Raw genomic sequence first — 111,191 nt, forward strand, 5'->3', positions numbered from 1 at the left:
TGTGTGTGTGTGTGTGTGTGTGTGTTAGTTTGTGAACTCTCCCTATATGGTTTGTTGGAGAGGGGATAAGCTAGAGGGTCTGGTTCGGATGTATCATAGACATAACATTCTGTAATTCTATAATATTTTAAAACAGAAATGCACTGATCTTCTCTCTCTGTCACTGGAGAAAAATACACCCATTTTGTAACCAAAGATTATGCACAGTGGATGGAAGATCTGCACTTAGAACTCATCATGACTGGAGTTCAGGCTATGGCACTGCATAATGGCATGCCTCTCACTTTATGAAGAAAATTACACTTAAACAATGTTTTTGCCCTATGGTCTGTTGCTTCAGAGTTGTTTTTTGGGTAAATTAGCATCATATTTTTTATTTCAAACCATATTAGAGTTCACACTTTAGCTATCTTGGCACTTCTGAGGTGGTGTCGCTTCTGGAATAATGATTCACAAAGCAACCTGTTGGACTCCTACACACAAGCACATCTGTTTATGTATATATGTTGCATAAATTGTAAGCTTTATAAGGAAGTTTGCCCACTGAAAAAATGTGATTACCATCTGTTTCTTATGTTGACACTGCTGGCATGTTTTTCTGGTTTAGTTTATTTTTGTTTCCTTCAATATCAGTGTACAAATAGCCTACTAAATTGATGATGATAAAATTGTTTAGAACCAAGACTGATGCCTGTAATGCTGAAAAATGCTTCGTCTAATCTAACATTGCAGTCAAGAGGGTATAATGAAGGGTTTTCATTATTCTTTTACTAATCCATTACTAATCTGTTGTTCCTGTGTAACAAGGTGTCTGGGGGCAGTGGCATAAGAATATTCATGAAGTATATTGATTAATGTATGTAGATCAATGCAGGCAGCAGAGGCTGTGGAGCCCCCTGGTGGTGACCTGTCAGCGCAGTCTGTTGGATATGGGTTTAAACTTGGGCATGCAAGGTTTATTTCAATTATGAGATAATTACAGATAAAAACCTCTATTTTAGTTAGTATAAACATATTTAATTATTGGTGTAATTCTTCATGTTTGTTAAAAATACATTAATGTTAATTTATACAACTTAGTATATTTAGAAATGACTAAATTACATTAATACATGCTGTAAAAGAATTGTTCAAGTTACTTAATGATATCTAATGCATTAATGCAGTTTTATGTGTCTTTAAGAAATAAGAGAGTGATATCACAAGCAGTGAAACCCTATAGGCTCAAATCTACGCGAGGCTTTATCTTTCTAAATGGAAATGTTTAACAGTGACTTTAAGCTTCTGCCCTTATGGTGATTGTCTAACAGTTTGGCGAATTGAAATAATTGTGAGCAGTATCCAGGTGAGTGTGGCTGATCTTATAATGGCCAGCAGAACCAAGAGGCTTTCAGATCATTTATGCTTCCTATAGAATGTGTTTATTGATTTGCATTGTGCTAAAGAACGGAAGAGTGCAGTAGTAATTCTTGGGTTCTTCAGCTGGTATAGTCTGGCGCCATCAAATCTGGCCCTGAAACTGCATAAGATGGACAGATTTTAGCGGTAACATACTGTCCGTCTGATTGATCTGCATTGCTTTGCTCTCAATAAAAGAGCTTATAATGCTTCGGGTTTTATTTTGCTTGTTTAATCTCAGCTCTGGAGCTGTTTGTGTGAAAATGAACAATTATAATTGCTTCAAAATATCTTTAGTATTTGGTCTAGAGTTTCGCAATTCTCTGTATTTATATATAGTAGTCTGACTCCCACCCTCAGGTGTTTCATGTGACGTTGTGAGAGTAAAGGGGTGTGAAGGTGCCATTATGAGGGTCAGTGATTAAGGTCACTCATATGTTGTATTCTCAGCAGTATCTTGGCGTGACTTTGGCCTGCAGAAGGTAATGAGGTGTGGCTCTGTTTTCTCTCACAGCCTGAGGAGCTGACAAACATTCTGGAGATTAGCAACATCGTCTTCACTAGCATGTTTGTCCTCGAAATGCTCTTCAAACTGCTGGCCTTTGGCATCTTTCGGCTATATCAAGAACCCCTACAACATCTTTGATGGGATTATTGTAGTTATAAGGTGAGATCTGTTATTTATCTATGTGTGTCTATAGACCTATATCTTATATAATACTTATTAAAATACTAAATTTACTAAATGCATTTCAAAAATGTGTTTGAAAGAAATCTGTTGTGCTAACCAAAGCTGCATTTATTTGGTTAATAATAGAGTAAAAACAGTAATATTGTTAAATATTATTATACCATTAGCAGGGCTTCTTTTTAAAATACATATTGGCTTTAAGTGAATATAAAATATATTAATGATATATTATTATAATAATATTATTAGCTATTTTGAGGTAGTGATTTTTATGTGAACTGTTAAATATAAAAATACATTAATACATTATAACCATGTGTTTCTGTGACAGTGTGTGGGGAGATCATTGGGCAGGCAGATGGGGAGTCTTTCAGTGCTGCGGACATTTTGCCTCCCCTGCTGTGTGCTCAAACTGGTGCGCTTCCTCCTGCACTTTCGCGCAGACAGCTTGTGGTCCTGATGAAGACCATGGACCAACGTGGAGCAACATTCTGCATGCTGCTAATGCTTTTCATCTTCACATTCAGGTGTAGTTCACACCTAAAACTCATTCAACCAATTAAAACCATGCACAGTGTCACCAAGACTGTAATCTTGACTCTAGAAAACACTGTGCATCATTAATTCTAGTTTGTGAGTGGTAATGTGCTGAAAATGTGTTGCCTTATCATCAACATAATTCTGGAGTTATGCACTTAAATGTTTATACATTTCATTTTTCTTTTACCCTCAATACAGCATTCTTTTGGAATGCATCTCTTTGGATGCAAATTCAGCCTGAAAATGGAGAATGGAGACACCATTCCAGACAGGAAAAACTTTGATTCTCTGCTGTGGGCCATTGTCACTGTGTTTCAGGTCAGAACAGAGACTGCATACACTGAAAAAAAGAGAAAAAATGGTGTAGAAACAATTTTCACTAAGAAATTGTTTGTAAATTTCTGAACACACTGAATTAAATAGTATGAGCTACTGTGAAGCTCATTGTGATGGAAAGCCTTATTTCTGCATTATTTTTTGCATTATCACAATTTCCTGTGATAAAGCTGAGTTGCTGAACCTACACTTTATCTGTATGCTGTACTGCAGCTATTCTCACTAGATTATCACAACATTATTTTGGGGGTTTAAAAAGACTTAATTGCTAAACTGGGACACATAATTACTTTCACTTCAGTAAGAACTAGAGCTTTGAATAGTTTTACAGCATCATCACAAAACACTACTCGAATTGAACCTCTGGCATTAAATTCTGTATTTGTTTCCCTACTATGTAATTCAGATGCTGGAAAATACATGCACAAAACAATACTCTTGTTGCACAGTTCATTAGTACATTATTTATAACACATTAATAGATTTTTCTCTACTCAGTCATTCTCTCTGTCCTCTTCTGCTTGTGTTTATATTTCAGATTCTGACTCAGGAAGACTGGAACGTGGTTCTCTATAATGGAATGGCTTCCACTACCCCATGGGCTGCTCTTTACTTTGTGGCTCTGATGACTTTTGGAAATTATGTGCTCTTTAACCTACTGGTGGCCATCTTAGTGGAGGGATTTCAGGCAGAGGTAACAAAAAAAAAACTTCTATTTCAGCTGTTTATTTTCTCTAAAGATCAGTGCACAAAGTAGTTGCTTTCTCCAGATAGTCTGGGGAGTTCAACTTTATTGCTTAAATCCACTGTAGGAAACAACTTCTATTGTTTGTTTGTGACCATTTTTATTGCACATACAGCACTGCAGATGTATATCCAAATATCCAAAATATTATCAAAATGAGTGTTAAAATATTGGAACACTTTAAATAAATTAATAAATAAAGCTTCAAATGTAAAAAAATAAATAAAAATAATAATAATAAAGAATGCACTGCAATTAATAATCGCTTAAAAAAAAGTTTTAAAAATCATCTAATAATAAAATTCAATTGTTTTAATAAAATAACATGTATATCTTATGAACTAATAAATCAACTCCATGCCTAAATCTACAGCTAAAAAATTAAGATTTATTTTACAATCAAAAAGTCTTAGTGTTTATTACTTCAAATTTAGCTTAACAGGCAACAAATAAGCTTTGTGCCAATTTTTTCACAGCCCTCACAACTTTATATTATGTACAAAATAGAAATTTAATAAATACTGAATAAGAATTCAATCTAACATACAGTAAATTATATTTTAATTCAAAATCTAAATCTGTAGTATGTAATATGTAAATCAGTCACCCTTTTGAAGAGGGTAACCCTGTGCTACACAAGTGGAACTTGTGCTACAGGCATTTAAAGATTTTGACTAATTAAGGATGCAGGTTTGTGCATAAACAAAGTAACTGTTTCCTCCAGATAGAGGAAACATTGCTGATACAGTGCTGCAGTGTTTGGCCCATCTGTCATGCTGGGAACTCTGTGAATTGTGAACTTGTTATTAGTAGGTGTAAACCTGCAAAGACTAAAACAAACACCAACTTTAACCGCAGTCGAGGTCTAACAGGGTAGCAGAGTACTGATAAGAGCACCACAGCTGTCTGTATGCACTGCAGGTGTTATTAGTAGGGTTGAGCCTTGGCCGGGTCCCTCAGCGAACTGCGGCCTGTTTGACTTCACTGCACCTGAATAACCCTTTAGGGTCTGAGCGGTTACTGAAATACTGGCCATGTCCACCAGTAGTTTGTGTTTGCAGGGAGATTCTAACAAGTCAAGATGAGCTGAGGGAAAAAAGCCGGTCGGTGACCTGGAAGGAAGGAAGAGGAGGAGAATGATGGGGAATACGAGCCTCAGGTTACTTACTTTAAACATAAAAATGTTATTGCCAGGGAACATGTACCGTAAAATGACTTTCATGCACACTTTTTACACTATAAAGATTTATCTATTCTTCGCCAGTTCATTTCACGGCATTATAGTTAAGTGCATTGCTAGCACCATTAAAAGAGGGCAGTGGTCCTCGAGAGCCAACATTATAGTTCATCCCGATCCATTTCCACCATATATTGAATCTACTGGGAAAAAATGCCTTTTTATGTGTCCTTCTTCAATTTACATTTCCACACTTTGTCATTCATGCGGTAGTCATTTTTATTATTTACTGGTGGTGATGACTTTCTTTGAATAGCCCCTTCTTTTACTTCCACCAACAGAGGTTGGAGCTGTAATATCTGATGATGGTCAGCGACATGGGCCAGTGGTCCTCGAGGCACTTTGCCCCCTCAATCAATCATGCGCACTGCGCACCCCATGCCACTCCGAAGACTCGCTCAGCCCGGTCAGTGTTTGGTTTTGACGAGTCCAGGCGATGGCAGTGGGATCTCAATAGATCCAAATGATTTTGATCAAAAACCTCCCTGGTAAGAAAAAACATAAGCTGTCACAGAGTTTTAAGATTGCTTGCGATACAGTAGTTGAAAAAACAACATAAAAAGGAAGTTGAAGTCATCTTTGTCATTTCCAACGGTTAGCCCAGGTTGTGGAAATGTCATGTATGGACGATATTTAGTCCATGTAAAAATTCATATTATTTTACTTGTCACACTAGGTTTACCGTCGACAAAGTCTTATAGAATATATTTTAAACATATTTTTAAAACATGATTATTGTGTACACTTAATACAACATATTCAAGGTGTAAAGACAACATGATATCACTTTCTGCTTGATAGTTGCACCACATTATATTTTATATTCATTAAATGTAAACCTTTCCTGAAAGTGGTATGCTTTTTCAAAGCAATATGAAACCAGCATAAATACAAAGAAGACATTTTTGGCAAACATGGCACTCTTTGTTTGTCACTGACTCAACCTTGAATTTAATGTCTTTTTAAAAGTGTCTGTGAAATGCATGAATGAAAATGCATCAGTGTCATTTTGTATTCTTTTAGTGTTCATTGCTATTTATTTAACTGTAGTCAGGGGCATCGCTAGACACAGGGGCAGTGGTTTCTTTCTCCAAAATAGTAAGGGATTACTTTATAAGACAAAAAAATGGATGAAGTGGATTAAATCCTCTATAGTAAACAAAACTTGCAAATGTCTAATATTGTTTGTCAGTGACAAAGCAGCTTTTTTTGTTCAGCTTGTAAACAACTCTGTACCTTTATATGCAAAACATTATGAAAATAATAGGGACACTTTTCGTTGTGCCCCAGTACTAATGAAAGGCTAGAAATGACCCTGACTGTAGTACTTAGTTGCAGTAACAAGCAATATGTGTAACCTAGACACTGCAACATCTTACTAGGATGATTTATTTTTTCTTTACTATCCCAGACTAGCCCAAGAAGATCTCCATGCCACCCCGTGGCTCAGGAAGTAACTGGGGCAGCCGCGAGGTCAAGCTGGAACAGCTTAGGAAGGGCGCCGAGTTTGAAAAGGAAGGACACGTCTGGGGAGAGGGAGTCTCTGCTGTCTGGGGAGGGCAGGGGCAGCTTTGAGGACGAGGACTTGGAGGGTGAGAAGCTGGCCAGTATCAGTGGGGGCTCACTGCAGCATCCCAGCTCTCTAGATATCCCTGAACTGCCCCAAACCCCCTGCTTCAGCTCACTGGGAGACTACCACGACTGCAATGGAAGAAGCCTGCACCTGCCCACTGACCTGTCCACCAACCTCAGCAAACAAGACTCCATTGCAGAGGAGGACATGGATGATGTAAGTCATGGCTCAATGCTGTGTTGTTCGTTTTTCAAACATGTCTTCCCAGGGGTTTGTCTTGTGAGGATACTAATTGTCATGCTGTAATTGATTCAGCACAGTAATTGTTTTTCTTGGTGGGTGAAAAGTGACCTTTATTGGTGTCAGTGTGATGATATCTGCTCACTCAAGAGGCCTTGTCTTGAAATTGAGTTTCAAATGCTGTTAAACAGAAACAACAGGGCTACAGTACAGGCCTACATACAAACAACATACACAACCTACATCTGGACATGCACAACCACTCAGTCTTTATTATTATTTTTGTAACTCATTTTAGAAAATAGTAAACTTCAAAACATATGATTTTTTTTTTTTTTTTGAAAGACAAAAACAAAAAAAACTTTTGATCTTTCATCAAAGAATCCTGAAAAATAATTTATCATGGTTTTTACAAATTTTTTCAACTTTGATAATAAAAAATGCATAGTAATGGCTGCTTTAGAAAGTCAGCTATACATCACAAGAAAAAAAAAACATTTTAAAATATATTAAAATAGAAAAGTAATATAGAAAATAGATTTTTTATTTTAAATTGTAATAATATTTCACAATATTACTGTTTTTACTGTTTGATTTTCGATCAAATAAATACATCCTTGGTGAGAGCATGAGAGACTTATTTTAAAAACATAAAAATTCTTAACAACTCCAAACTTATGAACAATTAGTCGCTACATAAAGCATCTGCTAAATGAAAAAGAAAATCAAAAAAATAAATTATTATTATTAATATTATATTTTTTGCAAAGGAAATTTGAGGACATGCATCATGGAGTCACTACTGAGCTGTTAAAAAAAACAAAAAAAAAACTTTCAGTTGTTTGAAAGGTGCTGCATGGTGTTAACTGAAACTGCATAGAGTACATAAAAATGTCCATAGAAGCTGCATAAAAGTGTCAGTGCTTCATATTAACATGTTTTTATAATGATTTCCCACAAGTGTATTACCATCCACATAATTACAGCTCTGCTTCATGGTGTTATTTCTTCATGTTAATCCATCTTTCTAACCAAGTACCTGGCAAATCAATTAGACATTTAGACTAAAAGGATTTCAATTGTGCAAAATATATATTGCAGAAAACACATTTGCAAAATAAGCTGTTAGGTTTACAAAATGGTAATTCATCAAATTTAAACAAGCATCCATTCAAATCCTTTTTTATTGATATACTGAATCGAAAGCATTAGCGTGATGTTTATAAGCAGAGGATCTTATCTACCCTAAACACTTTAAACTCCTGACGATGCTGTAGTTAGTGTTTAGTGCTGTAGTAATTATCTGTATTTCCTCTCTCTTGTGTGTTATAGAGCTTCTGTTTCCGTCTCAAGAGGACGTTTGAAGCAATATAACCTAAGTGGTGAAAGATCATGAAGCTGGTCCCTTTAGAGTTTCTCTTCCTCAGAAAAGTAACTATTTCGCTCTTACTATTGACCAATTATCCTTCCTTGTTAAGTTTCACATTCACTTTGTACGAATTTTAGGTATTCACTTCTGTCCTAGGTTTCGGATGATGTGTCAGAGGTTAATTCGCACAAGAGTTATTGCGCATCTAGTTTGGTATTCATCATCCTAAAACTGCCTACCATTGCTTGGAAAGAAAAGAACCCACTATTCAGCAGTCTGTAAGATGCTTAAGTGTTATCAAGGCCAGTTGCATCTAATATGTGCTGAACTGCCTCGTAGATGCTTACTGGAGTCGTACGGATACGCATCATATCCTTTCATGTTTTTGTCTTTTTTCAGGATCGCGCGAATGTTCCCTTCAGTCATCTCAATATTATGTTTTCACTGTGATTTTGTTGTTCTGTGAAATGACTGTGAAGGTATGATTTAGGCTTTTTCTCTCTATATAAGGAATATTTCTTTCCACAAAACCCTCTCACCACAACACGATAATGCTTGTGTTTAAAGGTAGGTGGCGCCTCGGCTTCTGGCCGCGGAAGCACAGTTTATCTGCAGAGCACCTGGAATGTTTTCTGGATGGGTTTGCTGGTCTCTTTCTTCTCTCAGTGATATTCTGGTGTCTCCCTGGCCTCCACTGGTGGAAACCGAATCCTTGGCATCCCTGAGGGTTCATTCGTCTGCTGAGAACTCTGCGGGTCCGCTGAGGTGAGTCCAGCGAAAGTGTCACAACGCGCGTTGTACGTGAGGCTCAAGCAATCAATGAAATCTGCTACATGGTCATGCTCCAGTTAAGGAATAAATCTGAAGGTAGAATTTTGTGGTTGCATAAGTCTCCCAAGTCTACACGTACTAAACTGTACATCTTTGCAAAATGAAGTGTTATCCTTGAATTATTTTTTTAGGTTTATCGATCTTAAAAGTCACCTCAGATCCCAGTGTACCAGTTACGATAAATGCTCCTGGAATCCAAACAGGAGTAAAATAGGGTTGTTTTTCTTTGTTTTATTTTTCACATAACATAGAGTAATTAGTCGCGCTCCTGGACTGAAAATGGGTTGGTGGAAAACGCTAATAACATCCCTGAGGCCCATTGGGGAACATTGTGCTTATCTGCTGTGCCGTTCTTTATTGTTTTTGGCATTGTCGTGAGGAGTTGCAGGTAATGTGCTTCAGATTGTTACAGTTTTTTTTTAACAGAAATGTGAGGGATTTTTCAGATAACGCAGTAGCGATTTTATGAATTGCAGCTCTTCAAAGGAAAGTTTTACCATTGTGAAGGTGGCGACACCAAAAACATCACCAATAAGCTTGATTGTATTCAAGCAAACTACAAATGGATTCGGAAGAAAGAAAGTACACATTTGACAACTTGGGACAGGTAAGTGTTTATTCACCTTGACATTATTCACTGAATGGACACACTGAAGCATTATAAAGTGATCGGCTGAGTGAAAAAGTAAGGTCATGTTGCCTTTTCATTTTATAAGACTTCAAGAAACCATTTTCTGCTGTAAATATGGTTGAAATGATTCCCAGATTGTCAATAAGAGCCCTGTAACTGCACTGAATGAATGATGGTTTTGCCGGCATGTGTCTCTCTTCTGCAGGCTCTCATGTCGCTGTTCGTGCTTTCCTGTAAGGACGGATGGGTCAATATAATGTATGACGGGTTGGACGCTGTGTCGGGGGTGGACATGCAGGTTTGGATCTGCTTTGCCTCATTCTGGCACATGGACTTTCCTAATTTGTCATATGATGGATGTGTCCTCTATCTTCCTGTCCTTCACCCCCCACAGCCTGAGCGCGCAATCACAACCCCTGGATGCGCCTCTACTTCATCTCTTTCCTGTTGATCGTCAGCTTCTTTGTGCTCTGAACATGTTTGTGGGAGTGGTGGTGGAGAACCTTCCACAAGTGTCGTCAGGACCAGGAGGAAGAGGAGGCCGTCTGCTGCGGAGGAGAGAGGCAGAGAGACTGGCTTGGAGAAAAAAGCGCAGGAGTAAGGCGAATTGCGGGTCTGGTCGGTAGTCTATTTTTCTGAGCAATGCCTGCTTCCAGAGCTGAGAGAGAAAGCCTAGAGAAAGATTTTTAAAAAGACAGCAAGCAGTCAAAAGGCTGAAGAGATTCAAAAAAAACATGCACCAATTTTTTTGGCACCGATCTGATGTCAGCCTTGGATTGTGATGGACTGCAGGCAATGTTCCTGCATGAGATCCCGCAACAAAGTCCTGCATGACAAGCCAATAAGGAAGTTTGCACAGTACATATATTGGGTCAGCATCATGGCCAAAGCAGCAGAGCATCCTGCAATGAATACTATGTATAGGGTGGTCCGTTAAAAGAAGTTTGAATTAGTACTAATTAGGACTGGTTATTTAATGTGTTTTTCTACCATCTTAGCCCCCCCGCGCATTCAAGGTTGAAGTACCAAGCTTGAGAAGAGTCAGTAGAGTCAACACACCTAACCAAACACATTTACTGATAACAGGCAGCAAAAAAGCTCATCCTTGCAAGTAAAAAATGGTTTTTCAAAGACTTTGTAAACTTGAAAAGTTGATTTTAATATGTATGATCATGGCACAATATGCCGATTGCTACTTTAAGGATATTTCTTATTGTCAATATTTTTGTGGAATGATAAATTAGTTTTCTCCTCATTTCTTGGTGAATACAAAGTTAAAAAAGGGCAGCATGTATTTGAAACAGGAGTCTTTTGTAGCATTAATGTTTTTACTGTGACTTGTTCACTTTAATGCATCCTTGGGGAATAAATGTATAAAGTTTCTTTAGATACAAACCCAGATACAAATCCATTCAAAAAGGATTGCTGTGGACCACGGGCCAGTGATAGGCTTATTATCAGTGGCACTGAAATGAAATCAATAAGGAATCTGACTTTTAAAGACACTTTTTATATTGAAGGATTCACTCCTCTGTCACAATCACATCATGTCTTTAATTTTTCTTCATTGGGGATTTGCTAAGCAAATATCACTAAATGCATTTAGTTCATCTCACATAATTTAAATTATTACATTGCAATTTTAATCAATTGAAAACCCCAGTAGTCCTAAAGTGCATATAGAAAAGAATCACCCCCCCCCTTTAAAATAATTTTCACATTTGTTACTTTGCAGACTGAAATGGATACAAACACAGTTTTGTTTTTATGAAGCTGTATTTACTCAGTGTAACTTATAACATCCAAGTGAAAAATATGACACCAAATGTCATAAAAAATATTATTATAAATATAAAATATAAATTAAAAAAAATGTGAAACCAGAATCACTGAGTTGGAAAAAGGATCACCCCCCTGTGTCGGTATTTTTTGAACCACCTTTGCTTTAGTCTTTAGTCTGTTGGGATACGTCTCTGTCTCTACTAACATTGCACATCAAGACTTTGAAATATTTGCCCACTTTTCTTTGCAGAACTGTTCAAGTTCAGATAAATTTGATAGTGACTGTTTGTGGACTACAGTCTTCAAGTCATTCCACAGATTTCAGTGGGATTTAAGTCTGGGCTCTGACTAGACCATGCAAGGACATTCAGCTTTTTCTTCTTCAACCACTGTGTGCTCAGTTGTTTTTGCTGTGTGCTTTGGGTCATTATAATCTTGGAAGGGGTAAACCGTCTTCCCATTGACAACTTTCTGGCAGAGGGCAGCAGATTTTCCTCAAGACACTTGACGGTATTTTTGCCCCATCCATTTCTCCTTCTATCCTGACAAGATGCTCCAGTCCCTGCTGCAGGAAAACAGCTCATAACAGGATATTACCACCTACAAGCTTTACTGTAGGAATGCTGTTATCTGGATGACGAGCTTTATTGGATTTCCGCCAGTTGAGGCAAATAATTCAATTTTAGTCTCATCGGCCTCAGAATCTTCAAGGTGTGTTTTGGCAAAGCTCAGTCATGACTGCATGTGGCTTTGTTCAGTGGCTTTTTTTGCAACCCTCCCATACAAGCCACATTTGTGGAGAATTTGTGATATTGTTGTCACACACACACACACACACACACAATGACCGCTTTTTGTGATTGCTTCAGAGTTGGTCTTGGTCGCCTCTCTGACCAGTTTCCTCCTGCTCTTTCATTCAGTTTGGAGCGACGTCCTGATCCAGGGAGGGTCTGTGTACCAAATACCTTCCACTTCTTAATAATAGACTTCATGTGCTTCTAGGCACTAGTAAATCCTTTGAATCTTTTTTTTTCTGACTTGTGCCTGTCCACAACTTCTATTGGATCTATCCCATAGATCTTTTGACAGTGCCTTGCCACTCATAGTTGATTGTTTGCTTCAGCTGCACTACCAAGGAATGAAATGCTCTAGAAAAGCTCTTTTCATGCTGAGCTGATCAAACATGACCACAGCTGATCACAGTTGAAAGTCAAAATGGCTTTGTGAGCCATTGAGAAGGTGATTAGCTACACTTGATTGAGTTTACAAGTCATTTTTAGGAGGGGGGGTGATTCTTTTTTCCAAACTCAATGATTCTGAATTCTTTTTTTTTTTTTTTCTGAAGTAAATACAGCTGGATAAAAAAAAAAACTGTGTCTGTCTTCATTTCAGGCTGCAAAGCAACAAAATGTGATTATTTTAAAAGTGGGTGATGTTTTCTATACCTTACTGTACATCCAAATAGGTAGTAAGAAATTCAAAGAGTGTGTGGTGTCCTCACGATGCTGTGGAGAACAATGACGTGAGAGGAGGCAGAGTTGCTCTGTGACAGGTTTTTAAGATGGGTTGGGGGGATGTGTGTATGATATTAATTCAGAGTGCAGGTTACATCATATTATCCATTTGGAGAGACTGAATATTAGTTGCCTGTGGTCTGGCTGTCTGTCTAAATCAGTTTAGTACACTGCACTATTAGGGTTGTCTGGTTTTGAGCATTAAAGGAATCTAAGAATGCCCAGCCAATGATTTTACGTGACTAAATGAATAATGTGAAGAAGTTTGTTCTTTGTTTAAGCACCACGCCTTGCCAGGGCAAATCTTTCTGATAAATGATCTTTAGCATAAAAGCTGACAGTTTTATCTACGTTTGTCACACTTGACTCCTCCAGCCTTAACTGCAGTCAAGGGATTAATCGTGTATGTGACTGTGACTTATAGTACTCATAACTGAGTCCATAGCAGTTGAGTTTTATTTCCCTGGATCTATTCAAAGAGCCCCTCAATGAATTCATCTGGGATAGATCGAGGACGTCTTACAAAACAGTCCTCAACACAGAGTGCATTTAGCAGGACAGGGGGAAAAAAAAGGAGGCGTATAAATAGATATTTCTTCAACTGTGGCCATGTGGACTTTAAGAAAATAGTCTCGTAGAACACATTTATCGTACATCAAAGGAGAATTGTTATGAAAATTCACATGACATTTCAGATTGTGTATTGTGTTCAATAGTATTCTATGATGGAAAAGACACCTTTATGGTTGAAATAAAATGGATTTATTCAGGCTAATTTAATGGCTTGCATTTATGCATCCTACGTACAATGAATATTTGTAAATTTTTTGCACAAATTAGTCAAAATTGTGATGAAAATTATTATGCTTACAACAGAGATTTACCTTAATTTTTCTTCAAACATCACTCAATTAACATAAATGTTTGGTGTGGTGAAAATGACACCATAACTGAGGGACATCATTTTAAACAAAAATGAATCAATTAATAAATAATTTTTACGCAATAAATATCACAATTGTTCATTTCACATTTGATTAGATGATCTTAGTTGGGACATAAAGAACATAAACACCTTTGAACACAAAGGTATCTGAAGTTGAAGAAACATTTCTATATACACCGATCTGTGGATCTGTTCATTATTCAGACCCACATGGAATCTGCACAGATAGCTCAGCAGATTTCCTCAAAATGAAAATGATCCAAGTTTTAAACATGCTCTACTCTTGAGCTCATTTATGAAATATTTGGACTTTTTTGCTAATAAAGCTTTCAACTGTCACTATGAGTACAAATTAACTCTTTTTAGATCCTGCAGAATTCTTCAGATTTTCCCCAAATTCAGATCAGAAAATGTTGAAAACGTCAATAGATTTCATCTGGGCCTGCTGTTATCCCATCATATTGAAAGATAGACTGTTTCTGTGTGCAACTGTATAAGACTTTTATGCTGGCCATGAGTGTGGTGTCTGCTAGGGAGAGATGTTCTATTAAATGGTTATGCTGTACCTGCATGCTCAGATATTCAGTAGCTCAAAGGCTTCTCTCTTGGCATATGGTATTTACCTGTAAACATGCTTTTATGGCAGACTCAGAAAGATGGGTTCAAACTCCAAATAAATTTTATGGTTGGTGTCATGTCCAATATATCACACACAGTACAACTAATCAGTGAACAGTCACCTCTAATCTCTCCTTGAGAAACACTCAATAATATGTCCCTGTAACTTGTGCTACTCACAGAAGTCCTTTCATATGTTCTCCCACATACTGCCATGTTTACAACAGCATGTTCACCAAAGCAGCATGCTTGAAACCCATGAAGGCCCAGGTGCTGCATGAGAGGACTTTGAATGAATAGTGTTGCAATAATAATATTACAATGCTGGTGAGATAAAGTACTGGTCCTCTCTGCAGCAGTCGTCCCTTCACACCCAGTGCCTTTTTCCTCTGCATCAGTGGTTTGGCTTATCTGTGTTTACCCTGCACTGACTCTTCTGTGCTGTCTGTCTGTATGACTGTATCAACAGAGGCCCAGCAGAGACCGTACTATGCAGATTACTCTCCAGCCCGGCTCTACATCCACACCACTGTGTACCAACCACTACCTGGATCTCTTCATCACCTGCATCATTGGCATCAATGTGGTCACTATGTCTATTGAGCATTTCAATCAGCCTCCCGTGAGTCTATGAACCCTTTGAATCTTGTTTTGTTTGATCTAGTGGCCTACAGTTGCATAAAGTTGCATTTCATCATTTGAAACCTACAGTAACAAACTTTTTTTGTGAAACATTCAACTTGAAAATTGTTTATGCTCTTTCTTCAAAATAAATGACACCTGGGGCCGGATTCACAAAACATTCTTAAGAATAAAACTCTTCAGAATAAAGTTAAAAAACACATAGAACAAAGGAAACAATAGCAAGATCACATGAGGGCAAGGGAAACACATGACATGACAGGAAACCATGACTATGGGGAAAAAAATAATTAAAAGACATGAAACCATGAACATAAACCAACATCCAAAACCAATGTTACATTACCTTACAAACCTTTTTTTAAGATTTTAATGAATCTGGCCCCTAGTTTTGATATTTTTATATAATGAAAGACATTCATGCATTATTTAATGTGATTTACTGTAACTTGTCAAAAATACTACTTTACTATAAATTGTACAGCATTGAAACTGATGAAAATCATTGTTTCTATCTCACACAGTACCTTGAAGAGTCACTGAAATACTGCAACTAGTCTTTACCATCATCTTCATAATTGAGGCTTTACTCAAGCTTGTGGCATTGGTTTTCGGAGATTCTTCAAAGACAGGTATTGGGACTATGGCTATGTATAATGTAAATGTAAATACACTGTAAATAAGATTAACAGTATATTTATGCAAACCTATACAGCACTGAAGAAGTTTCTGGAAATAAAATCCATTTTATATTGATATGAGATTACATATTCTCTTGCAAAACAGTTCTCATTACAATTCTCATTACCAATTTATTTTTAAATTAGCCTTCTTATTCTAATTCTAATCCTGATACTAAAGTCTCTCTAAGAAGGTCTGTGGGGAGTCTTGTCGGTCTCCAACCCCTCAGTGACTTGTGTTCTTAGATAATCCTGTAGTCTTGCGGTAATTTGCAAGTGCTTAACCCGATAAAGTTAATTAAAGACCCCATCAGCTTTGTGTACAGCAAAATATATTTTTTATCTTCATTCAGAGATGGTGTGCACTGATTATTGATTATTCAAGCCAACAAAGACATGAGATCAAAGCGTGACTGGCTGTTACTTAGATCAGACTGAAAAATCATTTGCACTAATTAAAGAAGAATGTACATCAAAAATATGTACACGTAAGGGATAAAAGAGGGTGTGAGTGTTTAAAAGGAGGATTATGTAAATCTAACTTACTCTTATGCCTTAACTTCTATTTGTTCTTTTGTTCAATATTATAAATATAATGCTCTTCTGATTGGCAGTGATTGATTGAATGATTTTGTTGAATCATATAGCCAGGTTTCATCTGGTGTGGACAGAAAAATTGCTTGTCACTTGAATCTTATTGCATTGCATTTGTTTAGGACGTAATCAAGCATTGAATCCTTAAATGGATTATATATATTATTGCAGGGCAATTTCACTAACCTCTCCAACACATTGTAAAACACTTTTGTAATTAAGCGTGACAGTGTGATTAAGTCATGTTTTAATATGTGGCATCTGGTGTCATGTCATGCGTAGGGAACAGGATGAATCATTTGTTTCAGTTCAATGAATGCAGCTAAATTTAAAGGAGGCATGATCCCTGTTGTTTATCATTAATCCCACATTAGCACATGTACAGGTGCAATCAATAGTAAGTATGTTGTTCTGTTTGCAATATGCTCATAAATCTGTGTATGGTTTATTTGCTCAGCTTCCCTAATGTTCAAAAACCGATTAGCTAAACGACGCTCGTTGCTGGATGCTGTATTTTACCTGTATAATGTTGTAATGTGCTGGCAGATGGAATCAGCTGGATCTAGCCATAGTCCTGCTCTCTATCATGGGTATCACTCTGGAGGAGATCAAGATGAATGCAGCGCTGCCAATCAACCCCACCATCATCCGCATTATGAGGGTGCTGAGAATAGCCAGAGGTACTTTAGTTTTCTAGCTAGTTAACAAAAAAGTTATTTGCATGTTCTATTACAAATAGCCTGGGGATTTGATTTGTGCCTCTTTGTGCTTTTGCCCACAGTACTGAAGCTTTTGAAGATGGCTACAGGCATGAGAGCCCCTGCTAGACACAGTTATGCAAGCTTTACCACAGGTAACTAATGTTGTTTTTTTACATTCATTCATTTATGCATTTATTTAATAATAAATATATATTTTTATACAAATATTTAGATCAAACTTTATTTTAAGGTCCTATTCTCACTATTAACTAACTATTAACTATGACTTTTGCCTCATTAAACTCCTAATTACTGCTTATAAATAGTTAGTACGGTAGTTGTTAAGTATTGGGTAGGATTAAGGATGTAGAATATGCTTTTGCAGAATATGTGCTTAATAAGTACTAATAAACAGCTTTAATATGCTAGTAATATGCATGTAAATAAGCAACTAGTTAATAGTGATAATTTAGTCCCTAAACTTAAGTGTTACAGAGAATAATATTATAACAGCTAAAGTAACTCTAATATATACTGTACAGTATATTAGAGACAAAACATTACCTGACAAAACATTCTACAGTGTATTCAGTATGCTGTGTATGTGTTATTTTGCTTTAAAGAGATATAGATGTACTGCACAGTTGCATTTGTTTTTGTCTTTGTGTGGATATGTAAGACATGGGGGAGGAAAGAGAAAAAGTTGGAGATAAAGTATCTATAACACAATTCTTCTCCCCATGATTGATTGTTTAATAACATACTGTGATAATGCACTTCCTCTCTTTAGGTGGGAAATCTGGGCTTGCTGTTTATGCTCCTCTTCTTCATTTATGCTGCACTTGGTGTGGAGCTTTTTGGGAAACTAGGTCAGTGCTGCAATCCTGCTCAGTGTTCATACTGAGCGCTCCATTTCACAGTTCTAGCGGCTTTGGTCTACCCCTAACTGCCACTCTCATTTTTGGGTCAGAAATGCTTAAATTTGGTCCCCAAACGCTTCGTGAAGCTTGCTCTTGCAATGGCATCATTTTTGTAGGATAGCCTCTAGGCTCAAAAAGACATTTCTATGCTACTTATATCCCTGTGAGAGGGCCTCTGGAACACAAATGACAGGATTATGCTTTCCTCTTAAAGGGCAAGCACTCTAATACTTTCATTAGCCTTCAACTTTAAAATCAGTGCTAATTATTGTGTCAGACGTGTCTTGGGCTAACAGCTCATTTGCTCCTTTAATGGTAATACAAGGAACTCTGTCAGGTTATCTCCACTTTTAGCAACACATTCAGTGGTAGTCTAGCTACGGTTTTTGTGTATAAAAAGTATTTGACTGTTGTCAAACTATTATCTACCTATATTTTCATCTAGAATGCACTGACAACAACCCTTGCGAAGGCTTAAGCAGACATGCTACGTTTGAGAACTTTGGAATGGCCTTTTTAACATTATTCAGAGTATCGACGGGGGACAACTGGAATGGCATAATGAAGGTACTACAGTGCAGACTTTTCATTGTTCTTTTACTAATTGCATTTAGAGTGTATTATTGGTGCAGTTTTAGTCATTAATGCATTGCATATGTGCAGGACACTCTGCGAGAGTGCCTTCCAGAAGACAAGCACTGCCTCACTTATCTGCCCATGGTCTCCCCCATCTACTTTGTCACCTTTGTGCTAATGGCTCAGTTTGTGCTGGTTAACGTGGTGGTGGCCGTACTGATGAAACACCTGGAGGAGAGCAATAAGGAGGCTAAAGAAGATGCTGAAATGGACGCTGAGATTGAGATGGAGATGGAAATGGCTCGGCGTCACAGCAACGTTTCAGCAGGGAGCTCTTCAGGGCCAGAAGGAAGGGCAACTTATGTAGGAGCACACCCAGATTCACCTGGACAGGTATATCTCAGAAGTCATTAATAAACAGTGTCGAAAGAAAGAATGTTTTTGGTTAAGCCATGCATTTATGGTAATAAAATAATGAAGGGTTTTCAAACTGTGATTTGGGGAACTCCAGGGGGGCTGCAACAGAGTGCTAGGGTATACTGTAACACTTAATATTTTTCTTTACACAAGAAAATATTATAGTTCTTTTATTAGGGGATCATCATATTTGTGGGTCCTTGACAACAGAAGGTGGTGTTATGAACTGGTCATAGTGTACGAAACATTATACAATTTGTTCTCAGTTTAGTTTTGTACTTATTGAGCACCATTAACTCTATAAAGAGCAACCTGAGTTAGCTGAGGGCAACAGAATTGCATTTGTGTTTTATTGGGCGCTGAGTTGTCACAATACAAAGAAAATATGCTGAGGGGATGTGGACAGTGAGAAGTGAGGCTCTGCGGGGAGGCCAGGAACATTTGTTACCCCTCATGGGCTGCTCAGGCAAGGAGTGTATTTGCTTTGTCAGCTGCAGTGAGCTGTTGAATAAACCTGGCAAGCTTGGCTCTAGGTGTTTATAGGTTTGTGAATTTATGTGTGAGAGCAAAAGCACAAAAGCAGAAGAATACATTTCTCTTCCGCAGGATAAGGGGATGCAAAGAACACAGGAGAATTTGCTCTCTCCACGGAAAATGTCAGTGTCAAGGATGCACTCTTTGCCCAATGACAGCTACATGTTTCGCCCTGTGAGGCCAGCCAGTGCTCCTTATCCACTAGAAGAAGTGGAAACCAGTCAAGGGTATCTTGAATTAGGTATAAAGAATCAGAGTACATGACTTTCTATATTAATAAGTACTGATCTCAAAAGGGGGAAAAAAACTTATGAAAAGTCTTCATTAACCTTTCCCGTAGGCTCTATCACCTCAGTCCATTCCCAGCCATGTGAAAGCCATTCCCTGCTCCAGGTCCCCGGTCTTCCTCCCCATTCCCAGTTCAACTACCTCCCCAAGATTCCCCCTCCCATACCCTCTCCAACCCACAGCATAGGCAGGACTTTACGCAGACAGGTATACTCTCGCTCGTCCCATCCATATTAAGTGCTTCACTGTTGTTCAGTGCTTGCAGGCCACATGTTCACATTGTCCTATGTTTTATTCTTTCAGGAGGCAATTAAAAATGACTCCATCAACTTGCAAAGTTTTGACTCCAAAGACAATCCCGACAGACAGGCAGGGATAACAACAGGCAGCTTCAAGCTGCATGTTCCTCGGATGCCCCAACATGGACATACCCCCAGTGTCTGCACCTTCCAACAGCCCATAGCCAGCACAGTATCCTTTCTCGACCTCCCAGCCTGGCCTGCAGCAGCAGAAGTACCAGCCCCAGTGGCTCCTGTTTGATTCCGCTGATCTGACGGATGAGGAGGTCCGCCACATCAACAGTACAGCACGGCTGTGGGTAGGGGTTCAGGTAGAATCCCGAAGTCACTCCCTGTCTCCTTATACCACCTCAGGGATGCTGCTTCCCGTCCCTGTGAAGAACTGCAGCAGTGCTGCCAACTTAAGCATCAAAGACCCGAAGAAGTGCTTCAGCGTGGACACTGAAGGTTTTCTGGAAAAGCCCGGTACCGATGACCATCGTAGGCACTCGATTGAGATTTGCTCTTCAGTAGATGATGGGCTGTTTGGTCAAGAACTCAGTGAGAAGAGGCATATTCCGATGCGTGGACAGTCGTTGCACATTCCCCGTAAGAAAAAGATGAGCCCTCCCTGTATCTCCATCGAGCCCCCATTTGAAACGGAGGTTCCCGCTTCTCTTGCATCCATGAAAAAAGCTTTCGGAGAGCAGCATGTTACTACGGAGGAGGACGCCATCCTATGACCTGGCCCTGCAGCGGGACTCTCTGGATTTGCTTGAGAACCAGCTGTCTACCCAGCCGCTCATCAAAGTAGAGCGGCACCCCTCTCACTGTGCCGAGTATCTGTCCCTGCCTCACCCCACCCCAATGGGCGGACTGGCAGGCATTTTGTGTGAAAGCACACAGCCGTCCCCTTTTGATAACCGATTTGAAGAATCCACGGACTTCAGCTCTGTAAACAGGACAGCCCAATGAGGGACTTTAGCCAAATTTCACCATCCACACTCAAGGGTGTGCAACAACTAGTTGAGCGGGGGACGTCGACCTCTTTATGTAGCCAAAGTTTTCTTTGTTTCTTTTCAAATGTAATATCATCATGAAAGCCAGCCAGGAATGGCAGCCGATCCTAGCAGGGGAACAGCGGTTTGATCAGACTGTGATCGGGCAAGGTGTTGAACATGGGATATGCAATTTCAGGTTTCCAAATGGAACTCTGGTTCTAATTTTAATCCCAGTGCTCAATCACATTGATTTGAGTTCAGGATGTGTAGTGTTATGTATCATCTGTATCATATTTGTCAGTCTTTCCTCTCTTTGTCATGAGCATTGGTAATGTTTCTGTAGAGACGGAGTATACAGATTAAAAGAACTAATAAGAACTGTACTTTATTGACTCGTAATGTGTAAATAGAGAACATATTGTATTAGTGGAGAAACAAGCTCTATTCATATGCACATATTTTTTATAGAGATCTATAATGTTTTTGCACATATCAATATGAATTGTCTTCTGTTGTCTTCTTGTGAATGTACATTTTTTAATCAAATAGCTGTGGGATCAAATTCTAGTCTGTTTAGGCCTACTGATATGAGATGATTTTTTATTTTTCTATTGGGAGTATGGGGGTGTGTCGTATTATATAGATCCAATGAGAACCAAACTACAAAAATGATCTGTAGCCCGAGTGCAATACACTATAAATGTTTCTGTAAGTTTACCCAGTTAGGTTACTCACTTTTTAAACAAGCATAGCCAGTAACGTGCATCTCACATACACAACCCTTTTACCAGACTCAGGTTCATCTCAAAATGTATATTAAGATTTCTGCTACACTCTACATTATAACCTAAATTTAACCACAACAGAACCTATTTTAACATTTTGTGGCCCTTGGCTGTGGCACAAGTTGCATGTGAAGGACAGAGTGATTCAAGTGTAAATGTGACCTTGTTCTGTTTCCCCTGATGTTCAAACTTTATAACTGTCAAAGACTAAAGGCTGCAATCAGTACTAATAATAGAAATCAGAGAGACATGTAGGGACTTTTAAAATCAGCTTGTACTTGCATACTTACTGTGTACACAGAAAAAAATGTTAATGGTAAAGACAGCACTACATGACTGAGGATCACACACTACCAGACTTTCAGGTTGTTTTCTGATCACAACAAACTCACGCAGAAACGTGCATCTTATTGCTAGGAAACACTTTACAGATGCATGGTGTGTTCTAAACTCGGCTGAAAATATCAAACATGTTCTATCTCCTCCGACTGGATAAAAATCATAGGCCCCGTTTCCACTAGTGCATTTTCGTTTTTAAAACGCATAACTTTTGCTACGGTTACGGCTATCGTTTACATTAATCTGGCATTTTCGACCCCTTGAAAACAGAGACTTTTGAAAACGCTGCAGACCCCATTTTAGTTTGAAAACTCCGGGGTTGTGTTTCAGTGCAAACGGACCAAAACGGATACTTTTGAAAACTATGGCATGGCTCTGCGTATCCTTGACGACCGTGTAAACATAACATCATGCGCATTGTTGTACCCATAGATGTATAGGTAGATTCCCCATTTGATTGCTCCAAGCACGTAGACACGTCCGCGATCTAAATAATAGGGAATCTACCTATACATATCTATGGCTGCATGAATGGTCACGTGACATGAGTTTTAGGTTGTGTAGTGTAAATGGAGATTGTTTCTTAAAACACACTAGTGTAAAGGGGCCATAGACTGAAGCTAAAAAATCTAAGATTTTCTATGAAATCTGTCAACTCAAATCTGTGGATTGGCTCTGACTTTTGGCAAATAGTGTCAACTTCTCCAGACTGTAAATCGGCGGAAAATCGGGGCAATAATCGTGTAGTGTATTCCAGGCTTAAGATAGTTTATATCAGTAAACGTCTGATCTATTTTTTATCTTTTCTGCTTTGAAACAGCACCTCTGGTTTGTGCCCTTGTGAAACAATGAGATAACTGTTTAATGAAAGGAACACAAAGTTGTTTTGATTTTTTTTTAGAAGTGATCAGTGTGATTTATGTATAGTTAAACCAAGCCATGATGTTTTTGGCAAATCACAGGTAAACGATGACCTGTGAATCCTGCTCTTTAAATTATATAACTCACACAACATATCCAGCGTCAACAATGTATCGTGAGATTTAAAATAGCTGATTTCTCCATTTATGATTCTCCTCAAAAGATGGAGAGGGAAAATCAGTTGCATGTTATTGAGAGATTTAGAAATACAAACATCTGGATGTTTTTCAAGGTTTTGATATTTCAATTTTCAGATATTTTCCATTTGTAGACTTGTATCTAATTGCACTGAGATGTAATTACAAGGCATTACTCTTTGTAGAGAAATGAGTAAAGCCACTTACTGTTGTCTAATGCAATATTTTATGATAGTCTATGTTGCGATGAGTGCAAGAGGTCTAGTTATAAGCAAAAAATCACGGATGATTACAACTGATAAAAGTATGTACTCTGACGACATAATCAGACATCAATTTAATATTGGACTTTGAGACAAATGTGTGCAGTGTTTCATGTATCTTATGGTACTAGATCCATGTTTTTTTTTGCAAGAGGATTGTTGAGAGGTTTTTTTAAATTGCTATTGAATAAATGATAGAGCTGTATGGATGGAGTAGTAGTATATAACTGCTTAAAGTGTTTAATCACTTTGGCCACATGGACATTCATAGCCGTTTTTGGTGCATGGGGATTTGGTGCATTATGAGCTTTTGCCATTAAGCAGCCTAATGTCCTTAACCCTTCAATAAATAATCAATGCATTTTCCTCAATCTTTCATGATGATAGTCATTTCTCTGTCCTTTTCTCTTGTTATTGCAACTACATTTACATTTACATTTAATCATTTAGCAGACGCTTTTATCCAAAGCGACTTACAATCCGATGCAACTAAAACTTATTAATGCAAACTGTCTTTTTTTTTTTTGGTTTTGATATGACTTGGCTGATAAAGAAGTGGTGTTTGGAAAGCTGCTGTATACTATTTATAATCATATTTTTACTTTGTAGCCTATTACCTTTTATTGTAATGACCGCAATTAATCGGAGGGATATTCCCTGTCATCTACAGATAAAAAAAATTTAGCAAAAGGAAGAGTTTTTTTAAGTTTATATAGACAGTTCAATATTATTTTAATATATTAAACTGTCCCTAAAAAAAGTTTTTTTTTCAATCAGATGCAATTTGTCTTTTGTTTATAACGAGGGGCAAACAAACAGAGGTAGTGAGAGTATAATGTCAGAAGCAGAGCCAGTTCAGACCCAGCAGCTTTAAAATAGTGTACTTTAAACTTTATCTCCATGATGAAATCTCAGATGGCCAGACAGTGATTCATCTTTTATGAATGGTTAAAATACTGATGTCCAGGAGTCCGTGAACCTAGGGACTGTAGTATATATAAAGCTTAGGGTAAATGTGTGATATGAATAAATAGTGCTCATAAACAGCTTGCGAGATAATATTCTCAACTGAAACAAGTAGAGACTTGGACTCAAAAGCAGAATTCCATACATCATGACTCAACAAGTGGATATGATCACAGTAACAAAGGAATTGTTGACTCAAATCTGCAGACTGGCTCTGACTTTCGGCAACTAGCGTCAACTTCTCTAGACTGTAAATCGATGATTTAGAAATGCAAACATCTGTATTTTGTAAAATGGAAGTAAGCAACATTTTGCGACTACAAATATTTCATATTAAAGTACCCAGTCACTAATGAAGGGTTTAGTCATTATTATTATTATGGTATTTACGTCTTAGAAGGATGCTCATTCATTAAACTTGGCGGCAGAACTGAGCGCCCATGATTAATGATGGCAGATTCGGGGGATCCTGCGCCAGCCGAGCAGCTGCCATTAAAACGAATGAGAATGCGAATCAGTATGTGCCCCCAGATTGTTTACAGTCTGCTATTTTCCAGTCGTCGAAGGTAAAGTAAGATGAGGCACACTATTAAAGCTGTCAAGCATCAAAACGGATAAAAAGTACCAAGTCTCATAAACCTCGTCCAAAAAGCTTTCTAAAACCACACTAAAGCGCTGTGAGGTGACTGAAATGCGTTGCTTATCTTACTAGAGTATTTTTTAATTGTGAGAAAATAATATGAGTTGACCAAGTTACCACAGATTTATATCTGTAATAATGATTTTTTTATGTAATAATTATTTTGGTTGTAGGTTTCTGACAAGTCAAGCGCAGTAGAAGTGTATAGCGGAGTGTTGGCGTATGTCGCCACCTACTGGACAAAGGTGAACTTACATACGGTGGAATAAACGGAACTCTCAATTAGGATTGAAAATGTTCCACACGGAGCTAATAGTGTGGCTACACTGACAGTCAGAACGTTCTCGAGTTGTTGTTTTGAATACAGGACAAATGTAAAATGATTACATTATTTAAGTGGTGCGAGTGTCTGTCACATATCCCACTGCTACAAATTTAGGCAAGAATGGTAACGTCTTGCTGTAACGTTAGTATTAGTTACAGATTTAGTATGATTTCGAATTAGCGTTGGTAGGCTATGTTTGACGGAATAAAACATCACGGTAATATTTCAACAACAGTTAACGCTAAAACTGCAATCTGCAGTAGAAGACAGCAGTGTGGGGAGGAATCGAGCCGTGTGTCAAACCCCAGGAGGATTAAAAACATGAGCAGCTGTGGGGACAAGCCAGAGATGGACAGACTGCAGGTGTACAGGTGAGATGTGTTCAGCTCATCATCTACAGAAGAGTCGCGTGGGAAATTCATGCCTTATGAGAAGCACAGTTTTGCATGGTCTGATACATGTTGCATGTGCCAACTCAAGCTTCGTGAACACATTTTAATTTTAACTGTGTACCTAAACAGGGTGCAAAGATATTCCCTTAACTGACAAACCAAACAGAAGATTACGTGGTAAACAGAGAAAACATTTGATTGTAATTGAGAGAAAGAGAGAAACGTGATGGGTTAGTTGTAGCACACAACTAAAACTTTATTAAAATTCACCCAAACTATTTTCTAAATGCTTGTTATTGATCTTATTGTGAATGATTCATTCATGCCTATGTGTATTTTTTTTAGTTCAAATATCCCGACCTGAATGACAGACGTCTCTCTGGTGAAGAAGACTTCTCTAGTCATGCTTTAGTCTGCTTAAACTCATGTTCTTCCTTAAAACCAATCTTTCATCAAAACTTAAAAAAAAAAATAGAAAGAGAGTGAAAAGTGACCACAAACACAAAATGCTAGCTTTTCACTGTAGATGTAGATAATATCTAGTCATTTTGTACAATTGAGAAATCGAGCCTTGCACTAAACCTAACACATCTGACAGCTGCAATGAACCTGCTGCTCAAGGCCCACAACACAAGAAGCAGCTCTCCGAATCAAAAGGTGAGGTGTCACCTGTGTCCAGCTCATGTGTGCAGTCTAAAGCATGATTCTAACCATGCGGCGCTTGCTTGTTTTCCTCAGGATGAGCCATTCAGCTGTCTCAGCTCAATGATAGAGGCTATAGCAGCCAGTGGGAGTCCTGTGAAAAGCCAGCAGCTGGGAGAGCCAGACTTAACTTTGGAGTAGAAGAAGAAGGTTTTAATGGATCAGTACAAATCAAAGGCCCTTGGTATTTTCTAGAGCGCTATCAGAGCACACGGAGGCTTTCTCACACCTGAGCAGTGACTTCAGAGTGCAGTATTACTGCAAGGAGATTCAGAGACGGACATCCAGCACAGCCGACCGGAAAAGGGTCCGTAACCATCGTTATTGCAGCTCTCAGGGTTGTTGTTTTTTTTTAAAACACCAGATACAATTTTTTCAAATCAGGTTGTTACCTCTTAAATTGACTTTAGTTACTTACAGACTTCCATGTACTAGCATAACTCATACTGTTGGTCATTAGACTGGCACAAGTTTCTGAAAACTGAATAAGTACTTCATGTCTGCGTCTCATTTCGGAGATTGCATCTTCCTAAGGGTCGCATTTTGTCGGCTGCATACTTCATTGAGGTGGTCTCATTAAGAAAAGTGACCGTTAGATTGCAGAGTAAGAAAGGAATTACAGTATTTTACACCTCACAAGGAATAGGAGTCCCATTTTATTTAATTTTTTTTTTTTTTTTTTTTTTAAATAAGACCACCTCAATGATGTATGCAACTGACAAATGTGACCTCCGGAGGATACAGCCTCTGAGATGAGACACAGCTTGTGTGAAGTATGTTCCAGAAAGTTACACAATTATACTTCCTGTTAAAATACCTCATTTTGTCCAAATTCTAACGCAGCATCAAAGGCAGTCCTAAAATGCATTTCAACAACAACAAAAAATTCAAGATAGCGGATGACCCTGGAGAAATGTTGATTAATTTATTCAAGTTGTATATTTCATTCAGTAAAAAAATAATAATTGGTAAAAAATAATGTATTAAAATATATATATACTACTGTTCAAAAGTTAGGAGTCTGTAAGATTTTTTTAATGTTGTTGAAAAAAGTATCATATGCTCACCAAGGCTGCATTTATTTGACCAAAAATATTACAAAAACCGTTATATTGTGGAATATTATTTTAAAATAACTGTTTTGTATTTGAACAAATTCAAAGCTGACATTTCAGCATCATCTTCAGTGTCACATGATCTTTCAGAAATCATTTTTAATATACTGATTTGCTCAGGAAGCATTTATTATGATTATCAGTTTATTAGTGGAAAGTTCTAAAGAACAGCAATTTTCTGAAATAGAAATCTAACATTATCTCACTTTTGATTTAATGTATCCTTATTAAATAAAATTATTAATGAAACCAAAAAAAGCAAGGCCAGAAAATCCATAAATTAACTCCTCTGACGCTTGCAAGAAAAGCACTTTGATACCTTTGTCTTACTCAGCAACTTTATCTCTCTGCAGAGGGCCAGTACTTCAGCGAGGAGGAGATGCGTGTGTGAGAGCCTCTGCTGTATGAGCAGTACATCCGACAGTACCTCAGCGAAGAGATCCTGCAGCGCTCAGAGGAGGCCATGAGGAGCGGCCCGGGGGGACTCGCTGACCTGCTTATCAACTCCTACCAGGAGAAACTGATCCAGAACCACCTGGAGGAGGAGCAGGAGAGAGAGCACTGTGCAGCGGAGGAGTCTGAGGTGTGAGATCTCACTGACTGACTCGTGACTGAGATTCCATTTCTTTAATGGATGAATGTGTTTTAGAATGTGATGAGCCCAGACAGACAGACAGACAGACAGAGTGGGAGCCGAATGCAGAAGAGAAAGCCATGCTGAGAGAGGAGTTTCTCAGTCCAATGCATCAGCGCTTCCTGGATGGCAAGGATGACTTCAACTACAGGTCAGATCATAGTACTTGCTCACATAGGTCTCAGATTTGGAGTGTAAAAAATAAAAATTGCATTACCAGGATGTATTTCTCTTCAAATCAGTTGTTAATAATGCTAATAATTGTGAACTGTAGAGTGTTAATTGCCCATATTTTTGTTCTTACATAATCATATTTCTTAATATTAAAATATCATAATTACAGTAACATGGATATTTTCATTACAGTGAAGTGGATGAGAATCCAGATTATGATAACCTGAATATTTTAAGCTGTGATGCAGAGGAGCGCTACTTTGATGAAGAAGTGGAAAAAGAAGAGGATATGATGCAGTAGCCCTTAATGTATATAATGTTCTCACAGCAGAATTTTTTTTAAATTTGTTGTACAGTCTTTGTCATATATCTACTGCTTGATATTGTTTGTGTAGGTTAAATGTGATCATCAGCACCTTGTTGTCTTTAATAAGAGTACTATTGTTCAAGATGTTGTTGTGGTCATGTTTGAAGAATTCTTATTTAAAAAAAATAAAAATCAAGACACAGTTGCAGGTCAGACCTTAGAAGTCTTAAGCATTTTCAGTTTAAAAGCTTTTGCTGTTAAAGGTGTATAAAATTCATGCTGTATGTAGGACTCATAGTTTCTCATAATGGTTAATAAAACAAATGTGCAGCTGGTATGACTACCTTGTAAACTTTCATCTGAATGTATACGTAATCCATTCTTTATTAATCCTAATCATCAATATTAATTGAAATACTATTTGTACCATTAACAATTCATTTAATATACTGCAAGTTTACACAGACTGTAACTTGTTTAATGAGGAAACGCTTGACAATTTATAGTATCTGAAAAGATACAAAAGTCCCATATATAAGAAAAAAATCTTTATGTCAACCCAAATTAAGTTAAGTGCATGAATTGCAACATTAGTTCAGATTTAACGGATTTCTTACAGCGTAATTTAAAAGAATTACTGAATGTTTGTTACATGTGCAAGCATAAAGAAAATTTGGATTTCAAATGAATTGCACGACACTAAAACCTTTCAGACAGAAAATGACCTTAAGTTTAATCAACTTGACTTAATTTCAACTTATTCTTTAGAATCTGTTCAAGTTAAAATTAGTTTACTTTGATGCATTAAAGTAATGAAAAAAAAATATGGCCATCTTTTAATTACTTGGCACCATACAGAGTGCTTGTGCAAGGTTCAGTCACTAGTTCTGCAGAATGAGAAATTCAGCACTGGGTTCCAAACGTTTTTTTATTTTTTTTGGTAACCATATCTCATAAGAAACATTGAAGTATATTCAAAGGCTGTAAATACCAGGTAATGTGGTATTTGATTTGACTAATTTGAGTACAGACCACACTGAAGATTCAATAAAATGTGGAGTAAATACTTTTATTAACATTTAAGATTTCATTAGCACTGCTATATTTCAAATTAAAATTCTACACAAGAAAAATACAAATTAAATACATGTTCACAGGATAGGTGCTGGATGGAAAGTAAAGGTTATGTAAAGCAAATATACAAACAAAAATTAACTACAATTAGTGAGGTCCTTTTGACATAAAAAAAAACAATATGCAGGGAGAAAATATGGCAATGTGTCAATACCAAGCAAAATATTTATGTGCAGTTTTCTTTGTAATTACAATGTAAATAGAACCTATCAATTTAAAAGCCATACTTTACTTCTAAAAGCAAACTGACTAACATCTGCATTATCTGACCCAAGGAGCCAGTTGTGTCTTATTCAAATATGTCTGTGCAACACTCGTCCTATTCCCTCATTGAATCTTTCCCTCAATTAGCTACAATAATGCCTATAGTATAGTCATTTCTTGGAATACTACACAACTGTCAATAATTGCACCACAAAATGCAGTGCTAGAAATGCCTAGTTACCTAAATGCCAGTGAAATATCTATAAAATACAAAATACCAACCCTTATAAGCCATATAAAATTATTCTAAAGAATACTGTGTAAATAGAAAAAAGTCATTAGCTCCTTCATACCGTGTTAATACTGTGGCAAAAAACAAACTGGTTAGAATTACTGCAGCGATCCTTCAAATTACACACTTCACAGTTAACTTCCAGAATTTACTTACAATGGCAAGTGGTTAAGGGACATTATTTAAAAATAATAATAATAAAGACGACTGAGTGAAAGGAAAATATCTGAATCAAACCCACAGGGTCCATAACTTGAACTTTTCAATAGATTCCTGATTTGTGGTCAGAAGCCATCACAGTATCACAGATATTGTTGAAAAGGCTGTCAGGAGGGGAAATTTTTCCCCCCCTTTATTATTCTTGAATAGTTATTTTCTGTGGTGCAGATGGTCACCCCAAAATACCCTTAGAGATTCATGAACCGTAGCAGCTATGTATTCTAGGAAATCAACTAAGGAGGCAAATTATAAACCAGACATTTTGATTTGATTTAGCATAAACTAAAATGGCACACAGTGAGAGGACAGATGACGTGACAAGAGGAATGTTAAAAGACAAACTACGAAGAAAATCATCAAGGGCTCAGTGCAAGTAGCCCCCCACCTGCATACAGACATTGTGCAACATCTCGGCTGTTTTATTGCCCGATCCCTTTAAAAGTCACCTCTCAAATGTACCATTTTATAGCCCCTGAAAGGAACCAATAGATGTCAGCAAAAAAAGAAAAGGGGAAACTGGAGGAAAGGTGAAGAAAAAGAGGATAACAGAATGAATCATTCAGTCTTTTGGCACAGGGAAAAAAGTGCAACATTCCCATTGTAAAAACTTCATGAACAATGTTTGGTGCAGCTTCTGGAGTCACAAACCGCTCTGTCAAGACCCAATCTGAAGTCTTCACACATAACTGCTCCTGAAAAACAACATCATCTCTGAGGCTGTTACATATAAATCACAGGCACTCATCCAAACACACCATTTAATTTTATAATCAAACCATTCTGCACTGCCAAACATGTCCACAAGGAGGCAAAGTGCAAATAAACAATGTAAAATGATGGAGGCTAAGTAGCAGTTCAGATAATAATGCCTTTGGCTTGACGAAGGAGGATGAGAGGCAGATGCCCTACTGAGCATTATCTTGCAGGATATGGTCTGCAGAAATCACAAGAGTGCATTCCGTAGAGCTCTGCATATAGATTTCGCTGGAAGCCTTCTCCTTGTCCAGCAAGTATAAACTGACTACAATCATTAGCAAACTAGAAACTACTGTGGCATCTAGAAAGTCACAAAGCAGGAGGTTGGGGAAGAATTCTTTCAACAAACAGATTTCTGGCTATTTTGGGAGGTTTTATTGTCTTGTAACCGTTCTTGTTATTGTAAGATATGTTGTTTATCATTCATTTAAAAAAAACTATTTACACTATACAACTGAACAATTGTCACTGATGAATGTAGTCTGGTAGCCTACCTTAAGTGCTTTTTGTTCCTCCTCAACACTAAATACAGTAACAAAATAAAGCACACACCCCAAATGAAAAAAACAAATGTCTAGCACGGATCTGCACATTTCCTCAGTCAGGCACACCTCCTTTCTGCATCCAGTAACAAATCCCCCGTCTACTCTTCACAGACCACACTACAGTGCTCACAGCCGCTCCACGAGCCTGCTTAGCTGTAAATGTTGCTCACCTCCAGCTGTCTGCCGGCTCGCCTCAGTTGATGAGAATTCCAGGAGGCCTCCCGTCCTCTTCAGCGATGTTCCTGAAGTTATTCTCAGCTTCATCCACAGTCCTAAAGAAGCAAAATATTGAGGTACCAAAATAAACTTGACTCTAATAGACCAGAATGGATAATTAAAGAGGGCTCACATTAAGAAGTCTTTGACGTCCTCAACGGTGAGCTCGCCAGTGGTGTCCAGAGTGATGTCAGCACTGCTGTTTGGAGAATCCAGGACCGGCGAGGACAAGGCACTCCGCATTTCATACAAGAGCTCTGAGAGAATGACCACATAGTAACTTATATATATATAAAAAAAAAAATTTCAGCGTAAGCAACGAACTCATTGCATTTCATGAAATACAACATGTTTTCGGAGGTCTGACAGTGTGATTTGTATTGTCACAAAAGGGGTGAGATCATAGTTTTAGAAAAATGAACTGCTGTATGCAACATTAAACATCAAGTACATAAATTTGACTTCAGTCTGAAAAATTCTAATTTCCAGTAAAATAAAACCGCACAAATGCTGGTAATTTCAGCTAGTTGGGTGAAGAATGACATTTATTTTCCATCTGTCAAGACTTGTGCAGAATTGTTACCTTCAGTTTCAGCAGCCTTGCTCTCTGCTTGTGTCTTGTGTGTTCCATTAGCCTGTGGTGGGAGCGTCGGGCTGGAACCACCAAAACAAGATTAAAATGTGCTGAAAATGCAGAACTATTATTCTCCCCAAGTGTCTGGGACATGATTCATTTCTTCAGCATGATCATCCACCAAAATTACCCATCTGTACACTACCATTTAAAAGTTTTTCTTTTTTTAAAGACGTATCTTCTGCTTACCAAGGCTGCATTTTTATTTGATCAAAAATACAGTAAAAACCATCATATCGTGTAATAATTTTAAAATTTCAAATAACTTTTTTTTAAAATGTCATTAATTCCTGTGATGCAAAGCTGAATTTTCAGCATCATTACTCCAGTCTTCAGTCACAAGACCTTCAGAAATTATTCTAATATGCTGCTTAAGAAACATTTATTATTATGTTGAAAACTGCTTTATATTTTAATGGAAACTATCCTTTATTTCAGAATTCTTTGATGTATATAAAATTCAAAAGAGCAGCATTTATTTGAAAAATAAATCTTTTGTAACATTATAAATGTCTTTACTGTCACTTTTGATTCATTTAGTGTGTTAGTGTGTTAAGATCTGATTGCCAAAACATGCATGCATGTAATTAAATTAAATTACTTCATTAAATTTTCACTTCATTTTTTTTTTAATTAGATGGTTAATCTCAACAGTGTATATTATTATCATTTCACTGCCATTAATGGCACTGATGTCTTTCAAATAGGGATGTCCCGATCAGGTTTTTTTGTGCCCCCGATCCGATCAGAGTCACTGAATACTGAGTATCTGCCGATACAGAGTCGCTATCTGATACTTGTATTTTCCTAGTGCTTGGTGCACAGTTCAAGTCCATTAAAGTTATTAAAATCAATCCAATATATACAGGGGTGTGCAGTAACTTTCTCAGAGGCAGGTGCTCAAATGCAAAAAAAGGGGGCATCTATCATCACTAATATCCAATTTAACAATTACTATAATATATATATATATATATATATATATACACACACACACACACACACACTATCTCTCTGTAAAGACATGACAGACACTGTAAACAGACTGTGGTCACAATTATTAATATGGGACTACTGATATAAACTTGTATTTTATATGTACAGTAAGCAGATTAATTGCAACATAAATGGAAAACAGAGATAAGGTTAGAAAGAGTGAAGTTTATGAATGCCATGTCTGTCAGTTATCCAAAGCAAGATGTAACCAGCAACGCGTTTTGACAACGACGTCTCAGACAGTAAATAGTAAATACATTACTTTAGAGGAATTCCTTACAAAAAATGCATATCGAATACACTGAATCTTGAACGCGTATAATGTGTTCTTGCGTGTCATGCATGCTCATTTGAGCATCTTCTTTTCCTTTTAATAGGGGTGGATTGTTGAAAATGCATACTGCCTCTTATTGCATAACACCGGCATGACAGCTGACGAATCACCAGTGGATCAGGATTAGGAGAGCTGATACCGATCAGTAAAAAAAAAAAATGACTTAATCAGCCCCAATTTCAATCCTTGAGATTGGATCGGGACATCCCTACTACCGTCACTTTTACTAAATTTTTCAAAACAGTGTAAAAGGCAAATAAACTTCACCCCAACACACATTTCCTATTATCCAAAACCAAAGTAGGAAAAAATCCAATTAAATGAGAAATAAAGTCCAGGTTACAATATAGGATGATGTTTTATGAAAATGCTTGAGTAGCTGCACCATCAGTGAAATCTCACTCATCCAAAATCCTGCTCAACATAATTGCATACTGAACATCAAATATCTTCTAATTGGCAGTGACCGTGATGTTGCCCAGGAATTTCACATTCAGACTTGACAGGCAATTTTCTTTAAACTCTGCGCACACCTGGTAAGAACACTGTTAAACTGATTTGAGAAATCTCTCTGGTTTACCTGTGAGCAGAGAGATCGTGAGGTCGCTCCACATCCACTCGGCACAGCGGCTCTGTGATCACACGAGCTGACAGCGAGAAGCGCTCGTACTCCGAGGGCGAAATCAGGTAGAATCCTAATAATATTGAAGGCAACATAGTTGAATCTCATTCATGTGGAAAAGCTCAAAGCTAGAAATGATTTACATGCTGTTTGAGAATGAACTACTAACCTTGTCCAGTCTTAGTGAATACGCAGGAAGCAATGCCACTGATGTCTTCTTTGCGGATGCAGTCGTAGCGTACTTGGGGTCTCAGTGCTGGCACACTGAACACATGGATGTCACCCAGATTGGTAAGGCACACTAGAGCGTTCTCAGAGTACTCTTCAGAGCTAACGCTGGTGAAGTTCGACAGCGCCACCTTTCGTACTCGACAGCCTTCATGGGCGGTCAACTTGAACTTGGTCTTCGCGCTTACTTTAGGCAGCATGAAAACCTATAGAAAGCAAAAGAAAGGTTATTCACTTTTAATCAATTTTTTGATGATCCAGTTTTTTTTGTTGTTGTTGTAAATATCCCAACCTTAAACTGCTCCTCAGAAGTAATAAGAACAGAGTGGCTGCCCTGCATGTCTGGGGCTTTGGCCAGATCTCTGGAGACTTCGTACGGCTCCGGCAGAGGGTTCCCTCGGCCATCCAGCACAGCGATGGACACCACTGGAGCTCTGTGCATGAGCTGGATCTCCTTCCCCAGCAGCGCCTCCACGCTCTGCTCAGAGAACTTCTCCTGCGACGGTACGTCCAGAGCGTATGCGTACACGGAGCCAGAGTTCGTGCCGGCCCACATTGTAGGTCCATGATGCGTTCCTGTAACAGATGAAAAATAATGCTGTCAATGAGGTGGCATACATCTATAACAATAAATGTTGACATCCTGGAGACTCATTTACAAAATACATGCATGATTTAATGCCAGTTTCATAGATCTGGTCTTACTTTTACAAATCCTGATTTGTTATCCTTTTTTAAAAAGCAAAAACTGACATGAAAATATCGTTACATGCAGGGCTGTAATCACCATATAAACAAGAGTCAAGAGCAAGCTGAACAGACTAAGCATGAATGGGCATGTCATTAGTTATATTAAGAGCATTACCATTCAAAAGTTTGAGGTCAGTCATTTTAAGAAATTAACACTTTTATTCATAGGATACATTAAACTGATCAAAAAGGCATTTAGAGGAAAGACATTTTTAACTTAATACTGGTCTTTTGAACTTCCTATCCATTAAATCATACTAAAAACATATCCGTGCAGTTTTTTTTTTTACGAAAAATATGTAGCAACACAACTATTTAGTACCAAATCAGTATATTAGAATTGTTTCTGAAGGATCATGTGGCGTAACAGCTACTGAAAATTCAGCGTTGCCATCAAAGAAATTAATAACATTTTAAAATCTATAAAAGTACAAAAAGTATTTTAAATTATAACTGTAATAATATTAGACTTTCTAAGACTTTCAAAAATGATTAAAAAAATAATAAACTGTACCGACCCAAAACTGTGGAGAAAACAAGCATCATTTTGAAAAATATTTGACAATAATATGAAACTTGATCTTCTAGCAAGCATTTCCCAATCCCGCTCTTTGTGTCCACCCTAAACTGAAGTTCTGGATCTGTTACCTAACATCTGATTCAACTTATCAGCTTGTCAGTGGCATTCTCCATGACCTGATTTGGTGACCTAAGTATTTTGTGTGAGCACATTTTTTAGTTTTCCCTATTCAGTCTGTTTAAGACAATAGTGACCTAACCTGACCCATTATTATGTTCTAATAACAAACCACTCACACCCATAACTGCGCAGTACAAATGCAAAGTTATTCCCCCCATTACTGTGAATCATTTAAATATATTGCACTAAAAAAACAATACTGCTTTGTTCAAAACTCCATGGAAAATTCCACTTTCCCCAAACACGATCTTATCACTATTGTGCAAGAGTCTAAGTCTTGGAAGATGGGGCGGCCTCGTGCTTTTGACCCCGACATCCTAATACAGAGCGACAGCGTGAATCACTTCAACATGCAAACTTGGGCGAGTGTGTAGCAGCCTTGATCAGGTTAAACAATACACACATCAGCCCACACATTTCACACAGCACAGACAAAACCTTGATTTAGAATTAGATTTCTAGATTAGATCAACAGCAAAATTGCTTTTGCTGATCTGAAATCAGAACAGGGTTGTAAAACTGATCGAGTCAAACTAGGGCTGCAAATAGAAGAATCTCTATTGAAAATTTTCTGTATATTTGCACTTTTTTTTTTTAAACATCCCAATTGGATCTAATTTAACAGATGGATCTGATATAGCATTGAATTGTAATTTCAAATTCAGTTGCATAAAAACTGCCAAAAAATAAATAAATAAACACAATTAAGTATTCAAACTGCCAAACTGTGCCATATTTGAAACCTTTTCCCCCACAAGTCTCACCATCTCTGAGGAAAGTGTCAGCGAAGCAGAGGCAGCGCACCACTCCAGACAGCGAGTCGTCTGCAGAGCGGGGCTCAATCCGTCTCTGTACTGGCGTCACCTCAGCGTCGTGCTCCGCCAACTGAGCGTTAGCCTCCTGCACCTGATGACAACGAGATGAGCATCTTAAAGGAAGCTGATAATCAACAGACTCACAAACAATGGTCTCAAACCTGTAAGATTATAATGCATGTACGTGAGATTTCCAGACACTCACTTTACTGGTGGGACTATAAACCACAGCACGTTTCTTTCCTGAGACTCTGCTCTTCCGGATTCTTCTGAAGGACTGGCGCAGGGATTTCTTCAGAGACTTCACTCGAGACAGCGGGCCCTCCATAGCCAGAGAGTCATTGGGGTGTAGAGTGCACTTATGGAAAAACACAAAACCTTCCTTTACAGCAAAGTACAGTCACACAAAAGTCAGATTTTTATTAGTTTATACAGTTATTACTATTTAAAATACTTTATCTAATAAAATTGATTACTATAGTATTAATTATTAAATAACTGAATTAACTTTATATGACAGTTAATATAATAATAACAACTGAATACATTTTTATTAATAATAATAATAATGTTTTTTTTATAAAATGTAATATAATTAACATCAGTAAATGTATTTAATAAATAAATCGAGCCAACCCTTATTCAGATAACTTAAATATCTTCATAGCAAACGAGATAACAATAACAACTGAATACATTTTTATTATTAATAATAATAATAATAATAATAATAATAATAATAATATTTTTTTTTTATAAAATGTATTATAATTAACATCATTATATTATTATTATTATTATTGTTGTTGCTAATAATATTAATAAGGGTTTTTATGAGGTTGGTTATCATAAGCACATTCTAGAGGCAGATGCAGATTACGCAAGAATAGTTTGTAATAACAATTAACTGGATTCACTTGCAATACATTTCTATTTTCTTGTTTAATTTCAATATGTTTATGTCCTGAAATATTTGTAACATATAGTTGGAAATGCAGCTTCGGATGAGACACGCTTATTGAGATAATCATGTGTTTATTAACTTTGTCATTATTAGTTGTTCATTTAAAAACCCCACCTGATTTGAAGATGGGTTTGCAAATGACAAATTTCACATATATTTGAATTATTAAATAGTAAATGTATTTAATAAATAAATCGAGCCAACCCTTATTCAGATAACTTAAATATCTTCATAGCAAACGAGATCAATCTCTTTCAGTTTGATCCAATGATTAAAAGTGCTCCTGAACGAGCATAACACAGCAGCTTTGGATGGTCCTGCGAGTTACCTCGCCAGCACTGGATTTCGCCGATGGTAGTCAAAGAGGCCAAAGCCATGACTGGTGCCAAAGGCAATGAGGTTCCACTCTGCGTGCAGAGTTACCGCAGTAACGGCCGCGGGGGGCATGCACTGCACCAGGACAACCGGCTGGAATCCAGGAGCAAACACTACTGAGCCACTCTTAGGAGGCAGCCGGTCATGACCCTTCCACGTAAAACCCTCTCGGTCCTGGAGCAGGTCCACCGTGGCCACATCAATCATGTGATCGGACTTCTCATCGCTAAGAACCATAACTATAACCTGTGAACAGAGTATAGGAAACAACCTTACTAACATTTATTTTTGTGAAGACAATAACTTAGTGAGGTGCCCATCTAGACAATATTATTAGGCCATATTTGAATGGCACTGGCTTTCCCAAAGGTAATGGGATAAATCAATGTTTCACAGACACATTTCTGAGTAAAAATGTTTAGAGGCTTCATTATTGTTAGAATGCTGCCTATGTAGACAGCACACAGCAAAGCCGCTTAACTAGCTACTGAACTAAAAATACATTTGCATTAATCATTAAAAACTAGTGATCCTACTTGTCCAGCAGTTCCAGCCACCACAAGTTTTCCGCTGTATTTACAGACACTGATCTTCTGGATTCCCAATCTGGGATCATCACTGTATGGATCAAAACAGCCCACCTGGAAATAAATGAAAAGCAAACAGGGATTGTTCTTCTTCTTCACTGATTCTTAAGGCTGCACAATTAGAGTTGCAATATCCCTTTTATGAGCAACATATAGTACAAAAACAAACCCCAGCCAATGAAGTCCATTCTAACTGTAACAAAGACAAACAAAATATCTTCCACATGCCAAAGAAAAATCAAATCCCATCTATACAGCTTCAAAGAAAAAGCATCAGCGATATAGCTCCACAGACGTTATGAACAATATAATGCAATCTGTAATAATATAAGACTACATTTCATTCTCTTCTAGAAACATTGACCCTCAACAACGTCTAATCCCGGCCAAACAGATGCGGACAAAGACTAGAACAAAGAAAAGAGGAATGTGCATGTTATGAGGAGAAAAAAAAAATAGTTTTGAAAAAAAAATAATGCAGCAGTGCCATCCAGAGCAGCAATGTGCTTCATCTTCAGCAGACGTAATCAAAGCATTTCAGTCATCAGACAGACAGTCTGCTTTTAATTAAGGTGCAAAGGAATCGACTCCAGTGTGAATCCCATATGCTAAAGTGGGCCACGTGCCAGACCGCAGTCTTATGGAGAAGCTGATGAAGAGGAAAAGGTGGATTAGAAAAACAAAAAATAAAGGGGAGAGCTGAAGAAACTTGCTAAAGCTGCCCTTGTTGTGAAAGAAAACAGTGAGTAAAGTAAAATAAAATAACACTGTGTTCAGATGATGTGATTGAAGCTTTGTTTTAAAAGTGAAAAAAATCATCAGATCTCCCATAAATCCCTGACCTTTCTAAAAGGAGGCCATTCCTCCTCCCCGACCTGCATCAGGCTGTCATTGTGGTCGCAGTCTGTCTGAAAGATGCTGGCTGTGCTCAGTTTGTACAGCGGTTTGAGCGACACTCCTGACGCATCCAGAAACGCACTGTACCATCCTCATGACTAAAAAAAAAATAAAAAAAATAAAAATATATATAGGCACACACATCATCCAAAATAAAAAATAAATAAAAATAATAAAAAATAAAATATAATTAATATAATTAAAAATAAAATAAAATATATGAATAAATGAAATAATAAATAAATAATTTATTAAAAAAAAAATTCTTACCCAGTTAACAGCAGCTCTTTCTGTTTTGGATCAGGTGCTAAGTTTTTCCCTCCACATATTGGCCAATTCTGTCAAAACAGGGGAAAAAAAAGCATTACTCAGGACAGCCACTGAAACAAAAAATAGGAAACATCTGGCAAAATTTAAATCTCTAATGAAATAACATTAAATAAGAACTTTGATGCTGGTTTGTGTTTTATTGGTGGTTGTTAAATAAAATACATTTCAGAAAGCCTAAGCTATTAAATCTAAAAATACAGCATGAGCGTGCCGTATTAAATCAATTCATTTATATAACAGTAACAAAAATACGAAGGTTGGTGTTTGTTTTATGATGTTAATGTTATACACATAACAGATGTTATACTAAATGCAAATGTTTAGTTTTTCTGCTGAAGTGAAAGAGAAAAACAATACACATGTAAAAGCATGAAAGCCAACTATATGTCAGTTATGAAAATGTCAACACACAATTTTACACATTCTCCAGAATTTGCAAGTTGATTTTAAAATATTTCATTCTGCCAAATTTCCTGTTAAACCAACAGAGGACATGTGAAAAAAGGTGCTAGTTTTGGGTTCTGTATGAAGACTTTTCACCCACCTCATAGTTCTGCAGGGGACACTGCTGCTGGCCCGCACTGATCACTCTCTCCCACAGTTTGGGAGGCACATTTGAGATGTGACATGAACAGGTGATGGCAGAGGAGTGCAGAGGAGCCAGATAGGGAGCAGGGACAGTGGGCCAGCCAGCCATCTGAAGATCAATCACTACCAACTCCTCTTCCAAAAGAACCACAAGCGCTGATGGGTCATCAAATTCTGTGAGGCACAAAAATAAATAAAGTCCATGCACAGGAAATAAAAATAAACATTTAGCATACGCATGTATCAGTGATTTATAGGACACTTATTACAGGAATAGCTCCACAGAAGCAACCAGGGTCCAAGTGCCATGATCAAGGGTACAATGGTGATAGTTTAGTGATTGCCCCATGTAAGAGTTTTAACCTATAGGGCTGGGCATTATGACCGTATATACCATGGGAGGAATGTCAAATTTGACAGATTCTGCTGAAATGATTTATATGATATTCATGGTACACTTTTACATAATTTGTAGTGTGTTTTTCACATTGATGGCAGACTTATTTGTTCTGAAAAAATCTTATTCTGGTTTATATCCATCAAGTAAATAACCTATTAATATTATTAACAACAATGTTAAAAATAACCATAACAGTATTATTTATATATTATTCAGCAACAATAATCATCATCCTTTATTAAAAAAAAAAAAAAATTATTAATAAATAATAATAATAATAATAATAATAATAATAATAATAATAATAATAATAATAATAATAATAATAATAATAATAATAATAGTTGCTGTTAATTATATTGGTTTTGTGATGGTTTCGCATTACAGTGGTTCACCTCTTATTTAAAGGGTAGGACTTTTTCAGTAAATATTGGGTCGTTCACCTCACCTTCTGCATCCATCCCTTATGGTGTTCCACAGGGTTCTGTTCTTGGCCCTTTATTGTTCTCGCTCTACATGCTTCCCCTAGGCTCCATTCTCCAGAAATATAATATCAACTATCACTGCTGCACTGACGACCTCCAACCTTACCTTCCAATTAAACTTGAAAACGACCCTTCTTTACAGCATCTTTTCTCATGTTTTGATGAAGTGAGAAATTGGATGACTAATAATTATTTGCAGCTAAACACGGAAAAAACTGAGGTGCTTCTGCTAGGCCCCGCTGCATTCAATAGTACTCTTACAAGTAGGTTAGGTTCCCTTAGTAATAACTTAAAACACCATGTAAAAAATATAGGTGTCTCTTTTGATCCATTACTACAATTTGACAACCATGTAAACACTGTTGTAAAGAGTAGCTTCTTCCACGTCAGATCTGTCGCAAAAGTAAAACATTTTCTCTCTCGGAAATATCTCGAAATTGTCATCCATGCATTAATCTCTTCCAGGATGGACTATTGTAACTCTCTGTATGTCAGCCTTCCTCAAAGCACTCTATCTCGGCTTCAGATGGTTCAGAATGCGGCAGCCAGATTGTTGACAGGAACAAAAAAAAGGGAGTATATTACTCCTGTTCTTGCTTCATTGCACTGGCTCTCTATCAGATTCAGAGTTGATTTTAAGATCCTTCTTTTTGTATACAAGGCATTGCAAAAGTCAGCCCCGGATTATATCTGGGATCTTATCCAGCCATATACAACCTCCAGGTCGTTAAAGGGATACTCCACCCCAAAATAAAAATTTTGCCATTAATCACTTGCCCCCATGTCGTTCCAAACCTGTAAAAGCTCTGTTCGTCTTCGGAACACAATTTAAGATATTTTGGATGAAAACCGGGTGGCCTGTGACTGTCCCATAGACTGCCAAGTAAATAACACTGTCAAGGTCCAGAAAAAGTATAAAAGTTTTTGTCAGAATACTCCATCTCCCATCAGACGTGCAATCTGGGTTATATGAAGCGACAGGAACACTTTTTGTAAGTGAAGAAAACAAAAATAATGACTTTATTCAACAATTCCTTTGTCCACAGTCTCCTCTGTGTCTCTCCATATCACCATATGCTGCGTATGCTCTTCTGTGTCATCCGCACCACAAGGATGCAGAGGTTGAAATAAAGTCATTATTTTTGTTTTCTTCGATTACAAAAAGTGTTCCCGTCACTTCATATAACCCAGATTGCACGTCTGATCTTTTTGAGTGGAGTATCCCTTTAAGATCTTGCAACCAGCTTCTTTTACCTGTCCCTCGTTCTCGCTGTAAATCCAAAGGTGACCGAGCTATCACTGTTGCTGCCCCTAAACTCTGGAACGGTTTACCCCTCATTATCAGGGCCTCTCCATCGCTCTGTGTTTTTAAATCGAATTTAAAGACTAATTTTTACACACTTGCATTTGAGTGATGCTGTGTGTGGTACTTTTGATGTCCGTTTTTTGTGTGTATATATACATATTTTGATTTTATTTATTTATATATATTTATATATTTTTTCTTTTAATTTTAATCTCTGTTGCTTCTTATCCAACCTTTTATTGTAAAGCACTTTGGATCAACGATGGTTATGTTAAAATTGTGCTCTATAAAGTTTGACTTGACTTGACTTGTTATCACTTAGACAAGAAGTCCCATTCATGTCTACAGTTTAAAGTCACTAGATAGATAAGGTTGTGTAATATATAAAACAGTTTGGAGTTGAACTTTCAGCAAAATTAATCATACTATGATAGATACTATTACAGTGAAATAAAATGACTTAAGAGTTAGTTCAAAGCAACCACCCCTACTTTTCAGTTATCAACTCAAATCTTTAAACACTAGGCCACACCACCACATGCTCACCCTTCTCTTTATCTGTGCAGTGAATGGTGAAGAAGTCTATGACACGCGAGGTGAAGTCCAGGGTGACGTGGCTGCTGTCCTGGAGGATGGTTAAGCAGTGTCTGTCTCCGTAGCTGGCTCTGGGCATGCCGCCACTGAACAACACTAGAGGAGCTCTACAGACACAACAGAGGAGACCCTACTGAGAGAACTAAAACATGCCATCATGGGATTTCATTTATCACACATTACTGCACGCACCCTGATTCTGTTGTCCTCCACAGGATCTTGTTCACGGCTTTGCAGGGAAAGGGGCCTGAGATGAATAACACAAAAATGAGAAAAACAGAACGACAAACTGAGTTTAAGAGAAACCACCAAAACTACAGAAATCTTGGCAGAGTGCAAAATTGGAAAATATCCGTAGATCCCCCAAGCGGTTTGTGTCAACAAACCATCAGCTAATAGAGCATTTGAGGTTTACGGTCCCTTTAATAGGTCTGGAGAAGGATTTTAATGGCCTATTACAAAAGACGAACGGACTCAAAGCTTTGGTATAGAACAACATTTCCTGACATTGTGCAAGTTAAGCAAACATTACAGCATGACCAGCCATCTGAGCTTATGGCTACTGGAATTACAATACCTCCATAAAAAACAGCCCAAAACATGAAGTGCATTTACAAGCATGTTAAATGTTTGATTTCAGTCGGAAAACAACAATAGCTAGTCTTTTTAAAATGTAAATGCATTAGTTACTTAAATTGTACACCTGGACCATGTGATTGTAGCTTGGCTTTGTCCAACATATTTTTACATTAATCGGACAACAATTTGGGTTAGTGAGATTTTTCTTACTTTATCACTTACACCCACGAACGCTCCATTTATTTGATCAATAATACAGTAAAAAAAAAAAAAACAGTATATATTGTGAATTATTATTACAATATGAAAGATCCCTATTCTATTTTACTATATTTTAAAATATAACTTATTCCTGTGATGCAAAACTTTTCAGCATCATTACACCAGTCTTCAGGTCACATGATCCTTCAGAAATCATGCTTAATATTTTTGTGGAAACTGTAAAAAAAAAAAAAAAAATTCAGGATCCTCTGGAGTATACAAAGTTCAAAAGAACAGCATTTATCTGAAATAAACGTCTTTACTATCACTGTTTGATCATTTGAAGGCATCCTTGCTGAATAAAAGTACTCTTTTTAAATTAAAATAATCTGAGCCCAAACTTTTGTACGATATTGTACACATGGACAGACAGATGGAAAATGCAACTTGACCACTTGACCATTATAACTGCACATGTAAACAAACTTACTGCTAACAAACAATCTGTGTGTGTGAGAACCAAAGAGAAAAAGGGGAAGAGTGTGTAATTGGCATGTGTTATGGCTCACCATATGGTATTGTGGATGAGATGGGGTCATGAGTGCAGGGATTGCTGCTGCTGACAGCCCACACCATGTATCCGCCATCACTATGGGAACTAACAAAGCTGTTCCCGGACCGTTCCCAGACCAAACTCTCCAGCTGCTGCAAGAGTGACAGTCCCACACAATACACAGTGTCAAAAAAAGACCAAAGACGATGAAAGGAAGTCAAAAGGTTTGAGTTAAACCATCTGGACATCTTGACATCAAGCACTGACGTTTTAAAGACGGAGTTTTTATGAATCATGGACAGATCTCTTGACCTGATCACTTTGTCCACAGTGCAATTTTTTGACATTTACAGAGACTTTAAAACACTGATGTCTATGTTTCTATTTCAATTTAATGCCTTTCATCCACATGAGCCCAAAAGAGTGTTTTGAAAGCCATTTGAGAGACATCAAACCCACCTGCTTTCCCAGGAAGAGGTTGACTACATGCCGACTGTTGAGGTCCCAGAGTACCACCAGACCTCTGCTGTACCCAATGAGGATTTTATCAGAGTCTTGCGGATGTTCCTGCAGGGACTCCACAGGCCCCAATGATTTTCCACACTTGTACTCCTCTGGAACACTGAAAAGGGGAATACAATTACAAATAGCAAGCTTTAATCCAGCATATTCTGAAGATTCAGAAAACCTACAGACAGATGACAAAACCAAGCACTATGCTGCACCAAGGAACATTTGGAAGATTTATTCTCTTTGTAGTGCCTCCCAACTGCACTTCTATTTGGTGAAAAACCCAAATCTGAGTACACACTACTTAACTCCCCAAACACAGAGCGCTACTGAAGTACACATCAGAGGTTACAGAAAACCTTTAAGCAAAACTTCAGTCAGCACTTTTTTTTTTTCAACAGAATCAAACACAGACTTGTGTGCGAAAAGCATTTTGCATGGAAAAATGTGCAGGGCTCAGGGTTCAATAAGCGATGAATAAACCAAGCTCCAAGCTTTGAGAACAACATATCGAACATTTGGTAACAATTACTCTTGATTCATGTTTGCAAAGTCTAACGGGGTGAAAGGAAAGAAAACAAACAAAAGTTCAATAAACAACTCAAAAAATAAAAATCAGTGGTTTTTCAATGCAACAGTAACACAGCAGAAGCTGACAACATTATCTAAGACGCTGACCACGTTTAAATTCAGTTTGAAAGCCAGACAAATGAGACCAATCAAAAGCCACAATACGGGATTCCTCTGTGGCGGTGGTGGCATGGATTCAAGAGGCAGGAATGTGCATGGTACACACCACAGAGTCGGGATGAGATGCAGCCATGAAGGGAAAGAGGACAGACGCATGGAAAAGAAGGACTGGAGTAGACGTTGGTGCTTGGCTTCGGGTGAGAACAGCCACAAGAAACAAAATTTCACCACAAACAGCTGAAAGGGGTTTTACAAGAAAATTTAAGAAACAGAAAAACAGATTTGCACTTCCTGAAAGACAATGATTGTTTATAAGTCAGTATATGATGATATCCAAACCATAAATTAGTACGGCAACATTGAAAACGGCATTAATCCTCCCCCACTATAGATTCGGACATTTTGAACACTGTCAAAGTTAAAGGAAGATCTTGGAATTTTAGATCTTAGATTTCTTAAATTCTAAATTTTATTCAAAAACTGAAAATGCGCAGACAGAACAAGGTTATAAGGTGGGGCCCTATGATTTCCACGATGTGGAAAATGCGGAGGATGGAATTGCGGAATCCAGTCATAAAAACGGAATTTACATTTTAACAAGGAAAGTCAGGGGAATTTGTCAAATTTTGAATGAATCATCAAAAACGTAGGTGCATTACACTTAAATCAAATCACGATATGGACTAGTATCTGTAATCTGTAAATCTATTAAGCATGACGCTTGCGGTGATTTCAGCGTCTCACTAAATGAGGACGTAAACACATGAACAACATCTCCGAAACTGCTCTGAGAGTCACTTCACGAGCATTTGACCATTTGTTTTGAGTAAAACTAGCGTTATATCCCAGGGTTAGGACTGTATAAAAACATGGAGGTAGTATCTGTGACGTCACCCATAGGATTTTCCGAAGAGCGTTTTTGAAGCCTAAAGTAGGCGGAGCCAGCACGCACCGTCAAGCCCGGATCGATCGAAAATGGGCAAAGAGGCGGGAGTGGTTGCTGAAACCACACCCACCTAGCTCGACGGCAGTGTCAGCAGCGGCAATCCAGTTGTCTCCCAAATGGCTGTGCCCTTAATTATGCAGAACTTTAAGGCTTAATATAATTTAAAAGGATGAGTTATAAAAAAATAAAAAATAAAAATCACCCCCCTCACAGTTGTCATGATGGGCAAAATAAACTATATAGACCAAAATAATTTTCTGAACCAGGCTGTAAAACATGTTTTTTTTTCTGCTGCAAAAGTTGGGCATTGTTAACATGGGGACTCCCTTTAACATGACTCCCTTTCGCAGCCAGCCTCAAGCGGCCAGTCGATAAATTGCAGTTTTAGTCACTTTCTTGTTGGCTTCATGAGAGAGAGCGGGAGGTTGCCCGCTCGGGTCACATCCACATACACAGAACTGTACAGGTATTCATGGCAACCTGTCAAAATAAAAGTCTGGTTTAATTTAAAGACAAGTATCTGCCAGAAATGTGTTACTATTGTTCAGCAGAATGTACATTGCTACTATTACTAAAAAGAAAAACATTATTTTTAAAGGAATAATCACAACATTTCTTCCATGTTTTAATTTTAATATTAAATCCCCTTTGTTTACCAAAAAAAAATTGTTTTCTTTATTTTCAATAATTAAAAGATACATTAAATTAATGTTTAATGCCTTCCATTTCATAATACCAGAAAGATGTAAATACACAACAGAATTTCTCGGAGAAAAAAAAAAACATTTCATAAGTCTATTTTAAGAAAAGAAATGAAATAAATAAGTTGTTGTATGTATTTAAATAAATTAGACATGCTAAAACACAGAGTTAGGTAACAATAAAACATATGGTGAAGAAAAAATAAAAGCATGTTAATGAGGTCTTCTGCATTTTTGTCTTCTCTTCCAGATTAATTGAATCATGACATTCACTCACAGTCGATTCATAAGTCGCTTTTCCCCTATCGGGACCGAATGGGTTCTCTTTGCTTAAAACCGTTCGATTCTGTGCCAATCCGGGCCAGTCAGCACACATACGGTTTCATTTTCCACTGTGGTGTGATAGCGATGAGCTATTTGGAATGCAATACAAATGTGTCAGTTGCTTGGTAACACAACGTGTAATATAAACAGTGAAATATTAATGGAGAATGATCAGATAGTTCTGTTGTTGGGACTCCTTTTTTATCTGATATTTACTTCATTCAATAATAGAAAAAAAGGACACAACCTTGACGTGAAAAATAAAATAAAACAGAAGGCGACGGGACGGGTATAATATCAATAAGCGCAAATGTTTCCTCCACGACCAAACTGTATCAGAACATTTTTTTTCCTTTTATATTGAACGTAGCGCTTAGTTGTTTACTTGGTTGTTTGATAAAATAGCGCATTTTTCCGCTTATTTAGCCGAGAATGGTTTGTAATCGTGCTGCACCGTACCAAGCTCACGTGGAAATACCAACTGTAAACCGTACCTGACAGTTCTTAGAACTGGTCAGCCCCGAGAGTAAAAAAAGTGGCTATATTCAAGAGCAAAATGAGAACCCCGTTTCGCAGGGGGATCCGAGGTGTTCAAAAAAAAAAAAAAAACTGAAAATCGCATGCCAACACACCGAACGAATATTCGAATAATTGAATATTCTGGTCCAGCCCTAAATAATATAATATAATAATAATAATAATAATAAATTATTATTATTTTATTATTATTATTATTATTACTATAAAAAATAAATAATAAAAACTTAATATTCCCAGGTTTTTCATGACTGTATGACCCTTAATTTACATTACAAGAATGGCATTGTAAAAATTGTTTTCCAAACTAGTCTTCAGTGCGGTTAGTAGAGGATGGCCACACCACAGTGGATGCATATTAGATTTCATGTTGCAAGCACACATATTTATAATTATAATAAGAAGTATTCTGAAAGGACATTAAAACTCCATTTACATGTCAATTCTAGATGCCCTCATGTCTTAAAGAAAAAACAAATCACCACAAAACACAATAATGTTTTTTTTCTACTGAGCCACAGAGTATATTCTGGCATTCCAGATCCTGCTGATTCCCAGAGATGAGTGTGCAAAGCTCACATCCCCCCAATTTTTAAACGACTCCTCGGCTGGGGCCCAAGAGATTTGGCACTTGGTACAAAAGCATTTTGTTCAGTAGTTGTTCTGGCTGACACATACTTATTACCAGTGGGCTCAGATAGGATGCCCATTACCCCAAATTGTGCCTCAGTTAATGAGCAGTTAAGGTCTCTCAGAAGCAGATGAAGTTTCCACATTTAGCCACCCAGGGCTATATCTGCAAAAGGGCACACTGGGAAAAGCTGTAATTTATCTCAGAGTTAAATAACGTCTTTAAAGAGTAAGATGAATAGTTAGTGTGATTTCCTGCCTTGTAGCAGAGCATAATTACACAACCATTAAGAAAAAACAGGTTCTTTTTAAACAAAAGGTTGTATTAAATATTTATAAATATTCATGGAATGACAAATGGACGTGACGGCTTAAAGATCTCATCAGATCACAGGGGATCCAAGGCCTTTTTGGAAGTCCAAATGTCTGGCTGTGGTGGTGTGAAGTTAGTGCCTTGGCAGTGGGACAGTTAAAGCTCAAGCTGCATATATCCTACTGACAGAGTAACAGACAGACAAAGCTGGGGGCAAAAAGGGGCAAAGAGCCTGGAGCGAGAATCAGGATGTTAGATTTGTTCCTAGTTCAAAGTGTATAGGAGAAGTGTGACAAAAGCAGCTCAGACAAGGCCAAAGGATGGAAAGAAAATTAACAAGAGGTCTTGCTGCAGCTTCATTAACCTCATGCACAGATGGGGTGAGAGTCCCTAAATGATTATTTGATGAGATAAGAGCTGTGGAATCTGTCTGCTCGGCCATTTTTATTTTATAAAAAAAGAAAATAAATCCTCACTTGCCCTGAGACATTCAGATAATCCTTTTCAGAGTTGCTGTAGACAGGTTAAGCATTATACTAGACAATACTTTTACTTTGCACTATTTCAAAATAAATTCTGTTCTTTTGAACTTTCTGTTCAAAGAATCATGAAAAAAGCGTATCACAGTTTCCACGAAGAATATCAAGCAGCACAACGGTTTCCAGATAATGATGAGAAATGTTTTCTCGAGCGTCAAATTAGCATATTACAATGATTTCTGAAGGACATGTGACACTGAAGACTGGAGTAATGATGCTGTAAATTCAGCTATGCCATCACAGGATTAAAGGGCACCTCTCACCTCTGCATGATCTCATCCTGGAACAGCGACTTGTTCAGCAAGGTGAGGGTGGGCAGTTCTAGGAAGTGCACCCCGCCACCTTCTGTGCCCAAAGCAAGATGATCACAGCTCAGCTTCAACAGCATGACGGTCACACGTGTCCCGCACTATGGAGAGAAAGGAGTGGGAAGCAACATAAAGGTCAGGTTTGGAAAAGACGGTAATAAAAGGCACACAAGCAAACTTGAATAAGGAACAAAACCCTTACCTGGTGCTCTCGATTCCTGGCCTGCCAGGCAGGTTGAAGCTGTGAAGCTCCACTAAATGTGAGCGGTTTTCTCTCTGCACAATCTCCCATAGGTGAATGGTGTTATCATCCAACAAAGAAAGCATCCTCCCCTATAAAACAGAAAAAACTCATATGGTTTAAAGACACAACTGTTCAAATGGTAACTTTCAAAATAAAAGACCTCTTACAACAATAACACACACACCAACACCTAATAAGCTACAATGGTTGAAACATAGCCTTACCTGTCCCATAGAGAAAGTGTATCTGAGTGACGGCAGCAGTGTCTTTATGAAGTCCAGTCAGCTCCACCCCAGGAGCACCGTATTCTTAATGCCAAGTCAAGAAATATTTTTAAAGTGTTGCATTCCAAGTGTTCCCATCGGGATTTGAAACATACTACCTCAAGGGAAAAGCTCAGACTAGGCTTTGATAACGAGTTATTGAGTGATTTTTTAATTTTTTTTTTCAGTTGATCAAGTATTCATTCTTACGCTCTTCCAATGTCTTCATAAATGCTTGCTATACACAGTGGATAAATACGGTTTAAAATCTAAAATGTTATAACAGAAGTAATGACTCTACTGTAAAAGTAATGTGGAAGTAGTGAAGTAAACTTTAATTGAACAATGTATACTGTCCTTAAAGTCTCTTTTTTCTGTTTTAAGGGACATGCGTGTGCTCTCTTTAGAGTTTTCAAAGTTAATGGCAACACAGGTGTCGAATCACTTAAATGCTGTTATGACAAGTTTGTTTTGCAAAACGGTCAATGTGTGTAACATTTCTGCTAATCAAAAAATGTAATTGATTATTTTCATTACTTGATTTTATCGATTAGTTGCTCAGCACTACTTAGAGACCTTTTTGCCACATCTTCGCCATCCCGATGGATCACAGTGTCTTGCGAGGTGCCCATACTTTTTCATTTGGGCAATCAAGTCTAGGGAAATCAAAGCCAATCAAAGCTAAATGTGACATGGTTGAAAAATTCAAGAAGCAACACTGAGTACTGGCAAACTCATGAAACCAGAGGATTCTCTGAGGGAATTGAATTACAGTCATATAATGCTCATTAAACAGCCCACTGAACTAAACACTAAGAACGGAGCCAAAATAAAAATCAAAATGACTGGCCCACACTCCATCTGATTATAAATGTCTCCAGAATGAGGAGGAAAAACTCCCCACTTTTTTTTTTTTTTTTTCTCTCTTTTTTTTTTTGTTTTTTTTTTTTTGTTTTTTTTTTTTTTTTTTTGTTCAGTTTGACATCAACAGCAGTTGGCAAAGTCTATTGTGCTTTTCTTGAAGAGACTGTTGCTCAAATGGTTCCGTCTGGAAAAGCTATTGTAGTCCTGGCTTTTCAGTATGAAACTATCACACAGCGGAATCCACTCATAACAAAAGAGTGAAAAAAAGAAAATATCTAGGCGTCAACCTCTGATTCACATTAAAAACAATCCAAACTCTGACGTGAAAGAAAGCAAACGATCCTCAGAATACCTCATTCAGCAGGCCTTGGTGAAAAAATTAAAGATAAAAAGTTAAAGTAAAATCTTTAAAAAAAGTAACAACAAGAAAATAAAAAAACACAGGAGACAAAAAAAAAAAAAACCACAAGTGTGTCTGGAATGTGCATGCTATGCATACTGCATACTATTTAAGGCAAGTATGTAACAACCGCAAAAGCATGCAATTTACCCAAGATGACCAACCCCACTGCGTGAACACACCAAAAAATGTAAGTATGTTGAATACAGTAACAGTAGCATTACATTTTCAAACAGCCACACGTTTTAAAGCATCTATTTTTTTATTATATTTTTATTTCACTGTAATATTTAATAATAATAAACCAACACTTTAATGCACAAATGCACTTGTTATATGGACACAAAAGGATTCACGCGGACTGGATATCATGATTCTGAAACACAGGCCACTTCTCTCTGCAAACTTGCTCGTGAGGCAGGGTACGTACATCTGATTCAGACTAATGAGAAGAGTGCACATGCCAGTCATAGGTGCGAGGGGAGCACAGGACCCACCATCAGCTTCGACTGAGTCCAGAACAAAAGCTCAGACTAAGTGTGGCACTTGCCTCACGTCCACCCTGACCAACCTCACACACAGTTCTACGAGCCACTTCAGCTGCTGCTATCAAGCCCAATGATGTCTTACACGAGTACCAGGCTCTTAAAACGGCAGCCCCAGACGACAACTGCTCCAATTCTTCTGGAAGTTCCCTTTTGTTGCCATGGCAGCATCTCTATTATGTCACACAGGAATAGGCATACTGTTTATTTACAGACGGGGCTCATATGAACCAAAAAAACACAAAACTACAACACAATGAAATTTTCAAAAGCTGGGAAAAATATGACATCTTATACCAATTATGCTTAATAACCCGACAACATGAAAGGTCATGTGAGTGAATGATTTTGTACATAGTAAAATGCATTCAAGGAATCAACTGTCCTGCTTTTCATAGGACTTCATTCTCCTCATCAAGGAAGAGAAAGAAAAAATAATAATATTTTCTGTCGTTTCTATTAACGCATTTGGCAGAATGGCTTTTTATCAGGCTTGTAGTCCCTGGGAATCAAACCCATGACCGTTGGTGTTCGACACCACTTAATGTATGTAATACCACTTAAGCTAAAGAAGAACTAAACACCAACAACGACGACGACGACAACTAACGAGATAAGTGAAAACTAACCTCAAAAGGAAGAAAGCAATACACTATATGATATTGAGCTGCATTTGAGAAATAGTCCACAGAGTTGGACAAGTTGAAAGAGCAAGATGTGTCCCTTTGATACATCATCCACTCCATTCTGCAAGAGATTACTCATGGTCCTGCCACAAATAAGGCATAGACAATGGGAAGATGAGCAACAAGAAGGGGTGGATATGATCAAAGGAGAAATCGGTTACCCCAAAACAAACAAAAGGGGAAAAACAAATTAGTACCAATACTATCACCACAAGAAGATGGTCCCAACAACGAGGCCACCACGAAAGGTGTGTGAATCCTGCGGGGAGTGCAAGGGCCTCTGTGTTGTGTGGCCATTAAACCGAGAAGGTGCAAGAAACACGTGAAAATTCTCGGTGCAACACTCAGCAGTCTATTACTACCCGGATCAATTAACTGAACAAGAGCCCCTGTCGCATTTTTCGCCTCCACCTCTACATCCAATATACCAAGAATTAAACTCATACTTAACTCCAATCCGTAAAAAACTCCAACTCAGATGGCACTTGGCTAAAATAAATACCTAAGATGGGAGAAAGCTGGTCAACTCATCACAAAACACCAAGGGACACTCCGAGTGGCACACTAGCGACCATGCCGGTGGAGCAGATTTTGATTTATTAGTGATTTTTATCTCTGAATGATTGGCGACGTGGGGATGCTCAGGCTTTTACTGTCACGCATTATTAGATATTTTGCATGTTTGTGACATATTTCTATTTTCTTGGGGAGTCCCACAAATCATTTTATTCTCCGTGCGTACACGGGTGTCTACCAGTCCGCACCAATCACCGCCCGCTCAAGTCTTGTCCCGCACCACACTCTGATGCGTCGGGTCCCGTGGGTATGCAGGTCTCTAGGCTGCACTCTGAGCAGGGCACAGAATTGTTTTGGTTTGTTGACATGAAAGTAAGTGATTTCCTGTTTGTGGTGAAATTTTTTTTTAAATACATTGCGCACTCATTTGACAGGAAATTCTGTCCTCGTCCTGCAGGCTTTTATGTGTTACAAAATCTAATTTAAGAGATCTTTCACATCCTCACTCATAGTGTCTTTCAGAAATGCTCTGAATTCTGCGTTCAGAATTCATTTCCTTCAGCTACATGCCTCACATGAATACTAGTGTTTCCACTGGAAGTAACAAGCAGACACTCAAAACAGAACCTGATATTCTCAAGACACAAAAGAACAAGCTTAGTGAAGGCATCCAAATCAGCTCAAAAACATTTAAAAAACATTTCCAGTAATCCATGAAAGTCTAACATACTATTAAGTGGCTAGAAGATTCAGCCATGCAAAATTTATTTGACCCAGATTTTCAATATTACTGCCAAAGACGACAGAGTTTACAGTAATGCAAACAGAAAGAGATCCTAGTCAACACAAACCGAAAAATGTCCTTTAAATTGCTAATCTGGATGTCCGATATACCAGAGCAGATGTTCAGTTAAGAGATAAACATTCATTGTACAGAGAAAAAAAACAAAAAGAGGAGTTTTTTTTTTTTTTCAAAACATCTCCTTTGAGTTCTACAACATAATGTCAAGGAGTTTAGAGTAACATAAGGGTTCAAATTTATTTGACAAATGTATTTTTGCATAACCCTTGTGAAAATTAAGTAAACTAGCTTCCTTTGAACAAAAAGTACTACTTAAAAGAACTTAAAAAAGCACAAACTGATCTTTTCTCACATACTTAATTGAATATTAATTGAAATTAAAAAAGTATTACAGTTTAAAACCTGGATATGAAATACAAATTAGCTGCCATTTTTGACCCATGTAGGGATTTAAGCACATTTTATATGTAATTTCACAGTTCTACCATGTTTGAAATATGCTTTAAGTGTGCCAAATGTACTGACAAGCATTAATGGTGAACTAAAATATGCTTTAATGTCATTTCTGCTAAGGCAACGTGAGTTGAGTGAACTGTTACATTCCAACAAAGCACAATTTTTAAAAAATGTACTTAAGTGTGTTAAAGAAAAAAAACATGGTCATGAAAGTACACTCTTTTAAAAGTACACTTAAGTGGCCTTTAATTTCATTAATATTATGTACATTCACATTATCTTATCTGCAAGTACAATGTAATACTTTTTATGTACACTACAAGAGCACATTCAATCCAATTAAGCACACTTTTTCACAAGGGAAACTACACCTCTGAAATAAATAACTTCATTCATCATGATCCAAATAACATAAATATTTAACCACACGATAGCTACTCTCCACCCTCTCATTACCACAAAGAGTTTTAACATTATCAGAATTCATGTTACAATCAGAACTCCCTTCCAGGGCCCCTAGATTGCTCTCCACAACATAAGCCAAACACACACTCCTCAGAGGGCCTACACTGGCACATTCTCCTCTCTACATACTCCCCACAATGCTCAGCAATTACCACCTGCTGCCAACAACAAGTTAGCAAAGGATAATGCAATTTCCACGGTCTGAATAGTGACAAACAGCACACATTGTGTCCAAAGTCTAATGCAGTAAACATACGTTGTCCCATATTGAATGGACAAAACCTACAAAGTATTATAGGGTTTTCTCTAAAGAAAAAAACAAACCAATTTCAACTGATGCCTGTTGAATGAGTCACTGAATGAGGGACTCCAGGAGCCAGATACGGTTTACACTAAAATGTAGTATCCACCATTTTTAGATATAAAACGCAAAATCTTTCAAAGATTACTTTGATAATTTCATGGAATCACTGCTTAAAAAGTATCATCATGTGTTCGAGATGTATAAATTTTTTGATTTGAGATTCCTCTAAAAAGAAGAAAAAAAATAGAAAAGTAAATGTTGAAACTTTGACATACAGCAGCGCTCCAGCTGAACTTCTTTGGCTTGGTAAGCATTTCTAGAAACTGCAGTTTTAGTAACAAAGACTGAACCATGAACTTTGTGTGACCCATAGTGCATGGTCATTTTCAGTTCATGACAAAACTGATTAGATGACTGGAAGGAGATTCCTGCGCCTGTTCTGCTTATTTCCAAAACAGGCAAAGGTCCTTATAAAAGAAGCCACAAGCAAAACCTTTCCCGTCCAGTAACTTGCCACAATTCGCAAATAAGTGGAGGCCCTTTAAGCAGAAAGGTTTGGCAGCAATGAGCATAAAACACAATTCAACGAGTCTTCTTCACTAGTCGAGTTTCCAAAGGTCTATAGATTGCTTAACGGTCACAGAAGTACACTACAGGGGGGAAGGGGAGGGATTTTGAGCTCCCTGTGTGTGTCCGTGAGGCTCACAATAGAATACTAATGGCTTTAGGTTGAGACACATGAAAGAAAAGCTATGCAAAAAGACATTTAAGCTTCCCTCAGCAGCACCTTCTAAAACCATCAGGAAGAAACAGCTCCAGCAAAAGATAGAGCAGTTATGAATGAACCTATGAAGAGGTGTTGGAGTGTTTCCTCAGCTGTGTTCAATCAGAGGAGAGGACATCCCTATGTGAGAATGTGAAATGTGAGAGCATCAGTCTTTCATGAGGCAATCTGCCAAACTAAAAGTTGTGATAAGGCTATGCCTCTAGACCAGACGAATGTTTGATTGTTTGCAGTGGCAAAGAGGCTAACTCCCTGGCTCAGATCAGAGAGCTGCAGTAATGCCGCTGGGAGAGGAAACAGATAGCTAGCGCTCTAGGATAAGACTCCATGCATACAGATCCACTTATCGCTTGATTGAGAAGACAACTGATGATAGGAAAGATGACTGACATTTTGAAGATCTACAAAGAAATATATCATTGAAGTGCTGATCCGAGTGTTGTGTGTGTGACTGGTTCTACTCATTTTTTTTTTTTTTTTTTACCTCCATGATAATAATAACGGAGAATAACTCTCCTTTAAAAGTCACAGCACATTAGTGGCATAATTAACACGGGAGAGCAACTTCAGACATTAATGCGTGTGAAAGAACGAGTACATTTAGTAATATTCTCGGCAGATGATTAATACCAAATACAAATAAATGTATATATAATTGGGAAAGGGAAAACCCAGTAGGGTTGGTATGATTAGTCAGTGCGTTCTCCCACTAGGTATTTGTTTGGTTCTAGTAAGTGAAAGCGAAAACGTATTTATTTGGCATGCATGCAGTATTATTGGTTTACATTATTCACACTGTCCACCTAAGCAGTTGCATAGGGTAGAAGGTGAGCAGTTATCAAATGTAGTCTACATTGCAAAGAGCGGTGTTGATAAACAGGTCTATAGTTTATAAGAGGAAATTGTTGACAAAATAAAGGATGGTGGAATAATTCACCCTTTGATGAGAATTTGATTGACAGGTGATCTGACCTAGCGTCAGTGGACTTGAACGAAAGTGGTGCGTATTGATCTCTTTCTGCAGTTAAGAAACCAAATCTCTTCTGGGTCCCATTCTTGCGTGCCATAAGCTAACACAGTTAGCGGTTGATTATTGATGATTTGGCGCATGATCTTTGGATGGTTTGGTTCTTGAGAGGCTCATCCGGAGTTGCTGTATCTGTAGCAGCAGGTCCATAAGCTTAAACCTGCTTTCGGGGAGCAGCTTATTTCATGTAAACAGGATTAGATTGCATCTTTTTAAGCAGAATTGATTTGCAAAATCTGTCCGCTACCACCGCTACTTAAGATAATATAATAGCGTTGTGTAGTCTTGTACACAGCCAGTTTTACTCACTGAAAGATTTGTCAAGTCATAAAATAATTACTTCATAATTGTATGAGAGTCTAACACACATGCTATACAGATAATGTAGAGTTGTGCATTAATTTGAGTGATGACAGCTATGGGCGTGGCTTGATGGAGCACAGGAGATGCAGATAACATGATCTTGACCCTTAAGAAACTTTAATTAATCCTGTCAAGTAACATATCTGTTTCAAATATAAAATGAATTGCTAATTACTACATTAAAATAAAAATGTAAAGCCTGTACAAATATTAGAAATCGTGGAATATAAATCATGTAAATTAAAATAAAATAAAAAACAATTGCACATTACATTTATCTATTATAACATTTAGTTTTGTTAAACGCTGGCTGTTTCCTATAAAAGTCAAGTTTTCATCAGGTGTCTTTTTTAATTATATGATGTCATTAGGTTGCCCGTCTTGCGCCAGCCATTTTGCTGCGATTGATCGTGTGGTTCATGGTATCGATACAAAACCCCTTTTAAACCAACCCATGAACACGCATAATTATCTCAGATAACTCAATCCAGTCATACTAATCGCGTAACAACAGGTGCTTTTCGAAGAACCGAAGATTAGCCAGATCCTGATAAGTAGCGATGATATCATCTTGGATGTGGACGTTCATCTCAGATGTAATAAGTGAGCGTCTGAAAGAACAAGCCCCTGATGTTCATTCATGTTTATTTAGATGCTATAATAATTAGTAAAGAGGAAGAGATGATCAGTTCATGTGCCACTTGAACCGAGGCGCCTGCTTGACCGAGCTACAACACATTAAAGAGCCACAAAGCAGTATTTATTGGTATATATTGTTTGATTTTCTTTTTTTCTTTTTTTCACTTCTAAAATTTGAAAGCTGAGACTTTGTTTCATACCAAAAAGTAACTGGCTATTATGTCTTGTCTGTCAGCGCATTGTCAGTTTCCTCTTTCCTCCACAAAGTATTTTTCACTTTGTGAGAACATGATGTGTGGCATGATTGCGCGTGGCTTGTCAGTAACGTAGCAACAGTAACAAGGGGGGCGGGTCATTTGCAAGGGTCAGTTAACATTGTGGATGTCGGATGTTGCTGCTCCTCTTCTTTAAATTAGATTCCACGAAATCATGACTAATATTACCTTCGGCACACTAACCGTTTTAATACTTTACAGCTGTTTATTTTGAAGGAAATAAACATACGGGGCAAACTTCAAATTCCGCATGCCTTTCATAAAAAATGTGCCATTCTCACACAAGACTGAACCAAACAAGGCCAATTCCATCCCACATGATTCATACCAAATCCCAAAGACTGTGGAAAGTGGGAGGGTGGGTGTATTTGTAAAATTAAGTGTATCTCTGTTAAATCTCTGATTAAAGTGAAATGGCGCCTGTTAGATTAGGATAATGAGCTTCTAATGTTCAACTAAGCAAATGAGGGGATGCACAATAATAATGATCCTGAAATTCATCTTTTGGGGACCGGCACCTCATTTCAGCCCAGCCACAACTGACAACAGAAGCAGCATTTGTGACAGTTTACATGGCTCAGCATGCCACACATCTGTCAATCATGAAAGCTGTCACTACTAAAATCTGAAGCACACTCTGAATACAAGCTGATGCTCCTAGCGGTGGCCCGGGAAACCATTTCAAAAGCCTGTCTTTGAGATGAGGACCGAGCTAACAAAAAGTGCAGAAGAATGTCCCTCTTACAGCGAGGGTGAACTTATGGCACAACCACATGCATTCTTTAGGAGTGAACCCGGCACTTCCAACAGCTCCTCTATCCCAGCAGTCTCATTACTTTACACTTCGCCTTGCTAAAACCCCCACGTCTTGTCCTCGCTCTTTAGTCCCCCCCACGCCCTTGCGCCTCAATTTGTGTGTGGTGCAGCGGAGACACTATTTATGATCAGACAGGGCTCCTATTATATCCAGTGTTCACCAAACTGGAGAACCAATAAACAAAAGCGCAAATGTAAACATCGTCATTTAGGATGCAAGCTCTTGAAAAGGTCAGCAAATGTTGATAATAAAAAATTTAAGAGAGATAAATATCCTCATAAAAACAATGGCTGGATTTCTACAGTTTATGTGTTAAAAAGTCTGTAGTCCAGATACTAGAACTCGGCATAGAAAGACCCCTTGCTCACTTAAACTTCCCACCAGTTTCCGCCTATTACTTACCAACTAAACAGGAATTTCTGCCCAAAACCCAAAAATGGCTACTAATATCATCTGGACATTATAACTGCACAGGATGAGCTGGACAAACTCCGATTGACCAGCACCCTGATCAGACGCACTTCCAGACTGGGAAGTCTGGTGGACATCGAGATGACCGGGCTGTGAGCAGCCTTGATGTGAAAAACCACACATTGGAGCTGGAACACATCCAGATAAAATGGCGCTTATCAAATCACAGAGCGTTGCAGTTCTCTCTAAATACTGAAGAAAAGCACTGACAATTAATCAAATAATCAGGGAACTGATTAAAATGACGGACGACCTGGCTGGAGTAAATATAAGTTGTCATAAAGATCTTGCTAGTTTTGTTCATCCATCAGGATTATGGCCAGGATCAGCACAGGTTTATGCATTGACCCATAAGAAAAGAGTCTGGAATCACTGGGTCTCCCTTGCACTTAATACATTTAAGACAGAAATACAGCTAGAGAGACATAATCAGGCTGACATGGAAGTCAACACGCATACAATTCAGCATATTTTCATATTTTCACTTGAAAGTCCTTAATTTCACAATGCAGTACACATCCCCCACCGATTCCAACAGTTTTGCAACAGTTTTAAATTGTGGTGAACGCAAAGTGTAGGAATAGTACACAATGTCAAATTAACATGTTTGTTGGTGGGCATATACCTTGTGTTCTTCTTCACAGGCTGCATGTAACAACATTGCGCAACTTGTCCGTTATACTCAGATGTACGTCACAATACAGGCAATACAAAATAATGATTTATTAGTTTAATATACAGTGGGCATAGAAAAGAATCACTAGTTAGTAAAGACATATCCCAACAGACTAAAGGCTGTAATTAAAGCAAAAGATGGTTCAACAAAATACTGACACAAGGGAGGTGATCCTTGGTCCCAACTCAGTGATTCTGTTTTTTTCCTGACATGTTGGTATTATATCTTTCACTTGGATTTTTTTAAGTTGCACTGAGTAAATACAGCTGGATAAAACAAAAACTGTGTCCACTGGATAGAAAAAAAAAAAAAACCTGTTACAGGATTATTTTAAAGGGAGATTCTTTCTTATACCCACTGTAGCCATAAAGCTACTCTTACTGGGCCCATCAAGAAAGCAAAAATATATTTTCTCTTTATATCTGGGTACCTCTCAAAGTCATATCTTTTTTAGGTTTATCCTAATTTTTGAGATAGGAATTTTGGGTTTTCATGAGCTGTATGCCAAAATCATCAGTATTAAAACAATAAAAGACCTGAAATATTTCAGTTGGTGTGCAATGAATCTAAAATATATGAAAGTTTAATTTTTATCATTACATTATGGAAAATAATGAACTTTTTCACAATATGCTAATTTTTTGAGAAGGACCTGTATATTCCCAAATGTTATTCAAAGACATCCAGTTTCAAAAAAAAAAAAAAAAAACACATGGAGTCAGACTGGGTAAACCAAACTTTGATCTCTCATCACACACCCCTTCAACACCCAAACAGAGGAAATGCTTTCAAAGCCAAACCTCTCATTACTCAACCTCAGAACAGCTCCTTTATTTACACCGACCAGTCCCTGTCCTCTCTCCATCATGAGCCTTCTTGTCTGATGGATGAGGCATTAGCTTCTAAGTTGCTGACAGATATTCGCTCAGATCTGGTGAGTAGCAGTTGTCAGATCAGGACGTCCCACAGCTAGCGCCCTCCCCACTGAGTGAGTCAATGCTGTACACTGAGCATCTCTCAGCTGGGCTGTGCCTGACACTACCAGCCTCCCAAAGCTCAAAGACCTGTACTGTGCATCACAATCACCATAGTATCACTGACCCTGCCTGTATCTCAGCTTCCATCGCAGAAAAAAAAAAAGCAAGCATGACTGTGGAAAGAATGTTGGATGCATTCCATGATACTTGGTCTGTCTGACCTGTGTCCAGTCCAGGAGGACTAGATAATAACAGCCTCATCAAAGCTGTTTATTTCTGATAGTATCCTCCTAAACATTCCTTCTACCCACTACAGACTCAAACATTCAGGCCTGGATAGTGTCGACTATAATTATAACGATTTAGAAAAGTTTATTTTCAAAGTACCAAGTTTTAGAGGACTAGCACAACATGTAATGAGTCACATTGTGTACAAAACGCAGATGACTCAAGTCTTCAACACAACAGAGAGTAATTCATCAGAATCAGTGAACCATAAACTAGGACATTCACTCACTGCATTGTATCATTGGATCTAAATAAATGGGACCTCAAACCTTTCAACATTTTATGAAGGATGAAAAAAGTTTAATATTATAACGCTTAAGAAGCTGGTGTCAATGTAAAATGCGAAAGTATGTATGCACACAAGTTTAGACACACACAACTTATACAGATAAGAACAAATTGCACCTATATATGAATATCTTTTAAAAACTCATTTTACTGAATAGTTAAGAATTATGACAGCAGCCCTCGGAGCTACTTGAGAGAATCACTGTACCCAAGCACAACAGTGGCTAGTACTTCCAAATTTGTTATACAAATAAATACATAATTTCTTAAATCTCTTTTTAAGAATCTTAATTAACTTTGTTTAATCTAAAATTTTTTATCAACTTAATTCCCATTCTTTTATTTTTTGTTATTTTTAATGTTTAATTTATCATTTGAATGGGGGGAAGATAAACAACTGATAAGGTGTGTACAAGCTTGTATCTGTAGATATACCTTCGCTCAAGTGTTTGGGGTCATTAAGATTTTTTAATGTTTTTTGAATGAAGGTCTCTTTGTGCTCAGCAAGGGCTGCATTTATTTGATCAAAACACAGTAAAAAACTTGACATTGCAAAATAATAGTATTACAATTTAAAACAACTTTCTATTTCAATCACTGTGTAATGTATTCCTCAGTGATGCAAAGCTGCATTTCAGCATCATAACTCCAGTCTTCAGGGGTCACATGATCCTCAGAAATCATTCTATAAATTGATTTGCTGTCAACAGCATTTATTATTATTATAACAGTTAAAACAGTAGTGCTGCTTCATATTTTTTGTGGAAACTCTGATACATTTAAGATTCTTTGCTGAATAGAGAATTCTGACCAGCACTTATTTGAAATCAACTTTTTTTGTACCAATGTAAAAGTCTTTACTGTGCTTTTACTGACCCCAAAACATCTGAACAGCAGTGTATATTAATTGAAAACAATTAAACTACATCCTTTGTTCCATTTGAATAAATCACTCACAAAAGGATACATTTTGATGGCCCCTGATTTAGTTACAATGGCCATAAGCTGCAGTTTGGGATCATAGGCCAAAGCACTCGGCTGGTTTGGGAATCCATGTTCAACTGTCTGAGTGAGTAAAAGAAGAGAAGCAGAAATCACACATTCAGAACTTAAACTCACATGTAATGTACATCATATAGACAGTTGAAATCCCTCTTTTTCTGCTGAGCTTAAAAAAAAGAAACCAGTTCATACTTCATTGAGCTCTTAATGAGCCCTGACGCTAAGCAATAACAATGCAGAAGATTTATTTAGTGCAGTCTTTGTCAGCAAGGGGATTTCCTTGTTTTACACAAAAAAAGAACCTAGAAATAACAAGGGAAGGAAATTTAGTAGGACTTGACAGAATGTCATCCATCTTCAAGGCTATCAAAAGTGCTTTGCAGAAATATGTTTTTGGGCAATTTTATAAAAGTTCAACCTAAATCAACACACCAATTTAAGCAAAACCAGGCTTGAGGTTGGCCTTCGAGTGATGGTGATCTCTTTTCACTGGTTGACAAAGCGATATGATAAATAACAGGACCTTCCTGTAACATTACACACTGTCATGATGCTTCATCAGCATGACACACACACACACGTCTTCATTTCTCACACCGCCGCTCTGTTTTTCCTAAACCATCTGTGGATAAATGTCATCAGCAGCATTTGAGAAATGAACAAAATTGAGGACTTTATTACTGTGAAAACATGCATAATTACACTCAACATATCTCTCATGTCCTCCTGTTTTGATTTACACTGAAGAGAAGGAGTAGAAATGTTTGATTGTGCTGTAATAGTGCCAGAGTTTGGCCATCAGTAAAAAGCCTACGTTCAAACTCTTTCTATGTTTTTGGCAGGAGAGCAGTAACATGTTCATTGTGATTTAAGAGCAGCCTCATTACAGAGAGCTGTACAAATCCAACACCGCTGCAGGACACATTCAAGGCTCAATAACAAACAAACGTTTATTTTTAACTAAATAAAATACTCGATGAGCTAAATAAAAAGTAAAATGATTACAGTTAAAGTTACAAAGACGAGAAAACTTTGAGGTCACTCACAATGGACAACACGCCCAATCTGATTTAATGAGCTCCATTGATGAAGATGAATATTACACGCAAACAAATTTCTCATTCTCTTGAAGCTATAAAAGTGCAACTGTGCACTAACCCTTGCTATATATAAAGCAATAACGGTTTCAAACAACTTTCATGCGCTTATATTGTCATATCTGGCCATGATAGTTGTAAAACAGTGCCATATTAGCAATGGCATGTTAATAAAGAGGAAATGGCTGAAACAGAACACGTTCACAACAAATCATTTGTGAATACATTTGCTTGAATTCAATGTTCTTTTAATCGATTTCAATGCAACCCGAAACCGCATGCATGCTCGAGAGAGACACAGATAGAGAGGAGACCCAACGCTACAGTACACATCCCACATACCTTACTGAATGCAAACAGATCCTGCTTGATTTTCTCTCGATGAGGGTCGTTTCCCTGCCGTCTGAACCTAAACTTCATCATCCTGAAGCCGAATCAGAGAAATATCACACCCCGCGCCGTCTCAAATTGATATCAATTCCGTCAGGCGTGAATCGGTGCAGAGAAACAATGTGATCCTTCATGCGAGCTCCAGTTTCTTTTGTATCCACTCCTCAAGCCGTGCAAGTTTTCAGCTGTGTGTTTATGCAGTTTGACCACAGGGCAAGTTCACAGGAACCACGTCTTAGGAGAGCCAATCAGAAGCCAAGAATATGTGACCAATTCACCAAACCACGCCCACGACCATCGTGCGAGTGGAAAACACGGATCTGGAGTCGGCCGGATTAGTTTTACTCACACGTTTGAATTGCCTGGAGAAACCAGCCAATCAAATCATGCTATTTTAGTATTACTTATATACAATTTAAGTTTTTTATTCCTTATTTTTAAATTAAACCTTTATTTTTTTACGTTTCCTTTTAATTTTAGATTGAAAATTTTGAGGTATATATATTTGTAATTTTTATTATTAAGTTGGCAGAAGGCCAACTTACTGATCTATATTTAAAACTTATTATTGTGGCTATTACTTATTATTAAGTTGAAGTGAGAAAGCCAACTTACTGATCTACTATTACAAACTTATTATTAAGTTGAAGCAGAAAAAACCAACTTACTGATCCTATCTAATCTTATTATGTGTATTATTCTTCTGAGCCAAATTTTAAAACACTACCTCCTCCTAGAGCTTTCAAGCTAAAACCACCAAACTCGGGTCAGACCTTTCAGACTGGTCAAGCTCAGGTTGCTATATCTTTTCTTCAGAAGTCCAAACTGTGCTGTTAGCTGCCCACACAACATTTAAAATGTTTATTTAGTTTTTCGTGTAATTTTTTTTACATTTAATTTTATTGTTTTATATTGAATTTTAATTTATTTAAATGAACAAAACAGTTTTAGTTTTATTTAAAAATAATAATGCTGATGCAGTGCTTCCAGCATATAACCTTATTTCTGTAGCTGCCGCATAACATTTAAAATGTTTATTTAGTTTTGCTAAAGTGTAATTTTTTTTTTACATTTAATTTTGTTTATATTGAATTTTAATTTGTAAATTGAACAAAGTAGTTTTAGTTTTGTTAAAAATAATGCTGATCTGCTTTTTGGTCACATTATTAATTAATTAACACATTTTTTTACAAACATTTCCACAGTATGTTAATATTATTCAATGTATTAACAATGTTTCATGATTCCTCAAACTATTGCATCTAATGTAAATAAATAATACATTGGAAAAAACAGGTCAGTTGATTTATTGTATTATTATTATTATTATTATTATTATTATTATTGTGTGTGGTATTTAGAATAAAGACTTCATATTAAACCACCATTACGTTGTGCATATATTTTGTTCCCATTCATCCGGCTACAAACAGTTTATAAATATTTAAAACATGCTAATAGTCTTAAGTAATTGCAAATCAGTATTTAAGAGAATAACTTCACATCTCCGGAACTAGAGTAGTGCTATAATATTTTAAATTATGGGCCCATATATTTCAAAATAATGGAATGCGTAACTAAAATTATTGTGAATAACAAGCCAATCCTGGAACTTGGTTTTGAAATTGTAAACAGACATATTGCACAATGACAGGTAGCTTTCGATGTGTAGAAGTTTAATCATGTCTGATTCAAATTATTGCCATAAAAGTAGTAATAAAAATGGTGCTAGAGCGGAGTGATTTCACTGGGCGGCAGAGTAAGTCTCTTCTCTCGTACTGACAGCAGGTTCTCCATATGCATGGCCATAACACGGCACAGCTCAAGACATCTGTAAAGTCAAACGCACAGGAATAAGCTCCGCCCACACAAGCCCAGTGAATATTACCAACTCAGATTAACAACACACTTTAAAATGGCATTAAAATTACACAGTTAGATTGTTTGATGATTTGCAATCATATATGCCTTCATTCAGTCCAAAGTCCATACCTGGTCCAGCTGTAACTGTGTAATGCATTGAGACATTAGGTCACCCAGCATTATCTCCACATACGGGTAACTGGAGCCAGCTGTGGGCCTCTGTGTACGGGTGGACTGGACCTCCTTCAGCGGAAACTTCACCATCGGCTCCTGAAGAACATTGAAAACAGCTGTGAAGTCTATATGTGATCATGTTATCATAGAAGGAAATGCAGATAAATTTGAAAATCCTTTAGAAGTGTCAAAGCAGATTGCATATCTAATCATTGAATAATTGCATACTTTTATTTGTATAGATTAAAAAACAAAAAACTTCTAACCCCTTCATTTAAGTCTGTATCTAGCACAAACATATATAAATAATAATGTAGATAATAATAAATGTTTCTTAAGCAACAAATCAGCATATTAAAATGATTTCTGAAGGATCATGTGATATTGAAGATTGGAGTAATGATGCTGAAAAGACTAGCAAAAAAGTCCTGAGTTTATTTTTTACACAGGCTGTTAGTGAGTGTAACCCCTCTCTCCCAGGTCCTCACCGCCACACCCTGTACTTGCTCCGAGACAGGCCTCAAACCCAGGTCTCCGGCATGGGAGGCGAACACACTAACAAGGAGGCTAAATGGCTGCAGCCCTAAACCTCACTCCTATCCGGGTCACGGCACCAATGTAACCCCTCTCTCCCGGGTCCTCACCACCACACCCCCTTCTTGTTCTGAGTGGGTCTTGAACCCCGGTCTCTATGTCCGGAGGCAGACACACTAACAAGGAACTAAATGGCTGCAGCCACTAGCGTCAGTCCCGGGAGAGAGGGGTTACATTGGTGCCATGACCCGGATGGGCGTGAGGTTTCAGGGGGGTGAGAGTAACGGAGGCCAGCGAGTAGGTCCTGTGCAGGTAAACCTCACTCCCCTGATCTCAAGAGATGCTCTAGCGACTGACGCTAGTGGCTGCAGTCATTTAGCCTCCTTGTAGTGCGTCGCCTCCCATGCCGAGACCTGGGTTCGAGGCCCACTCGAGCAGAGGATGAGGTGTGGGCAGTGAGGCCCGGAAAAGGGTTTTACATAAGCATTTAAATGAAGTGTTAAACTTACCTATAGCGTTTCTTGAGAAAGTTCAAACATTTTGACTGACAGCCTAGCAGGGGTGTCGATAGCCATAATTACTGTGCTCTGGTTGACACTACAACACTAAACTACTACTTTTGTGTAGTCTGCCGTAAAATGTGTATTATACTTGGTGTTTTATTTATTTAGGGTTTTTTTTTTTATTAATTTTTTTTGTGGCACTCTCCCTCTGCCATGGTGCTCCTGTTTCTAGATAGACATAACTGATTAATTTGGTTCGGGAGAAAAGATAAAAGCTCGCCCACACTGACAATTGAGTGGTTGATTTGCCGAAACAGGCCAATCAGGATGCTCTCTGTCTTACATGCGCTTCGCACACACACACACTAGCACACACACGCAAGGTCTCTCGCTCCCTCTCCCTCTCTGCCGTGCGCGCTACACGGTTTGAAACACAGTCTCTTGTGTGTATACGCTTTTGCTCGCTCGCTCTAGATTCCGGGAGATTTTAACTAATTTGCGGGCATCAGGGAGCCGCTATCATTATGCGGGAGACTCCCGGGACTTGCGGGAGACTTGGGATGTCTGGGCAGTGAGGACCCGGGAAAAGGGGGTTACATAAGCATTGGAAATAAAGTGGTTAAACTTACATGAGTATCTTTTCTTAGAAAGTTCAGACCATTTTGACTGACAGCCAGTATGCATGGGGTAGCCGATAGCACTATTACTGCTGCTCTGTACATGTAGAAGAATGGCAGGCGAACATGGGATATAAGCACTCACAAGCCCTGAAACAGAAAACACAAAGCACAGCAATCAGTGTTTTAACTAAAGATTCTTGCCTTCTCATTTGCTGTTCTGCTAGTCAACACCTCACCTAGAAATTGTGCTTTGGCCTGATGAGGGAGTGAGGGCTTGCACCTGCTGCATGTTCTGGGTCACCATGTTTAACCATTGCTGGTGTGGCTGGGGCGAAGAGCTGGGTGGGAATATACTCCCACAGACCTCATGGCTGGTAAGCGAGAGAACAGCAGAATGTTAGTCTCTAGAGATGTAATTTATATTAGCTGAGGGACATAAGTTTGGTGCTGCTGTTCATCAGGGGCCATCTGAACAGTTAACAAACTGTAACACAGTGTTTTTAGCAACTGTGAATTTTACCTTTATACAATTAGTGGCACACTCCAATTAATATGAGAACTGCTTTCTCTTCAATGTGACTCATTTCTCCCTCAGTAATGATCCCTGGGATTATGTTCCCTCAAGTTTCTGCTTGGAAGCCAAATAGCAAATGGCAGTCTCATACAAGGGAGACCAAGAATGATAAGCTTGAAACCAAGGCTTGATGGCCATATCACATGCTACTGTTCAAAGTCTGGGATTGAGAAGCTCTTTTAATGTTTTGATTTAAAAATACATTAATAATGTAATATTAGTAAAATATTATTACGATTTAAAATGACTGCCTTCAGTTTTTGTCGTATGTTAAAATGTAATTTATTTACTGAGAGTTTTCAGCATAATTACTCCAGTCTTCAGTGTCACATGATCCTTCAGGAATCATTCTAGTACACTGATTTGCTGCAAAACATTTTATTATTATTATCAGTGTTGAAAACAGTTGTGCTGCTGAATATTAGTATTTCTTGAGGATACCACATTTTTTTCTCAGGATTCTCTGATAAACAGAAAGTTAAAAATAATAGTATTTATTTGAAACATTTGAATCATTTGTAACATTATAAATGTCTTTACTTTCAATCGATCAATTTAATGCTTCCTTGATGAATAAAAGTATTAAATAAAAAATCTTACAGACCCCAAACCTTTGAAAGGTATATTATAATAATAATTTAAATATGTATAAGGACTAAAATTCATAGTAATCTATCCACACATATGAAGTGCAATTGTAATTTGATTCAGTGGAGTAAATGTGACATTTTTTAATTGCAAAATTAATTGCATTACAAGGTGGGCAGGTAGATCAAGTCCTTGGCACGATGTTGAAGAGCTGCCAGTTTGACACTTGCTGAAGCTGCTGCTCACTGGCTTTACCCTGTGGGGACAACATTGAACAGCCCTTTCAAGTAGTCAGGGAACACCTGTAAAATGTGAATGAAGATCAGATTAGCAGACTGAATAGAGAAAACTTCAGATCTTTGTAACTTGTGCAATAAGGGAGCACAATACATGAAAGGAATGTCTAGTAAATTGAATCAGCCTGGCTGATGTACCTGATTGTAATGCATAGTGACTCGAGGCTCATTGTCCAAAAATTCAGTGGCTGCGTCAGATCACTCTTGAAACCACAGACTGTAGTTGCTATCAAGCATGCTCAGCTTCTGTAGAAACATCCAAGATGTACTCCCTTTCTTTAAGAGGGCAGATATTCTGACCTGGAGAAAGAGTGACAACCCATGAGAAAACAGCTTTCAATCCTTGTATCACTTGAATCATTTTAAAGCAATAGTTCACCCAAAAATGAAAATTTGCTGAGGTAATGTACTTTCACCCTCAGGCCATTCAAGATGTAGACAAGTTTGTTTCTTCATCAGAACAGATTTGGAGAAATAAGCATTACATCACTTGCTCACCAATGGATCCTCTGCAGTGAATGGGTGCTGTCAGAATAAAACTCAAACCGTTGATAAAAAAAGACATTCATTTAATGAGTGGCGTGGATTACTCGTGAATTAATGTGATGTTTTTTTGTCAGCTATTTGGACTCTCATTCTGATGGCACCCATTCACTGTAGAGGATCCCTTTTGGGGAGCAAGTCATGTCATGCAAAATTTCTTCTCAAGTCTATTCCCAAGAAGAAATAAATTAATCTTTGAAGGCCCGAGAGTGAGTACATTTTCATCATTAAAATGACCCTTTCCCTTTCCTGAGAGATAAGTGAACTACCATATCAGCTACTACAAAACAATCTGGTATTAGATTTTGATTTTCCTTTGTCATCTCACCTCTGTTTGTGACCCACATATAGCATATTCATCAAAGCCTCAAGTTTGCTGCAGACCCTATCTCATAGCACAGCTCTTCAATGTTCAAAGCCACCTCCAAAGTAACAAAAGTGAATTAGAATCACATCCTTCCTACTAAATTAATTACATAGTTGATCAGAGTTGCAAAAATATGCATACAGAGTCAACATACTGAGCAGGTTTCAATCTTTATGTGAGCGTTCAATTCCCACCAGGAAAGAAGAAACAACTGCAGCTTGGAACTTTCCTTCAGCCTTAGAAAATGTTGGATTGATGCATGATTAAGTAGAAACAGCTGAAAATGTCACTAAAATTTGCATTAAAAATTTGTTTATGTGCAACTTAACCAACATAGCTTTCAATTCCATCCCATTAGGATGTTCAAGCCAGCGATCCACCATATTGGAGCGTCTTCCTTAGGTTCTGCTCACATGCCTTGGCAATTCCTGTCAGTATATCATGTTTGTGTAATCATCCAGTCCAGTATTCATCTGTTTTTATCTGTGTAGCCGTAATACAAAACAGCAGTATACCCTGAAAGAGATTCTGCACTCCCTGGACTTGCACGAACGTCATGGAGGTACTTCCAGCATAAGAGTTCCCAGGTGCCTCTGAACGACTTGTAGTATGCAGTGAGGATGTACAGCAGCCTCCAGCCCCTCTGACAACTCTCCCTGTGGAAATACAAGAAAGATCATCTTATGACATTAAAGATGGAGCCCTCCATGGCTTTCCCAAAAAAGCAGACTCATGCGATCTTGGAGCTGGGTGTTCCCACTGATCTGCTTGAGGACTTACGACAGTCTGCGGCTTCATCTCTCATTAGTCCATACTTCATAGCCACTCAGCTGCAACAAGAGATTATTCATGTAGTGCATACTGCGAGGTGGCATTAGACATTTGCTTACATTCCTGACTGGTTATCTTAATAATTCATGATGGGAATTCTTGTTGCGCTATTTGAAAGAGCTGTGTACCCCTTAGGATGGTGCTCCACAACCTCCCCTGCTCAGTCTGGCCTTTCATAGGGTAGTCTCTCCATAAAAACTTCATTATAGCTGCAAGATAAAATATTAATTAAATTATATTACATACTACACATTACATTTTTATAGATGACAGTAAAAAATATATATGCCTCTTAATAAGTTCACACTGAACATTCTGCTTACACCGAATGCATCTCTGCGGCTACTTTGTTCATGTTTTCATCAAGTGAACTTCCGATTAGGGACTCTTGAATTGAAGACTACATAGCAAAGCAAAAAATCAGATTAAGAATATGTATCAAGAAATATTAGAAACTTTTTAAGGTCTTGCTTCATAATGGTCTCTAAACTTATAGGAATAGTTCACAAAAAAAGTAGTAGTAATAATAATAATTATAAAAGGTGTTCAAATGCTTCAAGTCTTCTGATGGCACACTGATCTATATGACATCAGCTCAAAATTTAAGACATCAAATTTTTCCTGAAGGAAAAAACGAGTTATATTCACTCTAGATCTCTAAATCAATGTACAATTCATGAAAGATGACTCATTCTTTGATAATTCTTTGCCACTGAATTATCCAATTTTAGTAAATAACAACTTAAAATTCAATTTGTTCCTCTCCACAATGCTCTCATATGATTTCAGTAGGCCCGTGGAATATTATAGTGCACGGTGCATGTATGGACGACTTAAATGCCCCCCTCCCCCTCCATTTATTATGAAAGAATATTGAGTAAATAATGGCAGGATATATTTAAAACACATTTAAAAGTGATGGTATGGTATGCATTCTATACCTTGGAAACCACTTAAACGTTCTGATGGCTCTCTAGATTCCCTTTTGTTTTCTTTTGACTTTTTCTTATATGAATCACTGCAAAGATAAGCATGTCAATGTTTCAATAACACATTTTCTCTTTTAATTTAACTATGTAACCTTATGAACCCTATCAGCACTTTCCCTTTTGGCTTAATCAACTGACCAATTTTTCTCTGGGCCCCTCTGGAAATATTTCTTTGCGAGATTCCACCATGCTGTTGTACTGGCTGTCCTGTAAGATCCTCCCATCGATGTCCATATCAGCACTGTCTGTGTAGGCCTCTGCATACCACTGACAGGAGACGCCACCTGAGGTGAAATGCAGCAACATACAACGCCACTCAGAAGGATCTATGGTACATGCAAATCAGAATTTCAGACTATATGCCTGTTAAGCACATATACCTCAATTGACCAGGTCGAGTTCATAGGCTGCGGCAGCAGACCCTACAGCCACAGCCACAGCTGCTGATGCTGCCACCGCTGACCCCTGCTTATTCTTGGGTTCCTCTTTCTTGTCCACAGGAATGTTAATGAAGTCAGGAGCAGCCACTGGCTGAACAAACTCCACAGGAAAAACCCCAGATCGCCCATGAATGGCTCCCAAACTTCCAGCCTTAGTATGATACAAGACATGGTGTGTGAAAGTGTGTGTGTGTGTGTGTGTGTGTGTGTGTGTGTGTGTGTGTGTGTGTGTGTGTGTGTGTGTGTGTGTGTGTGTGTGTGTGTGTGTGTGTGTGTGTGTGTGACAGCAGAATGACATTTTAAGGGTAGACTTCAAGTGCCTGAATAAAAAGCAGTGCAGGGAATCCATCAAGTGCTTAAGGAAGGAAGACAGGTTTTATACATGCAAATAGGGGATACTGGATTTTCAGATATCAAGACATACTCCATGCAGGTGTCCACATTACCACCCACCAAAATCACTGTGCAGGCCTCTTTTAATTCCTCCAGTGAGAACTTCTCACCTTCTTTTTCGCTACCATGCACGCCACAACACTGGCCTCGTAAAAACAGCGCCACAGAGCTTAGATGAACAAGTTATTGTGCTTTTTGCATTCTCTGTATACCCTCTGTCTATATTATATCAATGAACTACCAGCAGAAAAGTTTTTTAATGCAAGGATGTACCAAATCTCTAATGCCAAAAAGTCCCAGTAGAAGATGACATTTTTGATGTTACATAAGATTTCTATTTTAAAAAATGCTGTTCTCTTTCTCGAAGTCTCTTTTGTATTCATCATCAAAGAATCCTGAATAAAATATAAATCACAATTTTCTACAAAAATATTATGCAAGTATTTAATTAGTTTCTTTTTGGCACTTATGATAATAATGAGAAATGCTTCTTGAGCAGCAACTTAGCATATATTACATTGATTTCTGAAGGATCAAAGGAATAAATCAAATTTTAAAATGTATTAAAATAGGAAAATAATTATTTTTGTAAATACTTTTTTCAAAAACATAAAAAAACCTCATTAAAAACAGGCTCTAAATGTCAAGAGTAATGTCAGGTCTCTATGACCACATTTGGTTTAAAGCAGTCCTCACCTGCACTTCTAGGGCTCTCCATTTTCTGCAAGCTGTATGATGTCTCCTTTGTGGAAACTTCCAACAGCATTCTCTTCTGTCATCTGCAATGTAATTACACACAGCCACGACATAAGTCTGGAGTCCTAAAGCTTAGAGAGAGAGCACAATTAGTCACACAGCACACCATCATCTCTCTGAAGCAAACCAATGTGTGAGAACGGACCTTTTCAGCTCTGTGATAAAGTAGTCAATCATGGTTTTGACCCGAGGAGCTTCAGGCAGAGAACAGAATCAGTTTCTCATTGATGAGGTTAAACTCCAGCATGTTTTTGGGACGGAATGGTGACGAAACATGATGTCTGTGTAGCTGTAAGACGTTAACAATGATCACAATACATACACAAATATTCATGGTGTGATAAGTTGTCATTGTTGTATCACAATTGAATTCAAAAACAATGATAAAATACAGACATTAAAAAAGTCTCAGTAACCGCAGTACCTGTAGGGTGCGAGGACTCTGAAGTAGTCTGGGGCTGCAGCAGACTGCTGCAGACCATTTTCACAAGCTTGATCCCCTCTGTGAGATACAGACAGCACCTGGACCCTCTGTGCCAACACTACCCTGTTCAGGAAGGATTTGACTTCAGCTTGGTCTAAATGGTATGATGCAGCAAATGCCTGCTTAAATAACATCAGAATACAGTATGATGTGTTTTGGATGCTGACATGCAAGACATCACCAGACTAGCTTCACCAGAACCATGCTTTCAATGCGTAATTTCACCATTAACATATTGTGAACAGTGTGCTATGCTGGGCCACCCGGCTAAACCCAGCTCTAACCAACATAAACCAGACAGGACCAGCTCTGAAATTCTTGCTGGGCCACGTTGGTCTAGAGATGCCTTACAGATGCTGGAAGAGGCGTGAGAAGTAGATCTCCAGGTGTCTCTGGCAGCAGCCACAATCTTCTTCTTCACATTCTGATCCTGGATTGTAGCATTCATGTCAATGGTGTGTCTACAAGCGCTGTCACAATACAGAAGATAAAATTTTCCTCTCCAAAAAACCAGTGTTCATTATTACATGAGATAAACTAAAAAACTAATCAACAATAATCATACCAAAAAGGGATTTCATCTTTGCTGCCTTTCTTCTGTTGTAATGCTAATGCAAGCCTCTGAGAATGTGCCTATGGACGATACAGAGATGAAAGTTTATATATATTATTATTTATAATTATGGTTGATAAAAAGCCTAACCAACCACAAATACAACTTGTATATAGACTACTGATAGCATTTTTTTTTTTTTTTAAAGAAATTAGTACTTACTTTATCCAACAAGTAAATTTATTAAAAAATGACAGTAAAGTCAAAACTCAAATAAATGCTGTTCACCCAAAAAATGTATCAGTTTCCACAAAATATTAAGCAGCATAACTTTTTCAACATTGATAATCACGTGTCCTCAAGCATCCGATCAGCATATTAAGAATGATTTCTCGAAGAAGGATCATTTGACACTGAAGACTGGAGCAATGATGATGAGGTATTGAGTTTTGCATCACAGGTGTAAATACTCATATTTTAAAATATATTAAAGTAGAAACATCACTTATTTAAAATTGTAATTTTTGTATTGAACAATTTTTTCTTTTTAAAAGTGTATTTTTGAGTAGTGCAGACTTGCTGAGAGTTATGTTTTGTGCTAGTTGCATATGTTCATAAAGTGGGTTTTTGTTGTTTTATTATGGAATTATTATTATATTATTACATATTATTGGATTATAGATAGGTTTCATTGATTGCTGATAAAGAGCACCATTCCATTCTTTGTATGTTCTCATGTTTTTATCCATTAATTTCATCCGCCAAAATAAAGTTACACATTGACTTATTATTTAATTTTTTTCGAAACTGAATGTATTAATGTTAACAAAAAATTCGCAAAGATTAAGATTATCAGTTAATAGCCCTAATACCAAAGTGAACTGAAACAAAAACATAAACCAAAACAATATCAACCTGCTTGAACAGAAGTCTAGCATCGACGCGGTGGTTGAAGCTGTCTTTCGGATAAAAAACCTAAAACAGATGACACAAATTAAATGTTTCATATATGACTTCCATTCTTTATGTCCCACTGATCCATCACAACACAAATGACACTAGCCTCTTTCCTTCAGGTAGATTGTCCATGGTACATTGGTGTAGGTGTAGTGCTTCTCGCTGCTTCTCTTGTGCAGCTGAGTCTGAACATTCTCCTCTTCTCACTGGAAGTTCTCTAGATACTGTAATGCAACACAACAGACTTGCTAAAATGACTTCTATAACTGAACTGAAATTAAATGACACAGATGATCGGGAGTTTCACCAGGTGCAGGGGCCGGGAATCTCTGACTAACAGCTGGCACAGGAGGCAGATCGCTTCATCTTTATGCTTTTTTTGCTGGTTTTACAGTGCCTCTCCATCATAGTCATCACACTTCCTTTGCAGATGACGAGGGCTGGAGTGTAGGTTTTCTTTCTCTGGTGAGGGTGTAGGACACCCAATATACTAAGCATTAACTTTGCAATGATAATACTAAAGCCTACTGGTATTACTTTACATAATGTTAACTCATATGACTTCATCACTGTCAGTTTATCTGTGAATGGATACCTGTGGAGGTGCAGCACTCATCTGGTCCTAAGAATCATCATAGCTTCATCATGGGTGTCTGGTTTCTTCAAAAAACACTTTAGCTTCCCTCCTGCATTGAAGCCCAGCACATTTAGAGCGTTGGTCTGTTCTGTTCTAATTTAAAGAGCTCTTTTGATTAATATTTTATCAGTGTTTTAAGCAAGGTCAAGGAGAACATTGGTTTACCTGTGGATCAGTTTCTTCCGCTCAGGTCATTCATTCTTAAAGACTGGCTTTGGATCTAAAATATTTCATTTCTCACCTGGGAATGTCTGTTGGTTTTACAGGTGGGTTTGCCTAGTAGTGCTTTAATAATGTCACTTTGATGTTGTGGGATCTTTGGCTCTAAATTTTCAGGAGTTAAGGGAGACAGCGTTTGGATCCTCTCTAGTTGGGCCCTTTGGAAACATAGCAACATAATAATAAAATAGTCATTTTAGTGGAGTAAAAATGAAGCATGAAGGTGTATATAGATTGATGTAATGACATACTGCAATTGTTAAGGTGGAAGATTTGTTCTGTGTGGTGGAGAAACGGGGGAGGTTGGTTTGTACAGGAAAGAGGTCCAGTTTCTTGTTTTGGTCTTCAAATAAGATACATGTAATGATTAAACAGTAGGATAAATAGCTAAGAATTTATTATGTAAAAAAATATGTACAAAAGATTTCTATTTCACATAAATGCTGTTCTTTTTAACGCTCTATTCAGAATCCTGAAAATAAATGTGTATCATGGTTTTGAGCAGAATCAGTTATTATTAGATTGATTTCAGAAGGACTATTTCAAACTGAAGATATATGAAGTAATAAAGCTTTTGAAGACTCAGTTTTACCATCACAGGAAAATATAAATTTAAAAATACAATCAAATAAAAATGTGTTTTTTAAAAATGTATTGCAATACATGTCACAGTATTACTTGCAGTTTTTACTGTATTTTTTATTTATTTAATAAATGCAGCATTAATGACTACAAGAGATTCATTGAAAATAATTCAAAATCTTACAGACCTTAAACTTAGTGTACGTAGGAATTTAAAGTGCTAATAAGACTTCTATATATGTCCTTCTAATATAATCAAAGAGTTCTCTTGATATCTAATGATTTATCAACTATATTGTAATCAGTGCTCAGAGATACTCACAGGGCTGTACTGGCTGGAGCGGAGAGCTGGTACATGCTCGGCTGTGTGCTGCACCAAATTATACATCTCTCTGCTGCTGGAGGGCCATGGCTTGCATTGTTATCTGCTGGACCTGGCCATTTTCCCACATTATCTCAGTATTCAAATGCATTTAGTATTTAACTGTAGGTTTAAATCATGCTCTATGTGCTCACCAATATAATCGCTTGCTGGTTGATGATGGCCTGCTGCTGCTGTGCTAAGACAGTTGGATCTACACCTTTAGAGATAAAGCAGATTTACTCTAATAACTGTGATTAGAATACACAGAAATAAATAAAAGGTGTCCTTCGCGAATGATCCTAAAAAAAGGAATAAATCAGCGGAAAGGCATCCCATTTATGCAGAAATCTGCCACCCGACAACATGTCGCGCATTGGTGGCACAGTAGGCACTTATTTGGCAAAGCTATTGAGAGAAGGCATAACTGGCATTGTGGTACTGAAGGTACACGGCGGTTATGAGGCACAGAACATTGGATAGCTGGCATAGGTATAGGTGGCATCATTGTTCCTCCCATTACAGGTAGAACTGGCACCGCTGAGGATAGTAAATATGGCTAAGGATCAGTAAGCAATGACCCAAATAAAAATGGTTATATCTGATTCTGTTGCAAAGAACTTAATAAAAATAATATATTATTTAATATTCATATATTTTAAACCTAATTTCATTGTGTTACTTTCAATAAAAGTGTGGTTTGTTATATATGGCTTTGTGTGTGTTTTTTTTAATTCGGTATCATTAAAATTACTGAGTTAAATTAAAAAGTAAAAACTTATATTATTTGGTAAAATAATAAATAATTATTACAAAGCATTTTCGGTTTCGGTTTTCAGCCAAGTGCATCCAGTTTTCATTTGATTGCATCCTAATATATTTAGTTAAGTATCATTGATAAACCATTACATTTTTTGTTAATATTTTGAATTAGATTTAATTTTTATATTTTCTGTTCTAGTAATTTTGTTGTGCTTTTTTTATGAGTTTTTGAATTAGGTTTGTATTCTGTTTTCATCTATAGTTTTTATTCATTTTTATTAATTCATTTTAGTTTATTTAGTTTTAGTTATTTGAGTACTTCAACGAAAATGAGAAATGTTGCTGTAATAAAACATTATGTTGCTGTAATAAAAGTTTTTATATTTTATTTCAGGTAACATTTATTTGTTTTAAGTGAACAAAAAAAAGTTAAACATGACAATTATGTTGCACCTTAAGCTAACTAAATAACTTAAAATGTTAATATAATTTTATAAATAAAATATAATTCTAATATATAACTACAATAATATATACATACTGTTTACTAAAAAAAGTAGAAAAGTTATATAAGCTATTTATTGTTAAGAAGTGTTTTTACACATGCATTATAAGGAACACAAATGGCACCCATTTGGCAGAATGACCCATGGAACCTGCCAATCGCAAAATTTAGCCACTTAAAATCACCAAGCATTAAAATGGTACGTGATCATTTTCATGCAAAACGCATTTGCAAATGGTGCAGTGTTACTCTATTTTGCAGATCTGATTGACATCCGACAACTTGATTGCTTTCAGGTACTTAATTGACCTAAGTGTAAGTGCACTAATTGATGTGTGGTCAGGACAGAGCAGAAGAGACGAGATGCAGAGCTCACCACCAGGCTTGCAGTTCCGGGGGGATACAGGCCTGCTGGAGGGGCTTCTCTATATCACCATCCTGCCCTCCCAATCCCACCAGCTCCCCTTCATACGGCTGAACATGCTGGATGACTCGTCTCCAAAATCCTGCAGACGAACTAAGGCAAAGCAAACAAAGGCTCTCCACTCTGGAGCTGGACCGCTCCCAGCTCCAGTCCTACGAGACACCCAATCTCTCCATGGGGTACCTTCGACTCTCTAAGAGGAGAGTCTACCTATACAATTTAACTAGACGCAGTTGAGACAGAACCATGCTGGCCTCGACCACAAGAGTCTGTTCTCTATAACCAGTCTCGGCTCTTTAAGTTAGCAACAAAATGCATAATCGCTTCTTAAAAATAACTAGTCCTTTTGGACTGAAAAAATTCTCAATGCTGAATTGTTTTACAAGGTACTTTCGAACAATTTTTTGTATGATTGCAAGAAAAAAACAACAAAGAACAAAAAAAACCCCCCTGCCATATCTCTATATCTGTTTATAAACACCAGCTATTATCCTCAGAATGCCAAAGATAATAGCAACAAAAAAAATAAAGTCGCCAATGCTGTGAGGAACTACGGTCATACTGGTATACTTAAACACACCCAAGTGCAGGCGGACTGGCACCCTAGAGACATTTGATAAGTCCATCAACTTACTCCCGTGGAGGACAAGTGGAAGGTATTTGTAATTCATGAAAATTTGTTATATTTTAAGCTCTTCCAATCAAAAATAGTGCAATTTCACTCCAAATGCTATGCTTTATTACATTAACACTCATCTGAATGCATAACTGGACCAAAGCAACCATTCAACTCCTTCCCATCAGACAAACGGGTCAAAACAGGTCGTCGGATATCTGCAATGCCTTATGACGTGGATGCCTTAGTTAAGTCTGATTTGTATTTTTATTGTTTTACAGGTAGTGGGCACAAAAACAGGAATCATACAATTTTGCTTTGCACGGACTACCATAAACAACAGGATTTAAACTAGCAAAAGAAAAAACAACAAAGAAACAAAAACGGCGTTTATAGACGTGGGCTGTATTACTTCCATATGAATATGGCAGACTCGGAGCGTGACATTGTCTGAGGGAGCAGAAGTGAGCGGGTCATCATCAGAATCAAATCCACCTTCCAAACAGACCCCCTGTCAAAGTCCATATTGAGGGGACAAAATATTAGATAACAATGCCAATAAACACTGCAAAAATATACCTAGCCTATAACTATACTTCTTAAAAATTAACCATGTATTTTTTTGCTCATTAAAAAGGTAATGATAATGTTTTTTTGTAGTATGTTAAAAGATGCTACTTGATCAGAGGATATACAGTAAAGCTGTTTAATTATACATGGAGCAGTGCATCACAGAGCGCCACACAGCCATAACTTTAGTACCCCCTGATACGGAGATCTGACTAATATCCTTACCAACATGCTCCGTTAGTAGAAATATACTAGGGGAATTAATCACTTATGACTTTGCCAATGGCATCTGTAACTGAAAATCTAGATGTCAGCCTTAATTAGTTGTCATTATAAAATCCCACTAGTTCAAAAAAATATATATATATTTATAGTATAAAATATTCCCTTTGGTGCCTTATAGGTGAAGTCTGTAATTTTTGTGCTTTTTTTTTGCTAGTAGAACTAAACAACATTTTCAAGCACTGTTAGTCATTAGTTTGGAGCCACTAATGCCACAGTAATGACACATTCACATTTAACTCACTTTTAAATTACATGCAACACAGATCTATTAAAATATAATTCATATTTTATGATCATGCATGATATTAGAGTACATAACCCATTTCTGGTGTAAATGAAACTACAATAATCATGCAAGACTATCATGTAGATACAGTTCTGGTGGGACTCTCAGCAGAGATGATGAAGTAGGACTTTTTGCTTGGGAAAAATTTTCTCATCAGTTCCATGTCTGCGATCAAGTCCATTACATAATCATGCCCTGCCCTGAGCTCCGCCCATGTCCGCCTACTTCATGATAACAGAACACCCCTTCAGGCCTCCGTCACACCCCTGCGGATCAATTTAATGAGGACTATAATTTCAGGCAAATTATAGTGGCGAGTAAGAAGGCCTCATTATTAGCTGTACGTATCCACAGTCCAAAAGCGAAGGCGCGTACAAATAATGACCTTGGTATACAGCATATAACCAGCTCCTGTGCTGAATAGATGGTTAAAATTAAACACTACATGGCTGGAACACTGAGCTAAATCAACACGAGATGTGTGGCTTACATTCGAGGAACAATGGTTGGACAAAAGAAGGTATAGTAAGATACTTGTCGTCTGATGTGTACCTATGCTGTAGTTCTTCCAGCCAACTCCTCCCCCTACGTCCAGGCGTGCACAGGCACGGAAAGATGTCCGTCAATAGAACATGGACTTATAACAGCTGTGGTTTGACAGGCATGAATGGAGTGACAGACTACACCTAACAAACAACTGTGCGTTCCTATTCTGTATAGCAATACAGATCATTAACAACTTGATATAGATGCGACTCTTACACAATTGTCTCCAGAGGGGGTTTTACGAAAACAAAGAACAATAGAAACCTGCCTGGTGAGTTAGGAGATTACGATGATAGAAAGAGGAGCTTTCAGGGCGGTTATTTAACTGTTTTGTAAGCGTATCCGTTGAGTTTGTGTTTATATAAGTGTGCATATCTCTTTCATTCCAAACAAGCGGTTATCTCAGAATATTCTGGTTTCAGCTGGTTTTCGCTGATTGGGTCAGCTTGTCTTCCAAACCTGGCCAGCTAAAGTAGTGGTCAAAAAACCAATCTAAAAACAGCCCTGGCTACTGTAATCAGCTTATGACCAGACTGTACACACCAGATCAAAACACACAACATCTTAGGCTTGGTTACAATTGTTGTTTTCCAGCACGGGGTTAGTGCTGAAATGGTGTTGAAAGAGTTAAAACTGAGGGGTAGGTTGCACCAATGAAGACTAAATTAGGCAGAAGATAAGAGGTAAATCAAGGATTTGTTAATCAAGGTGTTCTTTTACTTAACTTTACTTAAATATGACAATTTAGGAGTAATGCGTTGCAACTAAGACTTAAAATTTTAGTTAAGGTTTAAAGTTCAATGCAACCTGAATACCACCTTGACTAATTTTGATTATGCAACCTACCCTAAGAGTCTTAAACTGGCCAACACAGATTCAAGGTCTGCAGAACAACGCAAACAGATGCAATCGTGAAACTGACACATACCATCAAAACAGTGCCACTGCCAAAACCATGTTTGCTTTCATTCCTATTGGCGGTTCATTCCAGAAGGGGACAATGGGTAAGTCCTCGCAAGCCTCTGGTCCAACCGGGTGACTTCTGCATGGCTTGGACATGAGCTTGTGTTGGCCAACCGCTTTGAAAACCATTATAGGCTTATGATCTGAGACAGAACCTAATGCATGTAAAAGCCAAAACATAATGAAGGCTCACAATAGTTTGAGCATAATCAATGTAAATATTGGTGTGTTGCTACCTTCAGGAAGGTATTTTCTCGCCTTTTGGCTGATGGTTGCAAATGCTTCTAAAGGCAGGCTATCGCAGCAACCAGCAGCCAGCCTCTCGCCGCAGTTATATGGATTTGGTGTTTCTCCAAACTGGATTCGGCAATTTGACATAAGATTTCATCCCGCAAGCCAGGGTTGGTAAGCCCCTTCTGGATGATGTAGTTTCCAAATAAAATTCTCCTGAGCACCATTAAATGTGGGGCAACCCTACACATCAAGATCTACAAAATGAGAGAAATAACAATGCTAAAACGTTGAAAATCACCCTGACTTCTATGGCTACACAGAGGAACACTTCTCCATAAAACCATCTTTTTTTTTCATGCTCATAATATTTCTGTGTTGAAAGTTTTATAGGTTATTGTTAAAAACTCTGTTTTACTGAATAATCATGCTCCTTGCTGACACCGGACTTGACTACTCCTGGTCTAACAGGACCAAGCTTCCTCAAACATGATGAAACAGTGTTTCACCATTTGGCACGAGGCAGCTGTTTGAGGCCTAGCAGGGACTTGTATCTTAATACAACCCAAATAATTGAATAATTAATTAAATTTGAGCCTTTAAATGCCTCTTCTTAGTTTGACACTTCCAGCTCTTACCTGAAAAGGAAGGACATCAACGGCATTCCTGATCGGATAGCCCTCACTACTGATTCGAAATTGTTTTCCAAAATCCAGAATAGTTACGGTTTGGCCCTGTCCAGCTCCATGTCAAACACACCAGGCTCCTTGCGGTCTTATACACACTCTCTTAATCAATTTCAATTCCAGCCAAGATGCAAATAGCTTTATAATTACTTCTGGAACCCAGTGAATCTGTTCCTTACCTGTTTTTGGTTTGGCTTAATGCACCTCACAAATATGGGTTGGCTCTGTGTAGTACAAATTAGAAGAAAGTACTTGGTGATAAATAACGTACATGGATCTGAGAGCCAATCAAAGTCAACAAGAGATTCCTGTGGACAGCGTAATTTGCACACTTTAGGGGGTCTACCTATCCACTCTTTTCAATGGAGCTCCATGGGAGGGATAGTTGGAACTTGGCCTCCACCGTTGAGGCCTGATGTCGCAGCGTTACTGTGCTGTTCTTCCCAGCATGGGATGTTCTTGTTGGTTGAGAGTCTCAGCATAGCTCATAAAGAGATGTGCAACCATCTACACCAGAGTAAAAAATAAGGTTCAGTTTCTTAGGGTCATTTAATTCATAGCAAATGATTGCTAAATAAGTTCTCTTACCCTTGTTTTTGCTCTGACTAAAAAAGTCAAGAAACATCCTGGCGAACTTGATCGTAATTCTTATCCAGCAAAATTTATGAACCTGTGAAGCATCACAGAAGGTCGGACCCATTCGCTCCACTAATACTTTATTAGGATAAATTCAACTATTTGATAGTTCAATGTAAGTAGTTTATATGCACCTGATAAGCGATTTTCCCAGCATAATGCCTGATAGTAATTCAGGGAGAGGCATCTTTGGCCATGGAATACAGCTGGATTGTTGCCATGGTGATAGTGGGCGGGGGCATTTCTGAAAGAAGGTATGATCTGTAGCCGAGAGGAAATTAATTCAAAAGGAGGTAATTAAAATGCAAAGGATGCAGACTAGTAGCGATGAATAGAAAACACTAACAAGAACACTGAACATCTGGAGTATCCCATGTGGCTTTGCTGGGTCAGTGAGGTTCAATGCAGGCTGGTTGTCAGAGAAAGGCACCTCTTCCCAGCTGATTACTCTCTGTTTATTCATCCTTGGATATTCAAAAGAAAATCATTTTTCAGATGCGTACCACAGGCAATTTTACTATCTACAGTTCTCAGAGGATACGAGTGAATAAAAGACAGCTACTTGTTCTTCTTTGAAAATGACCTGTTTGACAAGAGAACTAAATGGTACTCATTGCATAATTATGCAAAGCGGTTGAAGGTAAGGTCCCTCTACAAAGAACAAAAAAAGATCAGTCAAACGAAATCCAAATTTTTACAGCAATTGTAGCGTATTAGCAAAACCCTTTCACGGGGGTCATCAATCCATAGATATCAAGATGGAGATAGAAAGTGATATAACCTGCTTATTTATTCTGTCCTGTTAGCCAGGTGAATAGAAGGGAATACAGGATCTTGGCAACCGCATCTCTGTTGTTTGAGAGGGAAAATTACCATAAATTTGATTACTTTAGTGCTCAGTAGTAAGACAATAATATCTGAATTATAATAGGAATCACAATATGCCGATTTCAGTTCATCTATAAGGAATGAAGCTCTCTGACGTGTCTGCCTGGAACATTTCATGGACACTAATGCCTCAACTACTTCACATGAATGTTCATTACTCTCTTTGTTTTTCAATTCCATATTTCTTATTTCTTCATAGTCTTTAATTCATTACACCTTTATTTTTTATTAAACCCATTTTGCTCTAACTTCCATTCTTTTTTATTATTATTCAATTCTAGGAAGTGTGCCTTGTCACAGAAATTTTATGCAGAAAATGATCCTGTTTGCTGAAACATATAACTGACATAAATGTCATATCACAACGATATCTGTGACGGCTCTATGTAAATAGTCAAATAAAATGGGCTGCAGTCAGATTTAGCCAATCAGAAGGCTTGTAAAGGGAGGTCTGCCTGTCAATCATTTCTGGTCCACCGGGACACTGAGAGCATGATAGACTCATCTGAAATACTTTTCAGGAGTTATAGGGTGTGAAATATTAGCGTTAGAGGATAACAGCTTACAAGGCCCAAACGTTGAAAATGATAGGAAGACAAAACCAAAAAACAAACGAAAAGATATGAGGGGAAACGGTTAAACTTTCCCGGAGGAAGTTGAGAGCTTCAAGTGCTTGAAAGCAGATGCCGAGCCTGCTTTTCTTCTGCTTGACACGTACAAAAGCCTGGTTACACCGTTTATGGTCTAAGTGAAATATAGCCTGTGGAAATGCAATTGTGTGTTTTTTTACCTGGCATCAACTGCACTCTCAACAGTCAGAGGGGTGAAGATCTATTTCTCTCATTTTTTTCCTATGAAAGTATAGATAATCAGCAATACTTGTAGGCAAAGTTTCTGAAAAGGATAAACTTACATGTTCTATTATATTAAAACACACACTTTTTACTGGAAATCCGCTTTATCAAAATGTTTGCTGATCTCTGTTTGAGATGAAAAGTTGCTAAGGCACTGTCAGCAGGCCAGTGAAAACTGATATGGCTCTTAAGAGAGCAGCGCTACAGCGCTAGTGTTTGTAGATGCGATGTAAAACACCCCGGCATCTGTGGCACAGACAATAACTAATCCCTTTCAACTGATGACATTAAGGCCTTTAAATAAAAAAATCTTTCCTTAAATAAATAGTTTAACTGTTGTGGTACCAGAATCTCTTTCTCATTCACTTTTAGCAGATATAAATTCTGGTGTCTGTATCTGAAAGCAGGGCTTTAATGGTTTTCATCAGAGTAAGAAACGCCTGGTAGCATGAGATCAAAGCCGAAATGACTTCTTGAGTAAGGTCCTGTCTTGTTACATAGTGACTACCTGATTCTCTAATGAAAAGAATTAGCTAAATTACTTTTAGAGGCCTCAGAAGTGTCACAGTAGCCCACATCTCAGTAGTATCTACCTGCCCCCCCCCCAGCCCCCCCCCCCCCTTAGTTACATCTTCCAATGCCGAACACGGCCGCCAATTGGTACCACCCTGTGAAAAACCATACACGCATGAAGCCGCGGGCTCTATCCCAAGCACCAAATGAGCACACCAATGCTTAATCGAAACACAGATTGCTGTGGGAAGGATCATATTAACGGTTTTTCGTTAGTTATCTCGCAATCAGGAAAAACTGATGTGGTCTCTGATGTGAGGAAAGATGCTGAAAATAGAATATGCATATGTGATGGTGTTGTCCATCAGAGGAATGGTTGAGACAGTCAGGCTTACATACCTCAGATGGAACATATGAATTGAGAATTGGAGCAGTTCATAAGGGAAAGGTCCCTTGTTCTTATTTAAAACCACTGGATGCTTTATTCCGTTTCCAGAAAACTGTAGAGGGGACAGGGAATTGCTGTAGCTTTAAAGACTTTTTCCTTTTGTTTGGTGTGGGAAATTGGGATAGTTTGCAAACTTATCGTAGGTTTGAATAGGAACAGTCCATGGACTAAGCTCTCTGTTTGTTTTAATTGACACGTCTGATAGATTTTACTATTGGGCCTTTTCTTTTCATGAACTTATATAAATAATTAGACTGAAATAGGACCATATATATGTAGCATGTATTTGTAGCTGCTAATCGATCATCATATTTTGTTATGTTCTTTTTTTTTGTGTTAATGTAAGTATTAAATATTTTCTCACTCATTGTGTTCTCGATCAGCATGACAGTTGTCATTGTGCTCAAGCAGTGGTTATGATTTTAAGGTCAAGTTTGTATGATGCAGAAGGGCAAGGTTTGGCTATAGTTCGCGAGGTTGAGGTTAGATTAGATATATACTAATATGTTCTTTAGTTTATAGAGTGCAACAGTGAGGTTCCACGAAGGACAAATCCCATGTATTTGCTTCATAGTGGTATTGAGTTTGATCGATAACTTTATACACATTTAAAGAACGACATTACTATGACAAATGTTAATTAATTATGCTTTTGTTAAATCCTATTAGCCCACCTCATTTCAACATTTAAAATAATCTAGTTCAACAGCAGAATATATGGTGTAAGCCGACATTACCCATGAGAAATTTCACCAAAATAGCAATGTCGCACCAAAAAACTCTTTGCGACAGCCACCCATTCTTAAGGGCACTGGCGAATGACGAATGATGAGTCAGTATTCCCTATTGCTCTCAAAGTATTTAAATATTTTGTATGCATAATATGCATATTTTGCAATGAATGTTAAAATATATTCTTTATCTTTGAATCAGTAGTTTTGTTTCTCATCATTTTTTAATTTTGATTATGCCATTCACAATGCTTCAAAGGATTTGTATTTTTTTCTTTATTTAAGCTACTTAAGTACACAATCTTATACTTTTGTCTATTTGCCCCATTTCTAGCACTTTTGTGTTTCGCTCAAATCAAAGTTTGTTATGTTATAAATTGTTGTTTAGTTGTAATTCACACCGCTTGTTTCCTGGCTTATAACTTTCAACAGTGTAATTTATGTAACTTACAACAAAGCCTTTTTTAAAACCTTATGAGAAAAAAAAAATGAATGGGAAAAATATTTCTAAATTAATGGCTGCTTGAAAAAGTGGGGGGTGAGCACTGTTGCACTCTAGAAAGGTAAAATTTTGTTACACAGTCCTTTTGGATCACAGTGTATGCACAGTAGCCTTTTATTAGGTTAATTCCTGCACAAGCATTAAGTTGAATGTGATAGTGGTGGATGGTGGTTAAGCAGGGTTTAATACTGCGTCAGACCTCTTGGTGTCACCCCTGCAGAAGGGGTTGGCTGTAATTTGCTACACCACTAAAGACTGTAACACACTGGTCTGTGATGGCAGGTGATGGCTTCAGTGCCCTTGATGTCTGTTTCTGCCCAGGGTTTCCCTGACTGGTTTACAATGGTTCCCACCAGTGATATGGCCTGCTGCCCTGACATAATCAACTTGCATGTTATACGATCTGAGGGATTGGAGCCTGTATGCACCATTTCATTTATGCTTTCTTTTTTGTGTGTCTTTGTGCTTGCTATCAAAAATGAACAGTCTTGAATTTGGATGGTTGTGTTTCCCAAGAAAAATGATTTAAAGAAAATGATGTCATAATAAATCCTTTTCACAACAGTACATTGATACTTATGCAGTAGGACCTTAACATAAGGTCTGCCTGGAGGTCATAAGGTCTAGAAGTGAGTCACTCACTCTTCCTGTTAGTATCCTCCAAGTCCAGTCTCAAACAGTGTCAAACAGTGTCAGCTCATGTAAAAACACACCATGCAGTGGCTGCAAAAATGTTTAAACTTACTCAAGCCATTAAGTCACACTTAAAATCTATGAATGTTTATTATGACAAAGCAGTTGTCATCTATTATAGAGGAAAGACAACATGCTTTCAATAAAGCACTTAAAAACAAAAACGCTTGTTCAAAAATTTACTCTTTGTGGTTCTCAAACTTCAGTGTATTATGTTTAGAGTTAATCTGCTGAAATACAGTGTGTGCTTGAGAGAAACTGACTTCCTACATCTAGTGAAAATCATCTGTAAATCGGCAAAAAGTTAGTGCAAAAATGGCTCTGAAAATAATGCTAGTTCTCTGAGAAAAAAATACATTTTGCATTGATCTTTTATTTTATTATCCAGTGCAATAAAATAATACTAATGCATTAAGAAAATATGATAATCTAATGGCAATAAAATTATTTTCTGGGCCCTGAAGTGTCCAAAGGTTTTGGCTGCTGCATATAACAAGCCTTGCTATAGTAAGTCATGGTACTAATGGTTAGAGAGTCAGATCTTAGCAAAACTGGAAGGTTGTGAGTTCGAATCTGTAGGTCTGGCAGGGATTGTTGGTGGGGGAGTGGAATGACCAGTGCCTCTCTTCCACCCCTCAATATCATGACTGGAGGTGAGACCTCTTCAGCAAGCAAGCACCGAACCCCCAACTGCTCCCCCTGGGCACCGGAGCAATATGGCTGCCTACTGCTCTGGGTGTGTGTTCACTACTGTGTGTGTGCACTTGGATAGGTTAAATGTGTAGAGCACAAATTCTGAGTATGGGACACCTCATACTTACACACACTTCACTTAATTCTCCTTAAAAGTATATTTTATATTAAGCTGATGTAATATGTGGGTACACCTGTTGTAGCAGTTAGATAAGAAGAAGATAACTAGAGGGACTTTTTTTTTACTTTCAGTGCTAGCATTATGTTCAGTTGTTTTAGTCATGTGTTTTGTTTTATCATTGGTTGGATTCGTGCTCATGTGACCCATTTTGTTTGCTATATATACCCCCGCATGTTGCCATTGTCTCTTTTCTAGCTTTGTTTCCTGTAAACCGTTGTTGGTGAATGTCATGTTTTATGTTCAGGGTTTAAGTTCTTGTTCATTTCATGTTTCTTTGTCAAGTTTAAGTATGATCAAGTCAAGTCTTCTGGATATCAAACTGCACTTGGGTTTCATCACCTACAGTGGACTCCTGTAATGTTACAATAATAAAATAAATATTTACAGTATAAAAAGCATTTTAATTTTATTAAATAAGTTGTTTCAACTAAGTATACAAAGCATACCTAAAAAAACATTATAATGTTTTTGTTTAGTATACCATTGGAAGACATTATTACAGGTTTTTCTTACCGTGACTTTGAAAGTACGGACTTCTGTAGACCTTCTGGTGATTCAGCCACCACTGATCTCCTGAGCACTTCTACAACTGATGCCACTTCCTGAGATCCAGTCTGCCAAGATATGGAGTCAAAAAAAGAAAGAAAAGAAACTTAATTATGGCCCCACTAAAGGCCATCATAACACATCAACAAGAGGGGGAATCCAAATGAGGAGGATACATTTAATGAGTTTCCTTCTTCATTGTACTGATATATCTCTCAAGAAGACATTTCCTAAGTGGAGGATGGACGTCAGGATCCTGAAGATACCGCTCTGGTTTTTGGCACTGAAGTGAAGTATTTCCATGGCGCTGAGCGAACCTGCAGAAGTCCTCCTCATCATTTTGCCAACAATCTCACAGTCTCCCACCTTGAAGCCACAAAAGAGACGCTCCATGAAAGGGAAAAGCTATTTAACCTTGGTACTTTTTGGGGCTTTTTAGTGCTTATAAGTATATCGATGATTAAATCTGAACATGGTCCAGTCTACTTGATTAGGGTAATATATATGTTGTCTGCGTCGTGAAGGTCTAAAGACCTGTTTCTGCTTTGTGGAGGAAGGCCTTGCGGCGAAGCATCTCATAAAACTGTGATAGTTTCTCCACACACGAGTTGGCTCTAGAGATAAAAAAAATGTAAGCTAAATAAACATTTCAGACGTACTGATAAAGTAATTGTTTATAGAATTGTGGACCGACTTTAACTGTCCATCTGATGCATTATGTAGCGTTACCTGAAACTATCAATCCTGGACATATAGGTTAAGGATTATGTTGAGTTATGGCACAGGCCTGGATAAACCCCCTGTTTGAAGCAGGAAATGATTCAGACAAGCATTAATATTGTCATTGCAAACTCTAACCCATGTACACCAACATACAGGCCTTTAACTAGCTTCATTGTAATCGACCCTTTTCCTCTTTCGTCTGTAAAGTTACTCAAAGAAATGCTTCCTCTTAATAGGTGTGTCCATAACACAGTAAAGAGACTTGATATTGACGAACTTACTCTTCCATAAATATTTCCATGTATTTGACTGGAGTTATCATTCCGTACAGTTTTGGCATTTCCAAAAGACTCTAAAAGAGGAGTTACTTTGAGAATCTGTAGATTAAGCCATAAATACATAACTGTGTGAGGGATGTAACAATAAACTGCTGTAATTATACAACACTGCAAAGCACTATCATTTTAATCCCCATTAAACAATCTGTGTGAATGTTAAATTGCATTCAAAACTTTTCTTCAAATTCAGTAACACAGCATGAAATGCATTCATAATTCTATCTTGAATGTGATTGGCGACCATATTGTATTACTGCACTGGCAGATTTTTCACTTGTTTTTGGTGAACTCACCAGTGTAGAGAAATGCACAAGAACTGATATGACAGAGTCTTAATTTCTTCCGTGAAAAAAATGCATACGATCGCGAACAACATGAACAACACACTTTTTGCTTTATTATTTTGTATTATAAATATATAATAATAATGTTAATATATATTTTTAAATATTTTATAGGTAATTAAAAAAAAAAAGAACACTTGCATATCAAGTTCAACAACTCGTAATACAACATATAGGGAACAAGCAACAGAAGGCATGCAGAGAAAGTATTGTTGCATAAGCGTTAAAATAGAAGAAAAAGATGAGAGTTAAAAAATGTGCATGAACTGAGGTTTTAACGTGTGTGTGTGTGTGTGTGTGTGTGTGTGTGTGTGTGTGTGTGTGTGTGTGTGTGTTTACATGTTTTTCTATCCTAGTGAGGACTTAAACCCGAATACACACTCGTGTCATCGTGGGGACCTAAATTGACGTCCCCATTTGGAAGCAAGCTTATAAATCATACATATTTTTTTGGAGAATGTAAAATGCAGAAAGTTTTCTGTGAGGGGTAGGTTTAGGTGTAGGGCGATAGAATATACAGTTCGTACAGTATAAAAAACATTACACCTATGGAGCATCCCCACAAGGACACTAAACCAGACGTGTGTTTGTATTTAAATAGCATTCATCTATCATCTACTCAAGTTGTGTCGTGTCCTCAAAGCCATCCTCTGCACGTTCACGGTACAGCATCGTGGGCATGCTTCGAATTGAGTGCATCTAAAAAGCATTTCAGTAAAGAAAATTATTGTGTAAACAATGTGTAAACAATCATGATATAAGGTCAATGTTTCACACTATTTTTATTTATAGACCTTAGTCAGGGTGGATGTCATATTGAATTTTACAAAAATGAAGCGGAGGGACAGGCTTACAAGACTTTGCAAGGGAATGCATGGTTTTGAGTTTTTGTCTACATAAAGATGTTTTGAAAAGATATTGTCAATAACTGGCATGTACAATCAGTTGAGCACACTGTACGCTTGTCTCTCACATCAATATTTTTATTCCTGTCAAAAAATTAAATATGCTGTTACCCTGACTAAAGTCTGTTGAAATGATACCTGTATGCTGTTGTAATAAAGCTGGCGTGGCAGGTGTATTTTGGTGCATTGTGGTTATTGTTCTTGTTTTGAGTTTGCCAAGTCATTTATATTTTAATTGATTACTTCTATAAAAAATTATCTATCCAGTCATCCATAGTCTATATTGCCTAATATCAAGTAACCAATCCAAATAGCCAAGTCATAATATTTTAGTTTGATATTTAACATTGCCTATTATTATTTTTGAACTCTAGTTTTAACCCTCAATTTCAGTCTTTCTAATCTAATTGTTAGAATAGTAAAATACTGTATAATAGTCATACCATAGCATAATTTTAGTGGCACAGATATTGTATTATTTTTTTCTAGTGTATTTATTTCTAGTGTATGACAATTTCACAGGTAAAGTCTAGATGGCAACAAAAACTAAGCAACGGTTTCTTATATAGAGCAACTATATGCCAGTTGTGTTACCTTGTCATACCAATTCCCTTGAGGTTCACCTTCTCTATCTGGTACCCATGCAGGTTCTGTGCTATCTGTCTCTTGGCCAGGAAACACAGGGATGACAAAATTATCCAGTTCTTCATCCCTATACATGGACCAGTGTTCACTAGACTGGCCCTGAATCTGAGGAATCACTACTGCATACCTTGGGTCTTCTGGAGAACATCCCAGTGCGCAAGTTAACATTCATCAAGGCATTTCCCAGGAAGGGTGATGTGGGAGATTCACTTTGAGCTGGTTGACCTCTTGTCATGACTAATCCATCAGGCAATGCTTTACGAAGGTTTTGGTTCTGAAGGGCACTGAACAGCACTGAAAGAGGAGCTTGCTCTTGTTTTTGATAAAAGGTAAGCGATAGTTGGCCTTACCAACATTTTGTAGGGCACTTGACAAATTATATGAAATTGATTTCTTTGGTTCTTGTTCAGAGCAAAAGTGCCCCATCAGGAAGTCTGTAGGAAGCTTTATGAAGGTTTGAATTTAAAAGAGCACTTGAAAGAGAGGATGACTGTTCTGCTGGTTGGTTTCGAGAAAAGAGAGAGCTATCAGGTAGTTTATAGGATGCTTTATGCAGGTTAATATTCTGTAGAGCTCAGGTACGGCGAGGAATTTGTTGTGTCCGTGGTTTGATCAGTGCTATTGGATATTATTGTACAATCTGGGAGCTTATAAGTTGTTTTCCGGAGACTAGGGTTTTGCAAAGCATTTGACAGAACAGATGTAGTCATAAATTCCTTAATATTATAGATGTATCAGGTAGTTGAAAGGAGGCACCTTGAAGGTTTGGATTCTTTAATGCATTTGACAAAAAGGGGAGGGATAATCCTGTGCTTGCTGGAAAGGAATAAGATTTCTCTGTAAAGGAGAGGAATAGGATGCATTTCTTAAGTTAGGATTCTTTAGTGCAGTTGATAACACTGATGCTTGATGTTCGGGTTGTGACATTACTGGAGCATGTAATGATGTATTCCGCTGAAGAGGAGAGGTGTATGAGGCACTGCGTAACTGAGGATTTTTTAGTGCATTGGTTAGGACTGAGGGAGGTTGTACAATGTTTTGCGGTTCCTGCTGAGCAGCTGTAAGAGAATGTTGAGATGTGCTTCTTTGCAGGTAAGGATTTTGCATTGCATTAGAGAGCATTGGAGAAGAACTCAGACTAGTTACCTGAACCTATTGAGGTGCCTCTATGAATGAGGAGATGCAGACATTTGCAGAGGTGAGCGGTAAGTGGCATTACGGAGAAGTGGATTTTGCAATGAATTTGCAAAATCGTGAGAACAGCTCTGAGATAAACTTTGGTTAATCTGTGACACTGAGGATTTAAACCTTGGAAGAGGTGAACTGAATGAAGCAGCAGCCAGATTTGGGGTCTGTAAAGCATTTGTTAGTATAGGAGATGACCCTTGCTCAGCTGTCTGGGCAAATTCAGTTATTACTTGAGGCTGAGGAGTGCTTCTCAATGGAAACTGTGATCTTAGTGAGGCACGATTGGTTAATTCATTATGCAGAGCATTTCTCTATATAGAGGATGAGAGGATCAGCGATGGAGAGCGTACAGACATCTGTGAACCAGAAAGTTGAGGTGATGGACATGGGGTATTCCAGGCTGTTTTATCAGAACCTGTTGAGGAAAAGGTGGTTGAACATTTATTACAGGGGGATGGCTCTGGCCTGATATCCGGTTGTTGTGAACCGGTTGTTGTGAAGTATATAGAGGAAAGCTCATAGATGAAGGAAGTGGCTGGTTTTCAAATTGGTCTGGAATCATCTCAAGATCATTCCTGGGAATCTGAGACACTGTACTTGAAATGTCAAGTTTTTCTTTCCCAAACAATTTTACTTGTGGTCTTGGGAATCTGAATGAATCCTCGGTCAACATTCTTTCTCTTTGTATTTGAACATATTTATTACCATACATTTCTGAGGGTTCTGTTGGTTTCATGACATCCTCCACCGTGTACATAAATGGCTGGTTAGCAACTTTCTGAGGTTCAATGTAAACGGCAGCGGTTTCTCCATTGTAGATGTACAGACTTTGTTTGTATGCATTTTGATTTCCTGGATGCATAATGTAGGTATCTGAAACACCATCATAGTGATTATAATAATTTTGCTGATCACCATAATAGTCAAACTGCTCTGGATAGTATCCATAGTCATAATATTCCACATTATTACCAAGGTAGCCAAATTCATCTTCCATAGCATAACCCATTTCATCGTAGTATTCCATACCATCAACAGGGTATCCAAATTCATCAATTCTCTGGTGTCTGTAATCATAGTCCATTCTGTCATCATAATAACCATAAGTTTGTCTACTATCATACTGATACTGCTCATAATAGTCTTCATCAAGATAGCCATACTCATCCTCATACATGAGATCATAGTAATCGTTCTCCTCATCATAGGATCCATACTCATCTTCATGATAATCATAACACTCCTGGTCATCTTCAAAGTAGTCATACTGATGTGGTCCTCTGAAGCTCCCCGACCATAGCTGTCATGATTTCTGCTTCGATATCATCCTCTGGGATTATTTCTGCTGTAACTGCTTTGAACACAGTCATCTTCCTCATAGCTGAACTCACCCTCATCATATTCATAACCTCCATTCTGATAGCCATGATATTGCCCCACACTTGACCTGTCATAACGAACAGAGCGACCTAGTCTTCTAGATGTTTTGGATGAAATGAATTTGTTAGTTAGCCAGTTTGCTGCTCCTGCTATCTTCCCCAGAAACCATCCTTTACTCTTGAATTGTGCAGCTCCAGTTTTCTTTTTACCAAAAAACCCTTTGAATTTGCCTCCCAGTCCAGAGGTAGCTGCTGCATTTTTATTTGCCTTTCCACCAATATTGAGTAATAAGAGTGTTCTTTCACCCTGCTCTTTTTTATTTTTGTCGTCTTCTGTAGCTTTTGACTTTCCAAAACCTGAAAACAACTTTGATGTACTTTGTAATGCCTTTGGTGTCATACCTTTTTTCTTCTTGCTGCCAGATAGTCCCATGAAAAGCCTAGATGTGCTTTTTAGCTTTTTAGACTGTTTGGGGGCTGACTTTGAAAAAAATGGGGACTTTCCTGTCAGACCTGTGAGAACTTTAGAAGCACCTTTTAAATTAGCTTTTGCATCCTCTTTCTTTTGAACATTCTGCTGACCCTGAACAGCAAAGCCCTTTCCCTTTCCTTTCTTTGGATCCTCTTTCCCTTTGCCTTTAGGAGCCTCTTTGCCTCCCTTCCCCCCTTTCTTGTCATCTTTTGCTTCCCCCTTTACCTTGTCACCTTTCTTAGGTGCAGCTTTGTCCGCTTTCTTTGGAGGCATTTTATCCTTCTCCAAAAGTCATTCTAATATATGTCACTGTGTCAAAAATGGGTGATCAGTGACAGAAAACACAAACTGTAATACAAATGTTCTATGTGGAATACAGGTTCAACATTGAGTAAATGAGTATAAAGTGAAAGTAGATCTCATACATTACAATAAAAGTTATTAATTATATGTCAAATTTAGTCTCTTGAGTGTAAGCCCAAGTCAAAAGCATTTGCCGTTAACACAAAAGCCAAATTGCTCAGGACTCTACCTTACAGGTGAATTCCTCACATTTCAGAAAAGTCAGACAGAGGAGTGTCCTTGGCTGTAGTGCTAATTTTGGCAAGAGATTTCCCACAGACGAAAGGCTGTTTATCACAGGCATCCATGAATGTCAGCATCCCTTTTGTCATGTGCTACAAGCTTTTTCATGCCTTGGGAAAAGTACTCCATTTACAGTTTTTGTCCTCTCGAGTTTTGCAGGTAGTGTCCTTCAAGAGCTCCAGATACATGTGTCTGAAAGTATGCGAGGGCTCCCCATGATAGTTGTGAAGGGCATCTTAAATGTATCAGCTACACTGACTTAGGGTAACATTATCTGTTTGGCTCATTCCTATATAAATAATGCACGTTGGCTGAGCTGTTACTAAACTGTGTCTGAGGATATTTCTAAATAGAACCTAAGTATGATAATGATACTGACCGAAGAGGAATGTCTCCTCCATCACATTTGAGGTGGGTTAAATGTTTAATATTATTATGAGTAAACAAATAAAAAGTTTGTAATTGTTGTTCCAGACAACTTTTATTTTCTTTTTTTTGAGTGAGCCATGCATGACATGCGTCAGTGACATTTTGATTTAAAGCAAAATTTTCAACCACCTAATTAAAATATCGAAGATAGAAATTATTTCAGTTAATTGAACTGATATAACAAATATTTTGGATTGTTTAGACTAATAAAACTGAGCAAAAGTATATTCTTTGTATAACATTTATCAGACACTTTTATCCAAAGCGACTTACAATTATTAATTCAGGCTATAATTTTTTTTTTTTTTTTACCAGTATGTGTGATCCCGGAATTGAACCAACAACCTTTTGCACTGCTAATGCAATGCTCTACCACTGAGCCACAGTAACTCTCTAAAATATAAATATTTAGCTTGTAAAAATCCAGACAGACAAGCTATATATTATATATATATAAGATGCTAATTATTTTAAATGCTCTCCAAAGTCATCCTGTCAATAATGTATGACATTTAAAATATATATATATTTTAAATGTCATACATTATTGACAGGATGACTTTGGAGAGCATTTAAAATAATTAGCACATCTTTATCTTTTAAATATATTTTATGAGCAGGAGAAAATTCAAACAAATATCAACATACATTATTATGATGCTACCAACTGTTTGATACATATGTATATGTAAGCTCTTCAAAAATTCAGTTTTTATAATAGACTATAATCATGTACCTGTACATACTAAGCTACGTGATTATTTCTCTGTTGACCACTTAAGTAATATTCCAAGAATTCATGTCATTGGTAGGGATTAATTCTTAATGGCTGGTCTGTATTCAGTTCACTAAGAAATAATAAAATATAAATGTATCTTTGAATGAGTGTTGCTTCCCCACTGACAGGCTGCTGTACCCCTAAAGGTATAATTTTTCTACATTTTCCCTAACATTGTACTGGTAAATCATCAGCAGGGGGCAGCAAAAGCTCATTGAAGAACACGAGAGATGGCCGTCATATGTGAAATTCATGGCATCATCCCACTCTTCCTCAATGATTTCCGCTTCAAAATTAAGCAACTGTGTTTACAATGTACAGTATAATGTACAATGTAAGTTTACAGACATGATCAAATATTAGTACACAATGCTGTTTGAAAGACCACCCAAAAACCTCATAAAAACTGTCTATTCCTGTTACTCTCTACATATACCAACAACGAGTTAACTTTGAATAAAATATATGTAGCCTATTCACCTTTATCCTCATACTGTATGAGGGTGTGTGTGTGTGTGTGTTTCTTTGCTCTGACCAAGAATAAAGTAAACACCCTTACCCTACTAACTTTTTCAAATCTTAAAGAAAGATCATGTAGTTTATCTCACTTGGCTGTCCTAGCAGTAAAATACATTTGCTCAATTCTAAAGAAGCTTCCTTAAAAATTTTAGCTTCCTTTAAAAAAAAAAAAAAAACTCATCATGATTCAGAATGGAGTATTAAAAGCTAAAGCCCCCATATACACACACACACACTGCACCATATGGCCTTAACAGTAAGTGTCATGTTTACAAGCGTAGTATATTGGCACTCCACTCGTCCATCATTACCATCTTCCCATCCGAGCTCATTCAGAGCAGTGTAAAAACGTTACTCCAAAACAGAAAGTTTCTTGTCATCCTGCTCATTTTAGCGCTTTGAAATGTGGGTTAATTACACAAAGACCCATCAAGCCTGAAGTGAAACAGCCTTCCGACGGCTTGATAACTCCCCAGTCCACACTTGCCCGAGTGCCTCAGCATGCATATTTAATATCGTCTATTATACTACTTTTCTGTAATGAATAGAGTAGGCTGCTCTAGGTTTTCAGATGAATACAGAAAGCTACCAGTTCACATTTTGTAGTGTGTTTCTGAGTCACCACCCATGTTGAAAAAGTTGTGAGCTGAACTTAACTGTGTGCTGTAAGACAAAGTCCTCACCACATAACCATACTTTCTCAAACAATAATGCATAAATGAAAGTTTTATGCAGGAAACACTACATTTAAAACTCTCTCAGCAAGGTAAATATTGAGTTTCATGTTTTACTTTCTACTACTCTGATCTTTTTAGACTATGACAAGTTGGTTGTAGAGGCCTGTAAAATATAGCTACCCCAGGATTGGTGGAATCCATCTACATGGTCATCTGACTCTGGTAATCTTACATTCATTCACTGTTTTTTAATGTGTCCCTCAACTTTCTAGTTCAAACGCCTGTACACAAGAGTTCACGTGATCGTGTCAGTGTATTGGTTATTACCTTACAAAAGTGCAGAATATTAAATGTCTGAATAGATTCTTCGTTTACCTCAACAGTTTATTTCCAGATTTACAAGTGCCTTTAGATTTTTCATTCTCAAACACTGTTCGTCCAATTCGGTTTTATTAAGAAAGAATCTTTTTTTTCATATTATGAAAGGTAAAAATAAAATACAAAGCTCTGATATTATGTACTAGAGTGGGTTTTGTCAGGCAATATTTTCATCAAATAATCATTTTTAATTGTTGATGCACAGATTTGTCCATGACGTTCCAGGAACACTGCAGTTGTCAAAATGTTTCTGTTATGTATGTATTATATGGTATGCAAAATGTTCTATTGATTAATTGTAGTGGCTCTGAAGATTAGATTTTATTTTTCTTCACAATCTGAATGACATCCTCGTGGTTTCCATGATGTGCGTCAGTCCTACTCCTCTGAGGACCTGTACTTTGTGCTTGTTCCGCTGTAATCCACAAAAGACAGCAGTAATTTAAAAAAAAGAAAAAAAAAAAAAAAACATGGATACAAAAGCAGGAGCCTATTTCCTTTAGGTGAAGAAAGATCTTACCCAGACAAGTGCCGTACCTTTGAACTGGCTAGCTAATTCCTTTTGATTCTGTGACCCTGAAGAACTAAGAAGCACAATCATGAATCTGATGGGGGGGGGGGGATGTGCTATATATAATATAATATTATATATATATATATATCTCATTTTATTATGTGCTAAAATTTAAATCCATTTTTTAGGTGTACATATATTTTTAGCACACTTCAGCATCTACTGTGTTTAGTTTTGTAAACTGAATATATCTCCACAGAGTATGTGGTTTACCACAGGTGACCACTTGCGAAATACATATAAACAAGTTGCAGGTATAACAGGCACGAACAGACACATACCACATGTTCACTGATGCTCCTCTTCTCATGATTATAGGGTCACTGAATCCGGCCGTTCCTTAACAACAATAAAATAAACCGTAGAGCGGTGGGGATAAAACCTTTTACAAAATTTCAAACAGACATTTTTTATCTTAAGATCTCATAAATCATGTAAATGGATAGTTCAGCCAAAATTCTGTCATTAATTACTCACCCTCATGTCCTTCCAAACCCGTAAGACCTTCATTCATCTTTGCAACACAAATAGACATGCTGCATAGACAGCAACGCCACTACCACGTTCAAAGCCAGATTAAATCTAGTAAGGCCATCAGTAAAACAGTCCATGTGACATCAGTGGTTCAGCCTTAATTTTATGAAGCTATGAGAATACTTTTTGTGTGCAAAGAAAATACAAAAACGACTTTATTCAACAATTTCTTCTCTTCTGTGTCAGTCTCTGCCGCCGTTCACAACAGTACCACGACACATGCGTGTACATTCCTCTGCTTGTAAACACGGCTCAACACATGCGTGTTCTACATCAGAACGCCGGCTCTTGCGTCAGCAGCATCACACGCATACGTCACGGTGATTCCCCAGAATGGCAGTGGAGACTGACACGGAAGAGAAGAAATTGTTGAATGAAGCCGTTATTTTTGTTTTTTCTGAGCCTTGAACTTGGCAGTTCCCTTGCGGTCTATGGAGGATCAGAAAGCTCTCGGATTTCAGCAAAAATATCTTAATTTTCTTAATCTTGTGTTCCGAAGATGAACAAAGGTTTTACAGGTTTGAAACGACATAAGGATGAGTAATTAATGACAGAATTTTCATTTTTGGGTAAACTAACCATTTAATGAGTAATTAATGACAGAATTTTCATTTTTCTCTATTAAAATGCTTAAAAAACTAATGGCTAATTAAATGTGTGCATTAATACAAAACTGAAGAAAGCAGAAAGCAGAAATCTCATAAATATATTAGCTTATATGGAGGGCCTTTGAAAATTGTGTTGGACAACAGGAGAACTTAAGGGGATACTCCACCCCAAAATGAAAATTTTGTCATCCATCACTTACCCCCATATCATTCCAAACCCGTAAAAGCCTGAGACTGTCCCATAGACTGCCAAGTAAGTTACACTGTCAAGGTCCAGGAACTGCCATCAGTGATTCAACCATAACGTTATGAAGTGACGAGAATACTTTTTGTACATGAAGAAAAAAAAAATAACTACTTGACAAAGGAATTCAACAATTCCTTTGTAAACAGTCTCCTCTGTGTCTCTCCAAATCATTGTATGCTGTGTATGCTCTTTTGTGTCAGCCGCATTACAATTTTGCGCTGTTTATTATTGTTTTTGTTATGTTTAGTTGACTTCAGCACTACTTCAGCACTATAAAATTAGTAGTAATTAGCGACCTTGACAGTGTTATTTACTTGGCAGTCTATGGGACAGTCACCAGGCCTCAGGTTTGTCATCCAAAATTATCTTAATGTGTTCCGAAATGAGCGACGCTTTTACGGCTTTGGAAACGACATTGGGGGGGGGCAAAAGTGATTAATGCACCCACCCCAAACCCCAAAATTTTCATTTTGGGGTGGAGTATCCTTTAAGAGTCAAAAAAAAGGTTGAGAACCACTGTTACGAGGTGACAAGAACCATTCTCTAAATTACCGTTCCTGGAAGAAGCCACCCAAAAAAAAAAAAAAGCTTACCCTCCTCTCTTCTTGGTGGTATAAGCAGGATCAGAGCCAGGTATTCCCATAAAATGCTTTCTCAAGGAGGGGGGGGGGGAGGAAAAACTTAGAGATTCCAGCTTCATGGCCACAGGGTGATCACTTACACTGTTAGCTCTATGGGTACATCTTATCCAATTCCCCTTCTATAGAAATCTGATCCACCTTGTTGTACACCTGTAATAAGACACAGAGATTCACATTATATCTCATTTGAAATTCTGTTGCCATATATGTAAAAATGAGAGAAGCTCCTGCATCCAGGGAATATTTCTTGAATTGAATTGAAAAATACCACTCACCATATTCATAAGCAAGGCATGTCCACTCTGTGGGCCACAATGACATCAATAAATTCATCAAGGGTGCTGTCCATCTCTGAACAAAAACTCAGCGTTGAAGATGTCGCAGTCATGTTAAGGGTTAATGTGTCGATCATACTTAGAGAGGAAATGAAATAGTGATAAAACAATCTAAAGGTTTATGTACTCATGAAGAAATGAGCTGAACAAGCTTCTAGGCCAGTGGTGAGGGGAAATGTTTGGAATTGTACGATAGGCCACCACCTCCTTTTTTAGGCTGAAAAACCAGATCTTGCACATGTAAGCAATAACCTATGAAAGAGGAATAACAGTATCTAAAATGTAGCTAAAATTTCATTATATGCTGTCATTTCAGGAAGTCATTTTTAAATAGGCATTTTCACAATGTAGTGCTTTATGTTGATGGATCGTCTGTTATAATGTATTAATTGGGTACATTAAGGTTTCATTAATGTTTATGGAAAGTCGCTTTTGCCTCTCTCAGGATGCAGTATTGATTGCATGATCCTTCAGAAATCATTCTAATATGCGGATTTGGGTGCTCAAGAAAAATTTCTTATGCTTATTAACGTATTTATATTATAAAATAATGTGTTATGAAAATAAAATATGATAACTTTTTTAGGGATACTTTGATGAATCCAAAGTTCAAAAGAACAGCTAGTATGTGAAATATAGCTCTTCCGCAACATTTTATAAATGTCTTTTACTGTCACTTTTGGACGGAAAATAAAGGGTATACATTTCTTAAAAAAAAAAAAAAATAAAGAAAGAAATTCTCCCCCACTGACCGGTAAAACGTTGAATGGGCGGTGCATCAGTTTTTTAAAATCTTAGAAATATAATTTGATCATTTGCATTTTATCGTCAACTAAAAAGTAATTTTTTGGTTGACAAAAATGCTGTTTTGATGATAGTTAACATGGTCGACAAATTACATAAATGACACAAAAATATAAATTTAACAGACATTTTAAGCACACGTTTACATCCAAACGAGTCAAAGAAGAATCTAAATTGGCACTTCTCCTGATAAACTGGCAATAACTAAATCACTGAGAAGAATAGCATGAGAAGTCTTGGAACTATAATCATTTTCATATAAATTAAATGTTGTACCGTCAGATGTATGTCCAGACGAAATACAATAATGCGTTCTGTAGTTTCGGAGGTGGATGCTGGTGTTTGGTTAACACAGTCGTGTCCGGAAAGTTCTGGGAGGCACTTATACAGCAATACTTTGCTCGTGCATTTAAGAATGACATCACAACATTTAAACAGAATTTGCTCGTGCCATTTAAGAATGACACAGAACAAACATTTTCATATTCCTGTGCACCGAGGATGGTCCCTCTTATGTTAGGTCCTATATCCGCAACAGTCACATTACTTTGTTGATTTTGCATGGATGAATAATTTTCATAAAAATGTGAGATTTTTTTTCTCACACTATGCAAAAACCACATCAAGGCAAACTTTTAAAACTTTTTTGCTAAATTACAATGATTTTTTTTTAATTTTGCATTTCCATCACTCGTTTATGATGCTTTGCTTTGATACTTCAAAATTGAACATGAAAACTGGGGTGGGTGGGTGATGAAAACTTTTGGTATAACCACGAACAAAAAACTAAAAACTAAGGCTGCACGATTTAATCCAATAGGGACTGTCATGCCGCATCTTGTTTTCCGTAAAGATGGTTCCTGTAATCAGTAGTTAAAATCGCCAGCACATCTTTCAGCTCGAGCAGGCATTCTCTACAATAGAGCCCGTAGTTTCAATGGATCAAGCTCAACGCAAAATCACGTTTCATAAAACGCAGACCATTTAAGCATTGCTTGAACTCGAAGAAATCCTTCTGCAAATCATGCAAGCTGTTTGCGCTTATCTTCTCAGTGAACTACGCTGTTGTAGTACATTCTGCTCCATCTGAACGCATGTGAAAATACAGCATGTAATAACGGAAGAATTTAGGCTTTCGCCATTACATGAACACTTTTTTTTTCCGTCTAAGCGTTGCAGGATTGCCTATCTAGTGGCTTTGGTTAAATCGTCTTTTTATTCAGGATTTTACGGATTGTTTTATGCGGGGTTTTTTTTTCCTTGTCCTTATTTAGAAGTTTCCGCAAGAGAGCGTCCTCTGGACTTAGCGATGGGGGATTAACTGACTGATGATCACCGAACCGTTGCTTTCAATGAAAAAGACTACGCATTTGGAAAAAATCGCAGCTTCTGCCTAATCGCCGATTTATTGCATCTTTGCAATTCTATTTTAATAATTGTGGCAGCCCCTACCTAAAACACACTGACCTTAAAATAAAAGCTCTGTTGTTTTGGGGCAGTTTTGAGTCCCTATGCCAACAGATTCAAGGTTCTATTTTACCAGAAGTTCCCTAAAAACATAAAACAACATAGCATTCAACATGAGCAATAGTGCAAACAGTAACAAACATCCTCCAATGCTCCAAATTAACCTGTTCTGGACATCCTCCTTGAGTTGCATTCCCAACCTCCAGATGACCACATTTGCAGTGCTAGGCCACAGCAATGATCCTGTCTTTTCCTCTGCCCTTACCTTTTTTTAAATCAAAAAACACAGAGAAGAAAAGGGGAAATGAGAACGGAAAGAGGGAAAAGGACCAAGGTACTCTTTCAAATTTAATACTGTTAAAATTACAACCTTACAAACTGTACATTTATCTTTACAAAACACAAATGCACATCCCTTGTGCAGCCCCCCTCAATGATTACCAGGCAAATCCAAGCAGCTGTATTTTGGGCACCTTGTGCCCTTTGTACTAGAATGAATTATAAAAAAAGAAAAAAGAAAAAAAAAAAAAAAAAAAAAAAAAAACAAAAAAAAAATAAAAAAAGAAAAGGTGAAAAAAAAAAAGAAAAAGGGGGAAGGGAAACAAGATCATGTTGGGATGTTAATAGTTATTATTATACAAACGAGCCAATAACCATAAATAGAAAATAAAGAGAGAAAGAAAAAAAATCAGATGAGAAAATACAAAATATATTTGAAATAAAGAAATACCTCAAGGACACCAGGAATGCCAGGTCAAGGTGGTGAAATGAATATGAAAGCTCTTTCCTTTCTTTTGATGGCATTAAACTGAGAACGTAGACTACAAAAAACACCATAAAGTAGATGCATTGTCTCTATTTTTGGGGCAAAAAAAAAAAAAACAAAACAAAACAGAATTGACATATTAATAAGCGAAAATGTTTGTGGGTATAATACAAAATTTATCAATGCACCATTGTCAACAGATAACAGAGAAACAAATAACAGTTAATCATTTGCTAACGACAACGAGGAGGAGATCAGAAAAAAAACATGAAGGCAAGATATGAATTTATACCATAAACTAAAAATATAAAAATTACAGGCAATGAAGTCATTCTTAATTGCTTTCTTTTTTACTGCAGATAAATGGGGGTTTAGAACTACTTTTGTTTTTTTTTAAAGAAAGGAAAGAAAACTTGGTTTGTTGCTGTTGAACTTAGATCGTGGTAGATAAAAAATTTGCAAAAGAGAATACATTTATAACAAAGCTAGCATGTCTCAGTAAAGCCAGGGGCATAGTGTCCTAAAATAATGTCTTTAAAATGATGGGTCTATCTTTCAAGATATTATCATTACACAAACGTGACAATACTTTAGCAAAATTTGTTCAGTATAGTGACAGGCCCCCAAAATAAATGAAAGACAGTTATATTTTCTTCATTGAAATGTTTGACAGGGTAAAATTTATAACATTTGAAAGCTACTTTATTTTAGTTTATTAGCGAGAGAAACGATTTTTGTAGCATAAAATCATTTTCCAATTTAGATTTTCGATCTAGACTATCTCTTGGTCATCAAAAACTATTGCGCAGATGGTTGTCATTTTTACATTGCCGACTGAGGGGAACCCGATCAGAGCCACTCTGGCATCCCCCAGACTTCATAACATCAAAGCCTTCCACAACCTTTGGCTCCAGATGACTTCGAGGGCTCCAGAAGCTGGGCTCTGTACTTGGCTAGCTTGGCCTTTAATAAACCCAGATGGTACTCCGTTGCCTGCAAAACAAGTTTGGAAGTACTCCGGATTTAAACTGATGTGACAGTAAAACGGATACAAAGCAACAAAAGGCCCATGACGGGACATTTAACGAAGGATCTTGGCTACCTTATTCTTCTGTGTTCGAGAGATCTCTCTCTCTATTTCTGCTAGCTTCTCCAGCAATCCCCATTGTCACTCGAGTGTGATCTAAGTGTTCTTATGTCGCAGCCTGTGAACATTACAGACAGTGTGAAATAAAAGCATGGCAGTTATATTGTACAGCCCAACCTGCTCTCTGGTTGGTCAGTGGTAAGCTAAGCTAGCAGGCACTTCTGTTAAACTTAATCAAACACATCTGACGATGCGCTATCATGCAAATATCACCCCCCCGGCAAATGGCTCCTCCTAAATGTCACACTTCAGAAAGTATGTGAGATACTGTCATCCGTGGATTTACAGAAGTGAAGTGTGTGGATTATTTACAGTTTTAATGGCAGCCTGAACTCTGCGGCATGGACTGCTGATGGCCGTCACCCCCCGCTGGGCTTCTGACAGTTGCTGCGGAGAAGAAGTTTGCTCCGACGGAGACACCCATTCTCTTCATATTTAATTCATGAACATAGAATTTTAATACAGTAATGATCTTTTGTGTGAAATACCAGGTAATTGGATGTGTTTTCCCGTTGTTGACTACTGTTGGATAATTTGACAATAAACTCCCAGCACAGCTGCAACAAGCAAACGTTCTAATGATTTACAATAACAGATGGGGTTTAGATTTAAATGGGACTCATTGCCTACGAATCGATTCCATCGAACAGTGGTTTCAAAGAATAGGTTTACATGATCTCTTTTACATGAGGACATAATTACGTCGTCATTTTCGTGCTAATCAAGCAACGTGAAGGCAGATATCAGCTGTTTAGGAATAATGTCGATACGTTGTGTGCACCGCTTAAAATTATCGCGCGCAATCAGAAGCTACGGAACTACAAATAAAGAGTTCGTTAACCCGCGGAATACACAGCGGGTTGCCAAGGTCCGCGGTTTTTTACATTCAAAAAAGGTCTCATATTAAAACTTTGCCCGCATTGAAATATTTGTTACACTCCTGTACAGGTTATATTACGAATAAATAAAAACTGTGATAGACGGGGTAAGGAGGACTGTGTGCAGAAATTTATGACAAACGACCAAGCGAGAAGCAGTGGCATAAGCTAAAAGATTTTAAAACTGTAAATAGTTCTTCTTCAAGTAGTTTAAGAAAAAGAAAAATTATAACCTCTCCTAATAGTTTTATTCATAAGGGGTTAATATTAAGGGTAAGAGGATGTCATGAATGAAAAAAAGATGTGTCCGCCTGTAAAAATGTTGTCAGTGCACAGAGTTAACATATTGTATTTTAGTTATAAAGCTTGGATAGTTTTTAAGCTTGATTTGATAGGGATTGGTTTTTTACGGGGATCTGGCAAAACCATGGTAGTACATAACACATCGTGCATTTTTTTAAAATGGCTCGCTGCTGCTGGGTCGCGTGCCTCAACGATTAACAACGCGGGTTTTATGGCGGGTTTTCCAGTGCAATGTGGCTGGCAGACCAACGAGGAAAGCACGAGTAAGGACCAGGGCGCTACCGGAGAGCCGAAAAAGAAAACGTGCCGAGCGTGTTACAGGATTTTAAATCATGGATAGGAAGTTGCCAGCAACACAAGGCATTAGTATCAGTGCAGAGGTGAACGACGGATCTGACAGACCAAGACAAACTGCAATTTTAAAATCTAGGAAGTCAAGATAAGTCAAATTTATATGTGAAAAAACACATTCGACTAATATAAACAATTACTGGAAATAAACACCCCGTTGCTGCATAGTTCTGTAGTTTTAATGAAGTACACATCTTAAATGGTTAGTATATATATATATATATATATATATATAGATATAGGTGTGTATGTGTGTGTGTGTGCTGTAGTGCTGTGTGTGTCGTGTGTTGTGTTTGTGTGTGTGTGTGTATGCTTATGCGTACCCCCAAAATAGATTTAGTTATGAATTTGCCATCTTTATGGGGGACTTTTAAAGTATTTACCTTAATACATTATGGCTTTATAATTATAATTCGCCATAATAATAGTAACCTTATAAAATTAATAAATAAGAAAATTCCTTAAGCTCTACTATAAATTAAAATGCTAAACAAAACGCACAAGCAAGATGTAAAACTGGAAACATGTGTCGTTATTGTTTGTATAAGGATGTAAAATAATCAGGTCAATACTTTTAGTTTCTGTTACGAAAAATATTTTGGAAAGAAAAAAAAAAAGAAGAAGACTATTGTGTTTTCACAACAGAGATCGCCACTCATAGTTATGGTTTATTTTCAAGAACTTCCATTAGCTCAGCTAGCCAGAGACTTGCCATCAATCCAGGGAGTCATATGTTTGATTCCTAGGAACAACATATCCTGTACCGTACTGTTATTAATAGGAAATGGTTGCTTCACACAATTAATGTTATGCTATGACAGTTATACAGTCGTGTGATATTTTGAACAGGAGAGCATTGAGTCGGAGGAGGCGATAGTGCATGTTGAATGCCCTCTTGACAGAGAGGAAAATCTGGGCAGGAGATCATGGTTCTTTCTTCACACTATGGCTGCATAGATTCCAGAAGCACCGAACCCAGAAACAACAGGGGGAGGTTGGTGACACAGGTTAATCAACCTCTTCTCAAAGGTTTTCTCAATGTGATGAGTGCTTGCAGCGGACCTGAGATCAAGGTCATCATCAATTATTGTTTGTGGGTTTTATGTTTGTCTTTTAGCAGGTTCCGCAGAAGCATATTGCACTGTTTCTAATTTGTGTTTGGTAGCCGATGTTTCAATGATCTGGTCTCTTATCAGATGCAAAACGAATCAAAACAGACGATAGCAGTCGGACACAAAAATCTCACAGTGTGCTATGTCATCTCCATAATGACATTAAACATCCGGATTAGGGCAAGCCAGGAGAGTTTGATCTGCAGCAAGGGGGATGAGCGATGGCGCGATGGATTGGAAAGAGCGGATCTTGTGGATCTGCAAACCGCTCCACAACCATCATGAACCCTGAGAAAAATGCCGCCGGCACACTGATTCTGTGAACCTGTCCTTTTTGTTGCCAACTGCTACTTCAGGAGTTCCATGCTCGATGGTTGATGATAGATGTTGCCTTTGCCGCAATGGATAGACGTGATTTATTCATAGACAGTTATCTGTATTGTGCTTTTACTCAAGAGTTTTGCTTGTCTAAAAGGTTGTATGGTGTTAAGGCCAATCTGTTTTTGTGTATTATTTGAGCTCTGATATGATTACCCAGAGGCAACAGGATGAACTTTGTAAAATCTGTGCAACAGCTGGAAACAAGTAAAAATGCCTTTGTTTAGAGCAGTGATTATTCAACTTTTGGAACTACAAGGCCCCCATTGTACTAAATAAACTGAAGAATCACCAAGATATTTATGAATAGCTCTGCTATAAAGCCGAAGAAGCTGTTTGTTGTTTTCAAAAACATACACTCATGGCAACTAAATGAATAATTCACCCGAAAATGAAACACTTTTTCTGTAAAACTGTACTCAAACCCTCAGGTCATGAAAGGAGGTACAGTAGATGAGTTTGGTTTCATTAGAACAGATTCTGGAGGAAATTTGGTCCCCAATGGATCTTCGGCAGTGAATGGGTGCCGTCCAGAATGAGAGAGTCCAAAAACAGCTGACTTAACACCCTCACAATCATACTCAAGTTAATCCACACCACCTCCCAGAATTTCAAATAATGGTTGTGGTGAAGCAGCGCA

At 37.6% G+C, this 111,191-nt stretch overlaps 1 protein-coding gene, 2 long non-coding RNA genes and 2 pseudogenes across 4 annotated transcripts; 3 read left to right on the plus strand and 2 right to left on the minus strand.

The window, feature by feature from the left end:
* The first annotated feature begins 1,805 nt into the window (after nucleotides 1-1,805).
* Nucleotides 1,806-21,637, plus strand: LOC122144041 (annotated as a pseudogene).
* Nucleotides 21,638-25,341: 3,704 nt separating this feature from the next.
* LOC122144040 lies at nucleotides 25,342-26,726 on the plus strand. Its single transcript, XR_006159506.1, has 3 exons — nucleotides 25,342-25,829; nucleotides 26,196-26,507; nucleotides 26,589-26,726. It is a non-coding gene; the product is annotated as an uncharacterized LOC122144040 (long non-coding RNA).
* Nucleotides 26,727-26,731: 5 nt separating this feature from the next.
* On the plus strand, nucleotides 26,732-29,116 carry LOC109108775. Of its 2 annotated transcripts, XR_006159505.1 has the most exons (4): nucleotides 26,732-26,859; nucleotides 28,021-28,250; nucleotides 28,317-28,452; nucleotides 28,668-29,116. It is a non-coding gene; the product is annotated as an uncharacterized LOC109108775 (long non-coding RNA). The 2 variants fall into 2 exon arrangements; XR_002020960.2 differs by having other exon boundaries at nucleotides 28,021-28,452.
* Nucleotides 29,117-29,837: 721 nt separating this feature from the next.
* LOC109108768 (LLGL scribble cell polarity complex component 1) lies at nucleotides 29,838-65,434 on the minus strand. The gene is given in 24 exon segments (XM_042754679.1): nucleotides 29,838-31,323; nucleotides 32,103-32,204; nucleotides 32,282-32,405; nucleotides 32,732-32,802; nucleotides 34,693-34,807; nucleotides 34,904-35,168; nucleotides 35,255-35,538; nucleotides 37,177-37,318; nucleotides 37,433-37,586; nucleotides 38,520-38,812; nucleotides 39,103-39,207; nucleotides 39,996-40,120; nucleotides 40,123-40,148; nucleotides 40,321-40,388; nucleotides 40,925-41,142; nucleotides 43,706-43,860; nucleotides 43,946-44,000; nucleotides 45,103-45,238; nucleotides 45,546-45,708; nucleotides 50,540-50,685; nucleotides 50,753-50,917; nucleotides 51,048-51,136; nucleotides 63,688-63,799; nucleotides 65,176-65,434. Coding segments are annotated over 23 exon segments (3,171 nt in total). The 5' UTR covers nucleotides 65,257-65,434; the 3' UTR covers nucleotides 29,838-31,323; nucleotides 32,103-32,125.
* A 1,441-nt stretch (nucleotides 65,435-66,875) lies between these two features.
* Nucleotides 66,876-85,460, minus strand: LOC122134661 (annotated as a pseudogene).
* Between the last annotated feature and the right edge of the window lie 25,731 nt (nucleotides 85,461-111,191).

The sequence above is a fragment of the Cyprinus carpio genome, unplaced genomic scaffold (genome assembly GCF_018340385.1).
Source record: "Cyprinus carpio isolate SPL01 unplaced genomic scaffold, ASM1834038v1 S000006584, whole genome shotgun sequence".
Lineage (NCBI taxonomy): Eukaryota > Metazoa > Chordata > Actinopteri > Cypriniformes > Cyprinidae > Cyprinus > Cyprinus carpio.